This window comes from Myotis yumanensis, unplaced genomic scaffold, assembly GCF_028538775.1.
Source record: "Myotis yumanensis isolate MYYU_CA2020_CCGP unplaced genomic scaffold, mMyoYum1.0.hap1 SCAF_9, whole genome shotgun sequence".
In the NCBI taxonomy this organism is placed as follows: domain Eukaryota; kingdom Metazoa; phylum Chordata; class Mammalia; order Chiroptera; family Vespertilionidae; genus Myotis; species Myotis yumanensis.
The window spans coordinates 30,424,927-30,569,105 of NW_027223760.1; the positions used below are offsets into that span (position 1 = coordinate 30,424,927).

Sequence of the window (144,179 nt, forward strand, 5' to 3'; positions counted from 1 at the left end):
TTTCAGTAGAGCTAGAAACAAAACCAGTGTTCAGTGTTTCCTTTCCATGTTGGAGCCTGGTCCAGTTCAGTATCAAGCTAGTTGCAGTCCATTAATCCACTGTGTGTGGGGTCCACATGGCCATGTGCCATGGGGGCAAACACAGGGGAGCCCCACAAACCCAGAGTCACACACATCCCAAGAGCAGTAAAAGCACAAGAGAGTGAACTTCTTTGTTCAGGGGATTAAATATCCCAAATGTCACACCCTTGTAGTGGCCAGGCCTATTCTGGACAATGACCTTTGTTCTCAAGTGTGTCTGACAGTAAGCACCTTCCCCATGTCACCCCCAGCTTTACTGGGCATGTATCTATCTCCCTTGGGTTGGATCCCTAGGGAGTGTAAAGTTGTAGCTTCCTGGCAAACCTGCCCAAATGACATGCCTATAATATCTGACCCTCCCTTAGTTCTTTTCCTGTTATTTTGTTGTTATTGTTGATCCTCATTGGAGGATATTTTTCCTATTGACTTTAGAGAGAGAGGAAGGGAAGGGGAAAGGGGAGAGAGGAGAGAGAGAAACACTGATGTGAAACAGCCACATCAATTGGTTGCCTCCTGCACGCGCCCCAACCAGGGCAGAGAACCTGCAACCCAAGTATGTGCCCTTGACTAGAATTGAAACACAACCCTTTAGGTTTACTCTAACCTTTAGTGACATTCTAACCACTGAGAAACACTGACCAGGGCCCTTTTCTGTTAGAAATAACTTGTTCATTACAACAGTATCAGAATGACCCATAATATATAGTCATGGTAATTTAACAACCTGTAAACTGGAAGGTGGGTCAAAAGATTTGGTTAGATTCAAGTTAAACTTATTGGGCAAGATTGCCCAAAAAAGTGATGACTGCCCGACCGGTATTGCTCAGTGGTTGAGTGTTGTCCATGAACTAGGAGGTCATGGTTCTATTCCTGGTCAGTGTACATGCCCGGGTTGCAGGCTCGATCCCCAGTAAGGGGCGTGCAAGAGGCAGCCAAACAATGATTCTCATTATTGATGTTTCTACCCCTCTCTCCCTTTCCCTTCCTCTCTCTGAAATCAATAAAAACATATTTTTTAATGAGGGATGACTTATTCATGTCATCTTATCAGTAGGCAACAAATGGCAGGTGGTGATATTATTAGGACATACTAAGATCGATTGCTCCACTAAGGTGGTAATTGCCTGATAACACTGATGTAAGGGCATGTTTCTCTCGTTGATGGATAGTTTGACATGGTGCAAATTACCTTGTTGCCTACTGTACTTGGATGTAGAAGCTTTCCCAACCATTGTGATGTTTACCTAAATTGATTATTTAATGGGAGTTGTAAGGTGGTGATATTGAAATTCTTACATTAATTACCCGCATTCTCCAGGAAAGAAGAGTTATCTCTCACCAAGTAAAGATAAACTGTGTTCCTTGCGAAACACATGATGCTAACATTTCTTTGTGTCCTTAATTGTGCTTTACCTGTTGTCTTTTGGTTCCCTAAACATTTCTTTTTAAGTAAAGTCTGAGACTTCCAGTTCTTTCTGCTGTAATCCTGTTATCACACAGGAGCCCTGTTGATGTGGGGGAAGGGAAGCAAACAATCTCTAGTCCTATAATTTGGTCTCAGACTTTTAGTGAGGCTGTGCCCTGAGCTATGACATTCACAAATGCTCTCCATCTATTCTCCCCCTTAGGTGGGATATGAAGGCTAGAGGGGACTGGAGTTGGGTACTTTCCTTCCCCCAGGTCTGTTAACCCTGGTGAAACGTTAGGCTCTGATGAAGTAAGTTTCTTTTGAGATGACACCTTATTAAGAACAGGGTACTCCTCTCTTCTCCCAGCCAGAAGCACGAGAGGAATTGCCTTTGACTTTTACTGTGAGAATTTGGTTGCGTTTCTGGAGGTGAAACTCACAGAAGTGTGGGAACTTCCCTGGGACTGCTATCCCATCTGGAGTTTTTAATTCTCATACTTATCCATATTGAGCCTGCAATAATTCATTAGCTACAATTTAGGTTTTCCTACTCAGTACTTGTTCCTGCAGAAGTTTTGACTGCAAGAATCTGTCTGTACCTGCCTGACTCCCCAATAACAGAGATTTGCCCTGTTACCTCAATCCTCAGATAGATCTAAGAAAAGTTGTTGATTTTCAGCTTCTTCAGCTTTTTCTCGTGTGAATGGGAATGAAGACTTCTAAGAGTCATCATGCTGGACTGGAAACCAGAACTCTTTCTATAATTTTTACTATATTAGAACACTACATACTCTTCTCTTTAGCAATTCCTTGTTGTTTAAGTAGCAAAAGTCTTGCACATGTACTAGGAAAAATGAATAAGTATTCGTAAGAATATATAAATCAGTGATGGCGAACCTATACATGCATGTCAGAGGTGACACACAAACTCATTTTTTTGGTTGATTTTTCTCTGTTAAATGGCATTTAAATATATAAAATAAATATCAAAAATATAAATCTTTGTTTTACTATGGTTGCAAATATCAAAAAATTTCTATATGTGACACAGCACCAGAGTTAAGTTAGGTTTTTTCAAAATGCTGACACGCCGAGCTCAAAAGGTTCGCCATCACTGATATAAGTTATAGGGGAAAAACTAGAAACAACTAAATGCCACTGACAAAAGGATAAATGACTTGTGCTATATTCACACAATGGAAGGGTACCCTTAAAGGAGTGAATGACAGCTAGTTGGTTGGAGCATCATCCCAATACACCAAGGTTGTAGATTTAATCCCCTATCAGGACACATGTAAGAATCAACCAATTAGTGCATGGATAAGTAGAACAACAAATTGATGTTTCTCTTTTTCCCTCTCTCGCTACATATCTCTCTCTAAAATCAATAAATAAAAGTTTTTCTAAGTATAACAGGCATATTATTAAGATACCAGAAGGAGAAAAGGAAACAGGATAGATCCCAAGAAACTTAGTGAAGCTACAACAGCATGAAAAATGAAATAGAAACCATGAATAAGAACCAATCAGAAATAAAGAACATGATATCAGATATCAAGAATACACTGGAAGACCCAGCAAGTGTAGCTCAGTGGTTGAGCATCAACCCATGAACCAGGAGGTCATGGTTCAATTCCTGGTCAGGGCACATACCCAGTTTCTGGGCTATATCCCCAGTAGGGAATGTACAGGAGGCAGCCGGACAATGATGATTGCTCATCATTGATGTTTCTACCTCTCCCTCTCCCTTCCTCTCTATGAAATAAATAAAAACATGTTTTTTAAAAATGAAAGGATATACTGGACAGAATTAAAAGTAGATTGGATGAAGCCATGATCAAATCAGTGATTTGGAAGACAAGGTAAAAATAAATGCCCAATTAGAGCAACAAATAGAAAAAAAGAATGAAAAAACAGGACAGTTTATGGGAACTTTGGAACAACAGAAAATGTAATAAGTTCCATTTTATAGAGATACCAGAAGGAGAATAATGTGAAAATGTAACAGAGAACCTGTTTGAGGAAATAATGACAGAAAACTTCCCCAACCTGGTGAAGGAAAAAGTCACACAAGTTCAGGAGGTACAGATAGTCACAATCAAGATGAACCCAAAGAAGCCCACACTTAGACACATCATAATTAAAATGGCAAATGTTAAAGACAAAGAAAGCATCTTAAAGACTGCAAGAGAGAGACAGAAAGGGCATTCTGTCTCAAGGGCATTCCCATCAGATTGTTGGGTGATTTCTCAATAGAAAAAATTCAGGCCAGAAGTAAGTGGCATCAAGTATTCAAAGTAATGAAAAGCAAGGGCCTAAATCCAAGATTACTCTACCCAGCAAGGCTATCATTTAAAATTGAAGGTGAAATAAAGAGCTTCCCAGACATGACCCCCCCCCCCCCTCAAAAAAGGGCTAAAGGAGTATATTATTACCACCACCAACATTGCAAGCAATGTTAAAGGGACTACTTTAAAAAGAAGAAAACAAGAGAGAGAGAGAGGAACATAGGTAAAAGGAAAATTAAAATGGCAATAAATATCTATCAATAACAACCTTAAATGTAAATGGATTAAATGCTCCAATCAGAAGACAGAGGATAGCTGAATGGATAAAAACACATGACCCATATATATGCTATCTACAAGAGACCCACCTTAAAACAAAAAATTCATAAGATTAAAAGTGAAGGATAGAAAAAATATTCCATGCAAATGGAAGTGAAGATAAAAAGCGAGGGTAGCAAGTCATAACTGACAAAATAGATTTCAAAACAAAGGCCATAAAAGAGACAAAGTAGGTCACTACATAACACTAAAGGGATAAATCAAACAAGAAAATATAACCCTTGTAAACATGTACACACCCAATACAGGAGCACCCAGATACAAGGTGTGCCCCCCCAAAATGTATACACATTTTAATAGCTGATAGCTCAATTTGAAAATGAAATGTATTTTAATTACTGCCTTTATAAATATTCAATGTGTGTGTATACATTTTTGGGGGGACATCCTATATATAAAAAGAACTACTGATGGAGTTTAAGGGAAAGATTACCAGCAATGTAGTCATAATAAGGGACTTTAACACACCACTGAAATCACTGGATAGTTCGTCCAGACAAAGAAATCAACAATGAAATAGCAGCCTTAAAAGACACACTAGATAGGATGATACTTATAGAACACTTCATCCCAAAGCAACAGAATATACATTCTTCTCAAGTGCACGTGGAACATTCTCAAAGATAGACCACATGTTAGTACACAAAACAAGTCTATACCAGGTTCAAGAAGACTGAAATCATACCAAGCATCTTCTTGGATCACAATGGCATGAAACTAGAAATCAACTACAATTTAAAAAAACACTCAAATGCATGGAGGCTAAATAGCATGTCATTAAACAATGAATGGGTTACCAATGAGATCAAGAAATAAATAAAAACTTCCTGGGAACAAACAAAAATGAACACACAACAACCCAAAATTTATGGGACACAGTGAAGCCAGTCAGTCTTGAGAGGGAAGTTCATGGCATTACAAGCCTACTTCAAGAAACAAGAAAAAGCTCCAATACATAATCTAACACTACAATTAAAAGATTTAGAAAGAGCCCAGCCAGTGCAGCTCAGTGATTGAGTGTCAACCCATGAACCAAGAGGTCACCAGTTCGATTCCTAGTCAGGGCACATGCCCCAGTTGTGGGGTCAAACTCCAGTAGGGGGTGTGCAGGAGACAGTAGATCGATGATGTTTCTTTCTCATCAATGTCTTTATCTCTCTATCCCTCTCTTTCCTATCTCTTTAAAAATAAAAATAAAAATACTAAAATAAAAGAAGGAAGAACACAGTAAGAAAAGCCTAGAGGAATTAGGAAGAAAGAAATAAAGATCAGAGCAGAAATAAATGACATGGAGACTAAAAACAATGCAAAAGATCAATGAAATCAAGAGATGGTTCTTTGAAAAGATAAAGCAGATTGATGAACCTTTAGCCAGACACATCAAGCAACAAAGAGAGAGCCCTAGCAGTGTTGGCTCAGTGTTAGAGCATCAGTCTATGGACCAAAGGGTCGTGGATTCTATTCCCAGTCAAGAGCACATACTTCAGTTGTATGCTCCATTCCCTGTCTGGGTCAGGGCGCCTGTGGGAGGCAACTAATCAATGTGTCTTTCTCACATCAGTGTTTTTCTCTCTCTCTTCCCCCCTCCCTCCCTCCCTCCCACTCTCTCTAAAATTAAAAAAAAATTTTAAAGAAACAGAGAGGACCCAAGTAAATAAAACCAGAAATGAAAGGAAGCAATATAACAGCAGACACCACAGAAATAAAAGAATTGTAAGAAAATACTAGGAACAACTATATGCCAACAAACTGGACAACCTGGGCAAAATGAACAAATTTCTAGAAACATACAGTCTTCCAAAACTCAATCATGAAAAATCAGAACACCTGAATCAGCCAACAACAACTAATATAATTGAAGCAGTGATCAAAAAACTCTCAGCAAACAAAAGTCCTGAACCTGATGGATTTGCAGGAGAGTTTTACCAAACATTCAAAGAGCTAACGCCTCTCCTCCTCAAACTATTCCAAAAAATTCAAGAGGAGGGAACACTTTCAAGCTCTTTTTATGAAGCCAGCATTATTCTAATTCCAAAACCAGATAAAGGTATTATGTCATTATCTGGTTTTGGAATTAGGATAAAAAAAATTATACGCCAATATCCCTAATGAGCATAGATGCTAAAATCCTCAGCAACATATTAGCAAATCAGATCCAGCAATAAATGAAAAAGATCATACACCATGACCAAGTGGGATTTATTCTGGGGATGCAAGGCTAGTACACTATTTGCAAACCAATAAATGTGATACATCACACAAAAAAAATAAAGGATAACAATCACATAATCATATCGATAGATGCAGAAAAAGCCTTCAATAAAATACAGAACCTATTTTTGATAAAAACTCTCAACAAAGTGGAAATAGACCGATCAAACTTCAGCATAATACAAGTCACATATAGCAAACCCTCAGCCAACATCATACTCAATAGGCAAAAACTAAAAGTATTTCACTAACGTCAGGAACAAGACAAGGATGTCCGCTTTCACCACTCTTATTCAACATACTACTGGGAATCCTAGACACAATGTCCAGACAAAAAGAAAATAAAAAAGACATCCAAATTATAAAGGAGGAAGTAAAATTATCCTTATTTGCAAATGACATGATATTGTATTTAGAAAACCCTAAAGACTCTACTCAAAACTACCAAATTAAATAAATGAATTCAGCACAGTAGCAGGATACAAAATCAACATCCAGAAATTGATGACATTTTAATTCACCAATGAACTCTCAGAAAAGAGAAACTAAAAAACAATTACCATTTACCATTGCAACAAAAAAAAAATAAGATACATAAGAATAAACTTAACCAAGGAGGTAAAAGACCTGTACTTAGAAAACTATGGGACATTGAAAAAGGAAATAGAAGCTACAAACAAGTCAAAGCATATACTGTATTCATGGATTAAAAGAATCAACATCATTAAAATGTCCATACCACCCAAAGCAATCTATAGATTCAACATAATCCCTATTAAAATAACAATAGCATACTTCACAGATCCAGAACAAATACTCCCAAAAAATTTATATGAAACCAAAACAGATCCTGAATAGTTGCAGCAATCTTGAAATAGAACAAAGTTGGAGGAATCAAAATGCTGGATATCAAACTATACTAGAAAGCCACTGTAATAAATACAGCCTAGTCCTGGCCAAGAACAGGCATATAGACCAACAGAACAGAGACCCCAGAATTGACCCCCACTGTTACAGTCAATTAATATTTGAAAAAATGGGCAAGAACATACCATGGAATAGACAGTCTTTTGTGTGTGTGTGTCTTTTTTCTGGGTCTAAAACTAATCTATTATTGGATTCATTCATATTTTATTATTTTTTATTTATTTTTTTAAATTAATTAATTTATTCTTTTGCTTAAAGCATTACAAAGGGTATTACATATGTGTCCTTTTTTTCCCACCCTTGACAATATATTTTTATTATTTTTTAATGAGTTTTTAAAAATAGTTATTGTTGAGAGTATTACAGATATCCCCCTGAACTCCCCTCATTGCCCTCTCTCTACCTGGTTCCCATCCTGTTCCACCCTATTCCTTCATCACCCTTTTGTATGTGTCCATAGATTAATCTCTTACCATACCCTCTCCTACCTTCCCTCAGAGATTTGTCAGTCTTTCCATGTTTCTATGTCTCTGATTCTATTTAATTCACCAGTTTATTTTGTTCATTAGATTTTTTTTGACAATTTTGATTTTTAGATTTAATTGTTGCTATATATGTACTTATTGTCATTTTATTATTCATATTTTTCTTCCTCTTTTTTCTTCTTCTTCCTCCTTCTCCTCCTCCTCTTCTTAAAGAATACCCTTCAGAGAAACCAAGATGGCGGCATAGGTAAACACGGGAAACTGCTGCCTCGCACAACCACTTCAAAAATACAACTAAAAGACCAAACGGACATCATCCAGAACCACCAGAAGGCTGGCTGAGTGGAAATTCTACAACTAGAAGTAAAGAGAAAAGCGCACTGAGACTCAGAGGAGGTGGGGAAGTAAAGTGCAGCAGTATGGAGGCGCACATAGAAAGGGCTGGCAACTGAGAATGCCGTTGTCTTTTTCAATCGGGAGAGAGACACAAGCTCCACACGGCCCTGACTCCAGATCTGGGCGAGTCTCTGGGGACCCAGACTCATACGGGGAGAAACTGGAGTGTCTGGCAGTGGGCAGAAATCGAGGGCGGCTTTCTCTCAGAGGGGCTTGCAGCTATAACCGTGGGCCATTGACATTCGGGACCTCTTAGGGCAGGGCTGAGGATCCGCCTTAGCTGTTTTCTCCGCCCTGTTGAATCCCTGAGACCCCGCCCCAACCAAGCTGTGTGCAGAGGCTTTTGCATATGAATGACCTGGCCCTTTGCTATCTAAAATTACCTAACAAACTGCAGCTGGGTCAGAGAGACTCAGATCATCTAAAAGAAGGCCCAAGGCCCCACAGCAGCTTGCACTGCTTCACAGCTGGGCCTCATCTGGGCACCTCCAAATACCAAACAAACAAGAGGAATCTGCAGATCTCTCCATACCTCCTGCTAGATAGCCTCAGGCAGAGGCTAAATTAGCACCTCCAAGTGCCAGTGTACCCAGTGATCAGAGTGGGACCATCCAGACTACAATTCCTGAGATCCATAAGGGACACACTCAGGGGGCAGACTCAGTGAGTACCAAAGCCCCACTGAAACAAGTCTTGCCCCATAAGGGTGTCTCCAGAACAGAAGTTCTCCCACCGTAGACATAGCTGAATCTCACAGCCAATTGGCCTGGAGGTCAATTCCTCCCAGTGATACCAACTACAATCAAGGCTCAACTACAACAAGACTGTGCACACAGCCCACAAAGGGGTGCACCAAGGGTATCCACCCCAGGTAATTTGGGAGGCTAAACCACTGGGTCCTAGAGGACACTCAGCACAGAAAACCACTTTATCAACACAGGGAAGCATAATAAATGCCGAGACAAAGAAACAGGACACAAATGACAGAAATGGAGGAAAACAAACTACTGGATATAGAGTTCAAAACCACGGTTTTAAGGTTTTTCAAGAATTTTCTAGAAACCACCGATAAATTTAGTAAGACCCTCAATAAGTCTAGTGAGAACACCAATAAATTTAATAAGACCCTCAATAAGTCTAGTGAGACCTCGAGGATATGAAAAAGGACCAAATAGAAATTAAGCATACACTGACTGAAATAAAGAATATTATACAGAGTTCAAACAGCAGACTACAGGATCGCAAGAATCAAGTCAAATATTTTATGTATGAAGAAGTAAAAAACATCCAACTGGAAAAGCAAAAAGAAAAAAGAATCCAAAAATATGAAGATAGTGTAAGGAGCCTCGAGGACAACTTCAAGCATACCAACATCCGAATTATGGGGGTGCCAGAAGAAGAGAGAGGGCAAGGTATTGAAAACCTATTTGGGGAAATAATGACAGAAAACTTCCCCGACCTGGTGAAAGAAATAGACTTACAAGTCCAGGAAGCACATAGAACCCAAAACAAAAGGAATCCAAAGAGGACCACATCAAGGCACATCATAATTAAAATGCCAAGAGCAAAAGACAAAGAGAGAATCTTAAAAGCAGCAAGAGAAAGAAAGTCAGTTACCCACAGGGAGTACCCATCTGACTGTCAGCTGATTTCTCAACAGAAGCTATGCAGGCCAGACGGGAGTGGCAAGAAATATTCAAAGTGATGAATACCAAGAACCTACAACCAAGATTACTTTATCCAGCAAAGCTATCATTCAGAATTAAAGGCCAGATAAAGAGCTTCACAGATAAGAAAAAGCTAAAGGAGTACATCACCACCAAACCAGTATTATATGAAATGCTGAAAGGTATTCTTTAAGAAGAGCAAGAAGAAGAAAAAGGTAAAGATACAAATTATGAACAACAAATACATATCTATCAACAAGTGAATATAAAAATCAAGTGAATAAAAAATCTGATCAACATAATAAACTGCTGCATATAATAGAATCAGGGGAATAGAAAGGGAGTGGACTGACAATTCTCAGGGGGAAAGGGGTGTGGGGGTGCAGGAAGAGACTGGACAAAAATCATACACCTATGGGTGAGGACAGTGGGGTGGGGGTAAGGGGAGAGGGTAGGGTGGGAACCAGGTGGAGAGGAGCTATGCGGGAAAAAAAGAGGAACAACTGTAATAATCTGAACAATAAATATTTTTTAAAAAGAAAAGAAAATTGATATAAATATATATTGAAAAATAAAAAAAAAATACCCTTCAACATTTCGTATAATACTTGTTTGGTGGTGATGAACTCCTTTAGCTTTTTCTTGTCTGTGAAGCTCTTTATATGACCTTCAATTCCAAATGATAGCTTGGCTGGTTAGAGAAAGCTTGGTTGTAGGTTCTTGCTATTCATCACTTTGAATATTTCTTGTCACTCCCTTCTGGCCTGCAAAGTTGTTGTTGAGAAATCAGCTGGGTGCTCCCTGGTAGATAACTAACAGCTTTTCTCTTGCTGCTTTTAAGAATCTCTCTTTGTCTTTAACCCTTGGCATTCTAATTATGATATGTCTTGGTGTGGGCCTCTTTGGGTTCCTCTTGCTTGGGATTCTCTGCGCTTTCTGGGCTTCTAAGTCGATTTCTTTCACCAGGTAGGGGAAGTTTTCTGTCATTAGTTCTTCAAATAGGTTGTCAATATCTTGCTCTCTTCTCCTTCTGGCACCCTCATAATGTGAATGTTGTTATGCTTGAAGTTGTCCCAGAGGCTCTTTACACTCTCTTCATATTTTTTAATTCTTTTTTCTTTTTGCTCTTCTGATTGGGTGTTTTTTGCTTACTCATACTCCAAATTTTTTATTTGATTCTCGGAATCCTCTCTCTACTGGTGAATCCCTGTAAGTTATTCTTTATTTCAGTTAGTATATGCTTAATTTTTGACTGCTCTTTTTTTATGTCTTTGACATTTTCACTAAGATCCCTGAAAGTCTAACTAAGTCCCTTGAAGCTCTTTTTGAGTACCTTGAAGCTATCCTTCAGATTCTTAAGTAACCTTATAACCATTGTTTTGAACTCTGTATCTAGTAGTTTGCCTGCTTCCATTTCTTTCATTTGTAACATTTTTCTTTGTCTCTGCATTTCTATGTATTAGGTCTCCTGGAATTCTTAGAGTGGCCTTGTGCAATAGGTGTCCTGTAGGGCCTAGTGGTTAAGCCTCCCTAGTCACCTGAGCAGGGCACTCTAAGTACATCCCTATGTGGGCTGTGTGCACCATCTTGTTGTAGTTGAGCCTTGATTGCTGTTGGTGATACTGGAAGGAGTTGACCTCCAGGCCAACTGGCTGTAAGGACCAGCTGCAACTACAATGGAAGAGCCGTTGTGCAGCAGACACTCCTATGGAGCAGGACTTGTTTCAGTGGGGCTCTGATGCTCACTGAGTCTATCCCTTGAGTGTGTCACTTGTGGATATGTACAGCTGTAATCTGCTATGGTCTGAGGCTGTCCACCAGGTGCCCTGGTTCTGGGGCTTCCAGGGAGGTGCAAAGTCAGACACTGCCTGGGGCCACCCAGCTGAAGCTACAGAGGTCTGAAAATGGCTGCTATTTGTATGGGGCTAGGAAGTGCCCAGGCAAGGTCCAGCTCTGAAGCAAGGCAGGCTGGTGCTAATGCCAGGTCTTGGGCCTTTTATTTATAGGTTTTGGGGAAGCTGATGCAAGGGGCAGCTTGTATGAGACTTTAGGGAAGTCTGAAGCCTGAGCCAGGACAGGCCATTCATATGGAAAAGCTGCTGCAAACAACTTAGGTATGGCTGCAAATTGGATGAGGCAGGGTCTCAGGGAATCACCAGGACTGAGCTAACAATGTGAGTCATGCTGATGGAAATTACTAGCAAGATATGGCTGCCAGCCAGCTCTGCAACAGGGAACAATGACCCCTGCAAACACTGCCGTCTGAGAGAAAGCCACCTCTGATTTCCTGCACTGATGCCAGACAATCCAGTTCATCCCCCTATGTGTCTGGGTTCCCCAAAGCTCCCCAATGATGGGGCTCAGAGGGATGGAGCCTGAGTGAGTTAGTATACCGGCCCTTTAAAAAGAACACGTGGGTCTCCAGCAGCCTCCCTGTCACTCAGCCCCAATCCCCACTGGTATTTAAGCTCAAAGTTACAGGGACTTCTCTTCCCAGCTTTGGAACCCTGGGATGAGTCTGGTGTGTGGCTGGGACCCCTTGCTCCTCACAGGGGGCCTGCACAGAGACAATTTCCCTCCGATTAAAAAAACAGCACACACAGGTGCCATACCAGCCTGTTCAGCACCTCTGGCCCTCCTACTAGTCTCAATGTACTTTCTTCTTTTCTTTTCCAGTTGTAGGACTTCCATTCAGCCAGCTTTCAGGTAGTTCTGAATGATGACCGTTCTGAATTTTAGTTGTACTTTTGATGTGGTTGAGGGAGGCTGCGCATACTGGCATTTACCTACGCCACCATCTTGGTTCTCCTCCATTTAATTAATTTTGAAATAAACATCTTCTCCCTCTTATTTCCTCCTCCCCAACTAGTCAATTTATTAATTCTTGAGAATTAATAGTAAAGTCCATTCTTACAAATGAGGCCACACGAATAAAAATCCTTTGGTTTTACCACCACATAAGCCACCAATGAAGAGATTGTTGCACGTCAAAAATTTGTGAATATCAAGAGAGTGTGGTAGTGATGAAAGAACTGAGAAATAGATCAAAAGAACAATTTAGAGAGCCCCAAAATACACTTGCACAAACATATTCAACTGATCTTTGACAAAGGAGCAATGGTAATTCAATGGCAAAATTATTGTTTTTTCAACAAATGATACTGAAACAACTGAACGCCACATGCATATGGAATTACAAGAGCCAATGAGTACCCAAAACAACTACAATCTCAAAAATGAACAAATTAGGCAGACTCACATTTACAGATATCAAAACTTACTATGAAGCAAAGCAGTCAAGACAGTTTGGTATTAGTGTAACAACAGACATTAAGATCAATGGAATGTTATTGAGTGCCCGAAAATAGTAATAAATTCATGTGTCTATGCTCAACTGATTTGTAATAAGAGTGCCAAACCATTAAACAAATGGTGCAATTAGGACATTAACACTGTGTTACTCTGTTAATACTGCAGTATCTTTACAAAGTTTATTCCAACTCTGAAGTTCTTGACTTCATTATCTAGAGGCTACACCATCCATACAAACTGAATTTCAACAACACTTTTTCAGCCTCTATTGCATTATGTTGTGCTAGTACCTTACCTCCAAGAGCTCACTGTCTAGGAGAGACAGATACATCAATAATAATCACATTATAATGTGTCTTATGCGATAATGCATTTTCTTCTTCAACAGCACTGCAATAATCAGCAGGTGTTATGGAAAGAGCCTTCAAAAGTATATTGATTCACCTTGGCTCCAAGTTCTAGATTTGGTTCAGATTCACCCCAGACCAATGTCACGTTTACTGACTAATCGTAATATAAAGACAAGACAAGGAGCCATAGCTGGTTTGGCTCAGCGGATAGAGCATCAGCCTGCGGACTCAAGGGTCCCAGGTTTGATTCCGGTCAAGGGCATGTACCTGGGTTGCGGGAACATCCCCAGTAGGGGGCGTGCAAGAGGCAGCTGAATCGACGTTTCTCATTGATGTTTCTCACTCACTATCCCTCTTCCTCTCCCTCTCCCTTCCTCTCTGTAAAAAAATCAATAAAATATATTAAAAAATGACAAGACAAGGATAAACACCCAACCTTTAATAAGGCTTGACATAGAAGACAGCAACCACTGCAAGGAAAAAGAAATAAACTGAAATAACTCAATCAATGCTAGTAAAGCCAGGAAAGGGAAAGAAGGAAGGAAGGAAGGAAGGAAGGAAGGAAGGAAGGAAGGAAGGAAGGAAAGAAGGGAAAAAACAAACTTCACAAAATCGGCAATTTGGGTAAATCTAAATAACCATTGATTGAAAGCAAAAAAACTATATAATGTGGGAGCTATTAAAATATGTATAAAATACACGATAACTATGATATAAAAATCAGAAAAGTGGTAAATGGAGTTAAAGATAAACCTCTAAGAAGTGATTAAAAGTGTAATTAATATATTTTAAATCAATGCTATAGGGGTATAATTTACAACAATAAAATGCATACCATTTAAGAGTATAGTTAGGTAATAGTTCACAAAATATATCCCACCACCACAATTAGAAACAGGAAACAATTTCCATCATCTTAAAAGATTTCTTGTGTCATCCCAGACTTCAGGCAATCACTGAGCAGCGTATCACTGTAGATGAGCTTTGTCTTTTCTAGAGTTTCATGTAAATAGAATTATGAAATGTGTGCACGTTTGTGTCTTTTCCTTAAGCATGATGACTTTGGGATTCAATGATGTTGTTGCGTAAGGAATTGTTTCCCTGTTGTTACTGAGTAGCAACAAAACACATTCCTTTGCATGAATATGTCACAATTTGTTTATCAATCCACCCATGAATGTACTTTGCTGTTGTTTCTGCTTTGTATTCCTTTTTTTGCTATGGCATTTATCCCCTATTTACACTCTTCCATTTCCACCAAGCTCTTCCCCCTGCAATCACTATACTGTTGTCCATGTCCCTGAGTTCTTTCTGGGGTTTTTTCTCAATTGCTCCATGTGCCATGCCCCCCTTCCAGAGCTGTCTGCCTGCGATCTATGGGTGAGTCTCTGTTTTGCTTGTTGGTTCAGTTTGTTCAGTAAATTCTACATATGAGTGAAATCATATAGTACTTGTCTTTCTCTGACTGGCTTATTTAACTGAGCATAATGTTCTCCAGATCCATCCATGCTGTTGCAAAGAGTAAAATTTTCCTCCTTTTAGTGCCAAGTAATATTCCATTGTGTGTGCCATAGCTGTTTTATCCACTTATCTACTGATGGACATTTGGACTGCTTCCAAATCTTGGCTATTGTAAATAACACTGCAATGAACTTAGAGGTGCATATATCCTGAAACATATAGTATTTCAGGTTTCTTTGGATATATTCCCAGAAGTGGAATTGCTGAGTCATCCAGTTTGTATTCTTATGGATAAATCTGTGATGAACACTAGTGTGCAAGGCTTTGCATTGACATATGTTTTCATCAGTAGATGGTTCATAGGAAAAACTACAAATAATAAAACACAATTTTAGCCCAGCTGGTGTTGCTCAGTGGTTGAGCATCAACCCATGAACCAAGAGGTCACTGGTTTGATTCCTGGTCAGGGCACATGCCCGGGTTGCAATCTTGATCCCTACTAGGAGATGATGCAGGAGGCAGCAGATCAATGATGTTTCTCTCTCATCGATGTTTCTATCTATCTATCCCTCTCCCTTCCTCTCTCTCTAAAACAATCAATAAAAACATATTAAAATTTTTTAAATAATAAAGTAAAACACAGTTTTATAAAGAAACAAAATCTGAAACACAATCACTCTGTTGGTTTCAGGAACCACTCCTTCTCTTTGTCTTTTCAAGCCAAGGGAGGGTAATGGTCGCCATTGTTAACAATCCTTGTATTCTGTGGTTTCACTATACCTACATCTTATGGGAAGTTCCATAGGACTACTTAATAAAGGAAGGAAGTCAAAGGCCTGGTGTGCAGTTATTTGGCATGAAAATCGGCCAACACCACACAGAAGCAGACGACTGCTCCACTGTGGCCTTGCGCCAGAGTAGCCCTGAAGATATAGGTGAAGGAAAATTCTCCCAGAGTGCAGAACACAGGCTAGTATATAGAGTTGTCCACCTTGTGTGATCAGAGTACCAGTGTAAAGTAAAGGTCAACACTAATTCATGAGCAGTGACTAGCTGGTTGTATAGATGGTTAGAGAATGAACCTGTTACTTCGTAGTACCCCAAAACACAACAGCAGATACTGCTTTATTCTCTGAAGAAAGGTTTTGATTTTATTGGTGATAGATTGATTACACTGCACCCCTTCTATCAAAGAAAGGACAGTATTTGTCCTCACTGAAATGGACACTTTGGCACTTCTTCCAGAAAATGCAGATTTACATAATGCCACATAACCATGCTTCTGACCGCAGGTCACATTTATTGCGAAAAAAAATGATACTAATAGGCTCAAGTCCACACAGATCATGGTCTAACCACCAACCAGAAGCCTCTGGCTTAATACAACTGTGGAATGGTCTACGGAAGGCTCAGGAAGCGGTCTGGAGAAATAGTGGGGAGTTTTGAGATTCTTTTTAGTGTTTTGCAGATATGAATAATTTAGAAAGTGAATACTTAGTGCACATATAATTTTATGCTTTTGATTATATATCTATGGACAGCTTCTTGCTGTATCAATGAGTAAATGCATATGCGATTTTACTAGATATTACCCAATTTCCCCACATAGGGGTGTACTATTTGCATTTCATCGTCAAAAGCATGAGAATGCCTGCTCACCCACAGGCTCTCCAACTGGGAAAAATTTTTCCAGTCTGATATGAAAAAAAAATGTCTTACTTACTGAATATGGGTGACATCATACATAATGGGTTATATCATATATAATACAAAATATATTGTAGATCTTCTAATCCTTGTCCACTTTTATGTTGTCTACTAAAAATGTCTCTGGTTTGTTTTTGACCAAATAGATTTCCTATATTTTATATTTCACATCTTTCTCCTTAGAAGATCTCTTCCACACAATCTTCTGATTCATGTAACAGTGAGAAGGGCTGGAACTTGGGGAATGCCTGACTCATGGAGCACAAGCATTGTCAGGACATTCTCCATCACCTGTTTATGCTTTTCTTTGCTTGTCAGTGACATTCTCTCAGATCATCTTCCTCCTCGTGGCAGGAACTGCACTGCTTGATTCATCATGTACAAATCAACTTGAACTTTTTACATTTTTTAAAATATATTTTTATTTACCTCAGAGAGGAACAGAGTGGGAGAGAGCGATAGAAACATCAATAATAAGAGAGAATCATTGATCGGCTGTCTCCTGCACACTCCACACGGAGGATCGAGTCCACAACCAGGGCATGTGACCTGACTGGGAATCAAACCCTGGTATCCTGGTTCATAAGACAACCCTCAACCACTCAGCCATGCCAACCAGGCTCAGCTTGAGCTTTTTAAATTCAAGAAATACTCTGATTGACCCACCCTACTTTACATGCCTACTTTCTGGACCAACTGACACTGGTCAAGAAATGGAGAAGATACTGTGATTGAGCAGCCTCTAACATAAGCACATGACTAAAATAAGTCAAGGAGCAATTTTCAAAAATATGGAGGGAGGACTGCATTAAGAAGATGGCAGGAGTGCTAGGTGTACAAAACAACAGATGACCACCAAAATGGAACTGTCACTGTAATATTGATGAGTGTTTCTTTATTATTGCTTCTTAATTAGGCTTTGATGTAGAGGCCACCTTTACAGGGTTTGCAACAAAATGACTAGCAGACAAAATAAACAGAATAGTCTTGGGCAGTCTTGGGATTGAATCAGTTTTTCTTTTTGGTGATCAAAATGTACCACATCTTCCCCTGGGACTCCTCAGCCCCTGAGGTAAAATTCTTTTCACTAAATCATGATAAACCCATGGGCCTGACATAACCATTAAGCACACATATTTCTAAATGCTGCAGAACTATGGGGACTCATATTTGAGCATGGAAACCTTCAGTATCATTAAAGAAGAATAGAATACCTCTAACTGGTGCTAAGTGGGTGGCAGAGCACATTGTATTTTTTCTATGGTGTAAAACTCAAAATAATAAGAATTGACAGACAAAGAAAGGAGTATATGGAATATACTTACAAACAGCAAAAGTTTCCAAAAGTAAAAAAAAAAAAAAAAAGAAAGTTATGTACCGTACATGGTTTACAGGAAAATAAATATTTTACGTTTTCCCAGTTGAAAAATACCTGCAATTAAAACATTGTTACTTCATTCTTTCTATAATATTAAGAATATGTATAAATGTCTTTAGAATCATATTATATAACTAGAGGCCCAGTGCACAAAAATTTGTGCACTCGGGCGGGGGGGGGGGGGGGGGGGGCTGTCTCTCAGCCAGTCCTGAGCCCATTCACAGTCCAGGACCACTTGGCAGATGTCCACCTGTCGACTTAGGCCCACTCCCTGGGGGGATCAGGCCTAAGCTTGCCGTCAGACATCCTTTTGGCAGCCAGGAAGCCCTCGGGGGATGTCTGACTAAAGGCTTAGGCCCCCAAGGGATCAGGTCTAAACCATTAGTTGGACATTCTTAGTGCTGCCACGGAGGTGGGAGAGGCTCCTGCCACCACCTCTGCACTGGCCAGCCATGAGTCAGCTTCTGGCTGTGTGACACTCCCCATATGGAAGTGCACTGACCGCTAGTGGGCAGCTCCTGCATTGAGCGTCTGCCCCCTGATGGCCAGTGCGCATCATAGCAACCGGTCATTCTGCCGTTCAGTCAATGTGCATATGAGCCTTTTATTATTATTACTAGTAGCCCGGCGCACGAAATTCGTGCATTGGGGCAGGGGGGAAAGGGTCCCCTCAGTCTGGCCTTCACCCTCTCCAATCTGAGCCCCTTCAGGGAATGTCTAACTACCTGTTTGTGCCCACACTTTTAACAGATAACAGCTCCATTGTTGTTTCTTTCTTATGCTTAAAACCATTGGAATTAGTAGGTATTCAAAGTATGTATACATTTTGGGGGGACCTCCTATATATCTCTAGTCAGCGGTGAAAGAAACCAACAGCAGATTTGGAACCCCCAGACAGGGAACCTTGCTCACTCCCCACATCTCCCCACTTCACTTTCCACCTTCGTGGGCAGCAGGAGAATCAACGTTTTCTCTCATTAATTCGGAAAAGCATGTCCTGTCACCCGCTGCCCGTCAGGAGTGCGCTAGGCCCCAAGCAAGCAAGGCTCAGTCAGGGCAGCCTTCACTCATGGGTGCTGGCACCCAAAGTGCACATTCCTCCTCTACAGTCGCCCCGACTATCCCACTGTTTCACTGAGAGGACGGAATTCCTCTCTGCCTCTGGGTTCTTGATCTTCAACGCTCACCGAAGGCACCTCAGATAGGGCTGCCCTCGCCCACCAGGTGTGTCTGTCTGCACCTGCTCCTGCCTCAGCACCTGCATTAACCCCTCAGAGGTGATCTCGTAGCTGCACTGTCCTCCGTGGGAACAGGGCATCACCACTCGGCCCTCTCACTGTCATCTCACAGGCGCCCACCCTCAGCACCCAGAACACCCAGACACTCTCCAAAAGACGTGAGTGCATGAGAGGGGATGTGTGCACATCCTGTGGGGGTGTTAGGCATGCTGGGTTGATGGAAGTGCGGTGGAGAGGCGGGGGGAACTTGTGCACACCTTGGTTTGCAACTGTTGCAGGCGTGGGAGGGTGACAGTATGCTGGGGGATGTTCGCACGCCAGGGGGTGATGTGCACACCGGAGGCCTCTGGCTTTGCAGATCCGCAGACCCCTGTGGTGCGGCCAGGAGAACGTCAGTCTGGCCCACCATAGTGGCTGTCCCTGTGATCCTGCACCTTCTGGGCCAGGAGGCGGATCTTGCACAGCCACTCCTGGGCGCTGATGGCCTGCAGGCTCTACGTCAGCTCAGCCTGCAGGCTCTGCTTGGCACGCTCACAGCTGTCACCACTGCCATGTGGGAGTACAGGCTGCCCTCCGCTGGCCTGCCTCCCCTGTCCAGAGGCTCTCTGCGTTGCTCACCTGCACAGAGTAACTGGGGCTGGGCAGAACTCAGGCATCCTGCCCTCCCCAACCCAGGACGATCCGCCTCTGTGCGAGTTGCCACCCCGCCGTGAAGGGTCACGGATCAGGGTCCCGGACTGCAGACAGCCTCAAGCACTGCCCTCCGCTGGGCAGGGTCACAGATCCAGGTCCTGGGACAGCGGACAGCCTCAAGCACTGCTCCCCACCCGCCAGGTCACGGAATCGGGTCCTAGACTGCGGACAGACTCAAGTGCTGCCCCCCGCCCGGCAGGTCACAGATCCGGGTCCTGGGCCGTGGACAGCCTCAAGCACTGCCCCCCGCCCGCCAGGTCACAGATCCGGGTCCTGGACCGTGGACAGCCTCAAGCACTGCCCCCGCCAGCATGGTCACGGATCCGGTCCCAGGACCGCGGACAGCCTTGCCCGCTGCCACCCGCCTTCACTATACAAATTAGCCGCCATCTTGTTGCTTCAGGGTGGGGATCCCCACTGGGTGCCTGGCCAGCCTGGATGAGGGGATGATGGCTGTTTGCGTCTGGTCACACCCCCTTCAGGGTTGAGGTCCCCACTGGGGTGCCTGGCCAGTCTGGGTGAGGGGCTGAGGGCCGTTTTCATGCTGGCGGGCAACTGAAAACACCCAACCTCTCCTTTTTTCCTTTTTTTTTAATTCTCGGATTTATTTACCTTCTATGGCTGTCACAGGAGCTGAGAGCCGCCTTTAGCTCTGAGGCTCAGCTCCAGCTCTGAGACCTAGGCTGCTGAAAGCAGTTTTCTGGGCGTGTTTACCTTCTGTATTTGAAACTTTGTTTCAACTCCAACTCTGAGGCCCATCTGGCTGAAAGCAGGTTTCTGGGTGTTTTTTTTTTAGCTTCTATATTTGCAACAATGTTTCTTAAACTGAAAGATCAGAGCCCAGCAGTGGCAGGCGGAGAACATTGGCTTCCTCCATCACTGGAGCAAGCAAGCCTCCTGTTCGCTTCAAGCTGCCTGGCTGCCGGCCGCCATCTTGGTTGGCAGTAAATTTGCATATCGCCCCGATTAGCCAATGGGAAGGGTAGCGGAGGTATGGCTCATTACCATGTTTCTCTATTATTAGATAGGATATAGGATGTCCTTATTTCCCCTGTTTTTCCCCCTCTACCTAGCTCTTGCCCCCCACTTCTCTCTGGCCATCACCATACTGTTGTCTGTGTCCATGGGTTGTGCATATATTTTCTTTGGCTAATCCCTTCTTTAAATTCACTTCTTTAAATTTTTATTTTCAGTAAATGCTTATAACTGCACTATTATATATTTTCTATTCTATCATTTAGAATTAAGATTTTTAATTGAACCCTTGTAAATTTTAGCACAATTTAATAAATTATGCTAGAAGCAATTAGGAGATTTTTCATGTAATGCAGATACATTTCAATTAATATTTTATTAATTTTTTAATATTTTAATTTTAAATAATCTCATACATGTAAAAAAAAAACCTATAAAATACTACACCATATTATATGTACCCTTCACCCAATTTCTTAGGTGTTAATAATTTAAACATAACCATTATACAACTAACAAAATTTGGAATATATTTTTCTTATAATCTCTTTAATGTTACTTAATCCATTTACTTTGTTTTTGTTAATCTTCACCCAAGGATATTTTTCCATTGAATTTTAGAGAGAGTGAAGGGAAAGGGAGAGACACATTGATTGGTTGCCTCCTGCACATGTTCTGATAGGGACTGGGGATCAAGCCAGCAACTGAGATACATGCTCTTGACTGGAATCAAACCTGGGACCCTTCAGTCCACGGGCTAATGCTCTATCCACTGAGAAAAACAGGCTGCAGCTTAATTCATTTACTTTTAATCTATATGTGTCTTTATATTTAAAGTGGGTTTTGTTTTGATTCACCCTCATAATCTGTCCTTTAATTGGTGCACTTATGCCACTGACTTTCAGAGTGCTTACTGATAGAGTTACTACCATATCAGGCGGCTTCTGGGTCTTCTGGGTCCCGACCTGCCTTGCCTTTTTTTTTCCTAAGACATTTCACTTTATTTAAAAGAAGCCAATATACAGGATATAAAGGATATGATATTTACAACAGTACAGTAAAAAGGTTGGTTTCCCGGTAGGATCAGTAGTCTTTCAGTGAGTATTAACCCCCTTCCCCTTGATGCTCAACCCAGCTGGCAGACAAACAGCAACAGTGGGGTGGGATGGGACTGCAGGATAGAAAGTCTCCCTGAAGGGATTAAAAATCATGTAGATGCTAAAATGTCCACAAGGGGTCTTGGGGGTGAGGGGTGCCTCTGCCTCATTCCTTTGAGGGCTTGGCAGCAGGAATGCTGAGGGATTTGCCCCAAACTAACACATGGCCCACCCTGAGCCTGTAAGTCTTCTACCCATGGAATATTCCCTTTCCGAGAGAATCAGCCCTAATCCCTCAGCCAGGGCCTGGAGGAGCTGCCCAGGCCGTGAGCACAGCCAGGACTGTGGACATTTCATGGCCTTTCCACTCCCACTCCACTGCCTAACAACTCTGCACTGCTCCCCTCGGCCACCTCCCCCGTCACCCCATCAGGACACCGTGCACAGGAGGGGACACTAGTTTTCCCATGCCCATTGGGAACTGGCTTTTTCTGTTTTCTGGAGTAAAAAGGTTCCTGTGGGTCAGGTAAGGTCTCTGCTTGGCAGGAAGTTCTGAAACAGAGCCACTGACCACACCCACCTCCTCTGGGCATGGAGCAGCTCCGACCCTCAGAGCTCATCTCTCTGGCAGAACTAAAGAGAAGACCGTGTGTACCCTTCTGTCCCTCACCCTTCACATGCTCAGAACCATCAGTGTCACACTTCCTAATTCCTATCACTGTATTTCATTAGTTTCATACTGTTTTACTAATCCTAAATCTAAACAGATTGGTTCAAATAGAGATCGTTCTATTTTTAAAGTATTTAGTGATATACATGTGAGCTTTGCATGGACAAACTAAGCACATGACCTTTCTTGTACATTCAGAACCTGCACACACATGTAAAAACAGGACCCATTTTTGACAGATGTGAAACTACTGTTTATTTGTAATAAATAATTACACAATCTAAAAAAAAAAAAAAAAAAGACCCGGTTGCTGTGTCTTCTGGGCCCCGGCTTCTGGGTCTTCTAAGGCTGCCCTGGTTGGTGGCGCACTGGCAGGTTGCGCTGTCCTGCCCTGCCTGCAGTATGAAAATTAGCCATTTTTGTTGGTGGTTAATTTGCATATCGAGCTGATTAGCCAATGGGAGGTGTAGCGAAGGTACAGTCAATTACCATGTTTCTCTATTATTAGATAGGATGTTTATTTTTTATATAAATTATATAAGATATGTTCACTAAAAAATAGTAGTGTGACAGTTCTAAGGTTTATACCCTTTAGTTTTCGCTATCATAAGAAAATTTTTAATTTCTTTGAAATGATTGGTTACTTTGATTAAATATAGAAATTAATGTAAATTGTTGACTATCCTATGTTAATAGGTACAGAAAAGTACAAATATAGGTATAAGATAATAAATGACTTGTTTATTTATCAAAGAAATTGTTGCAAGTTATGATTATAAATTCAATATAATAAACATAGTTTTATTTAAAACTAGAGGCCCGGTGCATAAAATTCATGCATGGCGGGTGGGGGGGTCCCTCAGCCCAGCCTGTACCCTCTCCATTCCAGGCTCCTCAAGGTATGTCCCACAGGGATCGGGCCTAAACTGGCAGTCAGACATCCCCCTCACAATCCGGAACCACTGGCTCCTAACCACTCACTGGCCTGCCTGCCTGATCGCCCCTAACCACTCTGCATGCCTGCCTGGTCACCCCTAACTGCCCTCCCCTGCTGGCCTGGTTGCCTCTAACTGCCCTCCCTGCTGCCTGGTTGCGCCTAACTACTCTCCTCTGCCAGCCTGGTCACCACTAACCGCTTCTGCCTCAGCCCCCATCACCGTGGCTTTGTCCAGAAGGATGTCTGGAAGGATGTCCAGAAGATGTCTGGTCTAATTAGCACATTACACTTTTATTAGTATAGATACTTAAAAATTTATTATATATTAAGACAAAAATTAAAATCCTTGTTTATTAACTAGTTGTATATTAATATATCTCTGCTTAATGCTTACATATAAAGGAGTATTGATAAACTCTTTATCACAAATTATTACATCTATAGTGAACCAAATAAGTAAATTACAATTTAGAATTTTTTTCTGTAAAATAAGTCAGTTATTCTGTACCATGGACATTTTATTTTATTGCCCCAATATTCCATTAGCCCTCATTATTTCTGGCATACATTTAAATCTTTTTTTTGTTAATCCTCACCTGAGGATATTTTTTTCCATGATTTTTAGAGAGAGTGGACAGAAGAGAAAGAGAGAGACAGAGAGAGAAACATCAGTGTGAGAGAGACATATCCATTGGTTGTCCCCCCTCAGGCACCCTGACCACCAGGGCCAGGTATGGAACCTGCAACCAAGGTATGTGCCCTTGACCGGCATTCGAACCCACAACCCTTTGGTCTGTGGGCCAACACTCTAACCACTTAGAGGCACTGGCCAGGGTCATTTAACTCATTTTAACAATTATTGTTTGTGTTTGTGATGTGCTTTTAAAATACTGCCTGAAAAAGAAAATAATTCCTATAACTAGTGCTTATCTCTGGTTCTTCATCTTACATTTATAACATTTCTCTGTAAAAGATTTGATTTTGCCTTTCCCAAATTTAGGCTCCAAATTCAGAAAAATAAAACAATATGGACAATAGAGTTGATTTACAGATGGGATAGAATAACTCTATATCTCTGGGTCGCCAGGATGACATTATTGACTTTTGGGCAAGAAGAGAACAGTTTTAGGATCAATTGGTTAAAAGGTAAAACTCCCCTGGCAATCACTTCCATCCCAGATCAGCTTTTTTTTGTTTCTGTTTTTTGTGGTTTATACTTATTTTCTCTTCCTTCCTTCTTTTTTTCCTTCCTTCTTATTTTCTTCCTTCCTTCTTTCATTCCTTCTTACCCTTCCTTCCCTTCCTTCCTTCCTTCCTTCCTTCCTTCCTTCCTTCCTTCCGTCCTTCCTTCCTTCCTTCCTTCCTTCGTTTCTTTTTTATGTAATTAAATTCATTATTGTTTGAAGTATTACATAGGTCTCCTTTTTCCCCCTTCACCTCTCCCTGGCTGCTCCCACCCTCCAGCACATGCCCTCACCCTCCTCCTATCTGTGTCCATTGGTTATGCTTATATGTATGCATACAAGTCCTTTGGTTGATCTCTACCCCCTTGCCTTCCCTCTGAGGTTTGATGGTCTGTTTGATGCTTCTATGTCTCTGGATTTATTTTTGATCATCAGTTGATATTGTTCGGCTCAGTTTTTTAACTGATGGTGTACAATTGGCCAAACCAGTTAAGTTAGCTGGACTTGACTATGTAGCCAGAGTCATCAAAGTCTATGCTGGGAACTTCAGGTTTTCTAGCCCGAGCTAAGATACCGCACACCAATCTTGGTGGTTCAATCAGGAGACATGGCATGTTGTGTGCGTAAATATGGGTCCTGAGTTGCCTGAGCCTGGGAGGTCATCCCTCCAACCTGTCATGTTTGCCTGTACTGCCTTGCTGCATTCTACACTTTACCTCTAAATCAAAGCATTACCTGATATAGAGTCTGCTGAGGCTTTCAAATGTCCCAATTTGGGAAATCTCTGTTACTTAAGATGTCTTTTGATGACTGAACTATAATTGAATTATTGGAAAGACCACTAGGTACCACTAAGATTTATTTTTAAGTAAATAAAAATAATCAGGTTTGCTTGGATTCTCCAGATTTTTATTAATTTATAATGATTGTATGAATTCTTTTTGTTCACCAAGCTTAGGAGGAAAGGGGTGGGAGAAGCCTGATAAATGAAAATTAAAGTGTATCTTCCTGGGTAAAATATATTAATATGAATACATATAAACAATGATGTACTTTTCAGGTTAAAAGAAACATACCCATGTTTAACAGACAACTCTCAGAGCGAAGGCTGGGGTGGAAAGGTGGTTGGGAAGAGATTAACCAAAGAATTTATATGCATATGTGCATAATCCAAGGACACAGACAATAGTGTTGTGAAGGCCTGGGGGGGTGGGCAGGTGAAAGATGAAGGGGTTAATGGAGGGAGAAACAGGGACACTGGTAATACTTTGAACAATAAAGATAAATTAAAAAGAAAAAAGAAGCATACCCATGTTTAAATAAAGGACTAGTGAAATAATTGTGTATTAAAAGAATTTTTTCCTCCCAGGATTCGAAACAATTATAATACATTTTATGAAATAAATTAAATGCCATGAGACAGGTTATTGCCATCATTGCTTCTCCTTCACATATCACTATCCATAATTGTGACATTTTGAACCTACCAACTCTCCTTCCCTACATTGATTATTTAACCTGTGTGAAAAAATTGTCTATCTCTTTCTACATCTTTGAATATTCCCTTTGTAGAGCATGGGTTAATCTCAGCAGGTTTGAAGGACAAAACACTTATTTCCAGAAATGCACACAGCATAACTGAACTTTGACATTACTACAGAACCTATTAAGTTCTGTAACCATAGGGCAGTGAGTTGTTTGGGGGCAGATGTACCAGCAATGTTTAGTATTAGTCATTGGATTCATAACTTGCACCTGGTTTGGGGAGGGTTGAGAGTTTAGGCTGGTCGTATAGCTGAAAGACACTTGGGCAACCAGCATACATTGAACAGGTTTGGACTGTCTGGTACCAAGGTGCTTCATACACATGGCAGTGGTGATTCAAACCTGAAGACAGCCTGGCCAGTGGGGGTCAGGGTAGAATGTCCACCCATGAACCAAGAGGTTCTCTGTTCAACTCACAGTCAGGGCACATGCCCAGGTTGCACAAGAGGCAATCAATCAATGATGTTTCTATCTCTCTATCCTTCTCCCTTCCTCTCTCTCTAAAAATCAATAAAAACATATTAAAAAAAAAAAAAAAACTAAGACAAAGTATATCCTAAGCACCCCAGTGATAGGAGGGTAAGAAAGGTCTATACTAGAGGTCTCCAGATTTCTCCCAATACATTTCCTTCTCCTGCCATTGCTATATTATGTTTGTAGCCTGTAACTTGTAAGTTGAGTTCTGTGGATACTTTCAATAATCAAACACTGTCTCAAACATAGTAACGCACCTTTTGATAAGCTTAATTTAATTTTGTTCATTAATAGTTCACACTTAAACACAAAAACTAAAGCTTGTCAAGCAAGTTATGGTACCACAGATTCAAATTCACTCATGGCATATGAGTCTTTTCCAAAAGTAAATTCACTTTAAAAGGGCTAGCCTGCAAATAGCATGAAATAAAAGAGGAAATGTTGGTTCAATCAGTATTTTCTGGTAAACTTTGATCACTCTTTGCCTATTTATAGGGTAAATCGTGCTTTTTCTTGCCGGACTATGTTTTAAAAACTTTTAAAACTATTGCCTTTTACCCGCAAACTACTATCCTTATCCTTGCTCTTCAGAAAAATATAGAAAACAAATTCTAAAATGAAAAATTACCAAAGTTCTCAAAGACTTAAATTTCCACATCTCAAGGTATTCCCATTAGCTTTAATGACATCAGCACTTCCATTATGAATCAATGTCAGACTACCCTGTGCATTTAGGAATGTCCTCTCTAGTCGTAGTCTTTGCGAAACTGCATGTTGATGTGACTAAATACTACTAATCTCATCATTGTACAGGAAAGGTACAAGTGTACTTTCCAACTTAAACACATACACAGCCTGAATGACCTGAGGATCTGGAGGTCAGATTCAAAACACAATACAAAAAAATGAACGTTACAAAATTTAAAAATTTTTGCTCCATAAAAGACACAATTAAGAGAGTGAAAAAGCAAGCTACACACTGGGGGGGAAAATTACAAACCACATATCCAGTAAATACCATGCATCAAAAATGTACCAAGAAATCTCCACACTCAACACTAAGACAAACAAACGAATTAAAAAATAGGCAAAAGACTAGAAAAGGCACTTCACCAAAAAGAAATTAAGATGTCAAATAAGTACATGAAAAAATGTTCAACATCATTATCCACATGGGAAATTAAAATTAAAATAACCAGTGGATATTATGACAAATCTATCCAATGACTATAGTAAAAACATACAAACAATGGCAAATTGTGTCAAGGATGGAGAACAACTGCAACTCATATGCATTGTTGGTGGGGATGAAAAATGTTACAACCATTGAGAAAAGCGGTTTGGCAGCTTCCTAAATAGTCAAACACACCACATGATTCAACCATCTCACTGCTGGAGAAATGAAAACTAATGTTCATACAAACACCTGTATGCAAATGTTTACAGCAGTTCTATTCACAATCACCAAAAATTGAAAACAAACGAAATTCGTGCACTGGTAGGGTCCCTAGTGGCTGCCGGCTGCTGGCCAATACTCCCTCTCGTTCCCTGGCTGCCTATAGCTGCTGCCACCGCTGCCAGCCAGAGTCTCCCTCCCTTCCCCAAGTTGCCTGCTGCCACCACTGCTGCCAGCTGAGGCCTCCCACCTTTCCCCCGGCTGGCCCAGCCCCTGGTCAAACTCCCAGATGAAATCCCAGTTGAGGGGACAATTTGCATACTGTGCTTTTATTATACAGGAGACTATGCAACAATAAAAACTAAATAAGCTATTGATACAAGCCACAACCTGGTTGGATCTCAAACAGATTATGCTGACTGAAAGAAGGCAATTTCAAAAGACTATATATACTGTATGATTCCATTCATATGATATTCTCAAAAGATAAAACAATAGGAATGAACAACAGGAAGTGACTTCTCCAGGGGGTGCAGGTGGTGGAGGGGGTGATTATAAAGAAATAACATGAAGGCATTCTCTGGTTTATAGAAGGTTTCAGTATCCTACATGTGATGGTAATTATATAAATCTATACATGTGCTAAAATTCATAGAGCTAGAAAGTCAATAATAAAGAGACATTCTAGCTAACACCTTAGCACACAAAGGTGGCAATGAGTGATGGACTGATTTGACAACTGATATTGAGGACCATTACTGCCCACATTCCACACTGCCCCATGCTGGTGGAAATTATTGTGCCCACTGCCTGTGTGTATATTAGCAAGAATGAATTTCCTAGAGAGAGGGCAAGTCAATTTCAGGAAAACTTCAGGACACTTCCATCACCATGGACTGTTGCACAGTCCTTCAGAGGAAGATTAAAATAAATAACCATTGTTTCCCTAATTACTACTTCTTTCCCTTTCATTAACAACATCCAGAATGTTCCCAGGAGGGATTAATCCAGCGGTTCTCAACCTGTGGGTTGCAACCACTTTGGGGGTCGAAAGACCCTTTCACAGGGGTCTCCTAGGACCATCAGAAAACACATATATAATTACATATTGTTTTTGTCATTAACCACTATTGTTTAATTATGTTCAATTTGTAACAATGACATTGGGGGTCACCACAACATGAGGAACTGTATTAAAGGGTCTCGGCATTAGGAAAGTTGAGAACCACAGGATTAACCCCAACTCCACATGTAGAAATGGCTTCTACTAGTATTCTCTTAAGGCAATCAAATCAGTCTTTTATTTCCTTTGACCACTCTGATTGATTTAGCGATGGATGGTTCAACCAAAAAAGACTATTGAGTCAAAAAAGACAGGAGACAGAGGGTGTGAAACTGTTTCCTGCTTTTTCCTTTGATCCTCTGGCCCAATGTTTCCAAGTTTACATCTAGGTGGTAGCAATCCAGACCCCTGCCCAATCCTGCTGCCTCAGAATCTCCAGGGAAGTTCTGGGACAGGAACTACTCTAGTCTCACCTTAAGCTAGCCCTAATGTTGATGTTTTCAGGAATACAAACCAATAAATTTCCTTTATATTCTAAGAGAATTTGAGATAGACCTGTTAGTTGGCAACAAAAGCATCCTAACAGAACCCCACTCGATTCCTTTCCTTTGTTGTTGTTGTTGTTCAATCTTTTCTTTGCGGAGGTATAAGCATAAACTCTCAATTGAGTTATTCTTATGTCTCGAATATAGTTCAAAGGACAATCTCAGTATTTCCATAACAACCTAGAAGAAAACAGGTTGAGACATAGATCTGTCAATCTCTCCTCCCTCCCACTGCTCCTCCCTCTTGTCCTCCTTACTTTGATTAAATAGGCCCTAGGACACCTGTCCATAAGTGTTCAGAATCACTCCCAGAAATCTGAAGTCCTAGGCTCTCCAAGATGGAACTCAGTGCAGTAGATCACCGCATACCTCTAAGTGATGGAAACAGCATTCCTATCATTGGGTATGGTACCTACCCAACCCCTCCAATGGTAAATTTATCTCTCTTTCTGTATTGTTGTTTTTTTAAAAATAAGAAACGTTTCTAAAGTATAATCTGTAATTCATTTTAAATGGATCTAATTGATTGACTTTTTGTAATAATGAAAGCAACTTCCAAGGGCTATTGTTTGGCTGAATGAGTATTGAGCCAAACATTAAACTAAATCAATTTGTGATTTAAAATGATCTTGGATTAGAGAATGGGATCTTTCTGCTTTCTTGACTAAAATTCAGCGGAGTGCTTCTTATTTTATTGATCTCAAGCACATGAAATTACTGAGTTTATGGCCTGTGATTTTTTAAGTTCATATTTGAGCACTTTCAGTTCAGTCTAAAATGCATCTTTGTAGCAATATGTTTACAAATACATCTCCTAGAGCAAAGGAAACTACGGAGAAAATAAACAACTAGGACTGTATCAAAATAAGCTTCTGCACAGCAAAAGTAACCACCAACAAAATGAAAAGGGAGCTCACAGTATGAGGGAACATTCTCACCAACACTTGCTGATTTTTTAAATTTATGCAACTCTGGTTTTAATTTGCACTTCCTTTAAACTCTACATGAGATTAATTTTTCATATTTTTATTAGACATTTGGAGATCTTTTGCAAAGTGGCTGTGTCTTCCACAAATGTTTCTTTATTGGATTTCTCTTCTCTTATTGCTATAGTGGATTTTTAAAATATCTGTATATGAGTTATATCTATGTGAAAATATCTCTTCCCACATACCTTTTTACTCTTTTATTGAATGGTGTCTTCTGATGAACAGAGATTCCCAATTTTAATGTGCTCACATTTAGCACTCTTTAATTTATCATTAGTACTTTCTGTGGCTTGTTTAAGAAATCCTTCTCTACCCAAGTGTTAAATTGGGAAATCTGGGAACAGCCTCTGAGGAGATTTGCATGCAGGAGGCTTGCTGGAGAGTACTCTCAGAGACCAGACCTGTAAGGGTGTGTGCAATGGGGACAGTTGAACTGCGATGCAGTTGCTCATCAATGCCACAGGGAGTTCTGGAATGGGAATGGTGCCACAGAGTTGTGCTGAGTTCGGGTAAGAGCATCAGGCCTTTATACCCTGGGTCATCCATAGAGGGAACCAGATGTGAGTAATGAGCAGCCAACACTTCTGAGGACTGAGGAAATGCAGTTCATTATGACATGTTCTACCCCTGCTGTCAATTGCCTTTATATGCTAAGTTCACCCCTGGGAACAGCTCTTCCAGAATTCTGTTTGGTCTGTTTCCTGGGAAAATATTTAAAGAGGTAGATTAGCAGGATGAATAAGGCCCTTGCCACTAAAGCTGTCTTCAATTGTAACTTCTACTTATTCTCTTCCTCCCAGAATACCCATTCTAAGTTCCCTGTATCCTTAGCCAATATCTCTGCTAGTCTGGGTGACTTACCTAGTATTATGTCCCAAATCCTCATCCCTGAGTTGTCTGAATCTCTAGTCAACTACCTTCTCAAGTTATGGCTGCTGCCTTGTCCATTAACAATCACAATTGGTAATAAGTATCATTGGTTCACCTAACCTCTTGTGATAAGGTATGTTACCCCTGCCAACATGGCAATTCTTTCCTTGAATGCTGAAGTCTTACAATCAGGAGGCTGATTTCCCTTGTGAATTAGGACCTTTAGAGTCACACAGCCTAAAATTCAGGGATGGGAAGCACACATTTTCCAAGTAGGTCAAAGGGAGTGATGCTAAAATGAATCACTCCAAGTGGGTTTTCAGACTCATGTATTGTACTTATTGCACAATACCATACAAATATGTTGCCCTAGGACATATGTTATATCCTGTAGTTCCAAAGACAGAGAAGCATCGATCAGACCGTCAAACCTCAGAGGGAAGGTAGGGGAGGGTGGGGGTAAGGGGGAGATATCAACCAAAGGACTTCTATGCATTCATATAAGCCTAACCAATGGGCACAGACAACAGGGGGGTGAGGGCATGAGTGGGGCGGGGGGATAACGGGGGGAAAAGGACACATATGTAATTCCTTAATCAATAAAGAAAAAAAAAGAAAGTTCATCCTTAAGGACTTGCTCATTTCTCAAGTGGAGGAAGGATGCTGTTGGCCATTTTAGGAAACAGAACTCTTTATTGAGAGTTCTTTTATTTTATTGAGATTGTCATTAATTGTGAAAAAAAATCTTTGCACTTCAGATTCTCCTATCATATCACTTATTTCAGTCTCCATATATGGTATTCTATTTGATCTTTCTGATTTTTTTCTCTAAAATTTATTTTCCTAACAAAGCTGTTAGAATTTATATAGAATTCTCTAATGCTACATTTAAAAATTATAAATCTGCTAAAACCGGTTTGGCTCAGTGGATAGAGCGTCGGCCTGCGGACTGAAAGGTCCCAGGTTCGATTCCGGTCAAGGGCATGTACCTGGGTTGCGGGCACATCCCCAGTAGGAGATGTGCAGGAGGCAGCTGGTCGATGTTTCTCTCTCATCGATGTTTCTAACTCTCTACCTCTCTCCCTTCCTCTCTGCAAAAAATCAATAAAATATATTAAAAAAAAAAAATTATAAATCTTAGCTGTTGTAAATTGTGCTGCTATAAACACAGGGGTGCATATATCCTTTCTGATTGGTGTTTCTGGTTTCTTGGGATACATTCCTACAAGTGGGATTACTGGGTCAAATGAAAGTACCTTTTTTAATTTTTTGAGGAAAGGCCATACTGTTTTCCACAATAGCTGTACCAGTCTGCATTCCCACCAGCAGTGCAAGAGGGTTCTTTTTCTCCATATCCTCGCCAGCACTTCTTATCTGTTGATTTGTTGATGACAGCTATTCTGATAGGTGTGAGATGGTACCTCACTGTTGTTTTGATTTGCATCTTTTTTTTTTTTTAAATTAAATCTTTATTGTTCAGATTATTACATTTGTTCCTCTTTTTTCCCCCCATAACTCCCCTCCTTCCAGCTCCCACCCCACCCTCCACCCTCACTCCCCACCCACTGTCCTCATCCATAGGTGCATGATTTTTGTCCAGTCACTTCCCGCATCTCCCACACCCCTTTTTCCCCCAAGAATAGTCAGTCTATTCCCTTTCTATGTCCCTGATTCTATTATAATCACCAGTTCATTCTGTACATCAGGTTATTTATTCACTTGATTCTTAGATTCATTTGTTGATAGATGCATGTTTGTTGTTCATAATTTGTATCTTTACCTTTTTCTTCTTCTTCCTCTTCTTAAAGGATACCTTTCAGCATTTCATATAATACTGGTTTGGCGGTGATGAACTCCTTTAGCTTTTCCTTATCTGTGAAGCTCTTTATCTGACCTTCAATTCTGAATGATAGCTTTGCTGGATAAAGTAATCTTGGTTGTAGGTTCTTGGTATTCAGCACTTTGAATATTTCTTGCCATTCCCTTCTGGCCTGCAAAGTTTCTGTTGAGAAATCAGCTGACAGTCGTATGGGTATTCCCTTGTAGGTAATTGAGCCTCTTTCTCTTGCTGCTTTTAAGATTTTCTCTTTGCCTTTTGCTCTTGGCATTTTAATGATGATGTGTCTTGGTGTGGTCCTCTTTGGATTCCTTTTGTTTGGGGTTCTCTGCGCTTCTTGGACCTGTAAGTCCATTTCTTTCTCCAGATGGGGGAAGTTTTCTGCCATTATTTCTTGAAATAGGTTTTCAATATCTTGCTGTCTCTCATCTTCTGGCACTCCCATGACTCTGATATTAGACCGCTTAAAGCTGTCCCAGAGGCTCCTTACACTATCTTCACACTTTCGGATTCTTTTTTCATTTTGCTTTTCCAATTGGGTGTTTTTTGTCGAATCTTTGGTTTGATTATTGTACTCCTCTGGTCTGCTATTGGGTATAATATTCTTTATTTCAGTCCGTGTATGCTTACTTTCTAATTTCTTTATCGTAGCATCGAGGGTCTCATTAGTTTTCGTGAGGCTCTGCACAAATTTATGGCAAGCCCTCAAAATTGCGATTCTTAGCTCCATATCCTCCATTTCTGTCATGTTTTTTTGTCTCCGCATCTTTTATGCTTTCTTGGTGCACCCCCTTGTGGTCTCTGTGCGCAGTCTTGTTCTAGCCAAGCCTTAATTGTTGTAGTTAACACTAGAGGGGTTTGACCACCAGGCCGGCTGGCTGTGGAAATCAGCTGTGTGGAAAACGTCTGCCTTCTGGGGAGGTGCTAATCCAGCCTTTGCCTGAGGCAATCGGCAAATGGCTGTGCGCAGGTTTTGGGCGGGGCGGGATCAACAGGGCGGGTGGAGGGAGCAGTTATGGCCACGCTCAGTCCCGTTCCCAGAGGCTCTGCTTCTCAGAACCCCGGCAGCCGCTGCAAACCTCGGAGAGAAAGCTGCCCTCAGGTCCCAACTGATGCCGGATAATCCCGCTTCTCCCGTTTGAGTCTGGGTCCCTAGAGACTCGCCCGGATCTGGAGCCCAGAGTCTGAGACTCACTCCCGGCAGAAAACGACAACCGCGCCCTCAGCCACCAGCCCGCTTTGCGCGCGCACCTCGGTACCTTTGTATTTTCCACACTGCGCCGCCTCTGAGCCTCGATTTGCTGTTCTCTTTCCTTCTAGTTGTAGAGTCTCTCTTCAGCCAGCCTTCCTGTGGTTCTGGGTGATGTCCGTTCAGTCTTTTAGTTGTATTTTTGAAATGGTTGTTTGCGGCAGCGGTCTCCGGTGTTTACCTACGCCGCCATCTTGGTCTCTCTCCTGATTTGCATCTCTTGAATGATTAGTCATGTTTTCATATGTCTCTTGGCCTTCTGTATGTACTCTATTTAGGTACTTTGCCCATTTTTTGATTGGACTGTTTATCTTCCTTTTTTTAAGTTGTATGAGTTCCCTGTAAATTTTAGAGATTAAACCCTTAGCAAAGATAGCTTTTTATTTTGATGCAGTCTCATTATTTTATTTTCTCCTTAGTTTCCATTGCCCTAGGAGCTATATCACTGAAGCTATTGCTATGACAAATGTCTGCTATATTTCTGCCTATGGCTTCTTCTAAACTTTTTTTTGTTTCCCGGCTTACATTTAAGTCCTTTATCCATTTTGAGTTTCTTTTTGTGTGTATGGTGTAAGTTGGTGGTCTAGTTTCATTTTTTTTTTTTTTTTTAAATATCTGTCCAACCGTGGGGACTGGATGCCGGCAGTCAGAGTCACACATTGTAGCAGCTCAGAGTGGAACCCAAGAGCCACATTACTGGGGCAGTGAACTCAGGGGGCCTGAGCGCTGGATCAGTGCCACTGTGGTGACTGGAGGTCGGCAGCTGAGGAGGGAGAAGTTCAAGTTTTGCTGCCAGGGCCTTATTCCCTTGGTTGGATGTGAGCACACCCAGTGGCGGCTCCCAGAGGCACGTGGGAGTCACCGGCCAGGGTGGCAGGCTCAGAGGGACCCACTTGCTGAAGCCACGCTAATGTGGTGTCTCTGGGCAGGCAGGTGGGAAGGGGGAAGTCCCACTTTCTGTTGTCAGGGCTGTGTTCCCTTGTTTGGATATGAGCGCACCCAGCGGGGGCTCGCCGAGGCCTCTGGGAGCCAGGCCATGGGCTCAGGAGGCCTGCACACTGGAAACGCAACTTTGGTGTCCAGAGGTCAACAGCTGGGGAGGTAGAATTCACACTTACTGCTGCGGGATCTATGCACCCTTGGAGATGGACTTCCTAGGGTCTGCAGATCTGCAGGTCTGTGGGCGGGGAAGCAGGACTTTGGCTGGTGTGGCTGCAGGGTCATGGGCAGTTTCCAAAGCCAGTCTAGATGGTTGTGCTGATGAGTTCCTAGAGGAGGCCACTCTCCCCTTCAAGATGGTCTGGGCTCCATGCCTGAGCCCCGCAGGCTGGAGAGTGCCTGCAGCAGTGGTAGGGGCTCCCTGCCCAGGAGAGCCTGGTCTGCCAGCCTCTGATACTCCTGCTAGATTTTCCTGTCCCTCACTCAATCACACACACTACATACATCCACACACTCTCCTTTCACCCCCTCACTCACTCACACCCATCCTGCCAGCCATCATCTGTTGTTCTAGAATCTGTTCCCATTCTTTTTTGTCTTGCTTCTTTTCTTCAGTATACTTATTTGATATTCATCCATGCTGCTGTGTATATCAATAGTTCATTCCTTTTTACTACCTGTTAGTTTTCCATTCAGTGGCTATATCTCAGTTTACTCACCCAAACCTTTGATTTATAACTGAACCGATGTCAATGAACTGTGCCTTCGTATAGCATGGAAACCATGAAATATCTTGTCACTGGTAACATTGACCAAGTCACATCTCTGAAACCACAAATCTAAGGGCAGACCTGGGATGGATGGAGTCTCCCACTGAGGATGGAATGCTCCCTAGAAGGTCAGTTTCTCCAGCCTCTAGATACCATCTTCCAATCACAACAGCATGTAATTGGGAATTTGTCATTTTCACTCTACAGCAGTGTCCTGATTAATACCGTTTAAATTAAATGAAAGACTCATTTCTTTTCTCCCAAACTTCAACCCCTTTATTTCAGACTCCTAAGGGGAGCTGTAGAGCAGGAGTGAAGTTCGCCATCGATGTTGGGTACCGGTACATTGATGGGGCCTACAGCTACCAGAATGAGAACGAAGTGGGGGAGGCCATCAGAGAGAAGATAGCAGAAGGAAGGGTGAAGAGAGAGGATATTTTCTACTGCGGTAAGGTGAGAGCTTCCCTTCCCCTCCATCCCCTCATATTAATGATGGACCTGATGTCACTTTTCTCTGCCCAAGAAAGTTGGACTCATGAAGAGGAGTGAATTTTCAACTGCCAAATTCCTTACTCTTGCCAAGATGTTAGAGACTAATAAGCCCCTTGAAGTGGGCTTCGGGCAAAGTTTTCTTCATACATGGGCACGGATTTTAAAGAATATGCAAAGAACTAAGTCTATAGAGCAAAATTAGGGAAATGGAGGGAAAGGAGGAGATGGTTCACATTATAGAACAGCGGTTCTCAACCTGTGGGTCGTAACCCCTTTGGGGGTCGAATGACCCTTTCACAGGGGTTGCCTAAGACCATTGGAAAACACATATATAATTACATATTGTTTTTGTGATCAATCACTATGTTTTAATTATGTACAATTTGTAACAGTGAAATTGGGGGTCACCACAACATGAGGAACTGTATTAAAGGGTAGCGGCATTAGGAAGGTTGAGAATCACAGTAATAGAAGTATTTGCTAAAGGTTTCTTTAAACCTTTGTGCCTCCTTTTGTGCCTATTTGTTCACAGATAACTAATTTTTTTAATTAAATCTTTATTGTTGAAAGTAATACATATATCCCCCACTGAGCCCTTCTAGCCCACCTCCAACACCCACCCCAGGCCTTCACCATCCTATTGTCTGTGTCCATGGTTTTATATATATGTACATACACGCATGCAAGTTCTTTCCTTTTTCTCTTCCCACCCACCCATCCTCCCTTGCTTTCCCTCTGCTATTCAAAAGTCTGTTCAATGCCTCTATGTCTCCGAATCTATTTTGTTAATCAGTTTATTTTGTTCATTAAATTCCGCTTCTGAGTGAGATCATGTGCTACTTGACTTTCTCTGACTGGCTTATTTTTGCTTATCACAGCGGTTCTCAAACTGTGGGTCGTGACCCCTTTGGGGGTCGAACGACCCTTTCACAGGGGTCTCCTAAGACCATTGGAAAACACATATATAATTACATATTGTTTTTGTGATTAATCACTATGCTTTAATTATGTTCAATTTGTAACAATGTAATTGCTGTCACCACAACATGAGGAACTGTATTAAAGGATCGCGGCATTAGGAAGGTTGAGAACCACTGGCTTAGCACAATACACTAAAGGTCCCTCCATGCTTGCTAAAAGAGTAAGGGATCCTTTTTCTGGTGCATAGTATCTATCTATCTATATAAAAGCCTTAGCAACCAACCGATCAACCAGTAACTATGATGCGCACTGACCACCAGGGGGCAGACACTCAACACGGGAGCTGTCCTCTGGTGATCAGTGTACTCCCACAGTGCGAGTGCTGCTCAGCTGACCGCCAGGTAACAGACGCTGAGCTCATGGCTGGCAAGTGCTGTTGTGGTGGCACAAGCCTTTCCTGATCAGGAGTGACTGGGAGTGAGCCCATGGCAGGCACAGCGGGGCCAGGAGGCAGGAGCAGCAGGTGGTGTTGGACTGCCAATTTCGGCCTAATCCCCGCAGGCCATGCCGAGGGACCCCATTAGTGCACCAACCCGTGCACCAGGCCTCTAGTTCCATGATATAAATGTACCACAGCTTTTTTATCCACTCATCTAATAATGGACACTTGGTTTTCCTGGCTTTAGCTTTTATAAATTGTGCTATGAACATAGGGGTGCATATATCCTTTCTGATTAGTGTTTCAGGTTTCTGAGGATATATTCCTAGAAGTGGGATCACTGGGTCAAGAGGCAGTTCCATATTTAATTTTTTGAGGAAACTCCATAATGTTTTCCATAATGGCTGCACCAGTCTGCATTCCCACTAGCAGTGTACTAGGGTTCCCTTTTCTCTACATCCTCGCCATCACTTGTTATTTGTTGATTTACTGATGGTAGCCATTCTAACAAGTGTGAGGTGATACCGCATTGTTTTAATGTGGATCTCTCTGATGATGAGTGACTTTGAGCACTTTTCCATATGTCTCTTGGCTATGTGTGTATCCACCTTGGAAAGTGTCCATTTAGGTCCTCTGCCCATTTTTTAATTGGTTTGTCTTCCTTTTGTTAAGTTGTATGACTTTCTTATATATTTTGTGTTTTTTTGTTGTTTTTAAATATATTTTTATTGATTTTCAGAAAGAAAGGAAGAGGGGGAGAGAGAGAGAAACATCAATGATGAGAGAGAATCATTGATTGGCTACCTCCTGCATGTCCCTTCCTGGCGATCAAGCATGCAACCCTGGCATGTGCCCTTAACCCGAATCGAACCTGGGACCCTTCAGTCTGCAGGCCGACAATTTATACACTAAGCCAAACAAGCTAGGGCTCCTTATATATCTTGGATATTAACCGTTTGTAAGATGTGTCATTGCCAAATATTGTGGGCTCCCTTTTCATTTTATTGATGGGTTCTCATGCTGTGCAGAAGCTTTTTATTTTGATGTAGTCCTATTTGTTTATTTTTCTGCTTAGTTTCCTTTACCCTAGGACCGTGATCGGCAAACTGCAGCTCGTGAGCCACATGCAGCTCTTTGGCCCCTTGAGTGTGGCTCTTCCACAAAATACCACATGTGGACACGCACGTACAGAGCGATTGAAACTTCGTAGCCCATGCGTAGAAGTCGGTATTTTGTGGAAGAGCCACACTCAAGGGGCCAAAGTGCCGCATGTGGCTCGCGAGCTGCAGTTTGCCGAGCTGCAGTTTGCCGACCACTGCCCTAGGAGATGTATCAGTAAACATATTACTAGGAGAGATGTCTGAGATTTTGTTGCCTGTAATTTCTTCTAATATTTTTAAGGTTTTACTGGAGGCCCGGTGAATGGATTCATGCAAACTGAAAGTAATTAGAAGATGGCCGGTGGGGTGGGACTGGGCTAGACAGGCCAGACACGCCCTGGAGCCAACCTCCTGTGGTCCCTCCCCCGCCAGCCGCAATTGGGGCAGCGCCAAGGCTCAGAGGGCATCTGCTGAGTGAGCGGGATTCCTCCTGTAGATGGGGTCCCTCAGCCTGGCCTGCAGGGATCGGGCCGAAACTGACAGTCCGACATCCCCCAAGGGGTCCCAGAGTATGGGAGGGCACTCTGCAAAGTTGCTGTTGCTTGGCAGTTCCTGTGTTGAGCGTCTGCCTCCTGGTGGTCAGTGCGCATCATAGCTAACATTCGGAGAGTCTACCCCTGGTGGTATTGAGTGTCATAGCTACCGGTCAGACAGTCGAACAGTTGGACAGTTGGTAACGCTTTTATATATATACTATAGGCCCTGTGCACGAAGTTCAAGCACCTGGGGTGGGGGGTCCCTCAGCCCGGCCTGCACCCTCTCATGGTCCAGGAGCCCTTGGGGGATGTCCAACTGACAGTCAAGGGGAGTGGGCCCTAGGCATCAGTCAGGCATCCTTAGCGCTGCTGCAGAGGTGGGAGAGGCTCCCACCACCACCACTGCACTCGCCAGCCCTGAGCCCAGCTTCTGGCTGAGAGGCCCTCCCCCTGTGGGAGTGCACTGACCACCAGGGGGCAGCTCCTGAATTGAGTGTCTGCCCTCCGTGGTCAATGTGCGTCATAGTGACCCATCGTTCCCCTGTTCAGTTGATTTGCATATAAGCTTTTTACTATATAGGATAGATGACTTATATTTACGTATTTTATCATAGAGCACAAATTCTTTATTGAGCTATAATTCACGTACCAAAAGTTCACCATTTTGAATAAGTAATTATTTGTATATTCACAAAAGTTGCATGACCAAAGCAACTACCTAATTTCAGAATATTTTCATCACTCTGAAAATAAAAAAATCCGTTATCAATTGAAGAGCAATCAGAAAAATAAAACATCATGATTAAAATGAAAACCAATGGGAATAAAGAATGTATATTTACAAGCAGTTTTGCAGGAATAAAGCTGTAGAACTTTAAAGAACTTATAATACAATTCTCCTGAGGAACCTAAAGAAAAAAAGATACTGTTTCTGATTTCACCCTCTCCCCAGACCTCCCCTCCTTCCAGCTCCCTACTCAGTCTCTTTCCAATTTCTCCAGGGATTTTCAGTTCCCCAAATCACCAGCCACTTATGCTGAGAGGCGCCAATATAATCAGGTCAGAGAGGTCAAGGAACAAACGGCATCAAAGCGTTACCAGAGTGTTACATTTAACAAGCACCAGGGCAATCAGGAAGGTTAGGAGGGGGAGATGGAACAATCAACTTTTATGGGACACAGCTGCAGCCAGGGAGGTTACGGAGATGGCTGCAGCCCGGGAGTAAACTGAAAAGCAAGCAACCTGATAAGAAAGTGGACAGGCATTAATTCACAACGGCGCCAAGATTCCCAGAAGAGTGACCCCTTTGCTTCCCCCGTTTGCTCCCCCCGTTAGCTAGAAAAAGTATATAACCTATGCCTGAACCCTTAGTCAGGGCTCACGGCCGCTGCTCTGCCGCGTTCAGAGTGAGTTGTTGTGGGCCCCAACATGTTGGAAGCTAAATAAACCCCTTGCGTTTGCATAGAAAGCGTCTCTTGGTTCTTTGTGACAGCGGCTTGCACCCCGGACTTTACAATGCCTTATGATTCCAAGGGGCCGCATGGAGCCACTGTTCCAAAATATCAACCTGAAGCTTTTCACTTTATTATAGCTTTACAATTCTGATACCTAAAGATTTTATTATTACAGTCTCACATTAGAGTAAAACCTTAAGCCTTAAACAGTGCTCTCCAAATGTTTCCACGGAGGAGTAAACTTGAATTCATATTGTCAGGACCGACACCAAAGCAACCTGTCCAAAACCAGAAAGACTTTTGAAAACTGACTTATCTTAAAATTTTTTAAACTTTTACATTATCTGAATAATTTATCCTTGTTTGTTTCTTGCAACAATGAGGTTTTTAATAACCACCAAGAAAAATGAACCCCAAAATTTCTTCTGGTAAACATTTAAACCTGTTGCAATATCTATCATGTTGGAAAAATCACACTGAATTAAATCAATTATTTCATAAAGTTAGCATGAATTAACATTTACAAAATACTTAAACAGTACCTATTATAAAGCTAGTACTATATGGGTTTTTTTAAATTAAAATATAAAAAAAAACACAGAATTTTCACTGACATTGGGTGGCAGCAATACCACCAAAGGGGCCCACAGTAACAACAAAAAACATTTTCCCACTATGCTCTCCACCTGAACTTTTCTCTTGTCTTGCTTTCAAGGCTAAAAAAATAAAATGATTGCCTGACATCTATATAAATAAAAATGTAAATGCTCATTTTTCAAAATCTTAAATCTCTGAAAGTTCTTCACCGATTGCTTTGAAATTTTGAAAGTATGCTGCATTCGAATACTCGCATGTTTTTATATACCTATTATATAGATGTCACACCTGTGACAGGTAAAAACATGCCTTTTTGAAAAGCAGCGCCATCTGTTGGACATAAAAGCAACACACGCTATACTAAATATTTTACGCAATCTCTATATCTGCACAGACAATGGAACAACAAAAAATATTGTATGCCCACAAGCATTGTGAAATTAAACATATTAGGAATGTGTGCTTTCTCTTTTCTTTCTTTCCATTTAACCAGACTGAGCCACAGCAACGCGTGGCCAGGTACAGCTAGTAATAAATAAAAGATCAAGATCACATTTTACTAATTTTGCTTGCCCTTACTTGTGACAAAAAGGGTAGAACTTTTTTTCCCACTGAAATCTTTCAGCAAATTTGATGCTTCAAGATGTACGAATTTATCCTGAGATGCTTACTACCCCTCAGCAACTTATGTGTACAGACTTTAAAAGTACACATGCTCCTACTTGACAATCCAAACCATATTCTTTCATTAGCTAACTCTTTCAAGAATGAGTAATTTATATTTCTTTTTTTTTGTTAAGCTATCTAAGTTTATCTTATTAACTTTTTCCCAGATATATATATATATATACATATACACACACATACACACACACACACACACACACTAGAGGCCCACTGCACCAAAATTTGTGCACTCAGGGAAGGTTGCTCAGCCCGGCCTGTGCCCTCTTGCAGTCTGGGACCCTTCAGGGGATGACAACCTGCTGGCTTAGGCCCGCTCCCCGGGGGATTGGGCCTAAGCTGGCAGTCAGATATTGCTCTGGCAGCCCGGGAGCCCTCAGGGGATGTCAACTTGCCAGCGAGGAGCAGGCCTAAGCTGCAGTTAGACATCCTTAGCACTGCTGAGAAGCGGGAGAGGCTCCCACCACTACCGCTGTACTGGCAGCCATCAGCCTGGCTTACGGCTGAGCAGAGCTCCCCCTGTGGAAGCACACAGACCACCAGGGGGCAGCTCCTGCACTAAGCATCTGCCCCCTGGTAGTCAGTGTGTCATAGTGACCAGTCATTGCCATTTGTTTTGCAGTTAGGATCAATTTGCATATTACCCTTTTATTATATAGGATAGAGGCCTGGTGCATGGGTGGTGGCCTGCTGGTTTTCTCTGAAGGGTATACCGGATCAGGGTGGGTGTCCTGCTAAGGTGCCTGGCCAACCTGGGTGAGGGGCTGAGGGCCGTTTTCAGACTTGCCACACTCCCTTCAGGGTGGGGGTCCCTACTGGAGTGCCTGGCCAGCCTGGGTGAGAGGCTGAGGGCCATTTTCAGGCTGGCCACACCCGCTTCAGGGAGAGGGGTACTGCTGGGGTGCCTGGCCAGCCTTGGTGAGTGGCTGATGGCTGTTTGCAGGAGGGACACAACCCTTCAGGATGGGGGTCCCCGCTGGAGTGCTGGCAAACCTGGGAGAGGGGCTAAGGGCTGTTTTCAGGCTGGCCACACGCCCTTCAGGGAGGGGGGTCCTACTGGAGTGCCTGGCAAGCCTGGGTGAGGGGCTGATGGCTGTTTGCAGGCTGGCCACGACCCCTAGCCAACCAAGCTCCCAGTGGAGGCTGGCTGGAAGCAGGTATCTGGGATTTATTTATCTTCTATAATTGAAACTTTGTTGCCTTGAGCGGAGGCCTCAGCCAACCAGGGCAGGCGGGACGCTTGGCTTCCTCCATCGCCAGGGCAACCAAGCCTCCTGCTTGCTCCAACTCCATGGCTGCTGGCCACCATCTTGGTTGGGTTAATTTGCATATAGTCACTGTGACTGGCTGATGGGCGTGGCTTGGGCATAGCAGATGTGCAGTCAATTTGCATGTTTCTCTTTTATTAGATTAGATATCTATATAATAAAAGCCCAGTGACTGTTATGGTGAACCGACCAAAACGACCAGTCGCTATGACATGCAGTGACCACCAGGCGGCAGACACTCAAGGCAGGACCTGCACCCTGGTGAGCAGCCCCACAGTGGGAGGGCTGCTCTGCCAAAAGCCAGGCTCACAGCTGGTGAGCACAGTGGTGGTGGCGGGATCCTCTCCCGCCTCCACAGCTGCGCTAAGACAAAGCAGTAAGGAGTGAGCAGGCATGAGGTAAGGAGCGAGCAGGCAGGCAGTTAGAAGCTAGAGGTCCCAGATTGCAAGAGGGTGCAGGACAAGCTGGAGGGCACCCACACAACAAATTTCATGCATCAGGCCTCTAGTATATATATAAAACCAAATGTGGAAATTATCCCCTCGGGAGTTCAACTGGAAGACTGGGAGTTTGATCGATCACTATGACATGCACTGACCACCATGGAGTCGTGCAGAATGAAGGAAGAACCCGGACAGCAGCTGGCAGCTGCGGAAAGGAGGCCCTAAAAGGCAGCTGGAAGCCAGGGGAAGGAAGACCCTGGCAGGCAGATGGATGGCCCTGATCGGCCCTTATCATTGGCCAGGCCTAAGGATCTTACCCGTGTACGAATTTTGTGCACTGGGCCTCTAGTTGAGATATAATTGACATATAACATTATGTGAATTTGTGTACAACATGTTCATTTGAAACACAGTTTGCAAAATGATTAGCACCATAATGTTAGCTAACACCTGCATCTCTTCACATCTTACCATTCCTTTTTTTATGGTGAGAAAACATTTAAGACCTATTCTCTTAGCAACTTTAAAGTATGCAATACAGTATTATTAACCTCAAATACCATGCTGTACATTAGCTCCCCAGAACTTACTCATCTCATAACTAGAAGTTTATACCCTTTGACCAACATCTCCCCATTTCACTCATGGTTAGCTTTCTAATTGTTGGCCTTGTTGTGGGATAAGTCTGGGGTCTCATACCCTGCCTTGTTGGTGACATTATCATTTCAAATAGACATCCTGTAACTTCTTAGTAGGAATTGACAAAATTTCCCTGGAGTCTGAGTACAACCAAATGAGAACAAAAGACCAGTAAGAGGAAATCTAAATCTTTGCAATAATTTAAATGTTCACCAGCTTCTGCATTGCCTGTGACAATGTGAAGGATCCAGTGAAGATGTCCACACAATCATATTTCTTGCTCAAATGAAGCACATACATTTGAATGAAGCCCATCTGAGACCATACATAGTTATTACAATACTATTGACTATACTAGAGGCCCGGTGCATGAAATTTGTGCACTGGGAGGGGGGGTGGTCCCCAGCCTGGCCTGTGCCCTCACACAGTGCATTAGCCCCACAATTGATCTCCACAAAGAGGTAGGCCCCGCCCACGCATCCAGAGCTCCTCAATGGATTTCCCCAAAGAGGTAGGCCAGAGCCAGGGGTCCCACCCCTGGCATTGCCGGGTGGAGCTGTGGGACCTTCCTCTGCGCCACGCACACAGTGTCAAGTCCCCGCCCAACCACATGCATCTGCTGCACACACAGTCTCCGGGTGATGGATTGTTACACTGTGACAGCGTGAGGGTGTGACAACCACATAGGCTTTTATTCATATAGATTCCCTATGCTATGCTTCACAACCACATGACTATCCTGTTACTACAAATCCAATTTGTACTTCTTAATCCCTTCATGTTTTTCACATATCCCCCAAACTCTCCTTCCATCTAGCAACCATTCAAATGGTCTCTGCATCTGAAAGTCTTTATCTGTTGCTGTTTGTTGATTTATTTTGTTTTTTAGATAATATGTATAAGTGAAATCATATGACATTTCCCTTTCTCTTTTTTGTCTTATGTCACTCAGCACAGTATCCTGTAGGTCCACCCATGCTGTTGCAGACGGCAATATTTCATTCTTCTTAATGGCTCAGTCATGTTCCATTGCATATATACACTACTTCCTTATCCACTGACCTACTGATGGGCACTTGAGTTACTCCCATATCTTGGCTATTGTAAATAATGCTGCAATGAACATATGGATACATATTCTGGTATGATATTCATTTTTAAAATATTTTTTTTTATTAATTTCAGAGATGATGGAAGAGGGAGAGAGAGATAAAACATATATGATGGGAGAGAATCATTGATCAGCTGCCTCCTGCATGCCCCTCATTGGAGATCGAGCCTGCAACCCAGGCTGGAATAATGTGCCCTTCACTGGAATCAAACCCGGGACCTTTCAGTCCTCAGGCTGATACTCTATCCAACGAGCCAAACCAGCTAAGGCGGTTCTGATATTATAGTCTGATAAAGTTATACTATGGGTGTCAAGAGTTATATCAGCTTATCCTATAACTCAGATGAAACTTCAGCATAAACATTTTTATGCAGTAAAATGAATGAATGCATTGTAAAGAATAAAGAGCTGCACCCTTTTCTTTTAAGGAGAGTAGATGTCATTAACTATCCCCTTTTTATTTTTTCAGCTGTGGGGTACAGATTTTGACCCACAGAGAGTCCTCCCAGCCCTGCAGAAGACACTCCAGGACGTCCACCTAGATTATGTTGATCTTTACATCATGGAAACACCCATGGCTTTTAAGGTGAGTTCAGACACCTAAAGGTTTGGCCTCTGCTCTTTGGCAGCCATGAGCCAGAAGCCAGGTGAACAAAGCTAGTTCATTACTTAGCACCACAGAATGTTATCGTTTTGTTACTGTAGGTGAGACAGCACTGACCTAACCCAACAAATGCCCAGAAAGATTATGTGTAACAGACTCAGGTTTAGATCCCATGGTTCTTGATTCCGAATCCAATGCACTTTTTATTACAACATGTCTTTACAACTGTAGTTTAAATTCTCTCCATCAATCCATCACATAGTCACCAAAGGGTACTCCATATTTTAATTGTCCAGCATCCAGACACACCCTTCTTCCCACTCATATAGTTATGAAAATATCCCTGCACGACATAACACAAAATAATATATACAACTGAAAACTTACTCACCTTCCACCCCCCAAAAGGGAAATAACCCAAAGATTGATCAGGTTTTTTGGGGGGTCAGCAACGAGATCATGGTGATAGCTATTCCAGTGGTTCAAATGCACTTCTTCCTTAAACTTCCTCAATCTATGGACTCTGTGTTAATTTAACCACCAACAACACACCCCTACTGCTTTCAAATGTCTCCGAGAAAGGAGAGACGGAAAATGAAACTGGTCATTGAGGTGCCCAGATTTCCTTCACACAAGCAACCTGGCTGCCCTTATTCTGTTCTCTGGAAGCTCTTTCCTTGATGACTCTTCTCTATGGTGACATCCAAGAGGAACTTTGGGAAAGATTCCCCTTTTGCATTCTTCATACGAATTTGCAAGCTTCACAATGGCCTTGCTTAAGCAAAGGACAGTTTGGGATTTCGTGGATAGTCAATATCCCTTAAAAATTTGCTTGGCTTTCAGTAAATTCACATTCAGTCAGCTCCATTAAAGAGTAATTAAAACTAGAAATCTTCTTGTATCTAATCTTTAGCCTGTGGTTTCTGAATCTTAATAAAGAAATATCCTATTCTCGCTCACCTGATCAGTCCTTAGCTTAATGCCCCTTCTGACTTGAAATAATACAAAACAGGGAGGCACAGGTCATGCATTCTTTGCACCCAGTCTCCATCTCATTGGATGGTGCTCCTTTGTTGGTTGTGGCATCATTGCCCTGAGATCTTGCCTTCAGAAAGAAATGGAAAAGGATTCTCCAAAAGTCCAATTTCATTTCCCTCTAGGATTCTTACTTCCTGTCCTGGCTGACACAGACTTTTCTAGCTCTATAAGGCTCAGAGCTGAACTTCTGCCATTTGGGGAGGCATCTAGAAGCAGAAAGTACCTGTTTTAGCAAAATATGATCTTACCACTCATCTTACAAGCCAAGTAACAATAAACACATTTATATTTCTTCAGGACCTGACTGAAGACTGCAAAAATGGCCAACAAACTAACACCCAATGTTTTCCTACTAAGTGCCCTAAAGCTCCAATCTTAGTATGCCCGTTGTCAGAGTCTCAAGACACAACAAGGCAACAATTTAACAAGATGCCATGCTATTGCATAGCAAGAATATCCAATTCTCAGCTGGAGAATCCTCACTATCCACAATCCCATACTGACCTGGCCAATTCCACACTCTTTGTTCATTACTTGCCATACCCAACACCTTTGTTTTAGTCACAACTCTTGTTATAAATGGCAGAAACCCAACTCAAATTGGCATTAGCAAAAGAGGGAACTAAGAATTCCAAGGCATATCTAATTCCAAAGGACTGGATCCAGAAGTTCAAACTATGTATCTACACTCTGGCCCTTTCTCAAAAATCTCTTTCTATATGATGGCAAATGCCCATTGACATGCCAATCCTTCCTTATCAATACAACTTAAGAATTCAGAGGAAGAGAAACTACACATTAAAAACCTCCTAAAGAAACACAGATCAGCCTTGCTTGGGTCACATAACTTTTGCTGACTAATCTTTGTGTAAGGGCATTGGTGTCTGACATCTGTGGCCAAGAATTGGAGCTGGGTCAGCCCACACAATGTGCAATGAGCTCCTCTATAAAAGAAGGCTAAGGATAGTAGAAAGCAAAATAACTTATTTCCACTGCACTCATTAATCAGAGGTCACATAGCAAGTATGGTGGTATGAAGCATGGGCTACAGATTCAGGGCACCTTGTTTGAATCCCAGCTCTGTCACATGTGAGCCAGATGACTTGGTCAAGTTATTACCTGATCCTTTTACATATCACCTAAACATGGTCCAGTGGAAAGAGTATGAACTTTGGAGTCACACAGAAGAGGGACTGACTGTCAGCTTCATTGGGTATTAGCATATTGTCTTTGATATTCCTGAACTTTTCTTCAATTTCATGATTGGTAAATTGGAGATGATACCAACTCATTTGCGAAGTGTTGTGAGGAGTCATTAGTGTTATATATGTGAAATTACAGACACAGTGCCTGACATTCCATTGCTAATAAAATGTTATAAAATCTTCAGGTGGAAATATATATTCCAATATACAGAATATCTTCAGTTCACAAAAGAAAAGGTTGAGGCCCGAGGCAATGAAATAGCTAACTCAGGTTTAAAATCCATCAGACTGAGACCAGATCCTTGATCCCCTGATGCCAATCCCATATTTGTTCTTCTACACTGTACAGCCCCTTCTGCCTTATGCTTTTAAATCAGGAATGACATTTTTAAAAGATAAATGAAGTTACTGATGAACAGGAATGAAAATCAATAGCATGGATTTTTAGAGGGTTGAATTATGCTTCTAATATTGTCTTACAGAAGGAGCAGGAGTAGAGGGAGAGAGACCATGGAATGATTCAGATGAGGGATGAGTAAGGTAGGCATAATGGAAGCTTAAGAGGAACATCATGGAAATAGCTAACATGGGTTCAGAAATGATAAGGACTTAATAAAAATCAGGGTAAGTAAAAAATATTTAACACAGTGTATGATAGAGGCATAAAACCATTCTGAGCAGAAGTAAAATTGGGAAATGCAAAAGGCAAGAAATAAGGAGAGAGACTGGAGTGGAAATGTGGGCCATAGTGTTGAGAAGTACAAAGGGCTTGGGAAGCAAAGAGAGAACGGGTAATTAGCATGAATGATTATGTGGCATTGAGGAATAAGTGAGACAGGAGGAAACTGAGTCAAAACTGTATTTGCTAAAGAAAGTGTTATCACGAGGGGAAGTTTTGTCAGGTGAGATGTAGAAGAAAAAAAATAATATAATGAATTTTGTCCAATTGCTTGATTTTCAATAAAAATTCCTATTATCCTAAAAAGACTTCAATGCTGCCAACCATACCAAATAGACACTGTATCCTCTTATTATTTGACTAGAGGCCCAGTGCATGAAATTCATGCACTTGGGGGGTCCTTCAGCTCGGCCTGTGCCCTCTAGCAGTCCAGGACCCCTTGGGGGATGTCCGTCTGCTGGCCATCACCGCCACTGTGCTCACCAGCTGTGAGCCCGGCTTCTGGCTGAGTGGTACTCCCCCTGTGGGAGTGCACTGACCACAGCGGGCAGTTCCTGTATTAAGCGTCTGCCCCCTGCTGGTCAATGCACATCATAGCAACCGGTCCTTCAGCTGTTCCGTTGATTTGCCTATTAGGATTTTATTATATAGGATATCTTTCAACACAGTTGACCATTATCTCCTGTACACTTTTTCTTCTTGTGACTTCTATAATACCACCCTCTCTTGATTCTTTGGCAGCTTCTCTGCCAACCTCCAAATGTTGTTATGCCCAGAATAGTACTTCTATTCTAAATATTCTTCTTTTACTGAGCCACACTGTGTCTATAAATGACTTCATATAGTTGCAGGGATTATTATTTGAAATGTAAGGGCTACCAAATTTTGTCTACAGCCATGGCCTCTATCTAAGCATCTTTCTGAGACTTCTCTGTTCAACTGCCTTCTCAATTAGCCACTTGAACATTTGGTCATTTCAAACTCAAAATATTCATAAAAAACTCTTGATTGCTAACCCAAACTCAGGAAATGATTACCACTATCCACCCCAGGAGCCTAGGAATCATCTTCATTTCTCTCCATTCCATTTTCAAGCCCATAAGAAATGAGTCCCATATTTAGATACAGCCAAAAAAGAGAAATCTGAAAGATAACGTTCCACACCAGTTAGCCTTAGTTGGGAAAGCATCATCCCAAAACCATAAAAGGGAGTTGACACTAGCTAATGTGTGAAGTAGGAAAAAGAAATGCTGAACTCCTGGAGGGCCCAAAAATGAAAGAAAAAAACCAGTGAGCAAGTCCGCCAGAACTGAGAAGTAACATGCCGTGCTCTCCTCAACTTTAGACTGTTAAAACACTGCGTCTCAAAATCTGCTATTTTTTTCAATATATTTTATTGATTTTTACAGAGAGGAGGGGAGAGGGATAGAGAGTTAGAAACATCGATGAGAGAGAAACATTGATCAGCTGCCCCCTGCACACTCCCCACTGGGTATGTGCCCGCAACCAAAGTACATTCCCTTGACTGGAATCAACCCTGGGACCCTTGAGTCCACAGGCTGAGGCTCTATCCACTGAGCAAAACCGGTTAGGGCTCTACTGTTTCTGATGAGTAATTCTGTCATTAGGAGAAAATTCATGGCTTAAGAACAATAATCTGTGGATAAATAAAGAGAAAATGAATGCCAGTATAGGATAATGAGATTAATGTGTCACATATTTTGGCAAAATGAAAGAATTTTTGGACAGTCCCATAAAAGTAATAAATATATATAAATATAATTTATTATATAATTATGTAAACACTAGAGGCCCAGTGGCCAAAGTCGTGCACGGGTGGGGTCCCTCGGTGTGGCCTGTGGGGATCGGGCCCCAGCTCGTGCCCCCAGCCTCACAGCCCCAGCTCACAACCCCATCCTTGCAGCTCCCACAGCCCCACCTGGCACCCCGCCTTGTCCTGGTGCCGCCCCATCACCTGCTCTACCATCCTGCCTGCAGGGCAATTGATTGGGGTCGGGCCCCCTGCCCTGCTCTCTCAGGGCCTGGGAGCCAGGCAGTGGCCCCAACCCCTGCCGCCTCTACTGGTCACTGTCTGAGGAGCAATCAGTCGTAGCCGGCACTCCCCCTCACCCGGCTCCTCAGTGCCTGGAGCAAGGCGGCAGCCCCGCCCCCTCCTGCCACTGCTGGCACCATCCACTCACCTACTCCACCATCCCACCGAGGTCCCACTCACATCAGGTCCCATAGGGGCTGGTAGCGTCTCCACTGCTGCCAGCTGCTACCACTGTGTCACCAACACCCACCATTTCTATGCCACTCCCTGGTTGTCAGTGCACATCATAACGAGTGGACAAACTCTCGGTCATGGGGACAATTTGCATATTAGGCTTTTATTATATAGGATATAAATAATTAAACTTGAATTGCTTTCCCAGAGCTAGGGTATATTGGCCTAAAGACAATTCAAATTCCATCATTTCAATTCCCAGATATAAATAAAATGAATTATATTTGTTCTTATTTTACTTTCTCAGCCTGGAGATGAAATTTTTCCTAAAGATAAGAAAGGCAATTGGATATTTCACAAGACAAATCTGTGTGCTACTTGGGAGGTAAGTTCAAGTGGGCCTTTTATTCTTTCATTTTAAAAGACTACATTTTTGAATTGTGACCTGATTATTCCTATTTGATTTACGAAGAGATGCAGCCTTTACCCTCCCATTCCAAATTCTGAAGTCTGGGACTACACTCTAATGAGTACAACATTGCTTTCTAATGGGTGTCCCCTTCTAGCTAACATTGAAGACCTGAAGGGTGGAGTTGTTTTGAGGGGTGAAGAGGCAGCTACTAGTTTTCTGGTGCTTGGGGCTCTCTGCCCAAGAGACAATATACTCATTCCTGATGTCATCGGAGCTGAGTAATTTGGAGTCTGGTGTTTCCCTCTAAGGGTCTGCCTGACAGGTTAACCAGGATCCCCAGGAGAAAATAAGCTCGTTGCTCAAAATAACAAGGTATTTATTTCACAAAGAAACAACATATCTCAATTACAGATCCCAACATAAACAGAACAGAGAACCAAGGACTTTTGAATTAGCCAATTAATATATTAAAGGTGATAAGAAAAGATATTAGCAATGTGAAATAGGAAAACATTTTTAAAAACAAGTATTAAGTAATAATTAGGAAAAATAAAACACAATGCAATAGATGGGATAAATATGAAATGGATATAAAGAAAAAGGGATCAAACTGAAAGATCAGAATAAGGTAATCTCCCAATATGAAGTAGGAAAAGACAAGAAAAAAATTAAATATGAAAGAAAAGCTAAGAGATATACAGTACTTAGAATTTTCAGTACTCACATAATAGAAAAACAAGAAAGAAAGAAAAGGTAAAGAGGTAATATTTAAAGGAAAAAAAACAGAGATACTGAATGAGCATAGATTACCAAAGAGGGAAGAGAAGGAAACCCACACCTAGACACAATATAGAGAAATTTAAGAATATCAAATATAAAGAAAATGTTAATGCTTCCAGAGTATAGCAAACAAGTCAGTAAAGGGGACAAAATGGAATAATAAAAGATAATCCAAGACAAGGCAAGAAAAGAAAAACAGAAGGTATATGAATAGATGAGGAAATAAAAAAACAAATACCAAGATGAAAGATTTAAACTCAGTGATATCAATAATCACAGTACATATACATATTTAAAACAACGCAGTTAAAAGGCAGAGGTCAGAATGGACAAAAAGCAAAACCGCACTATATGTTATATACAAGAAACCCATTTTAATTAAAAACGTTTATACAAACATGTTTAAAGTCAAAGGTTTAAAGATTTATAGGACAGCAAAAAATATACTATGCTAATAGTAATAAAAAGAAAGCTGAAGTAGCTATTTTAATATCAACAAAGATTCCAGAGCCTCTTTATTCCCAGGGATAAAGAACTTTGTCTTATAATAAAAAGGCAATAAATCCTAAACATCTATGCACCTAATAACAAAACTCCAAAAATACATGAAGCATAAACTAACAAAACTGAAAAGGGAAAGGCAATAAAAGAGTCATTTATAATAGTATATAATGAGACTAGAGGCCCGGTGCACAAAATTCGTGCAGGGGGGGGGGGGTCCCTCAGCCCAGCCTGCACCCTCTCCAATCTGGGACCCCTCGGGGAAAGTCCAACTGCCAGTTTAGGGGTTTGGGCCTAAACTGGCAGTTAGACATCCCTCTCACAATCCCGGACCAGTGGCTCCTAATCACTTACCTGCCTGCCTGCCTGGTCACCCCTAACTGTCCCCACCATTGCTGGCATGATTGCCCTCACTGCCTCTGCATGCCTGCCCTATCGCCCCTAAATGCCCCCCCACCAGCTTGGTTGCCCCTTACTGCACCCCCTGCCGGCCTGGTCGCCCCACACAGCCTGCTCTTCAGTCATTTGTTCATCCCTCACTACCCCCCCTGCAGGCCTGGTCGCCCCCAACTGCCCCCGCTGCCGGCCTGGTCACCACATGCTGCCTGCTTGTTCAGTTGTTTGGTTGTCCCTCATTAACACCTCTGCCAGCCTGGTCATAGGCAGCCATCGTGTGAGTGCATGAGGGTTAATTTGTATATTATCTCTTTAATATATAGGATTGGTATCAGTTTTGTTTTGATCAGTTCTGTTATATTATCAGCAGCACACGATGCAAAAGAATAATAGAATAATATTTTCAAAGTATTAAAGAATAAAGAACATTGAACTTGAACTTTATATCCAAATTGTAAGACAAAAATAATGCATGATGAAAATATTTTCTGATCCACACATTGCTAAGAAGTTTTGCCACATTAAGACCAACACTGAAAACAATTACTAAATAAGAGGAGGAAAACTCTAAAAGATGCTTCAAGAAGTGTATAAACTGAAAATAATGAAATCAAATATAAAGTTTTTTATTATCTATAAAACTATCTAATATTAAATAAAAAGAGAAAAATATCCTATCTAATAAAAGAGAAACATGGTAAATAGCCATACGGCTGCTACCCTTCCCATTGGCTAATCAGGGCGATATGCAAATTAAGTGCAAGCCAAGATGGCGGCCGGCAGCCAGGCAGCTTGAAGCGAACAGGGAGGCTTGCTTGCTCCAGTGATGGCGGACTCCAACGTTCCCCGCCTGCCTTGCCGGCCTCTCAGCTGCAACTCTAAGCAACTATGTTGCAAATATAGAAGCTAAACAAAACCCCAGAAACCAGCTTTAGTCAGCCAGGCTTCAGCCAGCCTGACCGCAACATTGTATCAAATACAAAAGGTAAACAAAGGCCAGAAACCTGCTTTCAGCAGCCGAGGCCTCAGAGCTAAAGCTGGCCCAGAATAAAAAAAAAAAAAAGAAAAAAAGGAATGATTGGGAGCTTTAGTCACCCGGCAGCCTGAAAACGGCCCTCAGCCCCTCAGCCAGACTGGAAAGGCACCCCAATGGGGATCCCCACCCTGATCCAGGACACACTTCAGGGCAAACCAGCCAGCCCCCACCCATGCACCAGGCCTCTATTCTATATAGTAAAAGGGTAATATGCCTCCCGGCACTGGATCAGCGTGACAGGAGGCAGCGTCCAAACCCCTTGATTGCCCTGCGGCTCTGTGTGTGACAGGGGGCGGGGCCACAACCTCCCTATCCACCCTGCTCTGTTCGTGACAAGGGAAGGCGCCCCAACCCCCTGATCAGCCCTGCTCTGTGCCTGATAGGGGGGAGCTCCCCAACCCCCTGGTCGCCCTGTGGTTCTGTGTGTGACAGGGTGCAGCACCCTAACCCTCTGATCGGCCCTGCTCTGTGTGTGACAGTGGAGGCGCCCCAACCCCCTGATCGGCCCTGCTCTGTGGGTGATAGAGGGCGGCACCCCAACCCCCCTATCGGCACTACTCTGTGCGTGACAGGGTGGAGCTCCTCAACCCCCTGATGGGCCCTGTTCTGTGTGTGACAGGGGTCAGCGTCCCAACCCCCTGATCCACCCTGCTCTGTGGGTGATACAGGGCGGCGCCCCAACCCCCACCCCCCCACGGGCCCTGCTCTGTTTGTGACGGGGTAGAGCCATAACCTCCCCATCAGCCCTGACCTGAGTGTGACAGTGGTGGCGCCCCAACCCCCTGATCGGCCCTGCTCTGTGGGTGATATAGGGCGGCGCCCCAACCCCCACCCCCCACGGGCCCTGCTCTGTTTGTGACGGGGTAGAGCCATAACCTCCCCATCAGCCCTGACCTGAGTGTGACAGTGGTGGCGCCCCAACCCCCTGATCAGCCCTACTCTGTGGGTGATAGAGGGCGGCACCCCAACCCCCCTATCTGCCCTACTCTGTGCGTGACAGGGGGGAGCTCCTCAACCCCCTGATGGGCCCTGTTCTGTGCATGACAGGGGTCAGCGTCCCAACCCCCTGATCCGCCCTGCTCTGTGTGTGACAGGGGGCGGTGCCCCAACTCCCCTATCGGCCCTACTCTGTGAGTGACAGCGGGGAGCTCCTCAACCCTCTGATTGGCCCCGCTCTGTGCATAACAGGGGGGAGCTCCTCAACCCGCTGATCGGCCCTGCTCTGTGTGTGACAGGGTACGGAGCCCCAACACCCCTGGATGGGCCCTGCTCTGTGCGTGACAGGGGGTGGCGCCGCAACTTTCCTATCGACCCTGCCTTGAGTGTGACAGAAGGCGGTGCCCCAACCCCCCAATCGGCTCTACCCTGAGCTTGACTAGGGGTAGCATCGCAACCTCCCGATCCGCCCTACTCTGTGAATGACAGGGGGCAGCGCCCCAACTCCCCAATCGGCCCTGCTCTGAGCCCAACCAGGGGCTGCACCTAGGGATTGGGTCGGCCCTCTTCCACCCGGGAGCATACCTAAGCCAGCAGGTCATTATCTCCTGAGGGGTCCCAGACTGCGAGAGGGCACAGGATGGGCTGAGGGACCCCCCCCCCCCAGTGCACAAATTTTTGTGCACCGGGCCTCTAGTACCTATAATAATAGGAAATGAAATTCTGCATAGACTATTAATATCATAGATGTTGGGGGTGGGGGTAAATCAAGGAATGTGTGAGCATATAAGTTCTTATCTATTAAAGAAAAGATATAGGTATAAACTTTTTAAAAGGAAATATTAAAAAGAAACATAAAAGTAGGAAAAACTGAAGTAGGAAATTAAGATGGTAGGAACAATCCAAATATATTTATAGTTACAGTAACTATGAACTAAATTCACCTACTGAAAGGCACAAAGATTGACAGATTAGAATTAGGCACATCTAAACATAAAGGCATGTGAAAAATTAGGCTAGGCCCAATTTTATATTAAAATTTAAAGGACGGGGGGGGGGGGGCGGTGGGAATCTTATCAGTCTAATCCTTAGAAAACGTTGTATAGTTATATTAATACTAGAGGCCCAGTGCACAAACTTCATGCACAGGTAGGGTCCCTATGCCTGGCCAGCGATCAAAGCGAATCAGAGCCTTCTGGCTGCCGGCTGAGCCTTCCTTCTTTCCACACTGCCCTCTTGTGGTCAGCACACATATCGAGGGGTCCAACTCCTGGTCGGTCAAACTCCCGAGGGGACAATTTGCATATTACCCTTTTATTATATAGGATCAGACAACATAGTCTTTTATTTTATTCTTTAATCCTCACCTGAGAACATGTCTATTTTTATTTATTTTTTCATGATTTCAGAGAGAGGAAAGGAGAGGAAGAGATAGAAACATCAATGATGAGACAGAATCATCCATCAGCTCCCTCCTGCATGCCACCAAAGGGGACCAGGCCACAATCTGGGAATGTGCACTGACTAGGAATCGAACTGTCATCTCCTGGTTCATAGATCAATACTCAACTGCTGAGCCATACAGGCTCAAATAGGTACCCAATAAAATATCTGCAAATATATGAAACAAAAATTATATGAAAACATTTTAAAGTAGAGCCCAACGGGCAAAGCTCAGTGGTTGAGCATGAACCAAGAGGTCAAGGTTTGATTCAACTCAGGGCCCATGCCCAGATTGCCAGTTAGATCTCCAGTGGGGGAATGGGGAATCAGAAGGCAGCTGATCAATGATTCTCTCTCATCTTTGGTGTTTCTTTCTCCGTCTTCCTCCCTCTGAAATCAATAAAAATATTTATTTTTAATTTTTAAGTAGAATACATGAAAACATTGATAAATTCACTATTATAGTGGCAGATTACTGTCATATTTCTATAAATTATTGAGAAGCCATGAAAAGCTCATTTATGTATAAAGAGAGTGAGAGACAGAGAAGAGAGATTTGCATCAAAAAACAGCAGAATGTACATTTTTTTACACATTTAAGACACTTATTAAAATTGATTAGGTACCATACCATAAAGAAAGCCTCAACAAATTTAAAGAAATAAGATCATTATAAACAAACAAACAAAAAAGAAATTAGATTATTTTATACTAGTAGCCCGGTGCACGAAATTCGTGCACTGGGGTAGGGGGGAAAGGGGCCCCTCAGTCTGGCCTGCACCCTCTCCAATCTGAGACCCCTCAGGGAATGTCCAACTACCTGTTTGTGCCCACACTTTTAACAGATAACAGCTCTATTGTTGTTTCTTTCTTATGCTTAAAACCATTGGAATTAGTAGGTATTCAAAGTATGTATACATTTTGGGGGGACCCCCTGTATATTTCTAGTCAGCGGTGAAAGAAACCAACAGCAGATTTGGAACCCCCAGACAGGGAACCTTGCTCACTCCCCACATCTCCCCACTTCACTTTCCACCTTCGTGGGCAGCAGGAGAATCAACGTTTTCTCTCATTAATTCAGAAAAGCATGTCCTGTCACCCGCTGCCCGTCAGGAGTGCGCTAGGCCCCAAGCAAGCAAGGCTCAGTCAGGGCAGCCTTCACTCATGGGTGCTGGCACCCAAACTGCACATTCCTCCTCTACAGTCGCCCCAACTATCCCACTGTTTCACTGAGAGGACGGAATTCCTCTCTGCCTCTGGGTTCTTGATCTTCAATGCTGACCGAAGGCACCTCAGATAGGGCTGCCCTCGCCCACCAGGTGTGTCTGTCTGCACCTGCTCCTGCCTCAGCACCTGCATTAACCCCTCAGAGGTGATCTCGTAGCTGCACTGTCCTCCGTGGGAACAGGGCATCACCACTCGGCCCTCTCACTGTCATCTCACAGGCACCCACCCTCAGCACCCAGAACACCCAGACACTCTCCAAAAGACGTGAGTGCATGAGAGGGGATGTGTGCACATCCTGTGGGGGTGTTAGGCATGCTGGGTTGATGGAAGTGCGGTGGAGAGGCGGGGGGAACTTGGGCACACCTTGGTTTGCAACTGTTGCAGGCGTGGGAGGGTGACAGTGTGCTGGGGGATGTTCGCACACCAGGGGGTGATGTGCACACCGGAGGCCTCTGGCTTTGCAGATCCACAAACCCCTGTGGTGCGGCCAGGAGGATGTCAGTCTGGCCCGCCAAGGTGGCTGTCCCTGTGATCCTGCACATTCTGGGCCAGGAGGCGGATCTTGCACAGCCACTCCTGGGCGCTGATGGCCTGCAGGCCCTACATCAGCTCAGCCTGCAGGCTCTGCTTGGCGCACTCACAGCTGTCACCACTGCCATGTGGGGAGTACAGGCCGCTCTCCGCTGGCCTGCCTCCCCTGTCCAGAGGCTCTCTGTGCTGCTTACCTGCCCAGAGTGACTGGGGCTGGGCGGAAGCCAGGCATCCTGCCCTGCCCGACCCTGGCTGATCCGCCCCTGTGCGAGCTGCCGCCCTAATGTGAAGGGTCATGGATCCGGGTCCCAGGACCGTGGACAGCCTCAAGCACTGCCCCCCGCCTGGCAGGGTTACAGATCCGGGTCCTGGGACCGTGGACAGCCTCAAGCACTGCCCCCCGCCTGGCAGGGTTACAGATCCGGGTCCTGGGACCACGGACAGCCTCAAGCACTGCCGCCCTGCCCGGCAGGTCATGGATCCAGGTCCCAGACCGCAGAGAGCCTCAAGCGCTGCCACCCCAACCACCAGGTCACGGATCCGGGTCCCAGACCACGGACAGCCTCAAGCACTGTCCCCTGCCTGGCAGAGCTACAGATCCGGGTCCCGGGACAGCGGACAGCCTCAAGCACTGTCCCCTGCCCGGCAGAGTCACGGATCTGGGTCCCGGGACCACGGACAGCCTCCCACGGTGTCCCCCGCCTGACAGGGTCACAGATCCGGGTCCCAGGACCGCGGACAGCCTTGCCCGCTGCCGCCTGCTTTCAGTATGCAAATTAGCCGCCATCTTGTTGCTTTAGGGTGGGGGTCCCCACTGGGGTGCCTGGCCAGACTGGATGAGGGGATGATGGCTGTTTCCAGCTGGTCACACCCGCTTCAGGGTGCCTGGCCAGTCTGGGTGAGGGGCTGAGGGCCGTTTTCAGGCTGGTGAATGACTAAAGCTCCCAACCTCTCCTTTTTTTTTTTATTCTGGGATTTATTTACCTTCTATGGCTGTCACAGGAGCTGAGAGCTGCCTTTAGCTCTGAGGCTCGGCTCCAGCTCTGAGACCTCGGCTGCTGAGAACAGGCACTGGGTTTGTTTGGATTCTATAACTGAAACACTGTTGCGGTGCTGCTAGCTGAAGCCCTGCTGGCTGAAAGCAGGTTTCTGGAGTTTGTTTAGCTTCTATATTTGCAACAATGTTTCTTAAACTGCAAGCTCAGAGGCCGGCAGTGGCAGGCGGGGAATGTTGGCTTCCTCCATCACTAAAGCAAGCAAGCCTCCTGTTCGCTTCAAGCTGCCTGGCTGCCGGTCGCCATCTTGGTTAGCAATTAATTTGCATATCGCCCTGATTAGCCAATGGGAAGGGTAGCGGAGGTACGTCTAATTATCATGTTCCTCTATTATTAGATAGGAGGATATTACTGGAGAAAGATATGGTATACAATATACCACAATTAAACAATTCCTACTTGTGTCCACCCCACATTTGTTTCTTCACAGAATGACTATTAACATACCCGGGGACTTTCCTTTTTAAAGAATTTATACTAAGCCCTGACCGGTTTGGCTCAGTGGATAGAGCGTCGGCCTGCGGACTCAAGGGTCCCAGGTTCGATTCCGGTCAAGGGCATGTACCTTGGTTGCGGGCACATCCCCAGTGAGGGGTGTGCAGGAGGCAGCTGATCGGTGTTTCTCTCTCATCGATGTTTCTAACTCTCTATTCCTCTCCCTTCCTCTCTGTGAAAAATCAATAAAATATATTTAAAAAAAAAAGAATTTATACTAACCTTCTAAACATTCATTCTTGCTTGTTTTGAGGCTTCTTTCTAAACTCAATGACATTTACTCTACACAGGCTTTGGAAGCTTGCAAAGATGCTGGCTTGGTGAAATCTCTTGGTGTATCCCATTTTAACCGCAGACAGCTGGAACTAATACTGAACAAACCAAGACTCAAGTATAAGCCAGTCTGCAACCAGGTACAGTCTGACAAGAGGGTGGGATGTGACAAGGAATTTCAAGAGTTACTTAACATAAAGGACCATGGGTTAGGTGTAAGAAAGGTTTGTGCTCACTCTACAAAAAGACCCTGGACAAGTTTTTAACTTCTCTCAACTTATGTCTCTTAAAAAATAACAAATAAAGATTTGAAAGTTTAAATTCAGACCAAAGTAACCCCCAAAAATTTTTGAAGAAATATAATGATGGGAACAAGACCTGCCCAATATTAAGACAGTTGGAATAGAAGAGATTAAAAATGGTAGCAGAGTAAGTGGATGCTATACAGACCCACTTCCAGGACCAAACTGGAATTGCAACTAAAATACAAAAAAAGCCATCCTGAGTAATAAACTGAAGACTAGCTGGAGAGAACCCTGATAACCAAGCATGGAAAATGGAGACCTCAGAGAGACTGTTAGGAATGGTGGAGATGTGAAAGGACTGGACGGGTTCTAAGAGACAGCAGATGAAGTTCTGGAGATATATCTCAGCTGTGGGGGGTTCCAAGGAAGAAATCTGGGGTCTAATTCCCAGGCTGGGCCCCCAGCAGAGAGCACCAGAACTAAAAAAGGTGTCCACATAACATCTGGCTGTGAAAAGCAGCAGGGTTGCTGTCAGCCAGCCAGAAATGGCTAGAAATGCCAGCACCTTCTTAAAGGGCCAATGCACAAAATTTAATGTGTAGCCACTCATGTTGGGCTCTAATAGAGGGAGAGCAGAGTGGACTGGAGCTCTGTGAGCAGAAGCTAGATTTGGGGTCTCTGGATTAGCTCAGAATGCAGTCACCCTAACCCTAGCTGGTTTGGGCTCGGTGGATAGAGCATCGGCTTGTGGACTGAAGGGTCCTAGGTTTGATTTCAGTCAAGGGCACATGCCCGGGTTGCTGGCTCGATCCCCAGTGAGGGACATGAAGGGGGAAGCCGATCAATGATTCTCTCTCATCATTGATATTTCTAGCTCTTTCTCCCTCTTCCTTCCTCCCTGAAATCAATAAAAATATATTTTTTTTAAAAAAGAAGAAGGCAGACACCCCAGTTGCCTATGCTGAGTCATTCCCTCATCCTGTGGAGGTCATCTTTCTCAGGCAGACCTTTGCTATCCCGGCGGTTTTTTACTAGGGGGAAGACAGTTGACCCACCCTATTGAAAAATCTTTTGCCCCAACCTGTGGAGTTTCTGAGGTCCATCAAGAGACTGAGAATAGCCTTAGCCAGTTTTTCTCATTGGATAGAGTATTGGCCTGTGGATTGAAGGGTCCCGGGTTCAATTTTGGTAAAGGGCACATGCCTGGGTTTTGGACTCAATCCCCAGTAGGGGGCATGCAGGAGGCAGCTGATCAAAGATTCTCTCTCATCACTGATGGTTCTCTCTCGCTCTTTCTAACTCTTCCTCTCTGAAATCAACAAAAATACATTTTTTTAAAAAGAGACAGAGAATAATAATTTATAGGAAGAAGCAATTGCTCCAATTTCCCAGTTGCTAAACCTCTCACCACACCTGTGTATGCTGGCCGAAGGACTACTCAAGACTGAATCCAGTCAGACTCAGACAGAAATGGGTCTCTGGAGGCTTTGAGTCTTGCCTGATCTAATTAGTCAGAAACAGCATTTGACACTGTCCTTCACTAGAGATTAGGAATCATATCAAATCTACCTAATACATAGTCATAAACCCAAACAGGTAGCAATAATGAGAAGACAAAAAACAATGACCACATAATAGAACAAGAGAATTTTCCAGAAGAAGAGATAAATGAAATGGAGACAAGAAATTTATCTGATATAGAATTCAGAATAATGATGGTAAAGATGCTCATCAGTATGAAAAAAGATATAGTAACTATGGGAAAAGAACAGTTGAAAATAAAGAATGACCTAGTACTAATAAAGAACACATTGAAAGGAATACACAGCAGATTAGGGGAAGCTGAGGATTAGATTAGTGAATTAGAAGACAGGACAGAAAAAAATCACACAGAGAACAAAAAGAAAAAAACAATTGAAAAACAAGAAGACAGCTGAGCTGTGGGACAACATGAAATGGAAAAATATTCGCATAATAAGTGTACCAGAAGGGAAAGAAAGTGAGCAAGAGACAGAGAACATGTTTGAACAAATAATAGCAGAATATTTCCTTCACCTGGTGAAGGAAAAATTCACACAATTAGGAGGCAGAGAAAGTCCCAAGCAAGAACCTAAAGAGCCCAACACCAAGACACATCATAATTAAAATGTCAAAACTAAACCAAAAAAAGGAGAGAATTTTAAAGGCAGCAAGAGAAAAGCAATTTATTACCTACAAAGGAGCTCCCATAGGCTGTCAGCTGATTTGTCATCAGAAACTCCACCAGTAAGACGGAACTGGAATGAAGTACTCAAGGTAATGAAAAGCAAAAATCTGAAACCAAGATGACTATACCCAGCAAGGCTATCATTCAAAATAGATGGTGAAATAAAGAGCTTCCCAGACGAAAACAAACAACAAAAAAAAAACACGCCAAATGAGTTTATCACCACCGACCAGCATTGCAAGAAATGCTAAAGGGACTGCTGAAATGAGAAGAAGAAATAGAGAGAGAAAGCCAGGCAAAGAGAATACAAATGGTAGTAAAAAAGTATCTTTCAATAATAACCTTAAATAAAAATGAATCAAATGCTCCGATCAAAAGACAAAGTGTAGCTAAATAGATGCAAAACCATGACCCAACTATGTGCTGTCTACAATGAGACCCACCTCAGGGCAAAAGAGAAAAATAGGATGACAGTGAAAGGATGGAAATAAATTTTACATGCAAATGGAAAAGAAAAAAAAAAAGCTGAGGTAGCAATACTCATATCTGCCAAAATGGGCTTTGAAATGAAGTCCATAACAAGTGTCAACAAAGGTCACTTCATAGTAATAAAGAAATAGATCCAACAAGAGGGTATAATTCTGGTAAACATATATGCACTCAATATAGGAGCCCCTAAATATATAAGAAAACTTCTTGAGGACTTTAAGGGAGAGATAGACAATAATACAGCTATCGTGGGGACTTTAACACCCCCACTTACTTCACCGGATAGATCTTCCAAACAAAAAATTAATAAGGAAACCGTGACTCTAAATGACACACTAGATCACATGGATCTAGTTAACATTTCACCCCAAATCTTCAGAATATATATTCTTTGCAAGTGCACATGGGTCATTCACAAAGATAGACCACATGTTAGGACACAAAACAAGTCTCTACAAGTTCAAGAAGATGGAAATCATATCCAGCATCTTCTCAGATCACAGAGGAATGAAATTAGAAATCAATTACAGTAAAAACACCCCAAAATATTCCAACACATGGAGCATAAATAGCATGTTATTAAACAATGAATGGGTTACCAACGAGATCAAGAGAGAAATAAAAAATGTCCTTGAAATAAATGAAAATGAAAACACAATAACCCCAAATCTCTGGGACACAGCAAAAGGACTCCTGAGAGTGAAGTTCATAGCACTACTAGGCCTACCTCAAAACCCAAGAAAAATTATTAATAAACTATTTAACCCTACAACTTAAAGAATTAGAAGAGAACAAGAAAAGCCCAGAATAAGTAAAAGGAATGAAATAACAAAGATTAGAGCAGAAATAAATAACATAGAAACTAAAAAAAAAAAATAATAAGTCAATAAAACCAAGAGCTGGTTCTATGAAAAGATAATCAAGATTAATGAACTGTGAGCCAGACTCATCAAGAAAAAGAGAGGATCCAAATAAATAAAATTGGAAATAGAAGCAGTGAAGTAACTATTGACACCATAGATATACAAAGAAATGTAAGAAAATACTATGAACAACTATATGACAACAAGCTGGACCATGTGGATAAAAAGATATATAGACTTTTACAATAATGTAAGATTAGTGCAAGAACCAATAGTACAGATAAGTAGAAAATAACAAGGCCCAAGTATAATAAAAATTTCATGCAAAATATAATAGGAAAAACTAGTGTCAAATGGATCGGTTTTTTAATAAACTATTTAACCCTATAACTAATGGTGTGGGGAAATGCCTAGTTATGTGGAAACAATACAGATCTTAGCCTCATACCATACTTCAAAATTAATGTCCCTACGATTTAGAGTTATAAAGAAAGACAAAGACATTGTAAATACTACACAAGAATTTCAGTTTTCTGAAGCTATGGACAGAAAAGTAAGTCATGGAAAAATTATAAAGATGATGTTAAATTTAATAGTATAAGAATGTTAAAGGTAAAAATATCAGAAGCAAGGAGCAAGTAAATATAGATAATTATATTTTTTAATATAATAGAAAAGAGGTTTATATCCTTGTGAATTAAAAGTCTAATTAAAATCAATGAAAACATAGAATACTAAGGCTCAACAGGAAAATGGGCAAAAGTAATGAATAGAAATTTGCAAAAGACAATTTGCAAGATTGGTAAACATAAAAATGTGTAATTGTGCTAACAATAACAGAAATGTAAATTTAAGTGTGATGACATGCTCCCCCTCCTGAGAGCATGCCAGCACCTTTCCCTTCCCCTTCTTCTTCCCTCTCAGGCATGCATCTCCTAAACTCTAGGGAATGCCAGGAGACCTGGAATCAGGGAAGCAATGGCCAGAGGCAGCTCAACCTGGGCTAACCCCCTGAAACTGTCTCCAAAGCCCCCTTTTCTCTGATTTGGCTCACTGAGAAATTAGTGTTTTTAGTAACTTAAAAAGTCTGGCATGAGTCCATGACAGAAAGAATGAATTATTACCTACATCATGACTATAGCCCACAGCTAAAATGGAAGAGTGGCTATTTTACAAGTACCACTTCCAAACTGACACCTAAGCTAACACTATACAATATGCTCTCAGGTATACAGAGTAGCAACCTTTGACTTCCTAGCTGACCTCCATCCATCCCTATATTCCTCCTTTTTCCCTCACCCGCACATCTCCTTCCTACACCCCCAAGAACAATATTCTGTCATTTAAATATTGAAATGACAATAGGTTTCTTACAAATCTACTTATATGAAAACCATGGGTGGTGTTCATCACGACCGGGGTCTGACGACCAAAGAGAAGGAAGTCAGTCCTGCAGGGGTTGTCCTGGCAACGGCTGGGCCCCCCCTGAGCTGTTTCCCGGGAGCTGTTTCGGGCAAGGTCGGGGTTTGAGGCAGGAACCCGCCCTGGGAGTGTGGTTCCCTGGGAGTGTGCCGCACCAGCATGGCCAGGGGTGAACCTGAGTGGGGGCAGCTGAAAGGCTTAGAAAAGACAGAGAAGAGAATGAAAGCCGGGACTCGGTGGGACGCTGCTTCTCTGAGAGACAGCGCCCATGCCCACAGCCTTGCCTTTATTTTATAGCAGATGCTACGAAGCAAAGTAAGGGCGTGACCAAGTTGTTTACAAAATTCTCCTGGGTTGCAATCCTACTCAACTACATGCACCTGAACTCTATCAAGCCTACATCACTCAGGCACGTGGGGCCACGTGTTGGGACCATAGGTTCAAGCTTACAACTACAGCTGTTGGCTATAATTGTGCTGGGTGATCCCTGCCCTCCAAGCTGGAACTTGCACGTGGCAATGCAAGGACTGTGCCCTCTCCTCAGTCCAAGGCTTGAACCTGTCCAAAACACTGTAGCGGCTCCCCACAATAAAGTTTTAATTGTGTTTCTTTGTTACTGATGTTGTGGCCCCACCCCATAACAAAGAAACAATTTCTGGAGGATGAGGCCCAGGAATCAGGATTTTAAAAAGATTCCCAGGTGATTGTAATGTGCAGCCAAGAATTGAAAGTGGGTGCAGTCATCATGCTATTGGGTAATCTCAATAGTAAATGGGATCTTTGTGATGGTACCAGATTATCAAAAGATTACAACCTAACATTATCGAAACTGAAGTATTAATAGGATCTGCAGAGGGAAAGGCTGTTCTGATTCCAAGAATTAATTTGTCTCCATCTGACACTGGCCTAAGATTTAAATTGATTCAACGATGGTTTCCTGTGATGCCAACATTTGTGATGACTATTAATTAATCACAAGGACAAACTCCAGACAACGTAGGCACATAACTACCTGAAGCCATTTTTGCACATGGTCAGTTATATGTTGCTTTCTCTCGAGTTTGAAGAGCATGTGATGTTACAGTTAAAGTTCTAAGTACTTCATCACAAGGGAAATTAGTCAAGCACTCTGAAAGTGTTTTCACTCTTAATGCGGTGTACAGGGAGATATTAGAATAAGTTTAATCACTTTATCAGTCATTGTTTACATCACTGTTGTTTTCATATCATGTTTTTGTTGTTTTCATATCATGTTGTTGTCATTTTTATATCATGTCTCTGTTGTTGTTATATCCTTTTGTTACTGTTTATTTATTACTAAATTTATATATTATTTTCATGTACATTTTACTAATTTCCTTTCCTCTCTCACATTTCTATTATAGAGAAAGGGCAAATAGCAATAGTAAAATATCTCTGCTAATTAATTCCCTTTTTTAAAAATATATATTTTATTGATTTTTTACAGAGAGGAAGGGAGAGGGATAGGGAGTTAGAAATATCGATGAGAGAGAAACATTGATCAGCTGCCTCCTGCACAGGCCCCACTGGGGATGTCCCGCAACCAAAGTACATGCCCTTGACCAGAATTGAACCTGGGACCCTTGAGTCCGCAGTCTGAAGCTCTATCCACTGAGCCAAACCAGTAAAGGCAATTAATTCCCTTTTAATGTGCACGAATTTTGTGCACCGGGCTACTAGTATACAGAGAAAGATGGTAACTTTTTATCTCAGAATGAAAAAGAGAGCAAAAATTTGAGTGTGTCGCCTCATGCTAATGAGGAAATACCCTAATCTGTTGGCACAAGAATGTTGATCAGCTTCACAAACATATCCGAGGAAGGAGGAAGACCTGTTGGAAGATCACAGCCTGAGCCTATTCATGTGTTGCGTGGTGTCTGAAAGCAGAGCACAGCAATACTGTAGAGATGGCTTACCAATACTGCAGCCCTTCTGAAGCCCCAACTTCAACAGTTTGCAGCATCCACAGTGATACTCCCAACGATTTTGCCTCTGTCCTCTCTGTATCATACTTACTGTTTTCAATGCTGAATGTAAAATAATAAATAGAACTCTCATCCAAGAAAGTAAAATTTATCTTTAAATTTAGTTTTCATACATGTTCTTCCTCTTGTGAAAATATTCTTAGATGTTTGATAGCTAGAGCAGAGGGCTTCTGTAACATGTCGCTTCTACTTACCAAGACTGATCTGAACATTGAGACTGTTTGTTATGGAAATTGTATTTTCTACGATCTTTATTATAAATAACTGATTCTGTTCATTTCAAGTTTGAAACTATGATAGGGACACAAAATTGAATTCCGCCCCCCCCCCCCCCCGAATTATTTCATAATTAATTCACAGATGGTGCCCTTACTAACCTTGCCATAATTAACTTCGCCAGTATATAAACAATGTAAGATTCCTTGTTAGGAAAAATACTTAGAATTTGTCTCACTATCCATAATATTTTAAAATGAAGTTTATTTAAAGATTTTTTTCTAACTACATAAAATTGCATTCACCTACAAGGCCTTATTTTTGTGCTCTGCTCTTCAATGCAACCACATAGGTAGAATGCCATCCATATTTCACCCAGAGAAAACTCCTGGAATTTTGCCAACAGCATGACATTCTCATGGTTGCATTCATTCCTTTGGGGATCTCTAAGAATCCAAACTGGTAAGTAATACTATATGTCTCTTCAGGAAGTGTTTCCTTTGATGTAGAGTATGAGGCTAATGTGAATTATTTTATTTATTTAAATGATTCTATTGGGCTGTGTAATCTTAAGAAACTTACTTAAACTCTTCAGGTCATTCTCCCTATATCCAAACTGAGTTAATAAAACTTCCTCACTTAGATGTTATAGGAATTGATTATACCACATGTATAAAATTACCTAACAGTGCCTAAAATACAGAGGTGATCCATAAATGCTAGTTTAGTTATTATTTGATAGAGTCTCTATGGCCTATATTCTGAAATTTTAGAATTTTTTATTTCTGTATTCAATGGCAACACTTCTACTATGATGTGTTCCACAGACCAAAGTAGAAATTTTTCTACTCTAATATGATTCCAAGAGTTGTATTTCTACTTATTCCACTTCAGGCTACCTGCCTTCTCACATATGTCTTCTTTCAGCCAGCCCTCTCTGTAAGACACATCAAAACAAATTTACTTTCTCAAAAAGGCAGCAATATAAATTTGCCTCTCTTGATCTTCCCACACAAAGAACAACTCTTCATTGAGGACTCAGCAATCACAGAAATTGCTTACAGGTGACCTGAAATGTCCTGGTAGTTTGCCCGATAAATAAGAAGACAGAGAAGGAGGATTGATTAACCACTGCTTCTCATTGATCTAGCTAAATATCATGCATGTTTTTATTTTTTTAAGGTGGGGTGTATATTTCGAACCATTGTTAGAGGATGAACTTCTAAACTCATTGGGGAAAAAGTACAAAAAGACTGCAGCTCAGGTTGCTTTGCGTTTCAACATCCAGCGAGGGACAGTTGTCATTCCTAAAAGCTATGACCCTCCAAAGATCAAAGAAAACTTTCAGGTAAGAGAACTGCTTCTGAAAATGTAAAAAGTAGGATATTTTTTATTCAAAGAATTTTGTTTAGACTAAGAAGAAACTTGTAATGCCTTCATATTTTATTTTATAACAGCTCCCTGACCCACTCTGCTGATATCTGCATTTAATTTTAGCTGAATTTGAAACTATTGCTAGCACTTTGAGGAATGCTTTGCTGATTGTACATTACGGACATACTTCAGAAATATTACAGGTGCCATCCTAGACCACCAAAATAAAGCGTGAATTGCAATAAACTAACACGAATGTGTTTGCTTTCCCAGTACATATAAAAGTTATGTTTCACTATACTATCTATTAAGTAGTATAATGTCCAAAAAGGGTACATACTTTAACTTAAAAATACTTTATTGCTAAAAAATGTTAACCAGCATTCAAGACTTCAGTGAATCACAATTTTTTTGCTGGTGAAGGGTCTTGCCTTAATGTTGATGGGCTAAAATCCTAAAAATATTAGAATGGTGGTTGCTGAAGGGTGGGGTGGCTCTGGCAATTTCTTACAATAAAATAAACAATATTTCCCATTTTGATTTTAACTCTTCCTTTCATAAACAATTTCTCTGTCATCTGTGATGCTGTTTGATAGCATTTTTACCCACAGACCTTCTTTGAAAATTGGAGTTAATCTTCTCAGGCCCTGCTTTATGGACTAACTGTATGTAATAATCTTTTGTCATTTCAACAATATCGACAGCATATTCACCAGGAGTAAGTTTCATCTCAAGAAACCACTTTCTTTGCTCACCCATAAAAAGCAACTCCATGTTCATTCAAGTTTTATCATAAGATTGCAGCAATTCAGTCACATCTTCAGGCTCCACTTCTGATTCTAGTTCTCTTGCTATTTCCACCACATTTGTGATTACTTCCTCCACTGAAGTTATCAATGAGGGTTGGAATCAACTTCTTCCAAACTCCTGTAATGTTGATATTTCTACCTCTTCTCATGAATCAGGAATGTTCTTAAAGGCATCTACAATGTGAATCCTTTCCAGGTTTTCAATTTACTTTGTCCAGATCCATGAGAAGAATCCCTACCTATAGCAGCTATAGCCTTATGAAACATATCCTATCTAATAAAAGACAAAAAGAGTAATTAACCGTACCTCTGCTACACTTCCCATGGGCTAATTAGGGCGATATGCAAATTAACTGCCAACAAAGATCGCGCGCGGTTAACCACCAACAAAGATGGCGGTTAATTTGCATATGTAGGCACAATGCTGGGAGGCAAAAGGGGAAGGACAAAAGAACAGTGATCAGAAACCCTGGCAGCAGGCAAGAGCCGCGGGGGGGCCGCCTTGCCTGCGGCCCTGTGATCGCATGGCGATCGGAGGGAGAATGAGCCGGAGTGCAAGCCGGGCGGACTGGTGGTCGCCATGGTGATCGGAGGGAGAGAGAGCCGCATTGGGATCGGAGAGCCAGGGCATAGGAGAGGCGGCACCCTGGCACCCCAGCACCTGACATGCAAAGGTCGGGGATGAAATGACTTTTCCCAATCACATCTGCAAATATCCTTGGGAAGTCATCACTGAAGAGTTCACAATAAGTCTCTTACTTGGCAAGGAAGAAAACAGTTGGCAATGGAAACAATCAAAGTTAAGGTCCCTCCGAGTAAAAATGAATATTTCCAAAGTAAAAGAGGGAGCAGGCAAAAATAATAGGTTCTCATGACTTCCACTGAAGTTTGAGCATATGACAGAGTCAAAATGAACATACAAATTAAAACAGACAGTGGACATTCAAATGACCTGAATCAACTGTCACTGTTTGTCCCAATAGCAGCAACGCTTATGTGATAATATAGTTTAAAGACATACAAAACAAGTCACATGATAAGAGAGGTTCGGCCTCTAAAGTAAATTGAATATGTTCTTTAAAAATTCTCATGTCCTCCCCTCTGACTATAATTCTTAATTTTCCAATCAGAAAATTACCCCAGATGATCCAGTAACATGTAGAACTCCAGTAACCTAACTTATTTAAAAAAACAAACATCCCAACCATTTTTAAAATATTTAAATTGATATTTTAGGGTTAAAATTATAGAAGATATTTAGATCCAAATATATTTTCTGAATAGAAAACATTTCAGTTTTTTATTTAAAAAAAATAAACATAAAAAAATATATAAGTGACACATTTTCAAAGGAACTCTCAATTAGTACCTTTCCCTCTAACTTTCTTCTAATTAAGAGAATCTATGAAGTTCCCTATACTGCACAAGTTTTAATGAAAGAAAATAAGACTTTCTAAGAGCATCAAATACATGTTTTCTTATTTACAAACATTTTTACTCTTCTCTCTCTCTCTCTCTCTCTCTCTCCTTAAAATATATTCTTACTGATTCAGAGAGAAAGGGAGAGGGAGAGAGATAGAAACATCAATGATGAGAGAGAATCATTGATCGGCTGCCTCCTACACGCCCTGTACTGGGGATCAAGCCCACAACCCGGGCATGTGGCCTGACCTGGAATCAAACTGTGACTTCCTGATTCATAGGTCGATGCTAAACCACTGAGTCACACCAGCCCGGCTCAATTCTTATTTATAAATTCATCCCAAGGACATATACAGCTTGAACAGCTTTGGAAGTAGTTTAAAAAAAAAACTGGCTTTTAAGTAAAAAGAAAACAGAGAAGAAAGTTTAAATTAAAAGGAAAAAATTGTTTTAATTTATTCAAGAGTGGGAACATCCTCCATGAAAATGTGTACCTTGACTGTGGATGGCTGGGTGGCCTTATCACACCTTAGGAATTCAAATGCTTTTTACAATGAAAAGAAAGAGAGTTTCATCTCATTTCTCTCCCAGGGTAGATGTTTGTCAATAGAAGGTGGACATCAATAAAAGGAGGGGCTTGCACAATCAATCCAAAAAGTCAGCAATCTATGAATAATCCAGAACCAAGTATTTATCTCCTCTGCCTCACACCCTCCCTCCCAGCCAGTGAGCAAGATAATTACTCTCAAGTCAAGCTAAGTGCCCCCCAGTCACAGTGGCCCAATGCTGACATACAAAGCATACAAATAATTCTCACTCTGGCATAAAAGTGACAACTTTCTTGGAAGACCAGCAGATACTGTAAATTTCTCAAAGTCTTCCTGAAACATTTTTTATTTTTATTTTATTTTATTTTTTAAATATATTTTATTGGTTTTTTACAAAGAAAAAGGGAGAGGGATAGAGAGTTAGAAACATAGATCAGCTGCCTCCTGCACATACCCAAGGTACATGCCCTTGACCGGAATCAAACCTGGAACCCTTCAGTCCACAGGCCGATGCTCTATCCACTGAGCCAAACTGGTTCGGCCTGAAACATTTTTTAAAGTAATTTTTACTTCTTTAGAAAAAATGCATACACGGCAAACCATCTGTAATAAAAGGCCCATTCTATAAAATTTGACCTGGTCCTACTCATATCTGCAATCATAACCATATTTACAGACAAATATATCTATACTAATAAAAGAGTAATATGCTAATTAGACTGGGAGACCTTCCAGGAGACCTTCCAGATGTTCTTCTGGACAAAGCCATGATGGCAGGGCGGAGGTAGAGGCAGTTAGAGGCCAAGAGGTGAGGGCAGTTGTGAGTGATCAGGCTGGTGGGGGGCGGGGCCGTTGGGGGTAACTAGACCAGCAGGGGGCCAGTTGGGGACAAGCAGGCCATCAGTGGGGGTCAGCTGGAGGTGATCAGGACAGCGGGGGGGGGGGGGGGGGGGGCAGTTTGGAGTGAGCAGCCCAGCAGGGGAACAGTTGGGGATGAGCAGGCCATTGGGAAAGGAAAGTAGGGGCGAGGAGGCCAGCAGGGGGGGCAGTTTGGGGTGATCAGACTGGCAGGGGGCGCATGTGGGGACAAGCAGGCCGGCAGAAGGGGGAGGGTGGCTGTTGGGGGCGAGCAGGCCAGCAGGCAGAGTGGTTCAAGGCAATCTGGCAGGCAGGCAGGCAGGTGAGCGGTTAAAAGCCAGCAGTCCCGGTTGCAAGAGGGATGTCCAACTGCTGGTTTAGGCACGATCCCTGTAAACTAGCAGTAGGATATCCTTCGAGGGGTTCCAAATTGCAGAGGGTGCAGGCCAGGCTGAGGAACACACCCTCCCCCGTGCATGAATTTCATTCACCGCGCCACTAGTTTCTTAAATAATGAGACTTGAAAGTCAAAATTACTCCTGGACCCATAAGCTGCAGAATGGATATTGTGTTAGCAGGCCTGAAAACATTAATCTCATTGTACATCTGCATCAGAGTTCTTGAGTGACTGGGTACATTGTCATATTTTGAAATAAATTCATTGATTTTCTGAACAGTTGATGTCAACAGTGGGCTCAAAACATTCAGCAAATCATGTTATCATTCCAGCTTTGTTTTTCGAGAGGAGATTTAGCATATTATTTAAAATTCAAGTTTTTCAAAATGGTAAATGACTGTTTGCTTTAACTTAAGGTCACCAGCTGCATTAATGCTTAAGTAGACAGTCATCCCTATTTCATTGCTCGAGTTGAGGTCATGTGACAAACAGCCCTACTAGATGGTGGAAGGGAAGTTCATAAAAGGAAAAAGTGGGATTCTGTGATTAGCCAAGAGAAGAAAGAATACTGGACAGTAATATCAACTACCGACAGTATTTTAACACTTTCCCAAATAACTCACAGTAAAAGTCATAGACACTGTTTTTAGCCATCTTAAAAGAGAGAGCCACTGCATGACTAATGTGTAGGCTCATCAAAAATATTTTTAAAAAACAACTACAAATTATGCCCTGGCTGGTTTGGCTCAATGGATTGAGCATCAGCCTGGGGATGGAAGGGTCCCAGGTTTGATTCTGGTCAAGAGCTTGATTCCTGGCTCTGGTCAGGGGCTCATGTGAAGGCAACCAACTGATGTGTCACTCTCACATCGATATTTCTCTTTTTCTCTCCCCTTCCTTTCCACTCTCTCTAAAAATCAATAGAAAACTATCCTCGGATGAGGATTAACAAAAACAACAACAAAAACTACAAATTTTGAGGTATCTGAAACAAAAGTGTTCATGGATTCAAAACTTTACTGTTCAGCCCCGCCAGTGTGGCTCAGTGATTGAGCATCAACCTCTGAACCAGAAGGTCACAACTGGATTCCAGTCAGGGCACATGCCTGTGTTGCGGGCTCAGTCACCACTGCAGAGCATGCAGGAGGCAGACAATCAACGAGTCTCATTCATCATTGATATTTCTCTACTTCCCCCTCCCTTCCTCTTTGAAATCAATAAAAATATTTTTTAAATAATGAGAGAAGTGATTAAAAGGACAAAACAAACGTTTTTTGAAAGTACAAAAGCAAATTTAGAGATAAGGGAATATTTTTTAAGTGTACACAGGCTCAAGTCCAGAATCAAAAGTTCAGCATCTTATCCAGAAATAATAAGAATTCTTCAGATGTCCTGAACATACACTGTTTCACAGCATTTAAAATTTTTTGTAAGATGTCCCTAGCAGAATTATCTTAAGACAAAGAAGCAGAAGAGAATTCCTGTTCCACTTCCATTAGGTGGACCCCCAGCACTACACCAACTCCTCTTAGACATTTTCAGAGATGTTCATAAATCTTAGAAGGTTTCCAATTGCTGGACCCACTCCATAATCGCAAGTTTGACCCATTTTCTATCTTTTTAAACATCTGATTTTATTTCTGTTATTTCAGATCTTTGACTTTTCTCTCACTACAGAAGAAATGAAGACCATCGAAACCTTGAATAGAGATGTCCGCTTAGCGGGTCAGCTCAGGTGAGTTCTGGGGGATCCTTAGTCAGATACCACCCAGCGGTGTTAGATTGAAAAGCATCACCAAGTGAGCTCTTATGAACCTGGACCTACGTCCCCAGAAAGCACAAGGCTAAAGGCCACTGGGCAGTATATTCTGAATATTAAATAGGTCTGGGTAAATTACATTCATTCTAGGAACTCCCTGTAAATCTACATTTTTATTTAAAAGAGGATTTCTGGCATTTATATCACATCCTATGACAGGTTAAGGCATGGCAGGCTAAAGACCTTAAGAAGAATTTAGTCATAGTGTATAAATAATACAATTCAAATTAATACAATCACACAATTATTCAAACACCATATGTATTTCTCCCTAAAAATCAAAGTGATGCATGAATCAATAAAAAATACTTCCTGAGACAGATACATAGGAGTGTAGTAGAAAGAGCATCAAGTTGAGAGCCAAGAAACTAGTTTTATTTTATTTATTGTTGACACTATTACAGATGTACTCATTCCCCCCTTTACCCACCTCCACCCAGCTCAGACTGCACCCCCTCCTCTCTCTGGCCATCACTGTACTGTTGTCTGTATCCATGGGCTATGTATATATGTTCTTTGACTAATCAAGAAATTAGTTTTAGATGAATGCTCACCTATAAGATTTGAAACTTCTAGTTCCACCATTCTAGCTCCACCGATCTACAAGTAAAATTCCTAACACGTCTTCAAATGTTGCCAGATTCGGTTATTTAATGGGGTAGCCCTTTATTCTCTAAACAAGAGGCCCGGTGCACAAAAATTTGTGCACTCGGGGGGGAGGGGGGTCCCTCAGCCCGGTCTGTGCCCTCTCACAGTCTGGGACCCCTCCGGTAATAACCACCTGCTGGCTTATGCCTGCTCCCCAGGGGATTGCGCCTAATCTGGCAATCAGACATCCCTCTGGCAGCCCGGCAGCTCTCGGGGGATGTCCACTTGCCAGCGGGGAGCAGGTCTAACCTGCAGTCAGACATCCTTAGCGCTGCTGAGGAGGCAGGAGAGGCTCCCACCACCACCGCTCTACTGGCAGCCATCAGCCTGGATTGTGGCTGAGCAGAGCTCCTCCCATGTGAGAGTGTCCTGACCACCAGAGGGCAGCTCCTGCATTGAGCGTCTGTCCCCTGGTGGTCAGTGTGTGTCATAGTGACCAGTCATTCCCAGTCTTTCTTCTTTTAGGGTCAGTTTGCATATTACCTTTTTACTATATAGGATAGAGGCCTGGTGCCTGGGTGGGGGCCGGCTGGTTTAACCTGAAGGTTGTCCCGGATCAGGGTGGGGGTCCCACTTGGGTGCCTGGCCAGCCTGGGTGAGGGGGTAATGGCTGTTTGCAGCTGGTCACACCCCCTTCAGGGTGGGGGTCCCCACTGGGGTGCCTGGCCAGCCTGGATGTGGGGCTGATGGCTGTTTTCAGGCTGCATGCACCCCCTTTAGTGTGGGGATCCCCACTGGGGTGCCTGGCCAGCCTGGATGAGGGGCTGCTGGCTGTTTTCAGGCTGCCTGCACCCCCTTCAGGGTGGGGGTCCCGACTGGTGTGCCTGGCCTGCCTAGATGAGGGGCTGATGGCTGTCTTCAGGGTGGCCAGACCCGCTTTAGAGTGGGGGTCCCCAGTGCGGTGCCTGGGCAGTCTGGCTGAGGGTTTTCAGGCTGACCAAGCCCGCAGGCGACTGAAGCTCCCAACCTCTCCTTTTTTTTTTTTATTCTGGGATTTATTTACCTTCTATAATTAAAACTTTGTTGCCGCTCCATCTCCGAGGCCACGGCCTGCTGAAAGCAGGTATCTGGGGTTTGTTTAGCTTATATAATTGCAACTTTGTTGCTTTTGGAGCGCAGAGCCCGGCCACGGCAGGCGGGGAACATTTGCTTCCTCCATCACTGGAGCAAGCAAGCCTTCTTTTCGCTTCAGCTGCATGGCTGCCGAATGCCATCTTTGTTGGCATTTAATTTGCATATCTCGCTGACTAGCCAATGGGAAGCATAGCGGAGGTATGGTTAATTTCAATCTTTGTCAATTGTTAGATAGGATATTATCGGTCCTTGAAAATAAAAAGTGAATACACACACATAGTATGTATTTACATACACACAATTTTTTCTTCTTAATCATTCTTTATTAATATTATCAGTTCTTCAGATCACCTGAATAATCATCTTCTCTTTACAATCTTCTCTTTAAGTGTGCAATATAAATGTTCATAAAAATAATTCATATACTTTGGATACTTTGGACCCCAAGTATTTCAAGAGTCAAAAACTACTGTCACTGCCTTAATATCAAATTTCTGAATCCATTTCTGAATGAATAAAATGGCTTCCTACTGTGAATTTTCCAGGGGAAAAAATTTTGACATCTAACCGCAAGAATGAAAGAATAAACAAACTCAGAAATAAAAAACATCTATGTTAATTAATAGCTTTTGATAATAAAGGGTTTCCATTGAATAAATATTAAATTAGGAAGAGATAGTTGGATGTAGTCAGTCCACCAATGTACTGATTATTTTTATAGACAATTAGTTGGTAATATTATTTATTTTGACATTTGAAATGTTTAATACCTAATTCTAGAAACACTGAAAAAATAACTCATCATACCAGGAATAGAAAAATCATCAAGGAGAAACAAATATTAGGCCCTGTGGGTCGAAAAAATGTATTATTTAGGCATGTTGGGCCATGAGTCTTTTTTGTTTTTCATCCAGTTTATTCTTGACTGGATTTCACAGCCTTTTTCTGTTTTAATTTAATTTGTATTTTATTTTAATTTATATTTTAATTTTTTAAATTAAATCTTTATTATTGAAAGTATTACATATGTTCCCTTTCTCCCCCATTAATCTCTTCTAGCCTGCCCTGGCCCCTGCCCCAGGCCTTCACGACCCTGTAGCCTGTGTCCATGTATATTTTAATTGAAAGCTCATAGTACTTGTATGAGTACTATGCTATTGCTATTTAAGAGACAGGTTCAACATCATCACCGTCATCATTATAGCAGAAACTTCCTTTGCTGGTCATCACCTTCTAGATCTCAAACTATCAACTCTCAGGAGGCCTAGTGAGAAGGGGGAGGAAGCACTGTACTGAGAAGAGGGTGACCTTGCTTGGTGACAGCTGTGAAGAGAAGTGCCTATGTGGTTCCGCTATCAGGACAGCAGAAGGGAGCGAGGAGTTGGAAAGAGGCAGGCTTCACTCACCTCCTGTGTTTTTGTTCTGAGCAAAATGTTGGTGTAGAGGCAACCAGCCCCCTCCATGCCCAAACACACACACTGAAACCTCCAGGGCTTTAGTAAAAGTGCTGGCTTGATGAAAACTGGGAGGAGATGGGTAAGAAACCTAAGGAATGATTAACAGAGAGAGGGAGTGGTCGCTGAAATCCTCAGAAGATGCTAGTAACACATAGAGCTGTGTGACTTTGGAATGAAAGTTTTTCCCTTGCTTTGGCAGGTTTTCTGGTCATCCTGAATATCCATTCCATGATGAATACTGACTTCAGAGACCTCCTGCACTTATTTTTCCCTGCGTGTGTACCATGACCTTTGGCTGAGTGCTTCCCCCACATGTGGAAGTGAAAAGAGTTTTACTATCCTCAGATGAAGTGGCGATGGGCTTAACTTCTGTATAAGAGAAGTGACTTTGACTTAGCTAAGTTGAAGAAAAAAATGTTTAAATCTGTTGAAATAATAGTTTGGAATTAAATAATTAAATTGTCAGCAAAGCCATAATGATTTGGTGGTTGTGGGTTTCCATCACTTTTTATTCATTTTACACAGCTTTAGGGATGGATAACTGCTCATTTTCTCTTGCACGCTTTAAAGGGAACGAGCTTCAACATAACTGGTGATCACACTTACTGCCTATCACTCCTGCTCCCATGTATCATACAACCAGCATTATGCAAAATGGCTTGAGACTATCAACATACACAAATAAAACCCTGTATTGTAAGACGGTCCAAAGATAACTATTTTAAAAGAACGCTTTTAATAACATACTGAAAAAAGCTTTATAAAATTTTTAAAGTATTACTAGGATAACTGTGTCAATTTCAATGTAGCAAGTTCCAAAGATCACTGGTAATTTTACTCTAAGGTTTTCAAAGTGAATAAGAAGATTATTAGAATTCTACAAGAGAAATATATCTATTTTCAATTAAACTAAAGCAATATATTTTATTCATTTATATCGGGTCACTTTCACAGAGCAAGAGAGGTCTTTATAAAGTATTTGTCCACAAAATACTTTTAAAAAAATTAAAATTATTTGTCCAAACCGATAGCTTATAATCTTCAATGACCTGAAAATATACACTTCTGAGAAATTATCACTTTAAAAACATTTGATCTGTACTCATTATTTCCACTGATTCTAATATTAATATTTATAATGCTGTGCTCTGAAAAATGTATTGTTCACAAATATTAATAAACTAAGGTAACTTACTCCACTGCATGGATCTCCATTTTGTTCTGGGGGTAGTGGGCTTGTCATCTGAATTCAATTCAACTAAAAAAACCTTGATCAAGTTCCTATTACAAATTTAGCACTGGGAACAGAGGGAAGAAAAAGGAGAACAGAAACGAAAATGAAAGAACAGAAACTTGAGTCCTGATCTCAGTTGTCAAATCACTTCAAAGTATTTTGAGAGGGCTGGGGTGGAAGAGGGACCATACCTATCAAACCATTTTTTTAAATTGATTTTTAGAGTAAGAGGAAGAAAGAGGTGGGGGGAGAGAGAGAGAGAGAGACATCAATGTAGAGTCAAACATTGATCCACTGCCTCCTGCATGACCCTAATGGGGATCAAACCTACAACCTTGGCATTTCATCTGACTGAGAATCAAACTGGTGACCTCTCAGTTCTTGGGACAAAGCTCAACCAACTGAGCCACAGCAGCCAGGACTCAAACCATTTTTAAAAAATAGGCAATGGTATAAGTTCCCCACCATTTCTCAGGGAAAAAATATAAATTTCTAAAAATTGGAAGAGGGGAATCCTCACTTAGTCATAACAGAGATGCTGGGGATAGAAAACAGAAAGGTCAAGAAAGAGTGACAGTCTGATATGAGCTTCTGCATGTCAATTCTTCCTCCACTCTCACTCCTCTCAAGCTTTCCATTTATTTTGAGGTGAATTGTATCCCCAAAATTTATATGTTGAAGTCCTAGCTCCCAGTACCTCAGAATGTAACCTTATTTCAAAATAAGGCCATTGCAAATGTAAATAGCTATGATAAGGTCATTGGGGTGGACCTTAATCCAATATGAAGGTATCCTTATAAAAAGGGGAAATTTGGACACAGATACTCAAACAGAAAAAATGCGATGTGCAGAATGAGGCAGAAATCTGGTTGATGCTTTCACAATAAAGGAACCTCAGAAGTTTACAGCAACCAACTAGAACAGTGATGGCGAACCTTTTGAGGTCGGTGTGAGAGCATTTTGAAAAACTGTAACTTAACTCCGTTGCCATGTCACATATAGAAATTTTTTGATATTTGCAACCATAGTATATCAAAGATTTATATATTTTTTAAATAAATCTTTACTGTTCAGATTATTACAGTTGTTCCCCTTTTTTCCCACCCATAGCTCCCCTCCACCCAGTTCCCACCCCACCCTCTGCCCTTACCCGCCCCCCCCCCCCCCCCACACTGTCCTCATCCATAGGTGTACGCTTTTTGTTGCCAGGTAAAAGATCATACACGTGGAAAATGTAGCTATTTCCATCCGCAACGTGTCCCTGTGCTCGGAAAGGTCTCTCACGACTTGTTCACGCTCTACTCAGAAAGGGTACGGAGACACGTAACGGCTTTTTAAAATAATGTATCCTCTTATGTTTAAAATGAGGATTTCGCTACCAAAAGTGAGGAGAAAGCAACACTACAGCTGCTCTCGCCCCTCTCGCCCTTCAGGTGATAGTTGTGTGTGGGGCTGCGAGCTGATTCATGGGCCGTCAACGAAGCTGTCTGAGCGGCTTGCTTGGTTCCGCAGGCTTCCCAGGGGCCGTCACAGCCTCGCAGGGGCCATCGGAGCCTTGCAGGGGCCGTCGCAGCCTCACAGGGGCTATCACAGCCTCACGCAGCCTCACAGGGGCCGTCGCAGCCTCACAGGGGCTATCACAGCCTCACGCAGCCTCACAGGGGCCGTCGCAGCCTCGCAGGGGCCGTCGCAGCCCCACAGGGGCTGTCGCAGCCTCGCAGGGGCCATCGCAGCCTCACGCAGCCTCACAGGAGTGGTCGCAGTCTCGCAGGGACCATCACAGCCTCCCAGGGGCCATTGCAGCCTCACCCAGCCTCACATGGGACGTCGCAGCCTCACAGGGGCCATCGTAGCCTCGCAGGGGCCGTTGCAGCCTCACGCAGCCTCTCAGCGGGCGTCAGAACCTCACACAACCTCGAAAGGGGCGTCACACTCTCGCAGGGGGCATCGCAGCCTCACACAGCCTTGCAGGGGGCGCTGCATCCCACGTTGGGGGTGAAGGTGCGAGACAGAAGCTCCTCTCGCTGTCTCTCTTGCTGCTCCCTTGCGTATCGCCGATGCTGTAAGTTTCTGAGAGCAGTCTGCAGGTGCTGGACATCATATTTTAACTAGTCAACATGAAGTTTGGCATTCTGTCTTTTGTTGGGAGGCTCCCTGCTGGACAAAATCTCCAGATGTTCTAGCTGGCTGAATATCTGGTATGCTTTGCTTGGATTTCGTTTTCTACTAAGTGCACAGACTGCTTTTCTGCCATCTCCCGGCATCCCATGTGAGACTGAATCTGGTGGACCTGCTTGTGCGTTTGCTGGTACACCAGGCCCAGCCGGGTCCGGCTCCGGCTTCCTCCGAACCTGATTCTGCTTCTTGAGTGTGTCCCTTATGGATGCCAGGAGTTGAAATCTGCAGTTTGTTGGGTTAGGCTGCAAAAGCGCAGGTGGTTCCTTTTGTGCCACTGGCACAGCTTGGGTGAGGATGTAAATTGAGTAGGGTGGGGTCTCAGAGAATCACCAGGGCGGAGCAAACAGCAATGGTTGTTGTCAGTGTCTCTGCGACTCCTCACCTCTCCGCAACTCTGCGTCTCCGTGTCCCTGAGTGCCAGCGAGCTTCTCTGTGAGAAAGCCACCCTCACTCTCCGACCCGCTGAAAGACAGTCCCGCCTCTCCCCGTAGGGGTCTGGGACCTCAGAATCCCGCCCCAAACAAGCTCAGTGGATTCGAGAGTTTGTATCCCCTTCTGATTGAAAAAAACCGTGCATCCAGTTGCAGCCCGCCTGGCTCGCGACTCCGTACCTCTGTTCTTGGCGCCTCTGCACCTCCTACTCAGTCTCAATGAGCTTCTTTCCTTCCAGTTGTAGAACTTCCACTGGACCAGCTTTCCCATGGTTCTGGATGATAGCTGTTTTGTCTTATAGTTGGTAGTTTCAATGTTGTTGTGGGAGGAAGCATGCACAGGTCTATACCTTATGCCGCCATCTTGGTTCCTCCTATCAGTATTTTGTTAATGCTGGACCAATTAAATAGGTCATTAATTTTTTCTTCCACTGAATTCTTTTATCAACTCTCAGTGAATTAAAACACCCTGATGACCATTACATGACAGCGGTTCCCCTTCTGCCTGGGTTCCTTGGGCTCTGGCACAGCGGCCATGGGGACAAGTCGGCCAAGATTTATATTTCTGATATTTATTTTATATGTTTAAATGCCATTTAACAAAGAAAAATCAACCAAAAAAAATGAGTCCACGTGTCACCTCTGACACGCGTGTCATAGGTTAGCCATCACTATACTAGTGAAGCATCCATCTTATATAAAAACTGCTGTTTGAAATTTTAACCCTGCTATTTCTGGCTTCTGTAGATGCTTGCTGGCTTAAATAATAAGGAGAATAAGACTACTCCCATTTCAGAGAGGCCATTAAACCTTCTCCAGACGAAGTTATCAGCGCTGGTGTCAGGCCAAGCCTTTGGGCAAGGTCTCAAAGCACCAGCACATAGGGCCCTTTAAGAACTTGCAAAGGGAACCGGAAAAACCCCATATTTGGGAGACAAAGAGGGTAAGATCGTATAAATATGAGAGCCTTCATGTGTGAAGACACACAGAATTTGAGAAACATTTTCCTCTGGGCCCGCGCGTAATTAAATGTAACTCCATCTCTCTAAGCGTTGCTTGGTTCTTCTCCAGTTTTTCTATAACACTAAAAGTTCAGGAAGAGGCATGGACCAGATTCCCCCTCAGAGCCCTCAGAAGGGACAATCTCTGCTGACACCTTCATCTTGGACTTTTGGCCTCCAGAACTGTGAGATAATATTTTTTGTTGTGTGGCTCAGTTAAGCATCATCCTGTGCACCAAACAGTTGCCGGTTTGATTGCCGGTCAGGGTACATGCCCAGGTTGCAGGCTCAATCCCCGGTCAGGGTGAGTGTGGGAGGCAGCCGGTCAATGTTCTCTCTCACATTGATGTTTCTCTCTCCCCCTCTCCCTTTCTCTTAAAAAACAACCCCAAAACAATAAAAATATATTTTAAAATGAAGAAATTTTTGTTGTGCATGTCTCCCAGTTTGTGGTACTTTATTACAACAGCCCTAACAAACTAACACACCATCCCTCTGTCACGATTTCCAGTCTCCAACTGAAGTCAACGATAAAAATCACCTGACTTAGTCTAAGCTTTGCTGAGCTCAGGCATTGCTGACCAATACTTTTGACCCTCCTGGGGACTTTTGTAATCCCAGAGATGTTTATTAACCCAAATCAAACTCCAGTCTAATAAGAGGTCTCTGATGTGCTGTGGAGTAAGGTATGTCAATAGTGACATTAGCTGCCTGGAAAAGGAGAAGAGGCCAAAAGCATATGGTGCTCATTGATCCAGAAAAACACAGGGACATGAGCAACAAAGGATTTCTGCTCAAGCCCACAGAATATTTCTTGACTGACCTAATCCTGACTGTTCTCCAAAGGGACTGCCCTTGGGCACTATCTTCCATAGGCAATGACACTGAGGGCAGTGGAAGAGGCCATGAGAGGGACAAAGACAATGATCCCATGCCTGAAGCCTTCAACACTTTGAGATGAGCACACTTCATGACCACAGTTCTGGGAATGAATGAAGGATGAGCAAAATCATATTTCTCAGAGTTAATATTTCTCTGTAAGTCCATAACAATTTCAGGCTTCTGCTGGAGCTTCATTTTCTGATAGTTGTAGACTAGTAACTATGTTATGGCAGAATTACCAGGCAGCGGGAGGACCAGGCACTTGGAAGATTAAGAAAAGGCACTTTATTTCTACCCCTAGCACTCTGGTTCAGGGGAATCAGTTCCCAAAGCTGAGCCCCAGCTTAGGTTCTTACTTTCCTTTTATACATTTTCAGGGCCTCCGGGTTTTGTTGGGGAACTTCCATTAAGCTGCCATTGCCAGGTGTAGCAAGAAAGATTACACAAGCAGATCTGGGGCTATGGGGTTAAGCAAGAGAGAAAGAACATAAGGGGGCTGTTTTTTCCCTCTACAACTCAACCTGGATGTCTTGAGGAAGGGAGGGGGGGAAAGGGAGAGGGGAGAGAGGGAGGGGAGGGGGAGGGGAGGGGGAGGGGGAGGGGGAGGGAGAGGGGAGGGAGAGGGAGAGAGGGAGGGGGAGGGGGAGGGGGAGGGGGAGGGAGAGGGGGAGGGGGGAGGGGGAGGGAGAGGGGGAGGGAGAGGGAGAGGGGGAGGGGGAGGGAGAGGGAGAGGGAGAGAGGGAGAGGGAGAGAGAGAAACATCAATGTGAGAAAGTGAGAAGGCTATAAAGGGCTAATTCCAATGTAACTCTGATATTTTGGGGCTAGCAATTGAAATCCATGCCAGCAAGCTCAGTGTACATTCTTGATAACCTATAATTAAGTCATTACCTTTTCCCAGAAACTGGTCTTGCAAAACCTGTTACAAAGGCCATAAAACTATGAACAGTACACTGCCCTGGAGGGAGGGTTATTAACGCTGGCGCCAGGCCAAACCATGAGATATGGCCTGGAGACCCCCAACACCTGGGGGACTTCTTGCAAGGCCCATGAAGAGGACCAGAAGCATAATCCGTATTTGTGGAACAAAGACCACAGGGAGATATAAAAAGAAGCCCCCTGCATGTTTCGGTACTCAGATTTGGAAAGTTATTCCCTGAGTCCGCTGGTGTATTAAACAGTGTTCATCCTTTTCTTTAAAGTGTCGCTTGGTTTTTCTTTGGTCTTCTGCAACAAAAGAAGCATCTATCAGTTGCCTCACACATACACCTTGACCAGGGATGGAATCTGCATCCTGGATATGTGCCCTGGCTGGGAGTAGAACCAAGACCCTTCAGTGCATGGAATGATGCAACAATAGAGCCACACCAGCCAGGACAAGAGTTTTTCTTGAAAAAGTTAAAATGTGCTTATTCCTAACGCCATAATCTTAGCTTGTTGCATGTAACTAAAAACTAACCCATTTAAAGTGCCCAGCTGGCGTGGCTCAGTGGTTGGGTGTCAACCTATGAACCAGGATGTCATGGTTCCATTCCTGGTAGGCATAGGGGTGCAGGCTCGGCCCCCAGTGTGGAGGTGCAGGAGGCAGCAGATCAATGACTTTCTCATCACTGATGTTTCTATCTCGCTCTCCCTCTTCATTCCTCTCTGAGATCAATATATATAGTAAACCACCCATTCTTTACAATTTACCTATGTTTTTTCTGATGCATTTTATATTTTCTCAGATCATTAAACTAATACCAGGTTTCATTTCAGTTTTTCAGTTTAAAGCCTATGGACAAATGAGTCCCTATGAAAATGAGTTAAGGCAGGCAACAGTAATGATAAATTATTTCTTCAGTATGACTGAAGAGAAAATTGCTCTGATAATAACTGACTGATATTGAAAGACAGAAATAATCTGAGAGGTTAGATTAAGGTGAATCTACTTTTCTTCCTGTCCTAAATTTCTTGAAATAACTAAGCAGAGAGCCAATTAATTAGATCAAAACACATAGCAATTCTCTCCAAATTTCCTTGTCTTATGGAAATGTACCCTTTTGCAACTCTGTAGTCCTGTGTTTTTTCCATGGACCCCTTAATTTTAAAAATTCCTTAACTTGCCTATTTCACCCCTAACTGCTGCAAACACAATCGCAACGTTACACATGCTTCAAACTTTAGTTCAAAAAATTGAAGAAAAGCAAGTAGACATTTTAATGACCTCACATTCCACCAGGGCTATTCCCTCCTACATGTACACAGACCTGAGAAGCTGCCAAGAACCATGTTTGTTCTTCCAGCTGAAACCACTTCTTTCTTTTTTTAATTTCTTTTTGAAATTTTTCAATTACAGTTGACATTCAATATTATTTTGTATTGGTTTCATATAGACATAGTGGTAGACACATATAATTTACAAAGTAATTTCTCCAGTAAGTCTAGTACCCACCTGGCACCATATATAGTTATTGCAATATTGTGATCTACAGTTCCTGTGCTATATTTTACATCCCTGTGGCTATTTTGTACTACCAATTCAAGAAACCACTTCTTTCTAATTAAAGTGAATATTATTCTGGAAGAGGGCAGGTAACACAATACTGAAACTGGATTGAGAAACAGAACACAGTCTCAAGTAATTTCAAAGAACCACACAAAAGATAAGATTAAAAAAAAGAAAATCACAAAGCAATTCTGCCCCTCACTTCTGGGATAAACCTATGGAGTGGGGGAAGGTAGAAGAGGGGACAATTGAAGGAGCAAACAGCAGGACATAGTATTAAAGGAGACCCTTGGCTACATAAGGACTAGTGCATTATGACTGAAGGAGACAGAATTTGCCAGCTCAAAATATGCCACTTTGGCATAAGCTTATTTTGAGCTGAAGGCAATTGAGAAGAAACAATTACAAGAAAAGCTCTATTTGCCTAAAGGGAGGACATAACTTTGCAGTGTTCATCATCCCCTCTCTACTAGGAAAGGCAAAAGTTAATCACTGGAGACAACTTTAGATGCTTATCAGGTGGGAGGTGCAAAAGAGGAATTTACATAACAAACTATGTACACATAATTATATAACTATCAAGTGGGAAATCAAAGTACCTTGTGATAAGGTTTTTATAGTGCATATGAAGTTATTTGAAAATAGACTATTTTAAGTTAAACATGCATCAGGGAAACTCTAGCTAGAGAAACCATTTGTTTTTAATTGAGTTAATAAGATAATAGATGGAGATAAATAAAATCTTAAATATATATAATAGAGTCCTGATGCATAAAAATTTGTGCAATGGTAGGCCTTCCTTCCCCCGCTGCCAGCACTGGCTTCCCTCTGGCACCCGGGACCCAGGCTGCTTCCCTCCTCCCGCTGCCTGCAGGCACCTGGGGCCTGGGCTGGCTTCCCTCCAGCCCCAGCTTTGTCAGGAAGGACAAACGGAAGACGTCCAGTCTAATTAGCATAGTACGCTTTTATTATTATGGGTATATATATATATATATATACATATATTTAATTATCACCCAAGGATATGTTTATTGATTGGAGAGAGAGAAAACATTGATCAGTTGCTTCTTATATGTTCCCTGACTAGGGACTGAGCCTTCAACCTAGGTATGTGCTCTTACCAGGAATCAAACCCACAAACTTTTCATGTACGGGACAACACTCCAACCAACTGTGCCAACCAGCCAGGGAGAAATCTTAACAATATTTAGTTAATCCAAAAGAAGGCAGAAAAAGAAGATGAAAGGCTCAAAAAACAGATGGAACAGAAAGCTTCAAACAAGATGGCGGAACCACACCGAATCAAATCCATAATTACATCTAAGTTTTACCAGAATTCAAAATAAAAGGCAGAGACTGTCAAACTAGATACCAACAAAGGACCCTACTATATGCTACCTATAGGAAAGTCACTTTAAATATAAATTAAAAAACAAAGTAATGACATATATTTACACCTGTCAAATTAGAACATTTAGGGGATATTAGCCTAATAAACTGGTGATGGAAGTGCATTCTGCCAGTATTGTCATTCTGGAGAGCAATCTGGCACTTGTCCAGATTAAATCTGTGTAGCCCTCTGGTCCATCTAGTTCATATCTGAGGATATATACCAAAGAAATAACCATCTATTCTACATCCATAAGACTGCATGCATTAAGCTATCTACAGAAGCACTGTTTGTTGTAGCTGAGTATTAGAAGCAACCTGGGTACCCATGGCAGAGGAGAAGATGAGTAAATACAGTAAATGCACACCATGGAATATTGTGCAGCCAGGAGAAGCAACAGGCTAATTGTAAACATAGCAATATGGATCTTTTAAAATCATGGTGAGAAAAAAATAAGAAATGGAATAAAACCAATATAATACTGTATGTCAACTATAATTTAAAAGTGTTAAATCATAAAAATATATAGAAACTATAAAATTAAAAAAGAGGAAATGGAATGAGATCTATAATATAACATAATTTAAACAATCAGCAACATGCCTTCTGAACCACATAACCCATTTTAAAGCAACACAAATAAAATATGCATTTAAAGTATTAGAATGGTTAGTTACATATGTAAGGAAGTGAAAAAATAAAAGAGATAAATGACAATACATAAATACATATGTACATATATAAAAACAAAAAAAGCCTCACATAGCTATTAATATCAGTACATAAACTGAGGCATATGATTAACACAGTGCCCTGTACATGAAGTCCAGCTAAGAAAAACATCCTATCTAATAATAGAGAAACGTGGTAATTAACCGCAACTTTGCTACCCTTCCCATTGGCTAATCAGCGAGATATGCAAATTAACTGCCGACCAAGATGGCGGCCGGCAGCCACGCAGCTGAAGCGAACATGAGGCTTGCTTGCTCCAGTGATGGAGGAAGCCAAGGTTCCCCGCCTGCCGCAGCCCAGCTCTGAGCTCCAAATGTAACAATGTTGCAATTATAAAAGCTAAGAAACCTGCTTTCAGCCGCCAGCGGGCTCAGGGCTTAGCGCGCCAAGGATGGCAACAGAATTTCAAATATAGAAGCTAAACAAACCCAATACCTGGTTTCAGCCAGCCACAGCCTCAGAGCTGGAGCCAGCTCTCAGCTCCAGTGACAGCTATAGAAGGTAAATAAATCCCAGAATAAAAAAAATAAAAAAAAGTAGAGGTTGGGAGCTTCAGTCACCCGCCAGCCTGAAAATAGCCATCATCCCCTCACCCAGTCTGGCCAGGCACCCCAGTGGGGACCCCCACCCTGAAGTGGGTGTGACTAGCTGCAAACAGCCATCATCCCCTCATCCAGGCTGGCCAGTCACCCAAGCGGGACCCCCACCCTGATCCGGTACACCCTTCAGGGCAAACCAGCTGGCCCCCACCCGTGCACCAGACCTCTATCCTATATAGTAAAAGGGTAATATGCAAACTGACCCTAACAGCAGAATGACTGGGAACGACTGGTCACTATGACACACACTGACCACCAGGGGGCAGACACTCAATGCAGGAGCTGCCCTCTGGTGTTCAGGGCACTCTCACATGGGAGGAGCTCTGCTCAGCCACAATCCAGGCTGATGGCTGCCAGTACAGCAGTGGTGGTGGGAGCCTCTCCTGCCTCCTCAGCAGCGCTAAGGATGTCCGACTGCAGTTTAGGCCTGCTCCCCGCTGGCAAGTGGACATCCCCGGAGGGCTGCCAGGCTGCCAGAGGGATGTCTGATTGCCAGATTAGGCCCAATCCCCCGGGGAGCGGGCCTAAGCCAGCAGGTGGTCATCCCCTTAGGTGTCCCAGACTGCGAGAGGGCATAGGCCGGGCTGAGGGATCCCCCTCCCTCCCGAGTGCACAAATTTTTGTGCACCGGGCCTCTAGTCTATACTAATAAAAGCCTAGTTGGCCCTTGCGTCCTCGCGCAATGCCCTCATGTCATCACAAGATGGCTGCACCCATGTTGTCCCAAGATGGCCACCCCCACATCCTCACAATACGGCCACCACAAGATGGCCACCCCCCACATCATCACAAGATGGCCACCATAAGGTGGCCAACACAAGATGGCCAGCAGGGGAGGGCACTTTTGGGCAATCAGGCTGGCAGAGGAGGGCAATTGGGGGCAAGGAGGTCTGCAGGGGAGGGTAGTTGGCGGGGAGAAGGCCAGCAGGGAAGGGCAGTTGGGGCCAACCAAGCTGGCAGGGGAGAGCAGTTGGGGGCAACCAGGCCGGCAGGGGAGGGCAGTTGGAGGCGATCAGGCTGGCAGAGGAGGGTAGTTGGGGGCAATCAGGCTGGCAGGGGGGAGGGCAGTTGGGGGTAATCAGGCCGGCAGGGGAGAAGTGAGGCGTCAAACAGGCCATCAGGAGAGCAATTAGGGAACAATCAGGCTGACAGGAGAGCAGTTAGGGAGCAATCAGGCTGGCATGTAGAAGTGATTAGGGGCAATCACGCAGGCAGGCAGGCTAGTGGTTAGGAGCCAGCAGTCCTGGATTATGAGAGAGATGTCCGACTGCTGGTTTAGGTCCGACTGCTGGTTTAGGCCCGATCAGTCCCATCCCCCAAGGGGTCCCAGAGTGGAGAGGGTGCCGGCTGGGCTGAGGGACACCCCCCCTCCCATTGCATGAATTTCATGCACCAGGCCTCTAGTATAAAAAATAAAATACCATATAGTTGAATATGTCAGTATTTTCCTTTAGATATTCTGACTTCTTTTATCCTATCCTAAAATTATATAAATTACCTTTATTTTTCTCATCAGTTCTAGTTGTTTTATTTTTACATTAAAATTTTTAATACATCTGAAAACACTTTCAATTGCTATACAGTATGATCATAATTTTATAATTTTAGCGGAAATCAGGTTACCCCAGTAAAGTTTATTCAAGGGGACATCCTTTCCTCCCTGATTTTAAATGCCCATTTATTTTACACTTAATATTTGTGTGTACATGAGTCTATTTCTGGGTTCTTTTTTATTCCTCTGATCTTTTTGTTTATTCCTCCACCAAAACTATTAATAAGTGTTGCTTTATAACATATTTTAGTATCTGTTAAGTCCTCCCTCAAAATTATTCTTTTTCAGCAATTTCTTGCTAATTATCACATACTTTTTCCTTCAGATAAAAATAGAAACTTTCCAAGATCCCCAATGAATGAAATTGCTGCCTCACACAACCACTTCAAAAATACAACTAAAAGAAAAAACGGCCATGACTGGTGTGGCTCAGTGAATAGAGCGTTGGCCTGCGGACTGAAGGGTTCCGGGTTCGATTCCGGTCAAGGGCATGTACCTTGGTTGCGGGCACATCCCCAGCAGGGGGCATGCAGGAGGCAGCTGATCAATGTTTCTCTCTCTCATCGATGTTTCTAACTCTCTATCCCTCTCCCGTCCTCTCTGTAAAAAATCAATAAAATATATTTATAAAAAAAAAATAAAACAAAAGACAAAACGGACATCATCCAGAACCACAGGAAGGCTGGCTGAGTGGAAATTCTATAACTAGAAGGAAAGAGAAAAGCACACTGAGACTCAGAGGAGGTGCAGAAGTAAAGTCCAGAGGTACGGAGGTGCACATGGAAAGGGCTGGCAACTGAGGATATGTCTTTTTCAATCAGGAGGAAGTCTCAAGCTCCCGACTGCTCTGAACTCCAGTTCTGGGCGAGTCTCTGGGGACCGAGCTCATACGGGAGAACCTGGACTGTCTGGCATAAGTCGAACTCGAAGGCGTCTTTCTCTCAGAGGTGCTTGCAGCGATTACCAGGACACTGAGACGCCGGGCTTCTTAGGGTAGGACTGAGGAGCAGCCATAGCTGCTTGCTCCGCCCTGTTGATGCCCTGAGACCCCACCTCACCCAAGCTGTGCACTGAGGCTTCTGCATATGAAAGGCATGGCAATTTGCAATCTGAAAATTACCTAACAAACTACAGCTGGGTCAGAGAGACCCAGAACTTCCAAAAGAAGACCCAAGGCCCCACAGCAGCCTGCATTGCTCCACAGCTGGGCCTCACCTGGGCACCTCCAAACCCCAAACAATCTGCAGATCTCTCAAGAGCTCCTGCTGGGTAGCCTCAGGCAGAGGCTAAATTAGCACCTCCTTTCGATCCAAGAGCCAGTGTACCCAGTGGTCAGAGGGGGACCATCCAGATTACAACTCCTCAGATCCATAGGGACACACTCAGGGGGAAGACTCAGTGAGCACCAAATCCCCACTGAAGCAAGTCTTGCCCCAGAAGGGTGTCTTCAGCACAGAAGTTCTCCCACTGCACACACAGCTGATTCTGACAGCCAATTGGCCTGGAGGTCAATTCCTCCCAGTGATACCTACAAGACTGTGCACAAAGCTCACAAAGGGGTGCACCAAGAGTGTCCACCTCAGGTAATTGTGGTGGCTGAGCCACTGGGCCCTATAGGACACCTAGCACACAAAGCCACTCTATCAACACTGGGAAGCATAAAAAATGCGGAGACAAAGAAACAGGTCACAAATGACAGAAATGGAGGAAAGAAAACGACTGGATATAGAGTTCAAAACCACACTTCTAAAGTTTTTCAAGAATTTTCTAGAAACTGCCAATAAATTTAGTGAGATCCTCGAGGTTATGAAAAAGGACCAACTAGAAATTAAGCATACACTGACTGAAATAAAGAATATTATACAGAGTTCCAACAGCAGACTAGAGGATCGCAAGAATCAAGTCAAAGATTTGAAATACACAGAAGCAAAAAACACCCAACAGGAAAAACAGAAAGAAAAAAGAATCCAAAACTATGAAGATAGTGTAAGAAGCCTCTGGGACAACTTCAAGTGTACCAACATCCGAATTATGGGGGTGCCAGAAGGAGAGAGAGAGCAAGATATTGAAAACCTATTTGAAGAAATAATGACAGAAAACTTCCCCCACCTGGTGAAAGAAATAGACTTACAAGTCCAGGAAGCACAGAGAACCCCAAACAAAAGGAATCCAAAGAGGACCACACCAAGACACATCATAATTAAAATGCCAAGAGCAAAAGACAAAGAGAGAATCTTAAAAGCAGCAAGAGAAAGAAAGTCAGTTACCTACAAGGGAGTACCCATCTGACTGACAGCTGATTTCTCAACAGAAACTTTGCAGGCCAGAAGGGAGTGGCAAGAAATATTCAAAGTGATGAATGCCAAGACCCTACAACCAAGATTACTTTATCCAGCAAAGATATCATTCAGAATTGAAGGCCAGATAAAGAGCTTCACAGATAAGAAAAAGCTAAAGGAATTCATCACCACTAAACCAGTATTATATGAAATGCTGAAAGGATCCTTTAAGAAGAGGAAGAAGAAGAAAAAGGTAAAGATACAAATTATGAACAACAAATATACATCTATTAACAAGTGAATCTAAAAATCAAGTTAATAAAAAATCTGATAAACAGAATAAACTGGTCAATATAATAGAATCAGGGGCATAGAAAGGAGTGGACTGACAATTCTCAGGGGAAAAGGGGTGTGGGAGTGCGGGAAGAGACTGGACAAAAATCATACATCTATGGATGAGGACGGGGGGCGGTAAGGGCAGAGGGTGGGGTGGGAACCGGGTGGAGGGGAGCTATGGGGGGGACAAAAGAGGAACAACTGTAATACTCTGAACAATAAAGATTTAATTTTAAAAAAATAAATAAATAAATGTATTTTTCATCATCAAAAAAATTAATTCTTGGATAATTCATATTTTTTTTGCTACTATAAATGTTATTTTAATTTCCATTTCTAATTGAGATGCTGTTATCAAAAATCTACTTTTTATATTTGTATTTTTTAAATTTCAATATCTTGAGTTTTCAATTTTCAGAAGGTGATAGATGATTAATAATTTTTTTCCTTTTTGAGTAAGCAAGAGAAAAGGATATTTAGATTCAAACTATTTCTATTTTATAGACACACATGAGCAGAATGCTTCTAATACTGTTTAAAAGTTTAACAATTTTAAAGCATTTAGCTCACCAGTATGTAAAGTAAAGGTTGTATTCAGAAATGAATGAAAGGGGCAGGAATAAAATGTTGGGGAACCAGCTAACTTGGCTGGCAGTTGCATTTAGGACCTGGGAGCTCACCTGGAAATGCAGCCCACCCTCCCTATTTGGATCTCCCTATTATCATGCAAAGATTAACTTTGCTGCAGAAACCAGAATTGGCAGCCCTTTTTGCATACTTGCAGGCCTTTGCAAATCTCCAGCCATCTTACCTGTTAACTGCCCATTTGGCCCACCCTTTTGCTATTTCCCCTTGTAACCCAGCCCTTGCTAATCACTAAGCCCTTTGAAGATCCCCAGCCCTTTTGCATATCTTTAAACTGCCCATTTGCCCTTTTGTCTACTTTCCTTTGTATGTTATTTATATAAGCAACTGGCTTATGGTGGGCTGCAGAGCAGATTTTTGTGGATAACCAGCTGCTCTCCCATGCTGCCAGCAATATTGGAATAAATGCTCATATATGATTTAACCTGTCCCTGCTTAACTGGCTTGAGTAGTGACAGGCAGCATGGACCCATTGTTTGTCCAGTTACATAAATACACACATAATGAGGTATTCAGAAAAAATAAGTTATTTATTTGTATATAAAATAAATCAGCTACATATAAAATTAAGCAACATCTATGGACCAGACAGGAGGCCAGACACAACACAGAAGCTTAAAATTTAAAGGTGAAAAGCATTAATAACATTAAATTATTTTAAATACGATAAATGCAAATAAATTTATGCCAACAAGCATTACACCAACTAGGTCAAGCAGTCAAACTCATGGCTGGCGGATCACAAGTTTGACATGTTTGAACTAGGTAATCCTCCCTTTGTTGTTAGCATGAAACTTTTTTTTTTTTCCTTTTTTTTTTTTCTTTTTTAAATATATTTTATTGATTTTTTTACAGAGAGGAAGGGAGAGGGATAGAGAGTTAGAAACATCGATGAGAGAGAAACATCGATCAGCTGCCTCCTGCACATCTCCTATTGGGGATGTGCCCGCAACCCAGGTACATGCCCTTGACCGGAATCGAACCTGGGACCCTTGAGTCCGCAGGCCGACGCTCTATCCACTGAGCCAAACCGGTTTTGGCGAGCATGAAACTTTTTAAAAAGTTAAAACTGTGCAAAGCTTTCTTAATAGTTAACAAAAAAATACAATTTTCTGAGGAAAACTATACAGTTTTACCGGAGGACATAACATTTTTGTCAAAACATAAAAAATTATCTTACTCAATTATAAATATGGTGTAAAATTGAGAAAAATAGAACTAATATTTATTTACTATGCTTTAATTTTAAACTTCAGAAACTTTACTTGAGGACTAAAGTGTTTTATTTCTTTGTAAAAAACTTATCAAGAGTAGTTGAACAGTTTTTGCTTTTTTTCTTACCTAAATCATAATATAGAGTTAACATCTTTTTTATACTTAAAAGAAGTGTCATAATACTTTGTAAGTTTGGATCAGATACCAACATTTTACCCTTTTTATGCTTTCAAAGTCCTTTCATGTGACTTTTTGTCATTTCCTCTGGGGCATCACCTTTTCCTCACAACCAAGGTCCTTGTTTATGCATAAATTTGCCTTCACTAAGTTCCTCTGTCTGCATATCTAGAGGGTCTCTAATGGTGATGGTCAATAATTCTATGGTCAGTGATCTCTTTTATAACTCCATTTCTGTTTGATTCAAATTTCATTTCTAGCATTATCAAATTTTTTGTTGTTATTATTCTCCACTCATCTTTGTTGGTCAATTCCCTATTTTAATTATTCAATTGTACAAAATGTTGTGTGGGTTTATCACTGGAAGGCAAGAAAACATTGCAACTGCATGCTCTGCTGGCTGTGTGTGATGGGAAAAACTGATTCACAATGACCAATCAGTGACTGGCATTGAAAATGACTGATCATTGATTTTGGTGTAAATTTGTTTCCTAAGTAGTGATTCGAAGCCCTAAGAACTAGCAGTGAAGTTTGTACTTTTTGAAATTAATCAGTTACTATACTATAGTAACTGAAATTTGGACCATGTTGTTGGGGGACTGGTGGTAACTAAACAATGGTTACTGAAATTTGTGCGTTTCAGAACTATGCAAAGACTTCCAGTATATCTCTATCCACTCATGTTTTTTCTACAAAATACCTTCCCAGAGGTGTTAGACCAAGTCAAAAAGTTAAAATGTAAGGAGTCTCAGTAAATCTGTTTAAAAAATGTGTTGCACAGCTTTTTTTTACGAAATTGACAAGCTGATTCTAAATCAAGAGACCCAGAATAGCCAAAACAATCTTGAAAAAGAACAAAGTTGGAGGACTCACAATTCCTGACTTCAAAACTGACTACAAAGCTACAATAATCAAGATAATGTGTTCCAACAAAAAGATACATACATAGATCAATGGGATAGAATTGACAGTCCAGAAAAAAATCCATACATCTATGGCCCATTGATTTTCTACACAATATCAATTCAATGGTGGAAAAACTTTGTTCAACAAATAGTGCTGAGACAACTGAATATCCACATGCAAAAGAATAAAGCTGGATCTCTACTTCATGTCATACATAAAAATTAAATAAACATATACCAAACACCCAAACGCAAGAGCTAAAACAATTACACACACAAAAGAAAACACAGGAATAAATCTTGTATTACCTTGAATCAGGGAGCTGGCTTGTGGAGGCTGGCTAGGTAAGTCCAAAATCCATCAGGCAGGCCAATCAGGAAAGGCAATGATTTCTTAGATATGAAGCCTACAGCACAAGCAATGAAAGGATATATTGATAAGTTAAACATCATCAAAATAATGAATTTTGTGCTTTATAAGATATCATCAAGAAAGCGATAAGCTAACCCACAGAATGGAAGAAAAATTTTACAAACTATATATCTGAAAAGGGACTCTCATAGCTAGAACATATAAAGAAGCATTAGTAGTTAATAAAAAGACAAAAATCCAATTTTTTAAAAGAGGGTAAATAATATGAGTAGACAGTGCTCCATAGAAGATATACAAATGCCCATAAGCACATAAAAAGATGCTCAACATCCATTAGTCATCAGTGAAATGTGAATCAAACCCACAATGGGGCACCAATTCGTAACCACTAGAATGAGTATCAACTAGAAAAAAAATATGTTGGTGAGGATGTGGAGCAGTTAGAACCCTCATGTACTGATAGAATAAAAATGCAGCTGTTTTGGAAACAGTTAGGCAACTCTTCAAAATATTAAACACAGGTTTACTATATTACCCAGCAATTCTATGCCTAGGTAAATTCACAAGAGAAATGAAAATGGGGGTCCACAAAAACTCATACATGAATGCTCTTAGCAATCATTAGAGTAGCCAGAAAGTGGGGGAAATCTGTATAACTTAAAATTCTACCAGAGAAATGGAAACAGTATGTATGTATATGTGTATGTTTAGGACAAAATTTATTGCTAGGAATTGGCTTACTTGATCGTGGGGCTGGCTTGGAAAGTAAAAAAAAAGTCATAGGAGAGGCCATAGGAGAAAAAGGTTGGAGCTCCCTGGCGGGAACCAATACTACAGTCCCAGGCTGAATTTCTTCTCACCCAGAGAAACCTCACACAACGGACCATCACTCATCCTGAGTATCCATCAACAAAGAATGGTACATCACTGGTATAACAAAACAAGGGAATATTGATTAGCCATAAAGAAAAAATAAAGTACTGGTTCATGACATGGACCAAACTTAAAAGCATTATGCTTATCCAAGCCAGCATGGCTCATGGGTTGAGTGTAACCTATGAACCAGGAGGTCACGGTTCCAGTCCTAGTCAGGGCCAATGCCCAGGATGCAGGCTCCATCTCCAGTGGGGGTCATCCAGGAGGCAGCCAATCAATGATTCTCTCTCATCATTAATGTTTTTATCTCTCTCCCTATCCCCTTCTCTCTGAAATCAATAAAAATATATTTTTTAAAAACATTATGCTTAGTGGCTACCCTAAAAGACCATATATTATATGATTCTATTTATATGAAACGTCCAGAATAGCAAATCCCCCAAAGATAGAAAGTACATTGTTGGTTGCCTAGGGTTGGGAGATCCAGAAAAATGAGAAGTGACTGTTAATGGAGTTTCTTTTGGGATGATTAAAACTACTGATACTTCTACCAGGATCAGAAGGGAGGCTAAATTACCTAAAATTCCCTCAAATGATTTGTCTGCTGAGATTGTGTCGATTCTTTTCAAAAAGGTATTTGTCTAGGCCCCTGACTTAAATCTAGTGATTCTAGCCGTGTTTTAAGAAACAGAACTCAATTGGCAAAAAAATTGCATTTGATAAGAGAAATATCAATTAACATAATTTAATTTACAAATTCAAATTTTTAACATTTACTTACTACAAAAATCAATTATTAGGACAATGAAGCTGTTTTAATGAACCCCAAAATTAAAAATACTAAATACAGTATGAGGAAAAAGTACATTTACAGTTGTTTATGTGAAAAATAATACAATGATTAATAAATAAGAATAGGAGAAGAACCAAGATGGTGGCATAGGTAAACACCGGAGTTTGCTGCCGCAAACAACCATTTCAAAAATACAAATAAAAGACTGAACGGACATCATCCAGAACCACAGGAAGGCTGGCTGAGTGGAAATTCTACATCTAGAAGGAAAGAGAAAAGCATACCGAGACTCAGAGGAGGCGCAGTGCGGAAGTAAAATACTAAGGTGCGGAGGTGCATGCGGAGCAGGCTGGTGGCTGAGGGTGCGGTTGTCGTTTTCAATCAGGAGGGAATCTCAGGCTCTGAGCTCCAGTTCTGGGTGAGTCTCTAAGGACCCAGACTCATACGGGAGAAGCAGTACTGTCTGGCATCGGTCGGAACTCAAGGACAGCTTTCTCTTCGAGGGGATTGCAGGGATAACCGGGACATTGAGAAGGAGAGCCTCTGAAGGCAGGTCTGAGAGCAGCTATAACTATTAGCCCCGTCCTGTTGATCCCGTGGGATCAGCCATGCCCAAGCCCTGCAGGGAGGCTTTTGCTGGATAGCCTCAGGCAAAGGCGAGATTAACACCTTCTTAGAGATCCAGGAGCCAGGAAACCCAGAGGTCAGAGTGGGACCATCCAGTTTGCAGCTCCGTGGAACCATAAAAGACACACTCAGGGGGCAGACTCAGTGAGCACCAAAGCCCCATTGAAGCAAGTCTTGCCCCAGAGGGGTGTCTCCAGCACAGAAGTTCTCCCCCTGCAGACACAGCTGATTCTCACAGCCAATTGGCCTGGAGATCAAATCCTCCCAGTCTTATCTACAACCATCAAGGCTTAATTGAGTACAACAAGACTGTGCATAAAGCCCACAAGGGGGTGCACTAAGAGGGTCAACCTCAGGTAATTGGGACACTTAGCACAGAAAGCCACTCTATCAACACAGCGAAGCATAAAAAATGCCAAGACAAAGAAATAGAACACAAATGACAGAAATGGAAGAAACCAAATTACTGGATATAGAGTTCAAAACCACACTTTTTAGGTTTTTAAAGAATTTTCTAGAAACTGCCGATAAACTTAATGAGATCTACAAGAAATCTAATGAGACCCTCAATGTTGTGATGAAGAACCAACTAGAAATTAAGCATACACTGACTGAAATAAAGAATATTATACAGACTCCCAACAGCAGACTAGAGGCTTGCAAGAATCAAGTCAACGATTTGAAATATGAAGAAGCAAAAAACACCCAACCAGAAAAGCAAAATGAAAAAGGAATCCAAAAATACGAAGATAGTGTACGGAGCCTCTGGGGCAGATTCAAGCGTACCAACATCTGAATTATAGGGGTGCCAGAAGAAGAGAGAGAACAAAATATTGAAAACCTATTTGAAGAAATAATGACAGAAAACTTCCTCTACCTAGTGAAAGAAATAGACTTCCAAGTCCAGGAAGCGCAGAGAACCCCAAACAAAAGGAATCCAAAGAGGACCACACCAAGACACATCATAATTAAAATGCCAAGAGCAAAAGACAAAGAGAGAATCTTAAAAGCAGCAAGAGAAAGAGACTCAATTACCTACAACGGAGTACCCATCCAACTGTCAGCTGAATTCTCAACAGAAACTTTGCAGGCCAGAAGGGAGTGGCAAGAAATATTCAAAGTGATGAATGCCAAGACCCTACAACCAAGATTACTTTATCCAGCAAAGATATCATTCAGAATTGAAGGCCAGATAAAGAGCTTCACAGATAAGAAAAAGCTAAAGGAATTCATCACCACTAAACCAGTATTATATGAAATGCTGAAAGGATCCTTTAAGAAGAGGAAGAAGAAGAAAAAGGTAAAGATACAAATTATGAACAACAAATACACATCTATCAACAAGTGAATCTGAAAATCCAGTGAAAAATCTAATGAACAGAATGAACTGGTGATTATAATAGAATCAGGGGCATAGAAAGGGAGTGGACTGGCTATTCTTGGGCGGGGGAGGGGGGAAGCGGTGAGGGGGATGCGGGAGGAGACTGGACAAAAATCATGCACCTATGGAGGAGGACAGTGGGTGGGAAGTGAGGGAGAAGGGAGGGGTGGGAACTGGGTGGAGGGGACTTATGGGGGAAAAAAGAGGAACAAATGTAATAATCTGAACAATAAAGATTAAATAAATAAATAAATAAATAAATAAATAAATATACAAGAATAAACTCTGTTCTGTGCGCTCAAAACTATAAACCTGTTTTACCCAATCCTGTATTACAAAAATCTCTAGATCAGATTTATTTTTAATTGCACAAAATTAAAACTGCTGACACAATACAGGAATAGTTCCAAAGAGTAACAACTATTTTTCTTATATTTTTACCAGCTTATTTATTTTTTGTGGATATTTACTCAGCACTATTAAAAAATACAGCAAAATAACATATACCATAATTTTGAATGCTAAAATCATTAGTATGAAATCAGTCATCACTTTTTTTTATTATTACTTAAAGTATTACAAAGGGTATTACATATGCCTCCTTTTTTCCCCCACCCTTGACAATCCCCTGGCCTCCCCTACCCCCCAGTGTCTTATGTCCATTGGTTATGCTTATATGCATCCATACAAGTCCTTCGGTTGATCTCTTATCCCCTTCTCCTGCCCCCCACCCTCCCCGGCCTTCCCGCTGTAGTTTGACAGTCTGTTCGAGGCAGCTCTGCCTCTGTATCTATTTTTGTTCATAAGTTTATAATGGTCTTTATTATCCATGAATGAGTGAGATCATGTGGTATTTTTCCTTCATTGACTGGCTTATTTCACTTAGCATAATGCTCTAAAGTTCCATCCATGCCATTGCAAATGGTAAGAGTTCCTTCTTTTTTACAGCAGCATAGTATTCCATCGTGTAGATATACCAGTTTTCTAATCCATTCATCTACTAATGGGCACTTAGGCTGTTTCCAGATCTTTGCTTTGGTGAATTTTGCAGCTATGAACATATTGGTTGCATATATCCTTTCTGATTGGTGTTTCTGGTTTCTTGGGATATATTCCTAGGAGTGGGATCACAGGGTCAAATGGGAATTCCATTTTTAGTTTTTTGAGGTAACTCCGTACTGTCTTCCATAGTGGCTGCACCAGTCTGCAATCCCACCAGCAGTGCACAAGTGTTCCTTTTTCTCCGAATCCTCTCCAGCACTTGTCGTTTGATGATTTCTTTATGATAGCCATTCTGACAGGTGTGAGATGGTACCTCATTGTTGTTTTGATTTGCATTGCTCAGATGATTAGTGACTTTGAGCATGTTTTCGTATGTCTCTTGGCTTTCTGAATGTCCTCTTTTGAAAGGTGTCTATTTAGGTCCTTTGCCCATTTTTTGATTGGATTGTTTATCTTCCTTTTGTTAAGTTGTATGAGTTCTCTATAAATTTTGGAGATTATGCCCTTATCAGATATAACATTGGCAAATATGTTTTCCCACGCAGTGGGCTTTCTTGTTGTTTTGTTGATGGTTTCTTTTGCTGTGGAGAAGCTTTTTATTTTGATGTAGTCCCATTTGTTCATTTTCTCTTAGTTTCAAGTGCCCTAGAAGCTGTATCAGTGAAGAAATTGCTTCAGCATATGTCTGAGATTTTGTTGCCTTTCTATTCTGCTAGTATTTTTATGGTTTCCCATCATACATTTAAGTCCTTTATCCATTTTAAGTTTATTTTTGTGTATGGTGTAAGTTGGTGGTCTAGTTTCATTTTCTTGCATGTATCTGTCCAATTTTCCAAACACCATTTATTGAAGAGACTATCTTGACTCCATTATATGTTCTTGCCTCCTTTTTCAAATATTAATTGAGGATACTGGTTCGGGCCAATTTCTGGGCTTTCTATTCTATTCCATTTATCTGTATGTCTGTTCTTCTGCCAATACCAGGCAGTTTTGAGAACAGTGGCTTTGTAATACAGCTTGATATCTGGTATTGAGATCCCACCTACTTATTTATTTCTCAGGGTCGCTGCAGCTATTCAGGGTCTTTTTTTATTCCAGATGACTTTTTGGAGAGTTCGTTCTAGATCTGCGAAATATGCCATTGGTATTTTAATGGGAAGTGCATTGAATGTATAGATTGCTTTGGGTAGTATGGACATTTTAATGATGTTGATTCTACCAATCCATGAACACGGTATGTTCTTCCATCTGTTTATGTCTTCCTCTATCTCTTTTTTCAACATCCTGTAGTTTCCTGAGTAGAGGTCTTTACCTCTTTAGTTAAGTTTATTCCTAGGTAGCTTAATTTTTTTGGTGCTATGGTAAATGGGATTCTTTTTTTAGTCTCTCTGTCTGTAAGTTTACTATTGATGTATAGAAATGCCTTAGAATTCTTGGCATTAATTTTGTATCCTGCTACATTGCCAAATGCATTTATTAAGTCTAATAGTTTTTTGATGGAGTCTTTAGGGTTTTGTATGTATAATATCATGTAATCTGCAAATAAGGACAGTTTTACTTCTTCTTTTCCAATTTGGATGCCTTTTATTTCTTTTTCTTGTCTAATAGCAATGGCTAGTCCTTCAAGGACTATGTTGAACAGGAGTGGTGAGAGTGGGCATCCCTGCCTTGTTCCTGTTCTTAGGGAAAATGGTGTTAGTTTTTGTCCATTGAGGATGAAGTTGGCTGTGGGTTTGTCATATATGGCTTTCATTATGTTGAGGTATGACCCTTCTATTCCCATCTTGCTAAGAGTTTTTATCAAAAATAGATGTGAATTTTGTCAAATGCATTTTCTGCATCAATTGATATGACTATATGGTTTTTTTCTTTCAATTTGTTTATGTGATGTATCACATTTATTGATTTGCGGATATTGTACCATCCTTGCATCCCTGGGATAAATCCTACTTGGTCCTGGTGTATGATCTTTCTGATGGACTGCTGGATCCGATTTGCTAAGATTTTGTTAAGGATTTTGGCATCTATGTTCATGAGGGATATTGGCCTGTAATTCTCTTTCCATGTGCTGTCTTTACCTGGTTTTGATATTAGGTTGATGCTGGCTTCACAGAATGAGCTTGGAAGTGTTCCTTACTCTTGGATTTTTTGTAGTAATCTGCGGAGAGTAGGTTTTAGTTCTTCCTTGAATGTTTGGTAAAACTCTCCTGTGAAGCCATCTGGTCCTGGGTTTTGGGTTGCTGGAAGCTTTTTGATGACTGCTTCAATTTCTTCCATAGGTATTGGCCTATTGAGATTTTTATATTCTTCCTGATTGAGTTTTGGAAGGTTGTATTTTTCTAGGAATTTGTCCATTTCCTCCAGGTTGTCTAGTTTGTTGGAGTAGAGTTGTCCATAGTATTTTTTAACAATCATTTGTATTTCTGTGGGGCCTGTTGTTATTTCGCCTCTATCATTTCTGATTTTGTTTATTTGGGTCCTCTCTCTTTGCTTCTTGGTGAGCCTGGCTAGAGGTTTGTCAATCTTGTTTATCCTTTCAAAGAACAAGCTCTTGGTTTCATTGATTTTCTGTATTGTTTTTTTGGACTCTATGTCATTTATTTCTGCTCTAATCTTTATTATCTCCTTCCTTCTGCTCACGCTGGGCTTTCCTTGTTGCTCCCTCTCTAGTTCTTTGAGATGTAGAGTTAGATGATTTACTACCATTTTTTCTTGTTTTTTTGAGATAGGCCTGTAGGGCTATAAACTTCCCTCTCAGGACTGTTTTCATTGTGTACCATAGGTTTTGGATTGTTGTGTTTTCATTGTCATTACTTTCCAGGATGTTTTTAATTTCTTCTTTGATCTCATTGGTGACCCAATCAATATTTAATAACATGCTATTCAGCATCCAAGTGTTTGAGTATTTTGGTTGTTTTCATTGTAGATTGTTTCTAATATTATGCCCTCGTGGTCTGAGAAGATGCCTGGTATGATTTCAATCTTCTTCAATTTGGGAAGACTTTGCTTGTGACCCTATATGTGGTCTCTTTTTGAATATGTCCCATGAGCCCTTGAGAAGAATGTATATTCCGTGGCTTTGGGGTGAAGTGTTCTGAAGATGTCAATTAAGTCCACCTGATCTAGTGAGTCATTTAGGAATGCTGTTTCTTTGCTGATTGTTTGTGTAGAGCAGCCGCGGGCCGGAGCCAGCCCGTTTGGAATGAATAAAACTAAAAAAAAAAAAAAAAAAAACCGTACCCTTTTATGTAATGATGTTTACTTTGAATTTATATTAGTTCACACAAACACTCCATCCATGCTTTTGTTCCGGCCCTCCGGTCCAGTTGAAGAACCCATTGTGGGCCTCGAGTCAAAAAGTTTGCCCACCCCTGGTCTAGAGAATGTATCCAGTGATGTCAGTGGTGTATTAAAGTCCCCTACTATGACTGTATTGCTGTCCATCTCTCCTTTGATATCTTCCAGGAGTTTTTTTATGTATTTGGTTGCTCCTATATTGGGTGCATATATGTTTATCAGGGTTATATCTTCTTGTTGTATTGATCCCTTTAGTATTATGAAGTGGCCTTCCTTATCTCTTGTTATGGCCTTCACTTTGAGGTCTATTTTGTCCAATGTAAGTACTGCTACCCCAGCTTTTTTTTCATTTCCATTTGCCTGAAAGATATTTTTCCATCCCTTCACTTTCAGTCTGTGTGAGTCCCTTCCTCTGAGGTGGGTCTCTTGTAGACAGCAAATGTATGGGTCATGTTTTTTTATCCATTCAGCCACTCGATGTCTTTTGGTTGGAGCATTTACTCCGTTTACATTTAAAGTTATTATTGAAAGGTACTTGTTTGTAGCCATTTCCTTTTTTGTGTGGCTGTTTTCTTTCTGAGCTTTTTATTTCTTCTTTTTACACCCATCCCTTTAGCATTTCTTGCATTGCTGGCTTGGTCGTGATAAACTCCCTTAGCCATTTTTTGTTTGTGAAGCTTCTTATTTCCCCTTCTATTTTGAATGACAGCCTTGAAGGATAGAGTATTCTTTGATTCAGTCCTTTGCTTTGCATCACTTTGTAAATTTCCGTCCATTCTTTTCTGGCCTGATGTGTTTCTGTTGAGAAATCATTTGATAATCTAATGGGAGATCCCTTGAATATAACTTTCTGTCTCTCTCTTGCAGCCTGTAAGATTCTCTCTTTGTCCTGAACATTTGCCATGGTAATTACGATGTGTCTTGGTGTGGGTCTTTTCGGATTCACCTTGTTTGGGACTCTCTGTGCTCGTGTGACTTTTTTCTTCCCTACCTCTGGGAAGTTTTCTTATATTATTTCTTCAAATAGGTTTTCTAAACCTTGTTCCTCTTTCTGTTGCTCTGGCACCCCTATTATTCGTATGTTTTTTTGTTTCATGTTGTCCCAAAGCTCCCTTAGACTCTCCTCCGGTCTTTCAATTTTCTTCTCCAATTGCAGTTCAGTTTGGATGTGTTTTGCTTCCTTGTTTCTAATTCACTGATTCCATCTTCCGCTTCTCCTAGTATACTGTTGAAACTTCCAATGGTATTTTTTATTGCAGCTATATCACTCTTCATTTCTTCTTGGTTCTTACTTTCGTTATTGATTTTTTCATCCATTTCTTTTTGATTCTTACATAAGTTGTTGATTATTTTCCTCTGTTTCTTCTTTCTTCTTGCATAAGTTGTTGATTTTTTTCCTCCATCGGTTTATGCACTCTAGGATCCTTAATCTAAATTCTTTTTCTGTCATGTTGCATGCCTCTGTATCACTTAGCTGCTTTTCTGGTGAGTCCTCCTTTTCTTTCCTTTGGAGGTTTCTTTGTCTACCCATGTTTGATCTCACCGACATATCTAGATGTTGAGTCGTTCAGTGGCTGCTCCCTGGGTGGCAGTGGCTCCTCAGGCTGCGGTTGCTCCTCAGGCAGTTGTGGTAGCAGCTGCTCCTCAGTTGGCAGCAGCTCCTCTGGTGGGTTCTGTTCACAGCTGTGGTGGCTCCTCTGGCAGGTGGGGGGAGGCTTCACACAAAGGTGCTGTTCCTCAGACAGAGGGTGTGGTGATCAGGAGGCTGCTGTTGCTTGGATCTGCTGCGTTGATTTAAAGGGACAAAATACAGCACAACACGCTGCAACGTACAAGGCACTGAACACAAATGTATTCGCGATATTAATAACCCCAAATAAAGGTGACCACCTGAGTTAAGAGCGTTAGGGGATAATGAGGGAAGAAGCAAAAAAGATAAAAGAGAAAAAGGGGAAAAAATGAGTGCAAAAATGAAATTGGGAAAAGGGATGGAAAAAAAAGTAAGAGAGAAAAGAGAGAATGAAGTAGAAGAGGGGAAGGGACTATTTATAGGAGAAGAAAACTCCGATAGACTCGCCACTAATCCCAACAAATTCCAGCAACAGATCCCTGGAGATGAATGCAAACTACAAACAACCAATAATATCAGGCGTGGCAAGGGAAAACAGAAGCACAAAAGTAACCAGTAGGGGAAAAAAAGAAAAAAAACAGAAAAAGAAAAAGGAAAAGGAAAACAACCTCACAAACAATCCTAAAAAGAACCAATATACTCAACAATCAAGCAAACAACAACAAAACAATAGATAGAGAAAAGAAAAAAAATTGGATAGTGAAGAAAGATAAGGGAGAGGTGTATACGGATTTAGAGCGGGGATTGAAAATAGGATATATAAGTAGGGTGAAATTTCGACGGGGGTAAAAAGAAGGAATAGGGATAATCTAAAGTAGGAATAGGGTAAGAGAAACAGGACAGCAAAAGGGGAAAAGTGAGGAAGAGGGTTTTAGCATAGAGGTAAAATTGAGGTAGAGAAAAATGATGCTAAAGGAATGATGATAATAGCATGGAGAACACTAATCCCAAAATAAAATAAAGAGAAAATAAGATAACACTTTAAATGGTAGCAGTAATAATACTGGTTAAAAATAAAAATGTAGTAATTAAAAGAGTAAAATCAGGTGATGAAAAAAGAAAAAAAATTGGTTTCTTAATTAAAAGGTGAAAAAAGAATTAAATAAATAAATAAAAATGTGCAGTCGTGAAGGTCCTTCGGTTCTTCTACTCTTCAGTCTGGCACACCTTAGTCCTGCCAGGTATTCAGGAGAGTGTTGAATTTCCCTGTGATACACTGTTCCTCTGTTTTGTAAACCACAGTCCTGATTTTTAAGCACACCGTATCTTTCCCAGACTGCCTTAATTTGTGTTTACAGAAAAGTCAGTTTGTGGCTCAGCCTCTGGGTGGCAGTGTTTCTGGATTGACCTCTGAGGCTATAACTCCTCTCTATCCAGCAGTTGGCTTTATTTTCCCTATCGCAGTTAAAACTGGTTTGGGAGAGTCGACTGTCCTAGAGCCTGTTCTTTAGTCGTTACTCCTGCTCTGTTTCCCAGCTTCCACAAAAACAACGTTCCCCTTCAGTCTCTGCGAGTGACCCCGACTGGGCAATCCCATGTACCGGGTTTAATAATAAAACGCAAAGATTTAATGGGAAGAGAGAGAACAAGGGCCTGAGAGGTTGTTCAAATTCACAACCCCCCACCTTTCAGCTCTGTGCAGTCCCGCGCACCCTGTCTTCCCCAGTGCTAAGCATCCGGCACACTGGCAAAATCCAAGGCTGCTTTTTTTGCACCCAGTCCATCTATGGGCTTATTTTTAGCAATCCCTTCTGCCAGCAGCCCTGCGGGAGCCCTTCCAAACTCACGGATCACGCTGGCCCCAACAGCCGTGGTCTTTGTGGGGCTCAGATTTTCCCTGCCCGCACACATCCCTCTCTCCAACCTGAATTGCAAACCGCACCTTTATGGGAAGTCTGACCTTTCCGTGTGGAGACGCAGGGTTCCTCTAAGTTCACGTAGTCGCCCTGCTTGGGTTCCGTTGTTTCTGGGTTAGTAGCCGATCACTGGATGCCGTGGATGCCGGTTCTTTGGCTTTATACGCTTCCAATAACAACCACTCAAGATGGCGTGTTCTCCGCGGCTGAGCCGGCGGCTCCAGGAGAGATTTCAGCCGCAATTTTCAACTCTTCCCTTTCTCTGGGAGTTCTCTGTCTTTCCCGGCTGCAAACTGTCTCCCAGCTGAGTATCTTCTGCTTATTAGGGCTATATGTTACCCATTTCAGCTGCTCACCCTTATCTGCTCCTGGACAAGGCACGGGACAGGTCCATCTATACCTCCACCATTTTCTTCTCCTGGGCTCTGACTCCTGTGGCCCTGCTTCAGTAGAAGTCTGAATGTATTTTCTCTGTACCCATCTCATCTGACTGCTTCACTGATCAACACCACGGCAGTAAAATGACACCTTTCCATTGAGAGAAACTGCACGTTTTAACAATTAATAGAGATCTGACAGTCTTCTGGCTGTAAATATAAAAAGGGGCAGGCAGCAAGCTCACAGCTCTCATCATGCAGATGAAAATTAGATTGCAGGGTTGTAATAAGAAGGTAACTCGGGAACAGCCAGACGAAAGAGATACAAGTTGGGGGAAAGGGTGCGGAGTGTTCAAGTTCTCTCCAGGCTGGTCACTCTCCACCAACCTCCTAGTCTTCATCTACTTGGAAATTCTACCCAGTCATCACATTTTTAATATCTCTCAAAAATGGAGAGAAGGTAACATGAAGTGTTTATTTCAAAGTTGAATCATTAACAATATCTAAACCTCATTGGTATCTTTACCACAAATATAAAAACCAAACATGAAGTTCCTAAAAATATATTAAGAGCTAAAATTTTTATATGACATTATCATATATGGTATAGTGTTTATTAACTTCTGCATAATGACATCAACCAAATGACTATGAACATGCTCAAGGAATCCCAAGGCAAGTACCCAGAATCTCTATCTTCCATGGTGGAACAGTATAAAAATTATTATAGATTTGTAATACATATTTAAATCTGGACACAATTCAACACTGAAATAAAGTCAGAGTGCTGTCATTTGCCATATGCTACTTTATTTATTTTTTCAAATATAGTTTTACTAATTTCAGGGAAAGGAAGGGAGAGGGAGAGAGAAACATCAAGATGAAAGAGAATCATTGATTGGCTGCCTCCTGCAAGCCCCACGCTGGGGATCGAATCCACAATCCAGGCATGTGCCCTGACCGGGAATTGAACCATGACCTCTCAGCTCATAGGTCAATGCTCAACCACTGAGCCATGCCAGCTGGGCCCATATAGCACTTTTAGACGGAGATAAGGATACTAAAGATACTGGATGCCTAAGAATTGGTATAAGATTGTGAATCACTGTACACAACATTTTCAGTTTGTTACTATTATAATATTGCATTACCTAACATATTTGGGTAGCTAATTTGACCTGAAAACAGGATAAAGAATGACCTTTGAGAATGAATGCTCATATAGCAGTTTCTATAAAGAAAAATAATAATTTTTAAAAGGGAAGAGGTGTGTCTATTTCCTTTCTACAACAAGTAAGGCTGTAGCTCCATAATCTTTCTATCACCAGGTAAGATAGTACAAACACTGCCTCACACCTAAGGCCAGTACTGTTCCCCTGGGGAACTATGGTCAAAACTCCACCTCCAAACTAGGACAGCACAGAACTGCTTTTTCAGGCTTCGAACACCAGGTGGCATCTGGTGCCATAATCAGAGCCTTGGTAACCATGGCAACCAGCTACCATTCCCTCTGCAGCTGCCATCTTTTATCTAAAGCAGTGCTTTGTGCACATTGTGAGTTTTGCTTTGAAATGGTGTACTTCTCATTCTTCATAGAATCAGGGTTTCTACTTCTGGGAAGGGAATTCCAGTGCCAGAAATAAATAATAATTTGGGTTAGTTGCATTAATTTTACTTGTTGCGCATCAATGATCATGTCTGCACAAAGCAGTCTCTATGCACTGATGTTTGAGAAGGCCACACCTTCCACAGCAGGCTTTCTCCAGGGAGGCTAGACTTCATTGGAGGGAAATTCATGATGGAGTGAGTGACTCCTCTCTGGACTAAGGTTAAGAACAAATGTAAATGCCTAAGTCAGTGCTTGAATTAGTTGTATATACAATTACAGCTTAACAGCTGCCTGTACCTAAGAGAGGTCTGCTATAACTATCACTGATCTGTAGACAGAAGATGTCTGTTTACCAACCTACTAGAAGAATGTATTTGACATAAATAATATCGCCTCACAAAATCTGTTTGTTTCCCATGCAATAATAAGCCAAATATTTATAAACTGGAAAGTATCCCTTTCCTTTTCTGAGTCAAAAGCAATGAGATTTTCTAATTGTCAGGCTTTGCCTCCGGTGATTGGCAGTATATTACAAACTGAGCTGCCAAAAGTCATTCTATTTGCCATTGGGAAGAGAGCTGAAATGAGTAATGTTATCCAAATGTCTTCACTAAATTTAAAAAGGTTCTGTTCTGAACAAGGACTCATTTATAAACACATCTATTTTAGTACATGTTATTTCTGACTATTTGTTAGACGGGCCACATCTAAATGTGCATTCTTTAGATGAACAATCCTTTTCACAGAATTAAAACTCTGTTAAATTCATTATTTTACATAATACTAGTGTCCCAGTACACAAATTCGTGGACACTGAAAGGAAATTAATTAGAAGAAATATTTTAACATCGCTACTCGCCCTTTCCCTATAAGAGAAGTGTCAACCAAATTCATGATCGACAATAACATATCAAAACACATGCGGGCGATTCGTGCCAGCGAGAGCTTTATATGTATCATGCAAGTCAACTTACCCTTTCATATGTATAGAATAAACTTGCTTAGTTAGACCTGTTTTCTGATTTAGCTAAACATTTTCCAGGCCAGTGAAGCACCCCAACTTCTCTTTCAGGTAATTGTTAGCAACACAGAAGTAAATATCAACACAAAGCAGATTATCATTGTAGATCACGCAGGGAGAACAAAGGGTAAAATGTTTAACTGCAACAGTGTTTGACTATATGCTGCACAGTGAGAAAACCTGAAGTCATTTTCAAGTTCCACCATTTCCTTTTTTTTTCTTTCTTTTTGGTTGATCTCTTACCACCCCCCTTCAGGCCCTCATCCCTCCCTGGCCTTCCCGCTGTAGTTTGACAGTCTGTTCGAGGCAGCTCTGCCTCTCTATCTATTTTTGTTCATAAGTTTATAATGGTCTTTATTATCCATGAGTGAGTGAGATCATGTGGTGTTTTTCTTTTATTAACTGGCTTATTTCACTTAACATAATGCTCTCCAGTTCCATCTATGTCGTTGCAAATGGTAAGAGTTCCTTGTTTTTTACAGCAGCATAGAATATCATGTAGATGTACCAATTTTCTAATCCATTCATCTACTGATGGGCACTTAGGCTGTTTCCAGATTTTAGCTATGGTGAATTGTGCAGCTATGAACAAATGGGTTGCATATATCTTTCTGATTGGTGTTTCTGGTTTCTTGGGATATAACCCTAGAAGTGAGATCAGAGGGTCAAATGGGAGTTCCATTTTTAGTTTTTTGAGGAAACTACATACTGTCTTCCATAGTGGCTGCACCAGTCTGCATTCCCACCAGCAGTGCACAAGTGTTCCTTTTTCTCCATATCCTCTCCAGCACTTGTTGTTTTTTGATTTGTTGATGATAGCCATTCTGACAGGTGTGAGATGGTACCTCATTGTTGTTTTGATTTGCATCTCTCGGATGATTAGTGACTTTGAACATGTTTTCATGTGTCTCTTGGCTTTCTGAATGTCCTCTTTTAAAAGGTGTCTATTTAGGTCCTTTGCCCATTTTTTGATTGGATTGTTTATCTTCCTTTTGTTAAGTTGCATGAGTTTCCTATAAATTTTGGAGATTAGGCCATTATCAGATATAACATAGGCAAATATGTTTTCCCACGCAGTGGGCTTTCTTGTTGTTTTATTGATGGTTTCTTTTGCTGTGCAGAAGCTTTTTATTTTGATGTAGTCTCATTTGTTTATTTTCTCTTCAGTTTCCAATGCCCTAGGAGCTGTATCAGTGAAAAAACTGCTTCGGCATATGTCTGAGATTTTGTTGCCTTTGGATTCTTCTAGAATATTTATGGTTTACTGTCATACATTTAAGTCCTTTATCCATTTTGAGTTTATTTTTGTGTATGGTGTAAGTTGGTGGTCTAGTTTCATTTTCTTGCATGTATCTGTCCAATTATCTCAACACCATTTACCGAATAGACTATCTTGACTCCATTTTATGTTCTTGCCTCCTTTCTAAATTATTAATTGAGCATATTGGTTCGGGCCAATTTCTGGGCTCTATATTCTATTCCATTGAACTATATGTCTGTTCTTCTGCCAATACCAGGCAGTTTGAGAACAGTGGCTTTGTAATACAGTTTAATATCTGGTATTGAGTTCCTACCTACTTTGTTCTTTCTCAGGGTCGTTGCAGCTATTCGGGGGTTTTTTTTATTCCAGATGAATTTTTGGAGAGTTCATTCTAGGCCTGTGAAATATGCCATTGGTATTTTAATGGGAATTATGTTGAATTTATAGATTGCTTTGGGTAGTATGGACATTTTAATGATGTTGATTCTACCAATCCATGAACACGGTATGTTCTTCCATCTGTTTATGTCTTCCTCTATCTCTTTCTTCTTTTTACACCCATCCCTTTAGCATTTCTTGCATTGCTGGCTTGGTCGTGATAAACTCCCTTTGCCATTTTTTTCCGTGAAGCTTATTTCCCCTTCAATTTTGATTGATACCCTTGCTGGATAGAGTATTCGTGGATTCAGTCCTTTGCTTTACATCACGTTGTAAATTTCCGTCCATTCTTTTCTGGCCTGATGTGTTTCTGTTGAGAAATCATTTGATAATCTAATGGGAGATCCCTTGAATGTAACTTTCCATCTCTCTCTTGCAGCCTGTAAGATTCTCTCTTTGTCCTGAACATCTGCCATGGTAATTACAATGTGTCTTGGTGTGGGTCTTTTCGGGTTCACCTTGTTTGGGACCCTCTGTGCTCGTGTGATTTTTTTCTTCCCTACCTCTGGGAAGTTTTCTTATATTATTTCTTCAAATAGGTTTTCTAAACCTTGTTCCTCTTTCTGTTGTTCTGGCACCCCTATTATTCATATGTTGTTTCGTTTCATGTTATCCCATAGCTCCCTTAGGCTCTCCTCCTGTCTTTTAATTTTTTTCTCCAATTGCAGTTCAGTTTGGGTGTGTTTTGTTTCCCTGTCTTCTAATTCGCTAATTCGGTCCTCCGATTCTCCTAGTCTACTGTTGAAAGTTTCAATGGTGTTTTTTATTGCAGCTATATCACTCCTCATGTCTTCTTGGTTCTTACATAATTTATTGATTTTTTCATCTGTTTCTTCTTGCTTCTTGCATAAGTTGTTGATTTTTTCCTCCATCGGTTTATGCACTCTAGGACCCTTAATCTGAATTCTTTTTCTGTCATGTTGCATGCCTCTGTATCACTTAGCTGCTTTTCTGGTGAGTCCTCTTTTTCTTTCCTTCAGGGGTTTCTTTGTCTACCCATGTTTGATCGTACCGCCATATCTAGATGTTGAGTCGTTCAGTGGCTGCTCCCTGGGTGGCAGTGGCTCCTCGGGCTGCGGTTGCTACTCGGCGGTTGTGGTAGCAGCTGCTCCTCAGTTGGTAGCAGCTCCTCTGGTGGGTGCTGTTCACAGTTGTGGTGGCTCCTCTGGCAGGTGGGGGGAGGCTTCACACACAGCTGCTGTTCCTCAGACAGAGGGTGTGCTGTTCCTCAGACAGAGGCTGCTGTTCCTTGGATGGGCCTTCCACCATTTCTTACTTTTCAGTTGGTTCAAGTTTCTAAACTTTCTACATCTCCATATTCTGGCTAATGAAAAGAAAATAGGATTCTATGTTGTCTCTTATCTACGTACTTCAAGACTTCTGTCAGGATCAAATGAGATGGGGCACGTGAAAACACTTTACAAACATTTGGTTGACCTGTAAAATGTTTGCACCTGGTTATAAAGCAAGTTGGGTTCCTGGGCAGAAGAAACTCTAAGGAGGCTGGTTGCTTGGGAGTGGAATCCGGGGGTGGCTACATAACATCATTACCCAGTGCCCACAGCCACCATTTCTGGGCTGGGGTGAGGTCCTCATTTTGCACCATGGGGTCTTGGCAGCGTTGGCTGCGATTTGGTGGAGTGTCGCTCCGTGGTGGTGGCAGGGTCTGTGCTTAACTTGGGAGAAGCCGAGTTTTGGATTGTTTGTGCCAGGTCCGTGGTGCCATTTATTTTTAAACTAAAGGCCCATTGCACGGAAAGTTAGGCCTTCCTTCCCCTGGCTCCCGGTACCGGTTTTCCTCTGTCACCTGGAACCCAGGCCTTCGCTCCGGCCACAGCAGAGAAGCCAAGCCTCTTCAGTCTTCAGTCATCTTCAGTCTTCAGTCATCTTGAGTCTTCGCTCAGGCAGAACCTTCAATCTTCACTCCACACCTGCATATGCAAAATAACTGCCATCTTTGTTGGGTTAATTTGCATACTCATCCTGATTGGCTGGTGGGCGTAGCAGAGTGACACCAATTTGCATGTTACTCTTTTTTTAAAAAAAAATAAGTCTTTATTGTTCATATTACAGTTGTTCCCCTTTTTCCCACCCATAGCTCCCTTCCACCCAGTTCCCACCCCACCCTCTGCCCCTACCCCCCCCCCCACTGTCCTCATCCACAGGTGTACGCTTTTTGTTGCAGGTTCAAAGGTCATACACATGGGAAATGTAGCTATTTCTATCCGCGACATGTCCCTGTGCTCGGAAAGGTCTCTTACGACTTACTCACGCTCTACTCAGAAATGGTACGGAGACACATAACGGCTTTTTAAAATAATGTGTCCTCTTATGTTTAAAATTAAGATTTCGTTACCAAAAGTGAGGAGAAAGCAACACTGCAGCTGCTCTTGCCCCTCTCACCCTTCGGGTGATAGTTGTGCTTGGGGCTGTGCGCTGGTTCACGGGCCCTCGAGGAAATCGTCTGGGCAGCTCGGGTTCCGCCAGCTTCCCAGGGGCTGTCGCAGCCTCGCAGGGACTGTCTCAGCCTCACAGGGGCCGTCTCAGCCTCACAGGGACTGTCTCAGCCTCCCAGGGACTGTCTCAGCCTCACAGGGACCGTTTTAGTCTCACAGGGACCGTCTCAGCCTCACAGGGACCGTCTCAGCCTCACTGGGGCCGACTAAGCCTCACAAGGGCCATCTCAGCCTCACTGGGACTGTCTCAGCCTCACTGGGACCGTCTCAGCCTCACAGACCATTTCAGCCTCACTGGGACCGTTTCATCTTCACTGGGATCGTTTCAGCCTCACTGGGACCATTTCAGCCTCACTGGGACTGTCGCAGCCTCACATGGGCCATCGGAGCCTCGCAGGGGGCACCACAGCCTCACAGGCAGCACTGCATCCCACGTTGGGGGTGACGGTGTGAGTCAGAAGCTCCTCTCACTGTCTCTCCTGCTGGAAGTTTCTGAGAGCCATCTGCAGGTGCTGGACATCATACTTTAACTGGTCAACACGAAGTTTGGCATTCTGTCCTTTGTTGGGAGGCTCCTTGCTGGACAAAATCTTCAGGCCTTCCAGCTGGATGAATATCTGGTATGCTTGCTTGGGTTTCGTTTTCAACTAAGTGCACAGACGGCTTATCTGCCATCTCCCAGTGTCCCATGTGAGACTGGATCTGGTGGACCTGCTTGTGTGTTTGTTGGTACAGCGGTTCCATGTCCCAGGGCCAACCGGGTCCGGCTCCGGGTTCCTCCGAACCTGAGTCTGCTTCCTGAGTGTGTCCCTTATGTGAGTAGTTGAAATCTGCAGTTTGTTGGGTTATGCTGTAAAAGCGCTGGTGTTTCCTTTAGTGCCTCTGGCACAGCTTGGGCGGGGATGTAAATTGAGTAGGGCAGAGTCTCAGGGAGTCACCAGGGCAGAGCAAACAGCAATGGTTGTTGTCAGCATCTCCGGGACTCCTCGCCTCTCCGCAACTCATCGTCCCCGAGTGCTGGCAAGCATGTCCGCGAGAGAGCCACCCTCACTTTCTGACCTGCTGCAAGGCCACCCCGCCTCTCCCCATAGCGGTCTGGGACCTCAGGATTCCGCCCCAAACAAGCTCAGTGGATTCGAGAGTTTGTAACCCCTTCTGATTGAAAAAAAACTCGCACTCCGTACCTCTGTTCTTGGTGCCTCTGCATATCCTACTCAGTCTCAATGAGCTTCTTTCTTTCCTTCCAGTTGTAGAACTTCCACTGGGCCAGCTTTCCCATGGTTCTGAATGGTAGCTTGTTTGTCTTATAGTTGGTAGTTTCATTGTTGTTGTGGGAGGCAGCACGCACAGGTCTATACCTTACACCGCCTCTTGGTTCTCGCATGTTTCTCTTTTATTAGTATAGATGTACAATGCGTATCATGGCAGCTCCTGCTTTGAGCGTCTGCCCCTGGTGGTCAGTGCGCGTCATAGCTACCAGTCATATGGGTGGACACTTAGCCTTTTATTTATATATATATATATATATATATATATATATATATATATGAAAAGTAAAGAATTTACATTGTATATGCAATGTAAAAATCATGAAGGATAGACAAGAGGACCTTCTACAGAGAAAATGAGTGAAAAGAAATACAAGAAATATTAACAGTTGTGAGACTTTAAATGAATTTTTTCTTCTTTCCACATTGTTTTCTACTTTCTAATCACAAGAATTTATTGCTATGTCATAAACTTATGAAAATGTTAAAATATTGTGTTTAATAATGCATTTCAATTTCATTAAATCAATCTCATTGTTTTTCAATTAATGTTACAAATGCAAAAACTTTAATATTTTATTTGAAAAAAATATTTGAAATAAACTCAAACAAAATAATTTTAATTCATTTTAATTGTTTAAGAAATTTTAATGTTTGCTGTAATAAAAAAACTTTTACAAAATCTATAAATAAGAAACTACTCTTAGAATCATTTTTATCTGGTAATCTCTGTAAATTAAAGTATTATGTAAGGGTATCAGAAGAGGAAGTTAGTACATTTGATTACACATCAAACTCGGTTTCCTGTTCTTTTATGAAAATATCTATTGACAAGAGGAATAACATATATATTTATTGTGAAAGCTGCTTATTTGAGAAAATTAGTCATGGAGTTTTCACGCATTTACTGGTTTCATATTATGGCATGTTTTTCCATCTTCTGCTTTAAAAAGAAGTAAAAGAAGGAAGGTTTTGATAAAACTGAACCTAAGAAAGGTAAGCAGTACTACTCCATCAAGAGACACCAGTATACCATGTAGGCTAATAATTTGGCTCCACTTCATAAATATTTTTCCAATGTTTATTTAAAGGAACTGGTGTCACAGAGTGGAGGAAGTATGGAGGAGCATCACTGAGAAAATGTTCAGCTTACTTCCTCAAAAGCAATGCCATTGCAGCAACTGCAACTTGCATGCCCCACTCCACACAGTAGAACTCTATGGGGCAATAACAATTACATTCTAGTAGACTACTTAAGAATTTGGAAATGGATTAAAATTACATCACTATTTTAAATAAGGAAAAATGAAGATATTGAGATAAATTACAGATAGACACACCCTCTAAGTCAGGGTCCACAAACTTTTTAAACAAGGGGCCAGTTCACTGTCCCTCAGACTGTTGGAGAGCTGGACTATAGTTTAAAAAAAAACTATGAACAAACTCCTATGCACACTGCACATATCTTATTTGAAGTAAAAAAACCAAAACGGGAACAAATACAATATTTGTATTTGCATGTGGCCCACGGGCCATAGTTTGAGGACCCCTGCTCTAAGTGATTAAAAACTATTATCTCTGTCATAATTTAATTAGTGTGATGGGAAGCAATTATTTTCTGATTTTTTTACATGTTGCAAATACTTTCTGCTTGATTGTTGCTTTTTAATAATATTTTTTTCTGATATCTTTTGTCATACTGCAGTGTTTTTCTTTTACCTAATTAAATCTCTCAATCTTTTCTTTTTTGATTCTGGGTTTTGTGTCATACTTCAAAAGGTTTCTCTGTCCCCAGGATTATTAAAATATTATCAGTTTCTTCTATGATTCTTAAAGTGCTATATCTATTTTTTTAATACTAGAGGCCCGGTGCACAAATCTATGCATGGGCGGCATCTGGCTGGCCCAGCCCCAATGGGGGCCGATCGGGGTTGGGCCAGCCAGGGGCAGGGGCAGTGGGAGGTTGGCCACCAGCCCCACCTCAGATTGGGGTGGGGGGGCCAATTGAGGGTGGGGCCTGCTGGGGGGGAGGGGCAGTGGGAGGTTGGCTGGCCTGCCCCGCCCCCTATCAGGGTTGGGGGAGGCTGATCGAGGCCCGGGATGGCCAGGGGGAGGGGCTGTGGGAGGTTTGGGGGGGCCAATCGGGGCCTCCATTGGGACGGTTGGCCGCCACAGTGCACTTCATAGCAACTGGTCATTACAGTCGTTCGGGTCATTCGCCCTTCCAGTCACTTGGCTTTTGTATATATAGGTATGTAGAACGTATTTCTTTATATGCTGATAGGTAAAGTTAATTTTGCAATAAGGAAAAGGCTATTATTACTATTAAAGGGGTTCAAAACATGCCAACCCAAAATATGCCACTTTGGTATGCAGATTAGTTTGAGCTGAAGACAATCAAAACCATCAGACTCAGGAAATGCTCTTAACTCCCCCTTAACTTTATAAAAAGTATAAATTTCCCCATTTGTAGGAGAAATCTATTTATGAAGGCATAAAAATCCTAGAAGAAATCATAGGCAGCAAAATCTCAGACATCTCTCCATAGTAATATGTTTGCAGATACATCTCCTAGACCTAGGGCAAAGGAAACTAGGGAGAAAACAAACAAATGTAACTACATCAAAATAAAAAGCTTCTGCACAGCAAAACAAACCATCAACAAAATAAATAGGGAGCCCACTGTGCAGGAGAACATATTTGGCAATGATACACCCTATAAAGGAATAATATCCAAAATATATAAGGAACTCATACACTTAACAAAAGGGAGACAAACAATCCAATTAAAAAATGGTCTAAAGACCTAAAGAGACACTTCTCCAAAGTGGACATACAGATGGCCAAGAGACATTTGAAAAAATGTTGAAAGACATTGATCATCAGAGAGATGTAAATTAAAATGACAATGAAGTATCACCTCACATCTGTCAGAATGGTTATCATCAATAAATCAACAAATGACAGGTGCTGGCGAGGATACTGAGAAAGGGGAACCCTAGTACACTGCTGGTGGGAGTGCAGGCTAGTATAGCCATTATGGAAAAGTTATGAAGTTTCCTCAAAAAATTAAATATGGAACTGCCTTTGACCCACTTCTAGGAATATATCCTAAAAAACATGAAATACCAATCAAAAATAATTTATGCACCCCCATGTTCATAGAAGCACAATTTACAATAGCTAAGATCTGGAAACAGCCCAAATGCCCATCAGTAGATGAGTGTATAAAAAAGTTGTAGTATTTTTATACCATGGAATAATATTCAGCAGTAAAAAAGAAGGATCTCTTGCCCTTTGAGACAGCATGGAGGGACCTGGAGAATATTAGGCTAAGTGAAGTAAGTGAGTCAGAGAAAGACAAGTATCACATGATCTCACTCATATGTGGAATCTAATGAACAAAATAAACTGATGAACTAAATAGATCCAGTGACATAGAAGTACAGAACAGACTGGGATCTCAGAGGGAAGGCGGGAGAGGGTGGGTGGGCTAGAAGAGCTCAACCAAAGACCTTTTATGCATATATGCATAACCGATGGACAAAGACTATATAGGGTTGTGAAGTTGTGGAGCTGGCTAAAAGGGGTCAATGGTGCGGGAGGGGCGGAGGGGGAGGAAAGGGGACATATGTAACACTTTCAACAATAAAATTTAATTTAAAAAAATATACATTAAGTTAGGTATACATTGCTGCACTGGAATGTAGTCATGGCCTGAGCCTGTAGGCCAGCCTGCAAAGCAAGTTTTAGAAGGTATATTCTGCTTAAGATAACAGAAGAACGTAGCCTGTTAAGCATGAAATGTATTGCTCTGTTCTCTTTCTGCTCTCACAATTCCAAGATGTCTTGAAAACCTCTTTTTCTGTTTGAGACCACGTGGCCACACTCACATAACCCAGACAGGATGTTGCCAGGAACTGAATAAATCCGATTGCTGAAGTATGCATAAGAATGACAAATCAACACAGCCCACAGCCCTAAACTCTTACTCATAATTACTCATGAATTTTTCTCAATAAAACCCCTCATCTATAAACCATTGGAAATTTTGGGTTTTTCCAACACAACCTGCCTATTCTCCATTGTACAGTCCTATTCAACAAATGCCACTTTCTTTCACTACATCCTGGTATCAATGTAATTGGTTAGCTACAGCACCAGGTGGACAAATCTTTAGTCAATAAAAGGGTGATAACTACCAGGGCCTCACTTCCAAATGGCATCTACACTAATAAAAGAGAAACATGGTAATTAGCGTACGACCGCTACCCTTTTCATTGACTAATCAGTGAGTATATGCAAATTAACTGTCAGCCAAGATGGCGGCCGGCAGCCAGGCAGCTGGAAGTGAACATGAGGCTTGCTTGCTTCAGTGATGGAGGACTCCAACGTTCCCCGCCTGCCGGCCTCTGAGCTGGCAGTTTGAAACTTTGTAACAAATATAGAAGCTAAACAAAACCCCAGAAACCAGCTTTCAGCCGGCCGGGATCTCAGAGCTGGAGTTATACATTGTTTCGATTATAGAACGCAAACAAACCAGATACCAGCTTTCAGCAGCCGAGGCCTCAGAGCTAGAACCAGAGCTAAAGCTGGCCTAGAATAAAAAAAAAAAAGAAAAAAAGGAGCGGTTGGGAGCTTCAGTCAATCGCCAGCCTGAAGGCAGCCCTCAGCCCCTCACCCAGACTGGCCAGGCACCCCAGTAGGGACCTCCACCCTGAAGGGTGTGTGACCAGCTGCAAACAGCCATCATCCCCTCATCCAGGCTGGCCAGGCACCCCAGTGGGGACCCCCACCCTGATCCAGGACACCCTTCAGGGCAAACCAGCCAGCCCCCAGGCCTCTATCCTATATAGTAAAAGGGTAATATGCCTCCCAGCACCGGGATCAGCGGAGCCGTGAGGCCTCCTGGCACCGGATCAGCGTGACAGGGGGCAGTGCCCAAACCCCCTGATCACCCTACGACTCTGTGTGACAGGGTGCGGCGTCCCAACCCTCTGATCGGCCCTGTCTGTGTGTGACAGGGTGCGGCGCCCCAACCCCCCCGCCCCCCCACAGGCCCTGCTCTGTGTGTGACAGGGTAGAGCCATAACCTCCCCATCGGCCCTGCCCTGAGTGTGACAGTGGCGGCGCCCCAACCCCCTGATCGGCCCTGCTCTGTGGGTGATAGAGGGCGGCGCCCCAACCCCCTGATCCGCCCTGCTCTGTGTGTGACAGGGGGTGGTGCCCTAACTCCCCTATCGGCCCTACTCTGTGAGTGACAGGGGGGGAGCTCCTCAACCCCCTGATCGGCCCTGCTCTGTGCATGACAGGGTACGGAGCCCCAACCCCCCTGATGGGCCCTGCTCTGTGCGTGACAGGGGGTGGCGCCGCAACCTCCCCATCGACCCTGCCTTGAGTGTGACAGGGGGCGGTGCCCCAACCCCCCAATCGGCCCTACCCTGAGCGTGACTGAGGGTGGCATCGCAACCTCCCAATCCGCCCTGCTCTGTGCATGACAGGGGGCGGCACCCCAACTCCCCAATCAGCCCTGCTCTGAGCCCGACCAGGGGCTGCACCTAGGGATTGGGCCTGCCCTCTGCCACCCAGGAGCAGGCCTAAGCCGGCAGGTCGTTATCTCCTGAGGGGTCCCAGACTGCGAGAGGGCACAGGCCGGGCTGAGGGACCCCCCCCCCCCACCTTCCTCCCGAGTGCACAAATTTTTGTGCACCGGGCCTCTAGTCTATATATATAAAAGGCTAAGTGTCTGCCCATCCGACTGGTAGCTATGATGTGCACTGACCATCAGGGGGCAGACACTCAATGCAGGAGCTGCCATGATGTGCACAGGCCATTTAAAAATAAATGGCACCACGGGCTTGGTACCGACAAACCAACACTCAGCTTCCCCCATATGGGTCACAGGCCCTGCCCTCACCCCTGAATGACGCCACACCAAATCGCAGCTAATGCTGCGAAGACCCCATGGTGCAAAATGCAGCCCATAGCACAGCACAGCCCGGAACCAGTGGCTGTGGGCACCGGGTAATGACATCACATAGCAATGCCCAGCTTCCTCTCCCTGGCGACTAGCCTCCTTGCAGTTTCTTCAGCCCAGGAACCTGACTTGCTTTATAGCCAGGTGCAAACATTTCACAGTTTAACCAAATGTTTGTGAAGCATTTTCCTGTGCCTCATCTCATTTGATCCTCACAGAAGTCTTGGAGTAGGTAGATAGGAGACTCTGTAGAATCCTATTTTCTTTTCATTAGCAAGATGCAAATAGGGATATTAAAATATTTCTTTTAATTAATTTCCTTTCAATGTGCACGAATCCGTGCACCGGACACTAGTATTATAATGAAAACATGTCTTAGACTTCACTCTGAGGTCATTATATCATAGGTGTAAATATTTCATAATGTCCCCCTCCCCCCAAAAAAGTCATGTTTAATGAGTTTAATGAAGTCTTAACTCTCTAGCCTTAAGATGCTCCAACAGCACCCTACAAGGCATTAGAGGCAGGGAGAATAATGTTCCAACTTGGCAACAAGCTAAACTAACTCTCAAGTCAGAGTCAGAGCAAAACCCTTCCCATTATAGACCTAGACACAGTTTCGTTACCCAAGTATAGAGAGATAATCTAAAGTGTATAAACTGTTAAGTTGGCTAGAATTTTTGTACCCCATTTTTGCAATGGCATGAGTACCCCTAAAATATTTTTAGCCAATCGACATAAATTGGAACTCATTTCACAGGTGGATGAAAAAGGGGCCACATACTAAACCTGACAAGCACAGGGCAGGCCTGAATGGTAGCCTTATAAACTCAGAGACATGAACTAACCACATAGGATGCTCTAATATTAAAACTTCCTAACTAAAAATGAGTTATGCCCATCTGGAATGGCTTAGATGGTTGACCGTCATTCTGTGCACTGAAAGGTTGCCAGGTCGATTCCCAGAGAGGGCACATACCTGTGTTGCAGGTTTGATCCCCAGTTGGGGAGCATACAGAAGGCAACTGATCAATGTTTCTCTCTCACATCAATGTTTCTCTCTCTTTCCCCCTTCCCCTCCCTTGTGTGAGGATTAAAATAAATAAATAAACAAACAAACAATAAATGGTATTTCTTTTCTAAATAAATAAATAAAAGCAAGTCATGTTGGGTAGTCATGTCCTAAGTCTGTATCTTTCCTGCCAAAAGTCAATCTTTAACTTAATGGTGCCTGTTTATTGTCTTTTTGCATCTATGAGAACATACATTTGAAAAGTCAGAGTGATATTCCTTTTTTTCCAGACCTTTCAGGGCGCAACCCATTGCACCAGAGCAGAGACCACAAACTCCCTCATTGTTATGGTTTTGGTGTTAATTGTTAACTGTTAACTATCCTACACCCAGCTATGTAAAAGAGGTATGTGTTTATTCGGTTTAGTTTTTATCCAATACCAGAATGTCCCCAGTTTGCTTTCCCCATCTTCCTAATCTATGACCAATGAATTTCATGTAACCCCCTTACACTTCCTCTTTGATTGCAATGTATAAAATAAGGTGCAAAACTGCCATTCTCTGGAGCGTTTTCTCAATCCGTTGAGATTTTGATTCCAGCAATGGTCGTCAGTTTGGGTCAAATAAACTCATAATTCTTACAGGTTTGTACGTTCTTGGTTTTTTTAATTTTTGTTGTTTGTTTGGTTTAAGAAAAGGAAGGGAGAGACACATCAATGTTGGAGAGAAAGATCAATCAGCTGCCTCTTGCTTGCCCCCTACTGGGGATCTATCCAGCAACCCAGGCATAGCAACCTTCAGTGCATGGGACAGTGACCAACCAACTGAGCCAACTGAGTCAGGGCTGGATGTTTCTATGATGACACATCAATGAGAAATTATTTCTAATCTCATTATGCTAATTACTAGTAAATAACAAATCCCCTAATTAAGGTAGACAGAAGATAAAGCTGGTTGGAGCCATAACCTAACTCCTCTGGAATGTAGCTTCTGAATTGAGAATTTCAAATATTTTCCAATTAGTGTTCTTCAAATATCTATTTCTAAAAGAGTAAAACTAACTCGGGTACATCATACCGCATAAATGCTGAAACATTTTAAAGTAAAGTAAAATAATCTAATCATAGACTTTCATTGTTTATGGTGATTGTTATCATCATAATTAACTAGTTAATAATAATAACAGGAAGGGAAGGCCAGACATTATAAGCATGCTCACCTGGACAGCTTCAACAGGAAGCTAGAGCTTCAAGTGCCCCAAGGAACCACCAGTCTATTGCCTGCAAATCACTGGAGGATACAATTGAACAAAAGGGGAGATGGCACATGCATTGTGAAGTCAGGGTGACATAGGGAAGGTGCTTGCCTGTCAGTCTAGCATGGGAAACAATTTATTGGCTAGGGGGTGGACCTCTGGAGCATTTTCTCAATCCGTTGAGATTTTGATTCTAGCAATGGTCATCAGTTTGGCTCAAATAAACTCATAAAAATTTGGAAAGTTAAAAATCCCCAAAGAGTTTGGTTTCTCTTGTTCGAGCTTGTTCACTCTTGCTCCATGACCCACACTCAGCCCTGCATTCACATGTTCTCTCTCCATAGCCATTTGGCCTTAAGTAGCCACATGGACCATGCCTGTGCAGATCCCACATGAAATGGACTGCAGCTGGGAACAAAAGTTAAGCTAGCTAGTTGCTGGACTGGACTTTAGTATAGAACAGAAATTCTGGGTAGTGGCCTTAATTCTGGTTCTGCTGAAGACAAGATTGGACTTCTATGGCAAAACAGACAGAGATGGGACCTTGGAGGGGAACCCCCTTAATTTTACATCAGCAATAAAGCTTTCCACAAAACCCCATCCCCTGTGGGGGTATCAGGAAAGTCTTTTATTCATGACATCCCAAGAACTCCATTTCTACTGATAACAATTTCTTGGGGATATTCTTTTACTTTTGGCATTTTAATTATATTGTGTCTTGGTGTGGGCCTCTTTGGGTTCATCTTGTTTGGGATTCTCTGTGGTTCCTGGACTTGTATGCCAAATTCTTTCACCAGGTAAGGGAAGTTTCCCGTCATTATTTTTTCAAATAGGTTTTCAATGTCTTGATTCCTTTCTTCTTCTTCCAGCACCCCCATGATGAGAATGTTGGTACACCTGAATTTGTCCCAGAGGCTCCTTACACTATCTTCCTATTTTTGCATTATTTTTTTCTTTTTGCTGTTCTGTTTGGATGTGTTGTTTTGTTTTGTTTTTTGCTACCTTATATTCCAAATTATTTTTTTATTTTTAAAAAATATATTTATATTAATTTCAGAGAGGAAGGAAGAGGGAGAGATAGAAACATCAATGATGAGAAAGAATCATTGATTGGCTGCTTCCTGCACACCCCCCATTGGGGATTAAGCCCACAACCCAGGCATGTACCCTTGAGCAGAATTGAACCTGGGACCCTTTAGTCCACAAGTTGACGCTATATCCACTGAGCCAAACCAGCTAGGGTCCAAATTCTTTATTTGATTCTCAGCATCCTCTACTCAACTGTAATTCCCTGTAAAATATTCTTTATTTCAGTTACTGTATCCTTCATTTCTGACTGGACCTTTTTTATGTTGTTGATGTTCTTACTAAGTTCCTTGAATTTCTCAGTAAGTTTCTTGAGCATCTTTATAACCATTGTTTTAAACTCTGTATACAGTAGTTTTGTTGCTTCCATTTCATTTGGTTTTTTTTCTAGAGATTTCTCTAGTTCTTTCATTTGTGACATGTTTCTTTGTCTCCACAGTTTGGCTGCTTCCCTATGTTTGTTCCAACGTATTAGGCAGAGCTTCAATGTCTCTCAGACTTGGTAGAATGGCCTTGTGTAATAGATGTGCTGTAGGACCCAGTAGCCCAGCTTCCCCAGTCACTGAGCTGGGCATTCCAGGTACGCTTCTGTGTGAGCTGTGTGCACTGTCCTATTGTAGTTGAGCCTTGACTGGTGCTGGCATCACTGGGAGGGATTGACCCCCAGGGCAATCGATTGTGAGGATCGGCTATGACTACAGCAGAAGAGCTCCTGTGCAGGAGCCAACCATATGCAGCAGGACTTGCTTCAGTGGGGCTTTGGTGCTCACCAAGTTTGCCCCTTGAGTGTGTTACTTGTAGAGGTGATATAGTTGTAATCTTGCATGGTCGAAAGAGATCACCAGGTGCACTGGGTCTGGTGCCTCCCAGGAGATACAAAGTTAGCCACTCCCTGTGCCTTGGACGATGCCACCCAGCATGAGCAGCAAAGCAACCTGCAAATGGCTGCTACTTGTGTTGGGCTTAAAGGTGCCCAAGAGAGGCCAAGCTGTGAATCAAGGCAGGCTGCCACTAGTGCTGACCCTGGGGCTATTTATTGAGAGGTACAGGGCACAGTGAGGCCAGCTGCTGCTTGTTTGAGAGACTTTAGAAAGTCCAAAGCATGAGGCAAGAAAGGACAGTTGTATGGAAAAGCCACTGGAAATGGCTTGAGAATACAAGTAGGGAGGGGTGGTGTCTCAGGGCACCAGGGCGAGGAAAACAGTGTGAGCCAGGTTGATGAAGACTCAGATATGGCAACTACCTTTTGGATCTGTGGCGAGGAGGGCCCATCAAAATAAAAATGGCCTCTGCCAGCATTTCTGTCTGGGATAAAACTGCCCCTCCAGCTCTTGCTCTCATTCCAGACAAGTTATTTCCTCCCCAAATGTCTCAGGTTCTGTTTAAGCTGCTGCCCCAGCTCTGGGACTCAGAGGAACTGAATCCATGTGGAAGGCCTTTAAGAGAAGCTGCCTGGGGTTCCAACAGCATCCATGTCACCCAGCAACCATGCCCACTGTTTTTTATAGCCAGAAGTTGTGGGAACTTCTCTTCTCAGCACTGGAACCCTGGGCTGGGGGGCCTGGTGTGGGACTGGGACCCCTCCCTCCTCAGGGAAACCTCCACAGCCAAGATTTCTCTCCTGATTTTAAACCGCCACACAGTGTATGACCAGCAGGTTCCACTATTACACCCTGAGTCTCCATCCCTCCTACAAGTCTCTGTGAACTTCTTCTTTAATTCTCTAGCTGTAGGACTTCCTTTCAGCTAGATTTCAGGTGTTTGTTCTGTATAGTTATTATTTTGATGTGATTGTGGGAGACAGCAAGTGCTGCATTTACCTACACCACTATCTTGACTGGAACTCCTAAAACCTGCCTTTACAAAGGACATCTGGTTAAGGCTTGGGGGCCACTAGAGAAAGCCATGTCTTCTTTTGCCTTATGAATAACACCTTCCTTTCAATATAGTCTAGGATTCTCAAGAGGAAGTGGGATATTGAGGATGAATCCTGTTCCAAGTTCAGTTTATCAGAATCTGCTAAGAAAAGACCTCTCTATTCTGTTAATCCTACCAAGAGGGAAAGCTACCATTCATCTTCCCAAACCCAGGACTCTTATGTTGCATTCTCATAGGACTCCTCTCCAGAGTCCATATTTTACCATCCCCTTGATCTTCATCAGTAAAAAATGCCTTTATAATTCCACCATCACATTTCCCCTAGCCCAGATTTAAAAACTCTTAACACCCTTGCCTCTAGGCAAGTCCGTCTGTCACTGTCTCTCAAAAAGAAGAAGAAAACAGAAAAGAATAAAAAATGTATAGCCCTTAAGCTTTTTTTTTTTTTTCTTTTTTGCTTTTTTTCCCATCTGTGTGCTTTCTGGCTTCCACAACCCTGAAGCTATGAAAGGTAAATAAGCCTCTGGTCTATTCTCTCTTTGTTCTCTGAACTGAGACTTCACCCTCGAGATTTTCTTCTCAGATTAGATTTGAGAGGTCTTTTTTTCCTTGCTTAGCTGATTTGAACTGACAATTTGCATCTACAAAGGGAATTAAGAAATACTGAATGGCTACTGCTCCCACAGAAGACACTTTGAGAGAAAAACCTCCAAAATGAATGAAAATCCAAAAGCAAATTTTTACTGCCAAGTTTATTCTAATATTGTCTCTATCTCTGGATAACTCTTTCGATAGTCAAATAGATTTTAAGTCACCAGCCTTAAAACCAGAAACAACCATTCCATTAATTTCAACAAAATAAACAAAACCATAAAATAAAAAATAAATTAGCCTAGTATTGCAACCAAAAATAACCAACTATTACAAACAATGGAAGAGCAAGGCAGCAAAGGCTCCTGAGAAAATCTTATGCTACCCCACTTTTAATCAAATTCCTTCAAAAAGCATAAAACTTTTTAAATGAAATATATCCAGTTTATTCTTAGTGAGGTAAAGCATTGCTTTCCTTTATTAAATCAGAATAGACTTTCATAAGAGAAATAATGACAAACCACACAGCAGTTTAAATAAAATAGATAAAAAGAGATAATAAAAATGAATGGAAAGCAGGCATTACCAAAGAAATCAGAACAAATGGAACCGAAGCAAAATCAAAGCTTTAACACCAAAAATTTTTTCTATCAAATGAAAACAGATAATAGATTATGAGGTATCACCATGTAGTGAGGGAGGGGGATGTGAACAGAGAGCAAGGCTCATACATACCTTGGGAATAGTTTTAAATTACAAATGCAAAGGCAGCAGGGACTCAGCCTGCAGCTTTCAGTTGAAGAATTAATGAGATTTCTCAGCCCCTTCATCTAGCACCTAATACCAGAGCCACCTTTACCTGAAAATTCTCCTGCTTTCCTCATACACCACCATCAAACACATTATAAAAAGACAACTTTAACCTTCAGGAAACACCAGGTAATAACGTAGTTCTGTGGAAATCAGAAAGTGTTATCTTTGATTTCATCAGACTGGCAACAATAGAAATGTAAATTATAGTAACATTCAATAAAAAGTTTTATGAAATCCAAAATGCTGGGCTGGCCATTATCTTTCTCAGTACAAATGAAAAGGTGTTGGCTAAACATTGTTTACCTTCTGGTGATTGCCATTAAAAAAAAAAAAAAAAAAAAAACAAGGGCCAAAACCAGTTTGGCTCAGTGGATAGAGTGTCGGCCTGTGGACTGAAAGGTCCCAGGTTCGATTCCGGTCAAGGGCATGTACCTGGGTTGCGGGCACATCCCCAGTAGGAGTGTGCAGGAGGCAGCTGATCGATGTTTCTCTCTCATTGATGCTTCTAACTCTCTATCTCTCTCCCTTCCTCTCTGTAAAAAATCAACAAAATATATTTTAAGTAAAAACAAACAAGGAAGGAAAGATCTAGTGATAAAGACTCTCTCCTTGACTAAACTTTAGTAAGGTTTCTCTAAGCCAGTGATTCCCAAAGTGGGCGCTACCGCCCCCTGGTGGGCGCTGCAGCGATCCAGGGGGGCGGTGATGGCCACAGGTGCATTTGGGGGCATATATCTTTCTGTTTAATTGCTATTAAAATTTTAAAAAAATTAATTTCCAGGGGGCGCTGAGTAATATTTTTTCTGGAAAGGGGGCGGTAGGCCAAATAAGTTTGGGAACCACTGCTCTAAGCCTTTTACTCAACTATATCTGAACTACATCTGCTAACCTTGGACTTCTATGTCAATCTTTACATTGCCCAATATTAGCAAGAATCCTATTAGGTCAGTTTAGTAAAGAATTACCCTGCTGCCTCTTAATAATTTTCCATCCAGCCAAAACCGGTTTGGCTCAGTGGATAGAGCGTCGGCCTGCGGACTGAAAGGTCCCGGGTTCGATTCCGGTCAAGGGCATGTACCTGGGTTGCAGGCACATCCCCTGTGGGAGATGTGCAGGAGGCAGCTGGTCGATGTTTCTCTCCCATCGATGTTTCTAACTATCTATCTCTCTCCCTTCCTCTCTATAAAAAATCAATAAAATATATTTAAAAAAAATAATAATAATAATAATAATTTTCCATCCACTAACCCCCTTAACCCCACCTATCCTGCTCCTCTGCTATAAATGCACATTTTTTTCTGGTTGTATTTAGAGCTGAGCCCAACCTTTCTCCTCTACAGCAAAATCCCACTACCATAACCCCTATACTGATTGGGATAGGCCTGAATAAAATCTTAGTGTCTTTAATAGGAGTTAAATTAATTAAACAAGGAGGCCATTAGACTAAAGTGGCTTTAATTCCTTATAGCCTATGCAAGCAAACTAAAACCTAAACCAAAAATGCCTCAAGATTAAGAAATCAGCCGAAACCGGTTTGGCTCAGTGGATAGAGCGTCAGCCTGCGGACTGAGAGGTCCCGGGTTCGATTCCGGTCAAGGGCATGTACCTGGGTTGCAGGCATATCCCTGGTGGGGGATGTGCAGGAGGCAGCTGATTGATGTTTCTCACTCATCAATGTTTCTAACTCTCTCTATCTCTCTCCCTTCCTCTCTGTGAAAAATCAATAAAATATATTTTTTAAAAAAAAGATTAAGAAATCAAAACCTAAGGACAAATAACCACAGCCAACTAAGCTTTTCCTAATAGGCAACAGCTTAAGCTATAGCCAATCAGATCATTTCTTTTCTATGCTTCCACATCTGTCTGTCTTTCTACTAAGTTTTCTCAGGGGAAATCCCAACCACTTCAGTTTTGGTGCTGCCTGATTCTAATTTTGCTCAAATTAACTCTTTAAAATTTTAATTAGACTTATCTTTTAACACAAGTATCATGGATAATTTTTTTAACAGTAGGTAGGGCAAAAATGTTTCCAATTGAACATGTTAAGGAGAATTTCCTTTCTACCCTACAAATGTTCTTTTGACTCATCTAATAATCAAATCAACATGAAACAGATTAACAGCAGAAAAACTAACTTAATTTCATATGTATGGGAAATTGAGGTAAAATAAGTACCGGTTAATAATGCAGATTTTGTAAATGAAGAAAACACAATAACTTCAAGAGAAACATCAAAAGTGCTTTATTCAAAGTAATGTCCATCGCTAGCTACACATTTCCCCCATCTTTCAGGTAATTTGTGGATGCTGTCCCAATAGAACTTTTCTGAGGCAAACCATTCAGAGACCCAATTTTCCACTTCTTCGTATGTTTTGAGTGCTCAGAAAGTGCATGTGCCATCGATTGGAACAGGTGATAATCTGAAGGAGCAAGGTCTGGTGAATACAGTGGGTAGGTTAATACTTCCCAGGCAAGATCTTTTAACATGTCTTTAACTGGTTTTGAAGTATGTGATGGTGCGTTATCATGAAGCAAAATTACTTTGCCATGTCTTCTAGCCCATTCTGGTCGTTTTATGATCAAAGCATGATTCAAATTGACCTGGATGTTCTTTGTCTTTCACATTGAAATCATCACTTTTAAAGCGTCTAAACCAGCGTTCACAAGTATCTTGAAATGGAGCATGTTCACCATAAGCTTCCCATAGTATATGATAACTTTCAGCAGAACTTTTCTTCAGAATAAAGTAATGAATTAAAACTTCCCACAAATGCTCTTCTGTTGGCATGAAATTTGACATTTTTAAAAAAATATTTTTATTAGAGGAAGGGAGAGGGAGAGAGAGATACATCAATGAGGAAAGAGAATCACGGATTGGCTGCCTCCTGCATGCCCCACACTGGGGATGGAGCCCACAACCTGGGCATGTGCCCTGACCAGGAATCAAACCCTGACCTCCTAGTTCCGAGGTCAATGCTCAACCACTGAACCACACTGGCCGGGCTAAAATTTGACATTTTTAAGAGTAAAAACATCTATGATGTTAACACCTTCAGCAAATTTGACATATGAAGTTTTGGGGGGTTTTTTGGTAAGTTTTGGGGTTTTTTTTTGTAAGTTCTGGTCTTTTTGTTTTGTCTCTCGCTCTTATTGCTTAAAATACTACAAAGTAGTCCATTTGTCTCCTTTCCCCCCCCCCCCCTTGACCTTCCCCCAGCCTCCCCTACCCCCCCAGTGCCTTGTGTCCATTGGTTATGCTTATATGCATGCATACAAGTCCTTTGGATGATCTCTTACCGCCCCACCCCCCATCCTCCCCAACCTTCCTGTCCGTTTAATGCAGCTCTGCCTCTGTATCTATTTTTGTTCATCAGTTTATAATGCCCATTATTATCCATAAAAGAGTGAGATCATGTGGTATTTTTCTTTCACTGACTGGCTTATTTCACGTACCATAATGTTCTCTAGTTCCATCCATGCTGTTGCAAATGGTAAGAATTTCTTCTTTTTTACAGCGGCATAGTATTCCATTGTGTAGATGTACCACAGTTTTCTAATCCATTTATCTGCTGATGGACACTTAGGCTGTTTCCAAATCTTAGCTATGGTAAATTGTGCTGCTATGAACATAGGGGTGCATACATTCTTTCTGAATGGCGTTTTGGGTTTCTTAGAATATATTCCTAGCAGTGGGATCAATGGGTCAAATGGGAGTTCCATTTTTAGTTTTTTGAGGAAGCTCCATACTGTCTTCCATAGTGGCTGCACCAGTCTGCATTCCCACCAGCAGTGCACGAGGGTTCCTTTTTCCCCACATCCTCTCCAGCACTTGTTGTTTTTTGATTTGTTGATGATAGCCATTCTGACAGGTGTGAGATGGTACCTCATTGTTGTTTTGATTAGCATCTCTCAGATGATTAGTGACTTGGAGCATGTTTTCATATGTCTCTTGGCTATCTGAATGTACTCTTTCGAAAAGTGTCTATTTAGGTCCTTTGCCCATTTTTTGATTGGATTGTTTACCTTCCTTTTGTTAAGTTGTATGAGTTCCCTATAAATGACGGAGATTAAACCCTTACCGGTGAAAACATTGGCAAATATGTTCTCCCATGCAGTGGGCTTTCTTGTTGTTTTGTTGATGGTTTCTTTTGCTGTGCAGAAGCTTTTTATTTTGATGCAGTCCAATTTGTTTATTTTCTCTTTGGTTTCCAATGCCCTAGGACAGTGATGGCGAACCTTTTAAGCTCGGCGTGTCAGCGTTTTGAAAAACCCTAACTTAACTCTGGTGCCATATCACATATAGAAATTTTTTGATATTTGCAACCATAGTAAAACAAAGATTTATATTTTGATATTTATTTTATATATTTAAATGCCATTTAACAAAGAAAAATAAACCAAAAAAATGAGTTCGCGTGTCACCTCTGACGCACCTGTCATAGGTTTGCCATCACTGCCCTAGGAGATGAAATTGCTTCAGCATTAAGTCTGAGATGTTGCCTTTGGATTCCTCTAATATTTTTATGGTTTCCCGTCTTACATTTAAGTCCTTTATCCATTTTGAGTTTATTTTTGTGTATGGTGTAAATTGGTGGTCTAGTTTCATTTTTTTACATGTATCTGTCCAATTTTCCCAGCACCATTTATTAAAGAGACTGTCTTGACTCCATTTTATGTTCTTGCCTCCCTTGTCAAAAATTAATTGAGCATATTGGTTAGGGTCGATTTCTGAGTTCTCTATTCTACTCCATTGATCTATATGTCTGTTCTTGTGCCAGTCCTAGGCAGTTTTGAGAACAGTGGCTTTGTAATACAGCTTGATATCTGGTATTGAGACCCACCTACTTTGTTCTTCTTTCTCAGGATCGCTGCAGCTCTTCGGGGTCTTTTTTTATTCCAGATGAATTTTTGGAGAGTTCATTCCAGGTCTGTGAAATATGTTGTTGGTATTTTAATGGGAAGTGCGTTGAATTTATAGATTGCTTTGGGTAGTATGGACATTTTAATGATGTTGATTCTACCAATCCATGATCATGGTATGTTCTTCCATCTGTTTATGTCTTCCTCTACCTCTTTTTTCAACGTCCTAGTTTTCTGATTAGAGGTCTTTTACCTCTTTAGTTAAGTTTATTCCTAGGTATCTTAATTTTTTTGGTGTGATGGTAAATGGGATTGCTTTTTTAGTCACTCTGTCTGTAAGTTCATTACTGGTGTATAGAAATGCCATAGATTTCTTGGCATTAATTTTGTATCCTGCTACATTGCTGAATTCATTTATTAAGTCTGTTTTTTGATGGAGTCTTTAGGGTTTTTTATGTACAATATCATGTCATCTGCGAATAAAGACAGTTTTACTTCTTCATTTCCAATTTGGATGCCTTTTATTTCTTCTACTTGTCTAATCGCAATGGCTAATACTTCCAGTACTATGTCAAACAGGAGTGGTGAGAATGGGCATTCCTGTCTTGTTCCTGTTCTTAGGGGAAATGGTTTTAGTTTTTGCCCACCGAGTATGATGTTGGCTGTGGGTTTGTCATATATGGCTTTTATTATGTTGAGGTATGATCTTTCTATTCCCACTTTCCTGAGAGTTTTTATCAAAAATGGGTGTTGGATTTTGTCAAATGCTTTTTCTGCATCAATTGATATTACTATGTGGTTTTTATCAATTTGTTTATGTGATGTATTATGTTTATGAAGTTTTGAAGCTTGTTGTCAATACAACAAAATAGCATACATATCAAATCACATTTATCAACATATGTGTAACTTCATCTATTGAAAAAAATCCGCATTAACTGGTACACCTGGTTATGCCATCTTTAGGCAAAGAATGAGATAGGGGTCTGGGGCTTCAGAGGGGATGAGGGTAATTGACCATAGGATGATAAGAAGAGCAGATGCTCAGTAATTAGATGTTTGCCCTGCCATACAGATAGGTCATAAATTTTCATTTCTGGTCATAACACTTATTATGGACAAGGCCTTCAATTTAAATTCTTTTCTGAAGAGGTAAAAGTTTATCCTGATCCCACAGGCTCTTGGTTGCCTTTGGTTCAAAATAATCCTCATGCCAAAGTGTCATGTGCTGGAGAGGCCTGTTCTGAACCTCTTAAAATACATGTTTGCCTCTGCTCATGCAGAAACTGCACTGAAGATAATACAGTTGTGCTGCATAATGACAGGAGTACACTCTGAGAAATGCATCATTAGGTGACGTCATCATGTGTGAACATCACAATGTGTACTTACACAAACCTTGATGGTATAGCCACTACATACCTAGGTTATATAGTATACCACCATCATTTATGTGGTCTGTCACTGACCAAAACATCACTATTCAGCCTATGATTATAGTAAAGTAGCATGATTCATAAACCTGAAAAGGCAAAGAATAAAAGAGTGCCTCATTCTCCCCCATGTCTCCATCCATCCCGACCTGGAACCCCACTCCCATATACATAACCATTTTTATTAGTTTTTTACATGTCCTTTTAATGTTTTTAATGTTTATACAGAATTTTTTATATTCCTTATTTTATATATGTATACCTGTAGGATAAATTCTTCTAAGTAGGAGTTTCAGGTGAGAGAATGAATACATTTGTAATTTTGATAAATATTACCAAATTGACCAACTTAGGAATTCTAACATTTGCAATCACAACAACAATGTATGAAAGTTCTGCCAACAGAATGCATTGTAAAGTTTTTTGATTTTTTGCTTATCTGAGAAATAAAAATGGCATATTCTGTTTTAATTTGCATTTATCTAACTATAAATAAAATTTTAAATATTTTCATAAATATTTTCATTTATATTTCTTTTCTATGAAATAATTTTTATGTCTTTTGCCCTTATTTCTACTGAGTCAATTTATTCTTACTGATTTGTATGTGTATGAATGCACTGAGTGATCTATTCTTCTGACAAGGATTTTGGAAACGAAATAATCTTATTAGGGATAGAGAAAAAAGTCATGTGGGGTAAAAAGGCAGAAGGTTCCAAGAATCAACACCTCCTTTCCACCATAGGAGGTAAATAAATAATACCTGAAACTACTAAGTCAAGAAATAGCATTATTATAATGCATGTTCTTTTACAGTGTGGGGATGCCATTAACAACAGTAGAATGAATTTAAAAGGCAGATTACTATTATTTTATTAAAATATTTTAAATTTATTTGAGTGATAAAAATTAATGTTTTCATATTGTTTTTATAGATACAAAATCCTCTTTCTAAGTTTACTGATAGTTATTGAGAAGGAAGATTTTATACTATCAGAAAATCTCAGATCCGTGATCTAAGTGTTTTCTTCCTGTATTGTTGCAAAATGCAAGCCAATAAAGAAATCTCCTGTGGTAACAGAGAAAAGGCTGGGGAAATGGGTAAAGGTGGTCAAAGGATACAAAATTCCAGTTATTAGTGAATAAAGTCTAGGAATCTAATATACAGCATTGGTGGCTATAGTTAACAATACCATAATGTATTACTTGAAAGTTGCTGAGAGAGTAAATCTTAAAAGTTTTCACCACGCATGCACACACACAAAATGGTAACTATGTGAGGTGATGAATGTTTACTAACCTTATTGGGGTAATCATTTTGCAATATATACATGTATCAAATCATCACATTGTACACTTTAAACTTACAATGCCATATGTCAATTATCCTATCTATTAATAAACATGGTAATTAACCGTAACTTCGCTACCCTTCCCATTGGCTAATCAGGGCGATATGCAAATTAACTGCCAGCCAAGATGGCGGCCGGCAGCCAGGCAGCTGAAGAGAACAGGAGGCTTGCTTGCTCCAGTGATGGAGGAAGCCAAGGTTCCCTGCCTGCCGCTGCCGGCCTCTGAGCTTGCAGTATAAGAAACAATATTGCAAATACAGAAACTAAACAAACCCCATGCTTTCAGCCAGCCAGCCCGAGCTGGAGTTGCAACAGTGTTTCAATTATAGAACCCAAACAAACCAGATACCTGCTTTCAGCAGCTGAGGCCTCAGAGATGGAGCCAAGCCTCAGAGCTAAAGCCGGCTCTCAGCTCCAGTGACAGCCATAGAAGGTAAATAAATCCCAGAATTAAAAAAGAAAAAAAAGGAGAGGTTGGGAGCTTCAGTCACCCGCCAGCCTGAAAATGGCCCTCAGCCCCTCACCCAGACTGGCCAGGCACCCCAGTGGGAACCCCCACACTGAAGGGGGTGTGGCCAGCCTGAAAACAGCCATCATCCCCTCATCCAGACTGTCCAGGCACCCCAGTGGGGATCCCGCCCTGAAGGGGGGTGTGACCAGCTGCAAACAGCCATCATCCCCTCATCCAGGCTGGCCAGGCACCCCAGTGGGAACCCCCACCCTGATCCGGGACACCCTTCAGGGCAAACCAGCCGGCCCCCACCCGTGCACCAGGCCTCTATCCTATACAGTAAAAGGGTAATATGCCTCCCAGCACCAGGATCAGCGGAGCCGTGAGGCCTCATGCCCCGGGATCAGCAGAGCCATTAGGCCTCCCAGCACCGGGATCAGTGGAGCCGCGAGGCCTCCTGGCCCCTGGAGCAGCGTGACGGGGGCAGCACCAAAACCCCCTGATTGCCCTGCGGCTCTGTGTGTGACAGGGGGTGGGGCCACGACCTCCCTATCTGCCTTGCTCTGTTCGTGACAGGGGAAGGCGCCCCAATCCCCTGATTGGCCCTGCTCTGTGCCTGATAGGGGGGAGCTCCCCAACCCCGATCGGCCCTGCTCTTGTGTGTGACAGGGTGCGGCACCCCAACCCCCCCATGGGACCTGCTCTGTGTGTGACGGGGTGGAGCCGCAACCTCCCCATCAGCCCTGTCCTGAGTGTGACAGGGGGGAGCTCCCCAACCCCCTGATCGACCCTGCTCTGTGCGTGACAGGGGGTGGCGCTGCAACCTCCCCATCGACCCTGCCTTGAGTGTGACAGGGGGTGGCGCCCCAACTCCCCAATCGGCCCTGCTCTGAGCCTGACCAGGGGCTGCACCTAGGGATTGTGCCTGCCCTTTGCCACCTGGGAGCAGGCCTAAGCCAGCAGGTGGTTATCACCGGAGGGGTCCCAGACTGTGAGAGGGCACAAGTGGGGCTGAGGGATACCCTCCCCCCCACCAGTGCACAAATTTTTATGCACCGGGCCTCTAGTATCTCAATAAAACTAAAGAAAAAAAAAAAAGATATCTGAGAAATCCAAATATAAACATAGCCCAAAGCCTCATTCTTCCCCAGTTCTGAACCACTTCATTCAACCCTTCCATTGACATTTTTCATCCTACTTCTAAACCTCTGTATTACTTCCCTAGAGTCGCTGTAACAAGTACTACAAACTGGATGGTTTAAGATAATAGCAATTTATTTTTTCACAGAAACAAGGAGATTAGACGGCCTAAATCAAGGTGCCAGCAAGGCTCCAGAGGAGACAAATGCCATGACACTTCCAGAATGGACCATATTATTAAGTCAGAATTTAGTGTCACAAAGCTTGCAGACAATTCTCCCTTGGAAACACATAAAATCCCAAGAACTAATTAACCACATGGTACAACTCATTCATGAGCTGGCCAAAGTCCACTTGGACCTGTACTTTTTGCTTCCTTCACAGCAGCCTACAACCTGGTCTCTTTCTTTTCCTCTACCTGAGTAAGACTTGCTTTGTTCTCACTCCGACTCTTCTTTGAAAATTTTCCTGAGTGAATTAAGAACCTGGAGGTCGCCTGACATGCAAAAGGTCCTGTATCATGCAGGGGTGGGGGGCAGCCCAGGACATGGAAGTGGTTTGGTAATAATTTCACCTTAGCCCTGCTTCTCTGAAGTCAAATGAGGCTTTTCTCAGTACTTAACCTGCTTCAGGAAACACCTTTTCTGAATATGTCCTTACCCAAACCCATCTGTCCCAGGAAAATTGTACACTCCATTGGGCTACCCTAGTTCCTCCAAGTGGGATACTCACAATACTTGGCACTAGTTGCCTGTTGGAATTAATATGCAAATAAAACAAAGATCCCAGCATAAAAACAGAAGAAATAAAGGTGTGACTTAGAGAGCATAGGGAAAACCTGAGTTCCACTTCCAATACAAATACTTTAAAAAAAGGACCAACCCAAGTCTTCTAAATTCCAGTGCAATGTTCTCTCTATCATTTTTCATGGCTAGAAGGCTCCACTTATGACCCCAATCCAATTCCCACACCAAGGGCAATATATCGAACTGAATGCAGCAATATCATTGAAATGGAAATTCCTGAGAAGAGAAAGAGGAGGAGGAGGAAGAAGGTAATAAAACAGGGGGAAAAAAGAGAAGGAAGAAATGGCAAAATACAGTGTCCACCAAATCTATCTTAATGATTGATTGTTTAACAAATACACAGAGAAAAATCCCAAAGGCAAACTGTCTCTTGGAGCTTCCCTAAAGATGAATGGAAAGAAGACCTTGACAGTTACCAGCATGTGCTTCATGCTATTTTGGTTAACTGGGTGAGTCATACATGCTGGGTAGTGAATTTCTCAGCCTTTCAAATTTAAATGGCAATGCATAGTGCAAGGCATTCATTTCAGCATGGATGTTTTCTCCTGATGTTCATAAAAAGAATCCATTGTGTTATGATTCGGTCATGCTTGACCCATCCCAAGAATGTTTTCAGAGTGACAGATCATTTATTTCTCAGAGACATCACAAGGTTCAAGAAGGTCTGTATCAGCATACTTACAAAAGCTCTTGTGATCCTAAAAGAGCTAAGACATATCCTCCCCCGCCTTTGTAGGCCAGCTGTTATTGTTACTCCATATGCACTTGGATAATGACACCCACCTTTCCATTCTAAACATAGAATGAGAGAATAATTAACAGGGCCGAATCACACCAAAAGAAAATCCTGCTTTGTTGTTATCTTGTTTCAGAATAATTTGTGTTTCACATGTGTTTTGAACAAAAATTTTAGACTAGAATTTAAGCTACCAGTGATAAAATGCCATTTTTCTCAACCTATCATAATTACTTAATAAACACGTAAATTTTAACCTCAAAACATACATGTAAGATTATTCATGCAAATAAACTGTACTTTTGGACAGAACCACTGTGTGTAGTAATACCAGGACTCTTTGATGCCAAAATTTTCATGGATTCGGCTTTTGGAAATCAGCAAATCCAGGCCAAAATCTGCAAATCAGTAAATCACTGATCTTGACCCAGTGCTGATACAGTCATAGTTTGGATTTGTAATTAACACTTGAAAATTAATTATTTCTCCTTCAACTTTTTACTCTGAAGGGACCTCAGGAAAAAGACTTTGGGTGTGTCTGAGGAATAGGTTATCTCTTAGGGATTGTTAACTAAATAAGATCAATTGAGTGTTCTTCCATGCAAATATCAAATAATACAAAAACTGAGATCTTTCTTGAAACATCTAACAAAAATTAACATTAAGGAAAATTTAGGTTCAACACCATCAATTCACATTTTAATGTTTCTTTATAAGAATTTTTTAGACAAAAATGTGTGATTAACACAACTGACCTAAACAAAAACCTATGTAGTAAAGTCCCTTTCTTTTATTTATTTATTTATTTATTTATTTATTTTTATTTTATTGATTTTTTACAGAGAAGAAGGAAGAGGGACAGAGAGTTAGAAACATCGATGAGAGAGATCGATCAGCTGCCTCCTGCACGCCCCCACTGGGGATGTGCCTGCAACCAAGGTACATGCCCTTGACCGGAATCAAAACTGGGACCCTTGAGTCCGCAGGCTGACGCTCTATCCACTGAGCCAAACCGGTTTGGCTAGTCCCTTTCTTTTAAAGGTAATTTTCCCCCTTCAAAAGGCAGATTGCTCTACAAACAGATATATACCAAAAGAAGTAGTAACACTGTCCTTGGTTTTATAGTAACCAATAAAAATATGTAAATTCTCCAATCAAACAAGCTTCCCAAAGATTGCTGCTGACACTGTTGAGTTACATAGTGATTATGAAATAACTGCTAAAAATAAATAAAGGAAACTTCATTCAAATTTGAGTTGGGAAGCCCTGAACGGGAACACAAACAGAAAGACACACCATAAGAGAAGGAAGGAAAAATTTCTCCTTGCCCTGCAAAACACCTCAATCATCACCTGAATCTCATTAGTTGGTTGTCTTCAGGTTTGAGCTCTTGGCTACCATTCAGCCGTTGAGAAACTGCCACATTCAGCCAATGAGCTATTACTACCCAGATCTCGTCAAAATAGCCTCAAAGCCTCCTCTTTCTCCCCCTCTAAAAGCAAGCCCCTCTCCTCTGTTCTTCCAATTTGCCTATTGTTCCCCCATAGTTTGTCCTGAATTCTAATTCCTCTACTATTTCTGAATAAACCTATTTGCTGATAAAATAACTGGCTCCTTTGTTTTTTGTTGTTGTTTTTAGTTCAATATAATTCATTGAAATACAAAGTAAAAAGCTAAGTGAGATACCACTAATGGAAAAAGTGGGGTATTGGGTTTGTTTTTCAGTGCCTGGTTCCCCCTCCCCCCCCCCCCCCCCACACACATCTCCATTTGATCAAAGCATACCATTGGGCATTTAGTTAAAAAGAAAAGGGGAATGGGTGAGGAGGCACTATGCCTGTTTACAGACACTAGTTTCTCCTGATACAATAAAGGATTCTAGTGAAAAACTAAAAAAAAAAAATTAGTCTGGGGTAGTCAGGAAGGGTGGGGGGCAAATTTGCTAATTAAGCAAGTGTCATCTGACGGAGCACAGTTCTGGAGCAGAGCAAGACTCCTGTTGTAGTAGACACCTCCCGCCTGCTGCGGGGACACAGCTTCTCTCCATCCAGCCAACCTTCCCACTGGGCAAGTGTGTCCCTTATGTTGATTGCTCCCATCAATCTGCCTCAGTGACAATCGGTGTCATTCATTCCCAGTACTTATTAACTAGTTAATGATTCTGCATCCAATTCCTGTGTGTGTGTGTGTGTGTGTGTGTGTATGTGTGTGTGTGTGTTAGGGGCATGGTAGGGGCATGAGGGTGGTTGGGTTCCCACACCACCAAGCAGTTCTCTGACACCAGCTGGGTGTCCTACAATTCAGCTCAATTCTGACACTACCTACCCAGGGGTAACATCCAATTCTACAGGTGAAGGACTGAGTCCTCATTAACTGGACTTGTGGGAACTTGCGATCTACAGCGAGGTCGTCAGAAGCACAATTGATAACTCTCCCAGCACCTCTCCATGCTCACCAGCACAGCAGCTCTGGGAACTCCGTCCACTCTGCCTTTTTCTTTTTGTTGTTAATCCTCACCAGAGGATATTTTTTCATTGATTTTTTTAAAATATATTTTATTGATTTTTTACAGAGAGGAAGAGAGAGAGATAGATAGTTAGAAACATCGATTGGGAGAGAAACATCGATCAGCTGCCTCCTGCACATCTCCCACTAGGGATGTGCCCGCAACCCAGGTACATGCCCTTGACCGGAATCGAACCTGGGACCTTTCAGTCCGCAGGCCGACGCTCTATCCACTGAGCCAAACCGGTTTCGGCTCATTGATTTTTTTAAAACATATTTTATTGATTCAGAGAGGAAGGGAGAGGGAGAGAGAGAAAAACATCAATGATGAGAGAGAATCATTGATGGGCTGCCTCCTGCACGCCCCACACTGGGGATCCAGCAGCAACCCAGGCATGGGCCCTTGACCGGAATAGAACCTGGGACCCTTCCGTCCGCAGCCAGTGCCCTGCCACTGAGCCAAACCGGCTAGGGCTTTCATTGATTTTTAGAAAGAGTGGAAGGGAGGGGGAGGGTCAGAGAGAGAGAGAGAAACATGGATGTGAGAGAGACACATCTATCGGTTGCCTCCAGCACAGGGATGGCGCCTGCGGCGAAGGTATGTGTCCTTGGCGGGAATCGAACCGGGGCGCTTTAGCCTGCGGCCTAAGCTCTACCCACTGAGCTAACCCAGCTGGGGCCATCCACTCCCTTTTCAGGTTTTTATGGAAGGGTCACCACACAGGCATGACTGATCCACCACTGGCCACTGACAAACTCAATCCCCAGCCCTCTCCACTCCCTGAGGTCGGGGCAGGGGCTGGGAGTACCACCCTCCATTCCCACCGCCGGTGGCCCTGGCAACGCCATTCTTCGGTGACCCGGGGACTTCTCAAACGCCGCCTTATTAACATCACCGCCACCAAACCACCTTCATGGAGCGAGCACGGAGGAAATGCTAGGGTCTCAGGCGCTGTGTGGCAGACACAGGACGAAGACCAAATCCATATTTCTTACTATAAATCGCAATATCACACTCGTTTACTTCCTGGTTATCCTCTGGATTTTGGATGGCACCACGAGGCTGTCCTGGCCCCGCGCTCGGAGGCGGACCGGAAGGCGGCGGAACTTACTTCTGAGG

At 42.1% G+C, this 144,179-nt stretch overlaps 1 protein-coding gene across 1 annotated transcript; it reads left to right on the forward strand.

The window, feature by feature from the left end:
- The first annotated feature begins 30,165 nt into the window (after positions 1-30,165).
- On the forward strand, positions 30,166-79,098 carry LOC139016882 (aldo-keto reductase family 1 member D1-like). The gene is made up of 9 exons (XM_070425059.1): positions 30,166-30,258; positions 36,767-36,934; positions 46,635-46,751; positions 52,226-52,303; positions 61,021-61,143; positions 68,803-68,912; positions 69,633-69,798; positions 75,511-75,593; positions 79,056-79,098. The coding sequence occupies exons 1-9, from the start codon at positions 30,166-30,168 to the stop codon at positions 79,096-79,098; spliced, it is 981 nt and encodes a 326-aa protein (XP_070281160.1).
- The last annotated feature ends 65,081 nt before the right edge of the window (positions 79,099-144,179 follow it).

Excerpts from the sequence above, each read along its gene's own strand:
- LOC139016882 (XM_070425059.1), top strand. The coding sequence starts at position 30,166 with ATGGAACTCAGTGCAGTAGATCACCGCATACCTCTAAGTGATGGAAAC. Across the intron at positions 46,752-52,225 it reads AAACACCCATGGCTTTTAAG|CCTGGAGATGAAATTTTTCC; the intron begins GTGAGTTCAGAC and ends TTACTTTCTCAG. Across the intron at positions 69,799-75,510 it reads AGATCAAAGAAAACTTTCAG|ATCTTTGACTTTTCTCTCAC; the intron begins GTAAGAGAACTG and ends CTGTTATTTCAG.